General features: G+C 42.8%; 1 protein-coding gene and 1 pseudogene across 1 annotated transcript; one reads left to right on the plus strand and one right to left on the minus strand.

Moving 5' to 3' along the window:
* Positions 1–22,869: 22,869 nt before the first annotated feature.
* On the minus strand, positions 22,870–23,797 carry LOC128052464 (serine/threonine-protein phosphatase 2A catalytic subunit beta isoform-like; annotated as a pseudogene).
* Positions 23,798–36,070: 12,273 nt separating this feature from the next.
* Positions 36,071–112,416, plus strand: ENTREP1 (endosomal transmembrane epsin interactor 1). Its single transcript, XM_052644915.1, has 11 exons — positions 36,071–36,475; positions 48,806–48,862; positions 78,021–78,131; positions 91,901–92,029; positions 93,517–93,624; positions 93,758–93,891; positions 103,257–103,386; positions 103,559–103,637; positions 105,431–105,583; positions 107,814–108,106; positions 111,558–112,416. The coding sequence occupies exons 1-11, from the start codon at positions 36,071–36,073 to the stop codon at positions 111,759–111,761; spliced, it is 1,803 nt and encodes a 600-aa protein (XP_052500875.1). The 3' UTR covers positions 111,762–112,416.
* The last annotated feature ends 27,103 nt before the right edge of the window (positions 112,417–139,519 follow it).

Consider the following 139,519-nt stretch of genomic DNA (forward strand, 5'->3'; position numbering starts at 1 on the left):
TCCCCTCCCTTCATGGATGCTGGGTGTGCAGCATCCGCATAACTGCAAGGGACGCCAGCATTCTGAACATGCAGAAGCAAGTCTGCTCCTCCCTGGCATGGTGTTCACCTTCCTCTATAAGATGGGCCAGAGATTTCACTTGGCTCTAGAAAGCAGTCATGAGTATATCTCTTCAAGTCCTGCTCTCCATGGCTACTACAGCTGAAATGTGTTGGAGTGAAAACCAGAGATTGGGAAAGGGTGGCAAATATATTTTTGTTGCTTGGAAAATCGGCTCCCAGAACTCTGCTGAATAAGGACCAAATGGGATTTCTTCCACCTTTGTTAGCAGGATGATTGTAGAGGTCACATTTGTGGCCTTGGTCTGAGGAAATGCATTCTGAAATATTCTCTATCGAAATAAGAATGCAGTCTAGGACACTGCAGAGGATTAGATAATGGTTTTAGGCCCAGCTGCTGGAATTATCCCTCGGTCTGGATTCCTCTTCAGGACTAAATGAATTAACATTTCATAAATTAATCAATACTTATCCATCAATAGATATGCATGTGACAGAGGGGAGCAGGGCCAACTCTTTAGTTTTCTTGCAGTTATAGTAACTGGTTGGAAGGAGGGTAACATTCTGTGGGATTGCTGCAGAGATGACTGAGCTCAGAGAGGAAGAGGGTCCTGTGAGAGAGAACCTGAAAGGCTGGGGTAGAGCTGCTCATGTCCAATCATCCTGAATTCAGAGGAAACACTGGCATCTCAGCTGATCTGGCTACAGTGACTCACTGGTTCTGGGACCTGGGGTAAATTGCCTGAGCTGCAGTTTGCTCGTGTACAAAGTAAGGATCCTACAAAATGTGGTGGTGAGAATTAAGTAAAGAGACTACCTAAGTGACTGGCCCAGTGTAAGCACTACAAAAGTATTAGCCCAAACTTAACACCAGTGTATGTCATCTTCCTTTCTTTACTGACAAAGCTTAGGGAGTAGAATTCCTCTGAAGGCAGTGACTTCATAAAGCACAGTAATTGAGGATATCAGCCCCTGAGCAGACTACCTGTGTTTGGATCCCTCTCTGAAAACTACTCATTAGTGTATCCTGGGCTAATTGTATAATATCTTTGTTGCAGCCTCAGTTTCCTCATCTGTAAACTAAGCGTAAAATTTACATCTTCCTCAAGAGGTTGATTGTGAGGGTTATATGCTATAATACAGGTAATTTCTTAGCACAAAGCCTGGCACATGAAAAATAAGACAACAAAGATTTTTCATCTGTGGAGTATGAAGTAGAGTCTTAGAGTCTCATGTTTTCTTGTTGGAGCAGAACTGGTATACATTTTTTGCAGGATGACATAACAATATTCATCAAGACCCTTCAACATGTTTGCTTTGGATCAACAGTTCTACTTCAAAAACTTGTACTAAGAAAATAATTAATCTTTGAAGATAATTGTTTTTATGAGAAAAAACTTGGAAACACCCTAAATATTCAACAATAGGGGCTTGCTTTAAATAAACTATGGTGTATACATGAACCATTATTCAGACATTCATTCATTCATTCAATAAGCATTCATTGAGCACATAGGTTGAGAGAATATCTTTGTAAAATCTAGGGATACAGGTATCTTTTTTAATGGAGCTTACGTTTTAATGATTGGTTACCTGGAATAAATAGAAACTTTTTTTTTTTATGCTGGGTCATGTTAGTATTATGGATAAAAACGAAAAGGGTGTTGTGATAAAGAGTGACTAGGGGTGGGTCAGGGGAAGCCTGACTGAGATAACATTTAAGTAGAATTTTACATGGCAAGACGGACATTAGAAATCACTATTACACATGCCTGTATTTCTTGACCTGAAAAGATACTACAATCGCTATTTTTTTCATAAAACCATAAGCGTTGGGGTAAGGTCAAAGTCCAAAAGAACTGATATTGATTAGAATTTTTTCCCAGCTACTAGTAACTGAAAACTCAACTCAAAGCTGATAAAATAATGAAGTCAGTTGTTTCTTGTAACTGAAAAGGGTGGATTCCAGGGCCTCAGTGACATTCTGGAGGGCCTGGTTTCTCTTTCTCTCTCTTACGCATTCTGTAGAGTTGCTTCGTCTCTCATGATCCCCAGATAGCTGCCAACAGTCTCTGGGGCTCTGTTTCCTCATCTCACATAGAACGTAGAGAGCATCTTTGTCTTTGTCTCAGTGTCCCAGAAAAAGACATGAACTTCATTGGGGTTGCTCTGGTTTGGGTCACATGAGCACTCCTGAACCAAATTCCTTGGCCAGGGTGATGGGCTCCAGTGGTAAGCTGAAGCCATAAGGGATAATAGAACTGACAGTGAGGCAATCCCTAACCACCAGGCTGAGAACTAGAGGGAGAGACAGATGCCAAAAGAATTTGGGCGGACTTTTGCTGGAGAAAGAGGGGAAAGTTCTGGGTAGCAAATACCAGTTGTTGGCATACAACAGCTACAAAACTCCACACCATAAAGTGAATAGTGTTTGTATCTCTGAGCTTTGGATAATGGAATCAGTACCAATTTTTACTTTTTTTTTAAAAAAAATGTATTAAAGTATAGTTGATTTACGATGTTATGCTAATTTATTCTGTACGGCAAAGTGACCCAGGCATACATATATATATGTGTGTGTGTGTGTGTATATATATATATATATATATATATAAACATATATGCGTGTGTGCATCCTAAGTCTCTTCAGTCGTGTCTGACTCTTCACAACTCTATGGACTGTAGCCTGCCAGTCTATTCTGTCCGTGGGATTTCCCAGGCAACAATCCTGGAGTGGGGTGCCATGCCCTCCTCCAGCGGATCCTCCCAACCCAGGGACCAAACCTGCATCTCATGTCTCCTGTATTGACAAGCGGGTTCTTTACCACTAGTGCCACGTGGGAAGCCCATGTATGTATATATTCTTTCCCACTGTGGTTTGTCACAGGATATTGAAGAGTTCCCTGTACTATACATTAGGATCATGTTGTTTACTCACTTTTCTTTTCCTTTTTATACATTATTATGTGTCTGATTTTTTTTTACAGTGAGAATACATTCATTTTATAACTGCAAAAGAACAAAGCTATTTCCATTTTTTAAATCTGACAGACTGAAGAAAAGGCATTAAATGAATAAAGGCTGCTTTTTTTTAGCCTTTGTGTACTAGCTCTCTACTCTAAATTTACTTCTTCTCCCCTAAAGCACTGTTTTTATAGCAAAACCAGTGATTCTGGCCTTTTCCCTGAGTGAAGAGGAAGGCCCTGTGACCTGGCTTCCAGCATGCACAGACTCTCCCTCCTCCCCACCCAGTTTCTCTTAATGTAGCAGCGTGCCGGCCGGCTTGGCTCGCTACTTCAGATGTGCTATTCTGAGCCACTGTAATTATTCAGCCAGTTGAGAGTTCTCATCGGTGACAACTGAGATCCCTCAAACTAAGAATAGGACTCTGACTGATGAAGGAGGATGACAGTGAAGGGACCACAAGGAACTTCACTTGCTTCCTGCCAGGGAGTCCTTGAGACCTAAGTCCTTGGATCCTAGGTTTTTCATTGGTCTGTGGTTTTGCAGTCCATGTGTTTCTGTGACGTCTTGTCAGCTGCATCTTCACAAACATAACATGGGCTGGAGAGGCTTATCAAGGGTCTCAGAGGATAAGTTTGCCAGACAATTCCTACTCTACTTTTGAGGACTTTTTCTTCAGAGGCTTTTGATTTGAGGCCAAAAAGATAATTTTGCATTTTCTAAGAGCTTCTGAGACAGACTAACAAAACTCTCTGCCCTCTTTGCACAGGAGAAGTTGTTCTAAAGTGGCAAAGGATTTTGAAGTTAGAAGGTGGGGTTCCACCTCTGCCAAGCTCTGTGGCCTCAGACAGTTTAAGCTTTTAAGCCTCAGTTTTGTCATCTATAAAATGGGGATAATTAAAACCCCCCTCATGGTGTTGTTCTGATAATTAAACAGTGTTTGGAAATAAATAGCACAGTTGGTGCCCAGCAAATGCTAGCCAATATTATCCTGTTCAGATACTCAGTCATGTCTGACTCTTTGTGATCCCATGGACTGTAGCCCGCCAGGCTCCTCTGTCCATGGGATTTCCCAGGCAAGAATACTGGAGTTGATTGCCATTTCCTACTCCAGGTGGTCTTCTTGATCCAGGGATCAAACCCACATCTCTTGCACCTCCTGCATTGGCAGGTGGATTCTTTACCGCTGCACCACCTGGGAAGCCCTACAGTGGAGAAATTCCATGTGCCTCTCAGGAAGTCCAATGGAATCACACTCCACAATCTAAAGAAGCAACTTCAATAACGTACCCTTTTAATGTACCCAATGTTTTTCTGCCTTCCAGGTCTAGTCTCCCCGCTCATTCACTCTCACTCCCTGAGGTCACCTTCCACATAGACTAGCTGCACATAGGCCCTTGTCTTGGGTTCTACTTGGGTCACCTAGAGTAAGATAGCTACAAATGAATAAGAACAGCAAAATATTCTCAAGTGGTTTGGAGTTTTACTTTTCATAAGATTAAGCATCACTTGGTCATATCAAAGATTATGATGACAATAATATTGATAATGAGGGACTTCCCCAGTGGTCCAGTGGTTAGGACTGCACTGTCACTTCAAGGGCCTGGATTCAATCCCTAATAGATCTAATATCTCGCAAGCCACACAGAGTGGCAAAAAAATCAACAGAAAACACCATCAAAAAAATGTTGATAATGATTATGATGATTTGGGGATTACTGGGGGGTTGCTGATGGTGCCCCCACTTATTGGGTATTCAGCTCATTAAATTCTCAATTTCTTGGTCTTTAGCAAACCAAGCAATAAGGAGTAGATGTGTACAAATAGGAAAGACCTTCTAGGGAAGTAAAAAAAGCTGGAGGTAATAAGGCCCAGGGGAATGAAATGATTCAAACCCCCACTGCCCACATACCTTTTCTTTTTTCTTTAAAAAAAAAAAAAGTGGGGTAGGGGCAACTAGAAAAAGCCAATGCCAAAAACAGAGTTCTAGCAGACGCAACACCAGGGTTAGAAAAGTGCTGCTGCTGCTGCTAAGTCGCTTCAGTTGTGTCCGACTCTGTGCAGCCCCATAGACGGAAGCCCACCAGGCTCCCCCATCCCTGGGATTCTCCAGGCAAGAATGCTGGAGTGGGTTGCCATTTCCTTCTCCAATGCATGAAAATGAAAAGTGAAAGCGAAGTCGCTCAGTCATGTCCAACTCTTCGCGACCCCATGGACTGCAGCCTACCAGGCTCCTCCGTCCATGGGATTTTCCAGGCAAGAGTACTGGAGTGGGGTGCCGTTGCCTTCTCCAGAGGAAAGGTCAGGGTTGGGTAAGTGACATTCTATACACTGTACAGTCAATTCCCAATTGTTCTTATGCTTCTGCACTTCTCTTCCCATTTTCTACATCTTCGCTTCCCTCATGGCTGCACTGGCCGTGGGAGCAGAACCATCCCAGTGGTGACCGCTCTGGTCTCTGTGCGTTGCTACTGTGACACAGGATGAGTAGGAGTCTGCAGGTGCTGAGATAGGGACCTTAGCAGGTTTTGTGTTTTATGCTTGGTTTCCTGTCCTAGTTACTCTGGCTGTCTAATAAATTACCCTAAAAGTGAGTGGTGGACAGAGCCATTGATCATGTTCAGGGAGTCTATGGGTTAAGAATTTCGACAGAGTGCAGCAGGGACAGCCTGCCTTTGCTCCACAGTATCGGGCCATAAAGGCTGGGGGAGGGAATCATCTGAGAGTTCATTCATACACGCATCCTGCAGCTGATGCCAGCTGTTGGCTGGAGTCTGTTTGTCTCCACTTCAACTGTCCCATGTGGCTCCTCTATGAGAGTTGGTTTGGACTTCCTCACAGCATGGTGGCCAAGTTCTGAGGGCAAGCCCTCCAAGAGAGGGAGCCAGGAGGAAGTTTTATCTTCTTCTCTGACCGAGCTTCACAAGTCATGAATCATTATTTCTGCCACATCCTACTCTCTGAAGTAGTTACAAGTCTCATTCAGGTTCAAGGGAAGACTGAATAGAATCTGCCTCTTCTTAGAGGCAAGATTCTGAAACAATGCAGGGTTGGAAATTTTCTTGTGACCTTTTGGGGAAAAACAGCCTGCCATATTTACATCCAGGTCACTAAGGGGGTTTATACCAAGGTGCTTCCAAGACTGGATAATTACACTTTGAAACAGGGAAAGGTGAAGATGTTGGGAAGGAGTAATGGCTGGCTTTCATGCAACAAACAAGGATAAATGTTTGATCCACTTTTCCTTCAAGATCCCTGAGGAGAAGTAAAAGAAAAAGGAGGGTCAAAGGAAGGAGCTTAGGTAAATAGTGATTATCAGGTCTGTTGAAACACTGCCTCACATCAGAGACCTTAAGTTTTGTGGGTTTTTTTTCTTGTCTGTTGGTAATTTTTATTGGAGTATAGTTGATTTCCAGTGTTGTGCTGGCTTCTGGTGTACAGCAAAGTGAGTCAGTTATACATATACATACATCCACTCTTAGATTCTTTTCCCATGTAGGCCGTTACAGAGTATTGCATAGAGTTCCCTGTGCTATACAGCAGATTCTTTTTAGTTATCTGTTTATATATAGTAGTATATATATGATTATACAGTGGAAGTGAGAAATAGATTTAAGGGCCTAGATCTGATAGATAGAGTGCCTGATGAACTATGGAATGAGGTTTGTGACATTGTACAGGAGACAGGGATCAAGACCATCCCCATGGAAAAGAAATGCAAAAAAGCAAAATGGCTGTCTGGGGAGGCCTTACAAATAGCTGTGAAAAGAAGACAAGCGAAAAGCCAAGGAGAAAAGGAAGGATATAAGCATCTGAATGCAGAGTTTCAAAGAATAGCAAGAAGAGATAAGAAACCCTTCTTCAGTGATCAATGCAAAGAAATAGAGGAAAAGAACATAATGGGAAAGACTAGAGATCTCTTCAAAAAAATTAGAGATACCAAGGGAACATTTCATGCAAAAATGGGCTCGATAAAGGACAGAAATGGTCTGGACCTAACAGAAGCAGAAGATTTTAAGAAGAGGTGGCAAGAATACACAGAAGAACTGTACAAAGAGGATCTTCATGACCTGGATAATCACAATGGCGTGATCACTCATCTAGAGCCAGACATCCTGGAATGTGAAGTTAAGTGGGCCTTAGAAAGCATCACTACGAACAAAGCTAGTGGAGGTGACGGAATTCCAGTAGAGCTATTTCAAATCCTGAAAGATGATGCTGTGAAAGTGCTGCACTCAATATGCCAGCAAATTTGGAAAACTCAGCAGTGGCCACAGGACTGGAAAAGGTCAGTTTTCATTCCAACCCCAAAGAAAGGCAATGGAAAAGAATGCTCAAACTACCACACAATTGCACTCATCTCACATGCTAGTAAAGTAATGTTCAAAATTCTCCAAGCCAGACTTCAGCAATACGTGAACCGTGAACTTCCAGATGTTCAAGCTGGTTTTAGAAAAGGCAGAGGAACCAGAGATCAAATTGTCAACATCTGCTGGATCATCAAAAAAGCAAGAGAGTTCCAGAAAAACATCTATTTCTGCTTTATTGACTATGCCAAAGCCTTTGACTGTGTGGATCACAATAAACTGTGGAAAATCCTGAGAGAGATGGGAATACCAGACCACCTAACCTGCCTCTTGAGAAATCTGTATGCAGGCCAGGAAGCAACAGTTAGAACTGGACATGGAACAACAGACTGGTTCCAAATAGGAAAAGGAGTACGTCAAGGCTGTATATTGTCACCCTGCTTATTTAACTTCTCTGCAGAGTACATCATGAGAAACGCTGGACTGGAAGGAACACAAGCTGGAATCAAGATTGCCGGGAGAAATATCAATAACCTCAGATATGCAGATGACACCACCCTTATGGCAGAAAGTGAAGAGGAACTAAAAAGCCTCTTGATGAAAGTAAAAGAGGAGAGTGAAAAAGTTGGCTTAAAGCTCAACATTCAGAAAACGAAGATCATGGCATCCAGTCCCATCACTCCTTGGGAAATAGATGGGGAAACAGTGGAAACAGTGTCAGACTTTATTTTTTGGGGCTCCAAAATCACTGCAGATGGTGACTGCAGCCATGAAATTAAAAAACGCTTACTCCTTGGAAGAAAAGTTATGACCAACCTAGATAGCATATTGAAAAGCAGAGACATTACTTTGCCAACAAACGTCCATCTAGTCAAGGCTATGGTTTTTCCTGTGGTCATGTATGGATGTGAGAGTTGGACTGTGAAGAAGGCTGAGCACCAAAGAATTGATGCTTTTGAAGTGTGGTGTTGGAGAAGACTCTTGAGAGTCCCTTGGACTGCAAGGAGATCCACCCAGTCCATTCTGAAGGAGATCAACCTTGGGATTTCTTTGGAAGGAATGATGCTAAAGCTGAAACTCCAGTACTTTGGCCACCTCATGTGAAGAGTTGACTCATTGGAGAAGACTTTGATGCTGGGAGGAATTGGGGGCAGGAGGAGAAGGGGACAACAGAGGATGAGATGGCTGGATGGCATCACTGACTCGACGAACATGAGTTTGAGTGAACTCCGGGAGTTGGTGATGGACAGGGAGGCCTGCTGTGCTGTGATTCATGGGGTCACAGAGTCGGACACGACTGAGCGACTGAACTGAACTGAACTGAACTGAGTATATATATGTGGAGAAGGAAATGGCAACCCACTCCAGTGTTCTTGCCTGGAGAATCCTGGGGATGGGGGAGCCTGGTGGGCTGCCGTCTATGGGGTCACACAGAGTCGGACACAACTGAAGTGACTTAGTAGCAGTAGCAGTAGCAGTATATAAATATCAATCCCAAACTCCCAATTTATCCCTCCCCCCTTACCCCCTGGTAGCCGTGTTTGTTTTCTGTATCTGTAATTCTATTTCTGTTTTCTAGATATGTTCATTTGTACCCTTTTCTTAAACTCCACATATAAGCAATAACGTGATATTTGTCTTTCTCTGACTGACTTCACTCAGTATGACAGTCTCTGGGTCCATCCATGTTGCTGCAAATGGCATTATTTCATTCTTTTTATGGCTGAGTAATACTCCGTTGTACATATGTACCATATCTTCATTATTCATTTATCTGTTGATAGACAGCTACATGTAAACCAATGAAACCAGAACACTCCCTAACACTATACACAAAAATAAAGTCAAAATCAATTTAAAACCTCAATGTATGCCTACATACTATAGAACCCTTAAGGGAAAATATAGGCAGGACACTCTTTGACATAAATCACAGCAAGATCTTTTTTTGATCTACCTCCTGGAGTAATAATAAAAAAAAAACCAGAGACCTTAAGTTTAAACAGTTGAATCTTCTGTCAGACTTGCTGGACAAAGCTCTATGGAGGCAGAGACTAAGTCAGCCTCGTTCTAAGATGTGTTCAAACTTGTGTGGACAAAGGGGCCCTGGGGAGGGCTGGGTGTTGGCAAAGATCTGAGAGGGAAAATTGCATCCCTAGTTTGACCAGTAGGGTTACATTCTGAATGTCCTATGGGAGGGCTTGTGCTGTCAATGTATTGACATGCCAAGTGTCACACAAGAATCACAGACTTCTGAGGTGCTCTGTGAAGAGGATCCTCAAACCTAGTAGGCACTTGGGGCACAATTCTTCATGCACTCCCATTTCCTCAGGGAGGGGTCTGAGAGTTGCAGAGATTCCATGAAATATGCAATTCCTGCTGAGAGGGAGCAGATCTGTTGCTTATCTTCACATACTCTGAGTGGATTTACTGGGTGATTGTGAACCACCAGATGTTGGATTGGGCAAGATTGTGTTCTACTGACTCTGTAGCCCAAACAGCGCTCTAGAATCTGACAGGGCAATGCTAAACAAAAGAAGGAAGAATGAGAGGCAAGCAGGTTTGGGGAGAAGTGGCCTGAAGAAGAAGGGAGGAGAGGAGGCTGATACTGAAGCTTTTGGCCCCTTCCTTTTCCTAGCACATCCGGAGCAGCCCTTGGCAAAGAGTCCACATGAAGTACCTTCTGGGTTCCTGACAGTGTGACCCTTAGGACCTACCTGCTGATGCCAGCCAGGGCCTAAAAATACACGAGAGTGAATAGCTGGGGGCGGGGGGTGCTTCTCTCCTGGAGACCCAGAGTTTACAGACTTGTTCTTCCCTTCCTTTAACAAGCATATGCTCCTCTAGAAAGTCAGCTGGCACCTGCCCTTTGCTTCCTTTTCATTCTTTCCTTCATTCTTGGAATATGCACATGATGTCTGGATCTGAAGCAGCTATATTATGTCATGAATAAAGAGTCATGTGCAGAAAATAGCAGAATAGTAAGATCAAACATAACCTATATCCCTGGTAGCTTTGTGATGCTATATATCCATCCTGTACAGGCTGCCCCTGGAATTTTTTATATCTCAGAGAAACAAACTTATAGCTTATTGCTGTTGCTGCTAAGTCGCTTCAGTCGTGTCTGACTCTGTGCGACCCCAGAGATTGCAGCCCACCAGGCTCCCTCCTCCCTGGGATTCTCCAGGCAAGGACACTGGAGTGGGTTGCCATTTCCTTCTCCAATGCATGAAAATGAAAAGTGAAAGTGAAGTTGCTCAGTCGTGTCCAACTCTCAGCGAACCCATGGACTGCAGCCTACTAGGCTCCTCCGTCCATGGGATTTTCCAGGCAAGAGTACTGGAGTGGGGTGCCATTGCCTTCTCCAATAGCCTATTGAGTCAGTGGTATCTAGGTTTGTCTGTCAGCCATTAAGAGCACTGAAAATGTGGCACTTTAAAAAAAAATTAATTATTGGTTGCACTGGGTCTTTGTTGCTGCATGAGAGCTATCTACAGTTGCAACGAGCAAGAGGTTACTCTTTGTTGCTGTGCAGAGGCTTCTCACTGTGGTGCCTTCTCTTGTTGTGGAACACAGGCTCTAAGCGTGCGAGCTTCAGTAGCTGTAGCACATGGGCTCAGTAGTTGAAGCTCGAGGGCTCAAGAGCTCAGGCATAGTAGTTGTGATGCTCTGAGGCATGTGGAATCATCATGGACCAGGAATGGAAAATCTCCTGCATTAGCACGTGGATTCGGATCCCCTGTATGATCAGGGCAGTCTGCTGTAGCACTTCTTAAAGGAATGCTCAACTATTGATTACATGATTTTGGGAGGCCAAGTTTCTGACACCCATTTTGAAAAGTTTTTTAGTATATAATGGGCAATTCTTTTCAATGAGTTTTAGTCACAAAATAAAACACAATGTCATCTAATCTTTTCTTCAGTTCAGTTCAGTCACTCAGTCGTGTCCGACTGTTTGTGACCCCATGGACTGCAGCACGCCAGGCTTCCCTGTCCATCGCCAGCTCCCAGAGCTTACTCAAACCCATGTCCATCGAGTCGGTGATGCCATCCAACCATCTCATCCTCTGTCATCCCCTTCTCCTCCTGCCATCAGGGTCTTTTCCAAGGAGGCAGTTCTTTGCATCAAGTGGCCAAAGTATTGGAGTTTCAGCATCAGTCCTTCCAACGAATATTCAGGACTGATTTCCTTTAGGACTGACTGGTTTGATCTCCTTGCAGTCCAAGGGACTCTCAAGAGTCTTCTCCAACATGACAGTTCAAAAGCATCGATTCTTTGGTGCTTGGCTTTCTTCACAGTCCACCTCTCACATCCATACATGAATATTGGAAAAACCATAGCTTTGACTAGACAGACCTTTGTTGGCAAAGTAATGTCTCTATTTTTTAATATGCTGTCTAGGTTGGTCATAGCTTTTCTTCCAAGAAGCAAGCGTCTTTTAATTTCATGGCTTCAGTCACCATCTGCAATGATTTTGGAACCCAAGAAAATAAAGTCTCTGACTGTTTCCATTGTTTCCCCATCTATTTGCCATGAAGTGATTAAAACAGATGCCATAATCTTAGTTTTCTGAATGCTGAGTTTTAAGCCAACTTTTTCACTCTCCTCTTTCACTTTCATCACGCGGCTCTTTTGTTCTTCCTCACTTTCTCCCCTAAGGGTGGTGTCATCTGCATATCTGAGGTTATTGATATTTCTCCCAGCAATCTTGATTCCAGCTTGTGCTTCATCCAGCCCAGCATTTCATATGCTGTACTCAGCATATAAGTTAAATAAGCAGAGTGACAATATACAGCCTTGATATACTCCTTTCCCGATTTGAAACCAGTCTGTTGTTCCATGTGCAGTTCTAACTGTTGCTTCTTGACCTGCATACAGATTTCTTATGAGGCAGATAAGGTGGTCTGGTATTCCCGTCTCTTAAAGAATTTTCCACAGTTTGCTATGATCCACACAGTCAAAGGCTTTGGCATAGTCAATAAAGTAGAAGTAGATGTTTTTCTGGAATTCTCTTGCTTTCTTGAGGATCCAATGGATGCTGGCAATTTGATCTCTGGTTCCTCTACCTTTTCTAAATCCAGCTTGAACATCCGAAAGTTCACAGTTCATGTACTGTTGAAGCCTGGCTTGGAGTATTTTGAGCGTTACTTTACTAGCGTGTGAGATGAGTGAGATGAGTACGATAGTTTAAACATTCTTTGGTATTGCCTTTCTTTGGGATTGGAATGAAAACACCTTTTCCAGTCCTGTGGCCACTGCTGAGTTTTCCAAATTTGCTGGCATATTGAGTGCATCATCTTTCAGGATTTGAAATAGCTCAACTGGAAATCCATCACCTCCACTAGCTTTGTTTGTAGTGATGCTTCCTAAGGCCCCCTTGACTTCACATTCCAGGATGTCTGGCTCTAGGTGAGTGATCACACCATCGTGTGTGATCCTTTCTTAGGTCTCATAAAACACAGATTGGCAAGGACATATCTGTCTAATCAAGATCATTTCTCCAACAATGAAAATTTGTTTCAGTAATATCAATAATCTATGCAACTGACCTGCTTCAACACTTTTTTTGGTACATAATAGAACTAAGATCATGGCATCTGGTCCCATCACTTCATGGGAAATAGATGGGGAAACAGTGGAAACAGTGTCAGACTTTATTTTTTGGGACTCCAAAATCACTGCAGATGGTGACTGCAGCCATGAAATTAAAAGATGCTTACTCCTTGGAAGAAAAGTTATGACCAACCTAGATAGCATATTAAAAAGCAGAGACATTACTTTGCCGATGAAGGTCCATCTAGTCAAGGCTGTGGTTTTTCCAGTGGTAATGTATCAATGTGAGAGTTGGACTGTGAAGAAGGCTGAGCACCAAAGAATTGATGCTTTTGAACTGCGGTGTTGGAGAAGACTCTTGAGAGTCCCTTGGACTGCAAGAAGATCCAACCAGTCCATTCTGAAGGAGATCAGCCCTGGGATTTCTTTGGAAGGAATGATGCTAAAGCTGAAACTCCAGTACTTTGGCCACCTCATGCAAAGAGTTGACTCATTGGAAAAGACTCTGATGCTGGGAGGAATTGGGGGCAGGAGGAGAAGGGGACGACCGAGGATGAGATGGCTGGATGGCATCACGGACTCGATGGATGTGAATCTGAGTTAACTCCGGGAGTTGGTGATGGACAGGAAGGCCTGGCGTGCTGCGATTCATGGGGTCGCAGAGAGTCGGGCACGACTGAGTGACTGACCTGAACTGAACAGCTTATTTCCATAGATTTTTGGTCAAAAAGTACAGTCTTTTTGAAGATTAATTAAACATTCGCATGTGTGTGTGTGTTAGTCACTGAATCATGTCTGACTCTTCATGATCCCATGGACTGCAGCCTGCCAGGCTCTTCTGTCCATGGAATTCTCCAGGCAAGAGTACCACAGTGGGTTGCCGTTCCCTTTTCCAGGGGATCTTCCTGACCCAGGGATAGAACCTAAGTCTCCCACATTGCAGGCAGCTTCTTTATCGTCTGAGCCACATGCATATAACAATACATTCTACTCAACTGAGGTGGTGACTATGTAAACAGCCATGACCACATTCAGTCTTGTGAAGGTAACAACAAATATGCCCTGACTGCTACTTGATGAAGAGTGATTCCACAATGTCAGAGATTGTTAGATCTATGTAGCGTAATTTCAAAGATAATGTGTCTTAGAATCAATGACATATACTAAGTTTTGATATCTAACGAAGAAAATCCTTCCATCTTGATGATTATTGTTTTAAGTCACTAAATTTGAGGGTAATTTGTTAGGCAACAAAAGTTTAGTGATATGGTCTTTATAAGAATAATTAGGAAATGCATCTGTTTCTAAAATTATACAAATCCCTAATTTAAAAAAGTTAAACCTGTGTGCAGCTTCCATTTTTGACTGCACATTTTCTGTGCTTGTGATAAAAGGAGAAATAACTTGTTAGCCATTGCCTTTATGCAAATGTCAACTTGTTCTTTCTGTAAATAACCATTTAGGCTGGAAAAATCTGAAAGTCACCTAGATTTAAGCCAGGGAGGAAAGACAAGTGAGCTCAGATAAACCAGGAATCACACTGTAGCTGAGAATTTGAGCTGATATTTATGAGCATTTATAGCAAAGCTCCAGTCATTTTAAAATAAGGAATGAGTAATAAACCTTTCTAGAATTAAAAGAATTCTTCTTGCTATCAGTTCCACTCTAGTTCCTGTTCTTTTCTCCAGAGGAAGGAAGTTTCAGATTATCATTTGAGCAATCTTATGCCTACATTTTAAAAAGGAGTACCATTTTGCTATTGATCGTCATTGAAGCTAAGTGATGGTCACATGGGGGTGCCTTGTTCAAATTTTTCCAGTTTTTGGCGTATTTCAAAATTTTTTTAATAAAACATTTCTTTAGAAGGCTGCCACTTTAAAGCTCCAAACAGTGATAAATACTCAATGAGTACTTACCCAAATTGGTATTTAGTAGTTAAGCACTCACAATGTACATTTACTTCCTAAAAAAAAAACAAAACAAAAAAAAAAAAAAAACTCCCTAAAAAAAATCACTTCTGCTAGAAGTAGACTCTGAAGTATTTATAAATGTAACGGTAGGCATGTAGGTTTGTTTTAGAGTACTCCAGTGGTAAAGGATGGATGGAGCAAGATCAGCCATGAGCCAGTAGTGGTTGAAGCTGGGTGATGGGGACATGGGCTGCTTATAATATCCTCTCCACTTGGGTGAATGTTAGAAATTTTCCATCATAAAAATATTTTTAAAAGATAACATCTATGATCCAGTAACCCCACTTCTAGGTATACAGTCCCAAAGAATTGAAAGCAGAGACTTGAATAGATATTTGTATACATAAGTTCGTAGTAGCCGTATTCACAGTAGTCAAAAGGAGGAAGCAACCCAAAAGTCCACTGATGGATGAATGGATAGACAAAATGAATGGTATACATATAATGCAGCATTAGTCAGACTTACAAAGGAAAGAAATTCTGACATATTCTACAACATGGATAAACCTTGAAGACATTATGCTCAGTGAAATAAGCCAGGTACAAAAGGACAAACTGTATGATTCTACTTATATGAAATATCTAGAGTATTCAAATTTACAGGCAGAAAGTAGGATTGTGGTTGCCAGGGTCAGGGGGATGGAGAATGGGGGGGTTAATGATATTATTTAAGAAGGCAATAGCACTCCACTCCAGTACTCTTGCCTGGAAAATCCCATGGATGGAGGAGCCTGATAGGCTGCAGTCTATGAGGTCGCTAAGACTCGGACACGACTGAGCGACTTCACTTTCACGTTTCACTTTCATGCATTGGAGATGGAAATGGCGACCCACTCCAGTGTTCTTGCCTGGAGAATCCCAGGGACGGGGGAGCCTGGTGGGCTGCCCTCTATGGGGTCGCACAGAGTCGGACACAACTGAAGTGACTTAGCAGCAGCAGCCTGAGAAAGCGAGGCAGGAGACCAGGGTTCGATCCCTGGGTTGGGAAGTTCCTCTGGAGAAGGGAATGGCAATCCACTGCAGTATTCTTGCCTGGAGAATTCCAAGGACAGAGAAGCCTGGCGGACTACAGTTCATGGGATTGCAAAGAGTCGGACACGACTGAGTGACTAACACAGTCCACAGTCCTGAGAAAGCTCAGCCTCAGTATCTCTTGATTTGACAAAAAGGTTCGTGCCAAGGGCAAATCTACTTCTACTCAGCTCTGAATTGCGTTGTTATCTTCCTGGCAGTAGAAGTGATAAAAGAAAAGCATTCTGATTTGGGACTAGAGCAGGTATGTTTATGGGAGTGAAAAAATACAGATTTTCTTTCCTCCTACCACCTTCGTCAGTTTAAACTAAAATACTTACATGCAAAATCTAGGGCAGAAATAATAGTTTGTTTTCAATTGTGGTTTAATTGGTGTTTTATAGATCAGCAGTTGTTAACAAAAGCTCAACACAGGGCCAGGCTAGGGCATTTTGTTCAGCCCTGCACACTTGCTATTTTTATGGGCATGATCCTGTGTGTCCCATGGGGACTCTGAGTGATGTGGGCGGGAAATGACTAGACACATCCATCACTGGGAGGCACTCAAACAACAGGCTCTTTTGTGCCAGGCACAACACAGGAAGAACATATCTAAAGAACCCCAATCCTAGATCCTAAATAGCCCAGACCAGAGGCATCTCATCAGGAGGCATTGCCTTGTCTTTGGGACCTCCGAGAGTTGAAGGGAAATTCTCAAAGGGGATCTTTGCCTCCCCGACAACAGATACTGGGTCTAATCAAAGAACACACAACTGGCTTCTGGCAAGTGCAATGGGCTTATAGAGTCCCTCACAAGGAGTGTGGAAACCACACTGTTGGTCTCGCTCAGTCCCCTTCCCAAAGCTCTTGGATACAGGGAAAGTCAAAGTGTTAGTCACTCGGTCGTGTCCAACTCTTTGCAACCCCAGAGACTGTAGCCTTCCAGGCTCGTCTGTCCATGGAATTCTCCAGGCAAGAATACTGGAGTGGGTTGCCATTCCCTTCTCCAGGGGGATCTTCCCAACCTAAGGATTGAGCCCAAGTCTTCTGCACTGCAGGCAGACTCTGTACCATCTGAGCCACCAGGGAAGCCCTGAATATGGGGACCCACTCCTTATTCTTTACGAGGGAGGGTTGGCAGTGGGCGGGAGGGAGTTGAGCAGATGAGCTGTATAGCCCTGGAAACCAACATTCTACTCTCCGCCTCTCTGAGTTTGACTACTTTAGATTCCACATATAAATGTAATCATGCAGTATTTGTCTTTCTGTATCTGGCTTATTTCACTTAGCCTCCAGCTTCATTCATGGTTAATGTCCTCCAGGTTTGTGTTGTCTGAAATAGCAGAATTTCCTTCTTTAAGGCTGAATAATATTCCTCTGTGTGTGTGTGTGTGTGTGTGTGTGTGTGTAGTGCATACTGCGTATCAAAATGTCCCTTGTGAATGTATATATCCATACATATTTATATATACAATGTAAATATATTACGTCCAATCTGCTAAATCATGTTTTTTCTGGGGAATGAAGTCTGGGACCTCTGAGTCTGCCATTTTGCTGATGTCACCCCTTTGATACATGACTCTAATTTCCTAAAGTATCTTCACACTTTCTGTCCAGTCCTTCCTCTCCACTGCTGCAGAACAGCCCCTGATAATTTATATTGTGGTCATTTTGTCTGTCCTTCTTACATGTTTATTAGTCATGTATATATCTATCCTCTTCTGTGAAAATGTCATCTCATGTCTTCCTCTCATTTTCTAATTAGATTGCTTGTCTTTTCAATTGTTGAGTTTTGAGAATTCCTTATATATTATAGATACTTGTCCTCTGTCAGATGTACAATTGCAAATTTTCTTCTCAGTTTGTAGCTTATCTTCACATCTTCTCTCTTTTACAAATATTTTTAATTTTGATAAGGTCCACTGGACTGTGAAGAAAGCTGAGCACCAAAGAATTGATGCTTTTGAACTGTGGTGTTGGAGAAGACTCTTGAGAGTCCCTTGGACAGCAAGGAGATCCAACCAGTCCATCCTAAAGGAGATCAGTCCTGGGTGTTCATCGGAAGGAATGATGCTGAAGCTGAAGCTCCAGTACTTTGGCCACCTCATGCAAAGAGTTGACTCATTGGAAAAGACCCTGATGCTGAGAGGGATTGGGGGCAGGAGGAGAAGGGGACGACCGAGGATGAGATGGCTGGATGGCACCACGGACTCGATGGACATGAGTTTGAGTGAACTCCGGGAGTTGGTGATGGACAGGGAGGCCTGGTGTGCTGCGATTCATGGGGTCACAGAGTCGGACACGACTGAGCGACTGAACTGAACTGAACTGAAGGTCCAATTTTCAGATTTTCCTTTTGTACGTTGTATGATTGATGTCAGAACTAGTAATTCTTTACCTAGATCTAGATCCCCAAAATTTTCTATTTTTTTCTGAAAGATTTCTAGCTCCAGTATTACATTTAAACCTATGATCCATTCTGGATTAATTTTTGATCAAGGTGTGAGGTTTAGGTCACTGCTTTTTTTTTTCTTTATTGCTTTTTTCCACCCCCAGGGATTTCCAATTGCTCTATCACCATTTGTTTAAAGGATCCTTGCTTTTATTTATTTCTCATTCACAAATGGGAGAAAAGACCAACAAATACAGACTATAATGACATAAGTGGGTCTAAGCTGTGGCAGGTATAGGAACACAGGGATAAAAATGTTAATTAGATACGAGGCAATAATTGCCCAGGGAGCAATTAGCTTAGATATATGCTGTTAAAAACTAAGGCAAATAAAGAGACATTTGACCTATGTGTTTAAGGGGGAGAATGATAGGCGGGAAAGAGAATGGAATAAAACATGTTGGTCTTAGTCAGCAGAGGAAGGAGCAAAGTTGGAATGTCATGCAGTTCTATGGAGTGAGGAGGAGAGTGAGGAGGAAACAGGTAGGTGGGTGTTTGAGGGGACTGTGTGCAGCTGATTAGAACTTGGGAAAGTCACTGTTTCCCTCCATGTAGCCTCACAGACCAGAGCAGTGGCAAGACCTTTTGCAAGGCACCCTAACCTCTCCAGGGCATGACCAAACTTGGTGTCTCCCTGGAGAGGAATGCCAGGGCTGCCTCTGACACTCTCCTCACTGCATTTGCCCTCTTCAGCTTCCTTGTGATGTTGGAATGTAACTACTTAAGGACTCAAGAGCCTGCCACAAGAGACAGGAAGGTTTTACATTCCAATGCTTGCTTCCTTGCCGTGTGACCATCTCCAAGATTTTCTGTTATTTTTGGAATGGGAAAACCAAACATGGTATGGTTCTTCAGAAAAGCAAGGTGATCGCTCTTCAACTTGTTTTCAGAAAATAGACACTTTCTATTGATTCTTTGCCATAGAAATGTAAAATTCAAGAAGATGAGGCTGTAAGGAAAACAACTATTTTGACACAGTTAATTCTATGTGTGCACTTTGTTAGTGGTTGTAGTGCAATTTGGAGCAGAATGTAACCAAACATTTGGGCACTTAGTGTTTGGCACTTAAGAAATCATTGCCTAACTCAAGGTCAGAAAGATTTATTCCTATGTTTCCTTCTAGGGATTTTATTGTTTTAGCTCATACACTTAGGCTTATGAGGTAATTTTCATGTACTATGGAAGTTTACCGAGAAGGCAATGGCACCCCACTCCAGTACTCTTGCCTGGAAAATCCCATGGATGGAAGAGCCTGGTAGGCTGCAATCCATGGACACAACTGAGCAACTTGACTTTCATGTTTCACTTTCATGCATTGGAGAAGGAAATGGCAACCTACTCCAGTGTTCTTGCCTGGAGAATCTCAGGGACAGTGGAGCCAGGTGGGCTGACATCTATGGGGTCACACAGAGTTGGACACGACTGAAGTGACTTAGCAGTAGCAGTAGCATGAAAGTTTAATATTCCACACATGATAAGCAGCTTAAATACAAATTTTATTATTGCAGAATTCCCAAGGCTGTTCATTATTGACAGCTTGGTAATATTGACTATAATCCAACTCTTCTGCTGTGAGCTGGGTTTTCCTGCTGTATAGATCTTACCTGAATTTGTCAAGGTCCCTGGGAAAATGCTAAGTTGTTTCAGTCATGTCTGACTCTTTTGTGACCCCAAGGACTGTAGCTCACCAGACTCATCTGTCCATGAGATTCTTCAAGCACGAGTACTGGAGTGGGTTGCCATTTACTACTCCAGGGGATCTTCCCGACCCAGGGATCCAACCCTCATCTCTTATGTCTCCTGCATTAGCAGGTGGATTCTTTACCACCTGGAAAGATTGAATATGAATATTGAATACTGAATATGTTGTGTTGCCAGAGGCAGAAATCCGAATCAAAGTAGGCAGAAAAGGAGATTTTGTTGGAAAGATATCAGGTCCCTCAGGTAACTGAAGGAAGAGTTGAAGTCCCTGAATGCAGAAAGTTTGGGTAGAGCTGGCCGTGAAGAACGGCTAGAACTTGAACGTGAGCAGGTCTATTCTCTCTCTTAAAATTTTTTATTGGCGTATAGTTGTTTTGTAATGTGGTGTTAGTTTCTGTTGTAAAGTGAATGTTATATGTATACATGTATACATTCTTCTTTAGATTTCCTTCCCATGTAGATAACCACAGATCACTGAACAGAGTTCCCTGTGCTAAACAGTATGTTCTCGTTAGTTATCTGTTTGGTACATAGTGGTGTATATATGTCAATCCCAATCTCCCAGTTTATTCCACCATCACCCCCACCCTCTCTGGCTCTCTCCTTTCCTCTCTACCCTTCCCCTTCTTCTCACTCTCACGCTTTCTCTGGGTCGTACTTCCATTTCTCTCTGTCCGTCAGTTCCACTCCCATGTAGGCTGGGTTCTCCACGAAGCCCAAGACAAGACTATAGGCAGGATGCAAGACCCTGGACTCCAAGCTCACACCAGAGACTCTTCCCCCAAGCCCCGCCCTTTGAAAAATTCTAGGTAAGATCCCTGATGGGCTACTTGGAGTCATGTGCCCCTCTGGACTATCAATGCAAGCTTTCTGGTAACATTGAGGATGGGTTTTATTTGTAGAAAAGACTCTTCAGAAGTTTACTTTTGATTTAAACAAGTTGTTCTCAATGTATTATAGTTCTAGTTCTTACGGAACTTTTAGTTCTATCTATAATCTTGCAGTTGTTAACTATCACTTTTTAAGTGATTCAAATATTGTTTGGTCTGTTTGAAAACTCAGTTAATGAAACAGTTTCAACATTTCAAACATCATTTATCAATCTAATATATGTGAGTTTCTTTTAAACCATAATTGCTTGACCAAACAAACCAATCTTTCTGAAGATAACTCTTATAAATGCAGTAAATTAGCCTTATAAATAAGAGAAGTCTGAGATTCCAATTCTGCATATGAACTTGTTGGGATTTCAACATAATATTGTAAATCTAACTTAGTTATTCCCTTGAATATTTTAAACTGACTTTACAAGGCTATTACTCTAATACACCCAATTCTGTTCAGTATTAGCCTCTATCCCAATGGCTCAGATGGTAAATAGTCTGCCTGCAATGCAGGAGACCCAAGTTTGATTCCTAGGTTGGGAATATCTCCTAGAGAAGAATTACAGTATCTTCAGTATTACAAACATATAGGATATCAAATCTTTCTAGAGTCTTTCCAAACACCAAGTGTTAATACCATGGTTTTGGTTCCTTTAAAATTTTTAATGTTTAGTTTTAAATCTTCCCAGAATTAAAAACCCAGTACTCACTGAGGAATGGGCTTCCCAGGTGGCGCTAGTGGTAAAGAACCTGCCTGCCAATGCAGGAGACATAAGAGACACGGGTTCAATCCCTAGGTCAGGAAGTCCCCTCGAGGAGGGCATGGCAACTCACTCCAGTATTCTTGCCTAGAGAATCCCATGACAGAGGAGCCTGGTGGGCGACAGTCCATAGAGTTGCAGAGTCAGACACAACGGAAGTGACTGAGCATGTATGCACTCACTAAGGAATACTCATAGACTTCCAGAGAGCTCAGAATATTTAATTCTTAATCACCCAGGGTTAAAAGATGCTTAATCACCAAGGAAACTTCATCTTATTCCAAGATATGTGCTTTTTTTTTTTTTTTTCACATTTTAACACCACTGAAATTGGGATGTGTCTTACAATCAGCGGCACCTTAATTAGCAGCAGTTAGTCCTTCTCAATGAAACTTAAAATGATGGTGTCTTAAATTAGGTGAGATGTGCTGCCGTCTCAGCTAACTGTGATGACTGACGACTAGAAATGAAGGCCATGTGTGAGGCCTGGAGCTACAGATATCCAGAACATCTCTTTTCACTCACACCGCTGTCATGTTGAGGTTGCCTTTTTTGTTTGTTTTTAAAATTTATTTACTTTTTTTTTGTTTGTTTAAAACAGAAAGTTTATTTGCTCAGTACGCCAAGTAGAATGCAAGCACTATCATGACAAATATACAGAAATATGCAGATCAACATAAAACAGTAATTTATTTTTAAAGAAGGGAAATCTCTTTAAATGCTATGACAATGTACTCCCAAGAATCCTTTTTTCAGTTAATTATACATTTCAATAAAATAAATGGTAATGAATTAAGTGGAAGTTAGCTTGTGAATTTTTCTAAAAAATAAAAATCCAACCCTATTAATCCATGCCAGTTAAACACTCAACTAAAATTTCCCAGTAAGTGCAAGAGATGGGGTTAGTTACCTTTTCCGCTTGAACAGTGCCAAGGGAAATGGTTACTACAAATACAGCAGGCAAACTGTTAAGACCAACCAATCTAGAACATAGTGTTGAACTAATTTCAGTCTCAAATTGTGCTGAATGCTCATCATTAGTACGGCACATTTTGGTCCATGATGTGGTTTAATGCCAAGACAGATCCCAATTTGTTACAGAAACACATAGATTACTGTTGCTTTTTTTGTTGTTTTGTTTATATATATATATATATAAAGCCAGATATACTTCCACATACAAAGGCAAGTTTTCCCAAGAGGGATTTACAGGAAGCAGTCTGGGGTGCCCCGGGTCACATGATGCTCTCCACGAGAGGTGCTGGGTCAAACTGAAGGAAGGAATATTTCAAAGTGTCATCTAATTCCATGATAGCAGCCTGGTTCCCACAACGATAACAGTAATTGGGTGCACTGAAAATGGTGCCACGTTCCGATCGTGACACCAATTATATCCCTCCATTACAAGTTGGTGAGCGCGAGAAACCAGTGTGAGACCATTAGCATGGTTAAACGTTTCAGAAATATCTTGTCCCAATGTGTAGCCAGCACCACGTGGTGAAATACCCCACCCACCACGATCATCTGGACCTGACCATAAGAGATCACACACTGGGCCCTCCTGTGGAACTTCTTGTGAACGATCGGGGCTCCTATATGACCCAGTGTATCTATGGATGGACAGAGGCCACCATGGAGGCAGAATACCTGTCCATTTACTAAAGCTGTAAGTGGCAGATAATGCAAGAGATCTGTAAAGTATTTCCAAACATTGGCATTTCCGTACTTTCGCAAACATTCGTCATAAAAGCCATATACTTGGGCAATTTGTCGGCTTTCCTGGCTTCCTCTCAGTATTGTAATGCGTTCTGGATAACGCACCTTTAATGCCACAAGAAGAGTTACCGTCTCCACAGAATAATAACCTCTGTCTACACAGTCACCCATGAACAGATAGTTTGTATCTGGTGACTTCCCACCGATTCTGAAGAGCTCCATAAGATCATGGAATTGACCATGCACATCTCCGCAGACGGTAACAGGACAACGGGCCTCTTGTACATTTGATTCTGTTGTTAAAATTTCCTTAGCCTTTTCACACAGCGTCCAGACTTGGTTCTCGTTGAGCTGTTTACACTCATTCAGCTGCTCGACCCCACTGGTCCAGGTCCTTAGCGAACGCCTTCTCATCCATGTCGGCCCCGCCCCTCCACTGCCGCCTCGTCCAGCCCCCCACCCCCCAACCCCCGCGCGCCCCGCCCCGGGCCCCGCTCCCCTAGGCCACCCCCCACACCTGCTGCCCGCTGCCGCCCGCTCCCGGTTGGGGAGGAGCCCACTTTATTTACTTTTAATTGATGGAATTCCAGTTGAGCTAGTTCAAATCCTGAAAGATGATGCTGTGAAAGTGCTGCACTCAATATGCCAGCAACTTTGGAAAATTCAGCAGTGGCCACAGGACTGGAAAATGTCCGTTTTCATTCCAACCCCAAAGAAAAGCGATGCAAAAGAATGCTCAAACTACCACACAATTGCACTCATCTCACATGCTAGTAAACTAATGCTCAAAATTCTCCAAGCCAGGCTTCAGCAATACGTGAACCGTGAACTTCCAGATGTTCAAGCTGGTTTTAGAAAAGGTAGAGGAACCAGAGATCAAATTGCCAACATCCGTTGGATCATGGAAAAGGCAAGAGAGTTCCAGGAAAACATCTACTTCTGCTTTATTGACTATGCCAAAGCCTTTGACTATGTGGATCACAATAAACTGTGGAAAATTCTCAAAGAGATGGGAATACCAGACCACCTGACCTGCCTCTTGAGAAATCTATATGCAGGTCAGGAAGCAACAGTTAGAACTGGACATGGAACAACAGACTGGTTCCAAATAGGAAAAAGAGTATGTCAAGGCTGTATATTGTCACCCTGCTTATTTAACTTAAATGCAGAGTACATCATGAGAAATGCTGGGCTGGAAGAAGCACAAGCTGGAATCAAGATTGCTGGGAGCAATATCAATAACCTCAGATATGCAGATGACACCACCCTTATGGCAGAAAGTGAAGAGGAACTAAAAAGCCTCTTGATGAAAGTAAAAGAGAAGAGTGAAAAAGTTGGCTTGAAGCTCAACATTCAGAAAACGAAGATCATGGCATCTGGTCCCATCACTTCATGGGAAATAGATGGGGAAACAGTGGAAACAGTGTCAGACTTTATTTCTTTGAGCTCCAAAATCACTGCAGATGGTGACTGCAGCCATGAAATTAAAAGACGCTTACTCCTTGGAAAGAAAGTTATGACCAACCTAGATAGCATATTAAAAAGCAGAGACATTACTTTGCCAACAAAGGTCTGTCTAGTCAAGGCTATGGTTTTTCCTGTGGTCATGTATGGATATGAGAGTTGGACTGTGAAGAAAGCTGAGTGCCAAAGAATTGATGCTTTTGAAGTGTGGTGTTGGAGAAGACTCTTGAGAGTCCCTTGGACTGCAAGGAGATCCAACCAGTCCATCCAAAAGGAGATCAGTCCTGGATGTTCATTGGAAGGACTGATGCTGAAGCTGAAACTCCCATACTTTGGCCACCTCATACGAAGAGTTGACTTATTGGAAAAGACCCTGATGCTGGGAGGGATTGAGGGCAGGAGGAGAAGGGGACTACAGAGGATAAGATGGCTGGATGGCATCACGGACTCGATGGACATGAGTTTGAGTGAACTCTGGGAGTTGGTGATGGACCGGAAGGCCTGGCTTGCTGTGATTCATGGGGTTGCAGAGTTGGACACGACTGAGCGACTGAACTGAACTGAAGTATAGTTGCTTTACAATATTGTGTTGGTTTCTGCCATACATCGACATGAATCAGCCATAGGTATACATATGTCCCCTCCCTCTTGAACAGTTGGATGTTTTGTTTTGTTTTGTTTTGTTTTTTGCTATGACTTCAAAACTTAAAAAAGAAATGTGGCTCATATAGACCACTGCTTCCCTGTGGCTCAGATGATAAAGAATTTACCTGCAATGCAGGGGGCCCAGGTTTGATCCCTGGGTTGGAAAGATCCCCCAGAGAAGGGAATGGTAACCCACTCCAGTATTCTTGCCAGGAGAACTGCATGGACAGAGGAGCCTGAAGGAGGACTACAGTCCGTGATGTCGAAAAGAGTTAGACATGACTGAGCGACTTAACACTTTTCACTTTCCTTTAGACCACTAGCTAGATTCAGTTTATCCAAATACTTGAATCTCTGCCTGCTCACAAAGTCTAGGAGTCCCACCTAGATGATCACTTGATTGGAACTGCACTTACCTGATTTTTGTGTACAAAAATGTCTTTTTTTCCATCCAGTTCAACACTGATGGGAACCTAAGCTATTTAAATAATTTTAAAAATTTAACTTGAAAGATATTTGAATGTGATCAATTCTTTTCTTCTTTCATGTTCCAGATAGGATTATCCTACTTTGTCCAGGTATGGGTCATATATTTGAAATCATAATTATTCTTTTTTCCAAACATTTGTCATTGCTTAGCTAGGAAATAGAGGATATGGACATTCTTAACTTTTCTGTAAATTTAATGAAACTGTTTTGTATGTTCTTAATGATGATTGGAGATAGATATAATGTCAAGAAGTTATGCCATTTAAAAATCAGAAATGGATTTTAAAGAACTGGATTGAAATAATTGTTCACATACAGTATAATTCACCCATTTAAGATGTGCCATTCAGTGGTTTTTAGTATGTTCACAGATATGTGCAACCATCACCCTGTCAATTTTAGAACATTTCATCACTTCAAAGAGAAACCTCATACCATTTGGCTTTGTCTCCATTCCCTCCCAACCCTAAACAATCACTAGTCTACTTTCTTTATAAATTTCCCTTGTCTGGACATTTTATGCAAATGGGTCATATAGTATGTGGGACTTTTTTGTAACTGGCTTCTTTCACTAGAGAACTAGATGCTGAATTTGATCAAACATCTTTTTAGGAAACATTAGAGGAATATCCTACTTTTTAATTTGGACACTTCATATGGGTTTGTCTGTCTTGCAATCACAATGATGAAGTCTTTCTATTGAAATGGACCAACCAGTTGTGGTCCTAAGGGAAGGTGCGGGGAGGGCCCCTTCAGATCAGATATCTGCCCCAGACCCAATCTCCAGTTGAGGGCAGAATCAGTCAAGAACATGGCAGCCCTCACTGGGAATGCATGGTTAAGCAAAGAAAAGTCCTTGAAAATGAGGCGAGACAGAATCGAAAATGGCTTCTTTGAAGGTCCTCTCCCATGTTTTCTGAATCATGAGTAACATTGTACCCAAAATATTGCTGTGGTTTACTGAGAAAGAGACCAAAATAGAAGTCAGAAGGCCTAGGTTTTTGCTTTGATTTTGCAGTTTGTCTTGAAAGAAGTCAGTCTATAGCTCCGAACCTCAAGTTCTTCTTAGAGAGTGAAAATTTAGTACCCAGCATGGCTGTTGGTGTATTTGAAAGATTTACGCAAACATGAGACGTGTATGTATTCATTGTCTGTCTTCTCGCTCTGACTCTTGGTATCCTGCAAGACGCACCATAGCCCCCTGCTTCCTGGATCTGTTTCAGGTTTAACTCTGGGTAAGTGCAGCATCCATCCCTCTACTTCATGCTGCCCTTGGGGTCTCTGTTTATGACGCCCATGGTCAGTGGCCTCCAGGGTTCCCAGAGGTTTCCCCGGACTGCATCCATCCACCACCTCCAAGAACACTAAAAACCTTGGACCACTGCCCTTTACTCCCCACCCCCACCTCACTCCTGCTTTAGGTCTCCACTCACCCACTCAATCCCAGCAAAGATGGTTTGCTTGTTAGTTACATGAGTCTCCTCAGAGGTCTGTCATAGCCAAGCTCATCCTTAGTCACATTCTAAGCTGCAGAACCTGTGAGTTCATGAGGGGTACAGCTTCTGCTCGCTGGGGCTAAGCTCTGAGGCTGACATGTAACATAGCCACCAGGAGTGGGATACCTGATATGTGGGTGGCAAGTAGCCTGACACCAGGGCTGTGGGGCCCTGGCTTGTCTTTCAGCTTCATTTACACACACACAAACACACACAGATACAAACACACTTTCTTTGTACTTTCACATTGAGATGATTCATAATCAGAATATTCTTCTTTAAAGGAGACCCAGGCACTTGGAGAAGAGAGCATTCTACATGCTGGCATTTAGAATTATCTGTCAGAACTGAAAAGAACCATGCACACAATCCAGTCTAAACACCTCCCTACCCACCCACTCTCCCACTCCCCATTAATGGAAAAGACTGAAGCCCACTGAGGTGACGTAATTGTCTAAGATCACACAGCAAGTGAGAGAAAAAACAAAGATCATTTGTTTATTCAATAAAACTTTATTGATTCATATTTATCAGGCATGGCTCTAGGAGAGAATATAGGCTTATTCCACACAAAGTCCCTGGCCTCATGAAGCTTATATTTGTCGTATTGCCATGGAAACAATTACAATGTAATGTCAGATGGTGATAAGTACCATGAAGAAATCTAGAATATGAGGATAGAGAATGAAGGAGGTGGGAAAGTGCCACATTTGATAAGAAAGTCAGGAGTGATTTCTCTAAAAAGTGAATGAAATAGGGGACAAGACATGTGGGAGAAGAGCATTGCAGATAGAGCAAAAGTGCAAAGGCCCTGGTTTAGTAAAGAGGCCAGTAATTTGCCATCTAGAGCTCCTTCATCAAACCACACTGCCTCTGAATCATCAGGGGTGTCCTAAGAGTCTTCATACCACATAACGTGTCCAGGTTTGAGGATTGCTATATAAACCCAGAGTCACCATGCTGCCCAGGTTAAAACAGAACTTATGTCCCTCATGTATATGACAGTGACCCAATACCTCCATGTAGTATAATAGCAACAGCTCTGAGGTGGGAATCAGGAGACTGGTTCTTCTATTGAGCAAGTGATCTAGGGCAAGCCCTCTTGGGAGATCAGATTGTTGTTTTTAAAATTTTAATTAAGGTTTAATGTTTAGTTTTAAAATGAGTGAGTATGCAGTTTTCTCTTGTATCCTGACCTTGTTGTGGTGGTGGTGGCGGTTGTTATAATTCAGAGATACACACAAATCTTAAATGCACAGCTTGATGAATTTTTATGCATGTATATATCGGAGACTCTATCACTCATATCAAGATGTAGAGCATTGCAGTGTCTCTGAAGTGTTTTTTTATTATGTGCCTTCCCCCACACCTGTAAGGCTCGGAGGGCCGCACTCTGAAGGGGACACTCAGGGAGAGCCTCTAGCGGACTGACAAATTTTATTGTCCAGCTTTCGCAGATATATGGTCTCAGGGAGCAGAGCATAAAGCAGACTTGCACGTAGCCTTTCTCGATAAAACATCAAAACATTCAAGCATAAAATACAGTTCCCACTGCCCAAGCCATAACATAGCTTTGGCGAAACTCTAAAGGGAGTCTTATCATAAAACAACAGTCCTTGCTCCCAGAAACAGGTGGTCAGAAGGCAGCCTTCGAATGCCTCAAGGCCTGGCGTATAACCCTTCGTTATCCGTTCCCAGCCTCAGGCACTTGGTGAACGCGCAGAACCCTTTGTTATGCTCGTTCCAGCTTCCACCCTTCATGAGTGGAGCAAATACATTCTCAGTATTTGCTTAAAGCCTTCCAGCTCCTCCACACACACCCCTCCACCTCTAATGCACCACCCCCACCCTCCCACATGCAGAGTCTCGATAGGAATCTAGACAAGAAATCAGGCAGTCACAATATGGTGCGAATTAGAGAGCAAAACGAAGCACAAAGCGGGTTCACTCTACCTGGCCTCTGGGGGGGAGGTGGCCTTGTGGGGATGTCACAGACAACTTTTTGGAGCAAAGAAGCTCCAATCTGTAACCTAGGGATGAGTAGAGGTGTCCTGGGAGAATGTGTGTATGCAAGTTGCGCATCAAGGAGGTAGGCATAGAACAGTATTTTTGGCAGAGGGAACGGCATATTTAAAACCCCAGAAGTAAAAATGAGCCTGGGATAGAAGACTGACACATGTCAAAATGTTGTTGTTATTCAGTCGCTAAGTCATGTCTGACTTTTCGCAACCTCCCTGGACTGTTGCCCACCAGGCTCCTCTGTCCATGGGATTTCCCAGGTCAAGAATACTGGAGTGGGTTGCCATTTCCTTTTCCAGGGGATCTTCTCTACCCAGAGATCTAACTTGCATCTCCTGCATTGGCAGGTGGATTCTTTATTGATGAACCACCAGGGAACCCCTATATGTCAAGATACTTATTTGTATAATCAGAACAAGGTGTGAAAGCACACAGTTGAATGCACAGAACTCACATCTGTTATCAAGAGCAGCCCATCAGATCAGAAGAGGTGGGAGAGTGATTTAGTACCACACCATTTCATGGAGAGCAATTTATTTTTGTGCTCTGGACTGTAGAAAGACAGATAGTGACTATGAGCAAAAGAGGCTCAAAGGTGAATGGTTTTTCTTTTGCTTCTTTCTCTTCCTTTCCAGCCCAGTTCAGCCAAGGAGCTACCTCACAGAGATGAATTAGAAATAACGCACGCAAACCTGGTCATAGCAGAACATGAAGGGCGGTAGCCAGTGTTACGAGGAGGCTCAGAGAGAGAACAGGGTTGCTCTTCTTCCTGCATCTTGAGCTCCACGTTGCTCTCAGTTCCACCTCTCCTGGAGGGCTGGCAGCAGTCATGCCCTCTCCCTGCAGGGGAGACCCCACCTCTTTCTTCCTGGGTGACTAAGTGGTCTTCAGTAGGTCAGTGGCTAAGATTTTAAATCCATAGAATTTGTACATTTCCCAAATGTATACACAGGGACATCTATAGCTCAGTTCACATGGGCTGCGCTAAGCCCGGCCCAAATCCATCCTCTGACTGTCTTTGAGGGCCCAAGGTTTTATCTTCTGTAAATAGTTGCTAAAAAGTAGAACATGTGTACACGTACACAGGCACACACACACACATACAGGTATACTGGTCTCGAGACATAGCTTTTGAGGGCATCTTCAACTTCTGGGGAACTTTTACTAAATATAGTATGTATGGACCTTACCGAAACCTTATAAATCAGTATCTTCACAACTGGGGGCTTAGAAATTATATATATATAGATATACACATATATATCAAATTATTTTTTTCTTATTGAAGTTTTTTTTTTTTTTGAAGTCGCTCAGTCGTGTCCAACTCTTTGCGACCCCATGGACTGTAGCCTATCAGGCTCCTCCATCTATGGGATTTTCCAGGCAAGAGTGCTGGAGTGGATTGCCATTTCCTTCTCCAGGGGATCTTCCCAACCCAGGAATCGAACCCGGGTCTCCCACATTGCAGGCAGATGCTTTACCATCTGAGCCACCAGGTGTAATTAACTTATATTAGTTTCAAGTGTACAGCAGAGATTCAGTATTTCTATACATTATAAAATGATCCCCACGGTCAGTCTGGTTATCATCTGTCACCATACAAAGTTATCACAACATTATTGACTCTCTCCCCTGTGCTGTATACTATGTCCCTGTGACTTATTTATTTTCTAACTGGGAATGTGTACCTCTTAATCTCCTCACCTATTCAGAGGTGGTTGCCAGAAGGGATGAGGGGTGTGGGATGAGTGGAATAGATGAAGGAGAAGTTGTATATATTTTTAAGCTCCCTTGGTGATCTGACAAGCACTTCAGACCAAGAGCCCCTTAGTGGAGGGTGAGAACTCTGCTCACACCAGGCAAGGACAGCCTCTCTTGTTATCCTCCAGGTTTTTCCTAAACATCTTCTAGGCTTCATATTTCATATAAGTAAAAAATTTGTTCAAGAGATTTCTTCAAAAGTGCTCAAAGGTAAATTACAGCTTTAATGTCTACAGAAACTTGAACTAGGAAGCTCTGAGATTACAAGGTTTCACAACACACACACACGCAAATATTCACATACTCTCTCTCTCATAAACACATGCTTATAAAATAGTTTATTACATATATTTGTGTAGCTTATTTCTCCTAGAAAATTATAAGCCATAAATAAATTTTAGAGCAATTGACTTGAATTGTGTTTTGTGAGACTTGCATTATAAGAAGTTCTTCAGTATTTAATTTCAAAGAGAAAATTATGGCTGCAGGCCTTCTGTTTAATAGATAAGTCTGTCTTGGGGCCAGTGGCATTAGAAATCCTTAACAACGAACCTGCACCATTATTTCAGAAAAAAAAGAGTACCTGGTTTGCCCACCTATGTTCAAGTTGCTTTCTTTTCTTCCATTTTTTTGTTCTCCCTCTCTCTTAATTAGAAAAAAAATTCCACAGCTATTTCTTTGCAAAATGAATTTTATAATGCAAGTTGCCACTCAATTTCCTGGACACAATCCTTGTTCAAAATTGTACCTCAGGGAAAAACTTGTTTTTCACCAGGGAAAAACAAGAGGGCTTAAAGTTTAGAATGAAGCATTTTTCATTTTGTCATTTTATTCTAGGTCTGAAAGTTTAACTATTCCACACCTTAGTTCACCTGCTTTTCTTGCTCTCTGCTCTCATGCTGATCACCTGAGAAATCATGGTGATTTGGATGGCTGAATTTCAAAATCGCAGGCCTTGGTAGCAATAGAGGCTAGAGAAGTTTGGAGCTGCTCAAGATCACTGAGTGGAGGAGGGACTAGAACCTGGGATGTCTGGCTCCTAATTTGGTCCCCTTTCCAGTAGAACGCAGTGGTTTCAGTCCTTCCTATGCATAAAAATCACCTGGGCAGCAATGCCTGGCTGGGACCCAGCAAAACCTCTCCCTCCAACATATTTACATCTAAGTTTGTATTCAAGCTAAATCCCTTCCAACTATTAAGCTACTTCTAGTCCCCTCCCATATGAAAATGCCCATGTAAAGATTCTTGAGTCTGACTACTACCATGGTTATCAATTCATGTTTCTAAAAATTTGTTAATACGCAATTTGCCAGTTCTTTCCAGATTGTCAGGTTCTGTGAGTATAAAGGAAGCCCATGAACCTGCATTTCAACCAGCTTTCAAGTGGTTCTGTAGTCCATGAACCAAACTTAGCAAAGCTGCTCCAGAGACACCAAATTAAAGGAGGACTTCTGGATTCCACTCTGCCTGCTTCAGAGAAGCTTTTCTCCTTGTAAAATGTTAAGTACTGGAGGCAGGTTGCCAGGGAACATGTTTCTCCTAGCACTCTAATTAGCTGGCAGGTTGGGGCTTCTGAGGAATGGTGGGAAGCACTGAGGAGTTTGTATAAAGGTATCCAGTGTAACCTGAGTGAAAGAATTTGAATTTCTGGGCAGAAAAGGCTTTGAGTGTGGGAAGTGGAAAATGAGGTATGCGGAAGGGAGGAGTTGATGTAAATTTCTCCTTGCAATTTGGCTTTGATATTGAGGAAAGCTGGCAGCTGGGTTCCACCCAACAGTATACTACAACCACTGTTTCCTTGCATTTTCACCCACGTTAATGAAATGCCTGGTCACATTTTCCACATGTTTGTCTTTATTTTAATTATTTGTAATATGTCTTAGTAAGGACTTTATTAAGAGCTAATGATAGATTCACCTGTAATATTTATTGAGATACCGTTCCCCCACTCAGTGTTCGATTCAGTGGTTTTTAGGTTTTTAGTATATTCCCAAGGTTGTGCAATCATCACTAAAATAGACTTCAAGATTTTTTCACTTCAAAAAGTCACCTGACCTTTTAGCTATAAACCCCCATTCAATCTTCTAACTACTCCCCCCATTCCAATTCCTAAGCAATCATTAATCTACTTTCTGTCTCTATGGATTTGTCTGCTGTCGAGATTTCATATGAATGGATTCACATAATATATGATCTTGTGGGACTATCTTCTTTCACTTAGCATGATGTTTTCAAGGTTCGTTCATGTTGTAGCATGAACCAGTACTTCACCCCTTTATATTGTTGAAAATATCCCATTGTATGGCTCTCCTGCATTTTGTTTATCTATTCATCCATAATATCGCATTTCATTTATCCATTCACCCACACTTGCTTTTACCTTTTGGGCTATTGTGAATAATGCTATTTGTATATAGGCTTTTATGTGGACATATGTTTTACTTCTTTTGGGTATATACTGAGGAATGGAATTATTGGGTCAAATGATAATTCTTTAACTTTTGAGCAATTGCCTGTTTTCCAAAATCCTCACTTAAATTTTTTTAAGCCAACATGAAGTCAGTGACTCTGAATTATCCTATAAGAATTTAGTAACATACAACTCAGCCTGATCAGGTATAACTTAGGACTTACTGTAACCAATTGTTTGGGGGGATGCAAAGAATCAGTCTTGAGTTATACAACCCAAAGCTCAAATACCCAAAAGTGCTATTTGGCATAATCTTGAAAGTTGGGACAAAGTTTCATGGATTTGGGTTGATGGAAAAGAATCTCACAGCTATAAATATGGCCAATAACAACAACATAAAAGAAAATTTCTGTGCAACAACTCTTAATTAGCAGCTTAGGAAAAGGTTTAGTGGCCTGAAAAAATATGTGAAGCCTTGGATAAAACTGCCTATGGATTTTAGTTACCTTTGCTGTCATCTGTTTCTATATAGGGAAACAGACAAAAATTTAAGGGTAAAGTACACAGAAAGACTTGAAAATATTTAAATATAAAAAACAGAGCACTGCACAAAGTACAGCTTCATGAATTTTCTCAGAATGAGTCTCACCCATGGAACTGGCATCCACACCAAGAAACAGACCGTTACCAGCTCTCCCTTTCCAGCCATTAAACATCCAAAGGAAAGGAGGATATCTGATTTCTGGCACCAACCTACACAGACCCAAAGAATACATTTTTGACAGTACGTTTCGGGTGTCAGAGACTGACCAGCGGAATAAACTTATTAGCTGACAGAGTTTCTCAAGACTCAGACTTTTTTACATTACACAATGTAGTAGAATGTTAAAAACTGAATACCTTTAAGCTTGTGCATAAATTAAAATGTATAATCTGGCACACGAGAAACTCAATTTAACATTACTTGCAATTTAAGAATACCTACCATAAGATGTTTTAAAGTCCATGAAATCACATACTTCAAACGTTTATTTTAAAAGGCAACTCCTTTTTTCTTTCCGGGATTTGACGTTTATTTCCAAGAGGAGTTTGTAAAAGAAGTCCTTGAGACTATGAATCACAGGTGCTTTAATAATTCAAAAAGTGTACATGTAGACACACTTGCACATTGGCAGTACATTACATTGTGAGTTACAGTAAGTAATGAACGAAATAAATACAGCCTTTGTAAGCAGAGCATTTAGTGGGCAGGAGGATATAAAATGCCCTCCCCTTACTTATTGCTCACCTAATACTGAGACTGACTTTCTGCAGAGTGACAGTGCTCTGGTTCTTAACCTGAAAAAATTCTATTATAATCATTTTATGTATAAGAACACTTTCAACACATAAGAATTCCTACCATTAGGAAATAAAATTTTATAAAGGCAAATCATTTCTTTTTAAGTTCTAAATATATTTTATAAATTACCAAAAACAGATTAGAATTTTATGAGGCCATTTCTCTGAAAGTCTGGGATTCTTTGTTCTACCAGATGATGCCTAATACAGCTCAGGAGTCAAGGTGAGACGGCCACAGAGTGTATGTAACCCTTGCCAACGCTCCAGGCCGTTGGTTCTCTTTCTGGATGCCGGATACTTCCAAGGAAACTTTGGCCTCCTGCCCACTCCTACGCTGGTGCCAGGAAAGCACCCATACCCCTCATTCCCCACCTCCCAACTTCCCAGGCGGAGGGGCTGCAGAGCAGTCAGCGCCGGGAAGCCCCACGCGAACGGTGACTTTGCTCTGCGTCGTCCTTTCCCGAAACCCTGAGGCTTAGACTTTTCCCAGGTCACCCACAGCTCTCTTCCTGTCATCCTTCCTCTAGGCCGGGGAAAAGTGTAAAGCCGGGCTCCCTTCGTATGAAAGGTCGCCAGAGTCGCGCTCGCGGCTGGACCGGAAAGGGGCGAGGGGCCCCAGCGCGCCTGCGGCGCTCCTGTTGCGCCCCAGCTTGGCGGCTGTCGGTACCTCCGCGCCCAGTCCGCAGTTCCCTCCTAGCCTGAGGGAACCTGTTTTAAAATTGGGGCACCTCTTCTGGAGCCCCGGGAGAGAGCGCCGGTTTGGCGGGGCCCCCAAGGGTGCAGGCGCTGCGCGGCGGGACCTCAGGGCGTGCGTGGTGTTGGGGGCGGGGTGTGGGAGGGGGGCGCGCCCGGGAGGCCGGAGGCCGGAGGCAGACCCGCCGGCTGGCAGGTGGGTGCGGCCGGCGGGAGCCGGGGCGGCGGCTGCGGCAGCAAGTGGTTGGGCCGCGCGCGTTTTCTTCCCGCCCCCTCCGCGTCCGAGCCCGCCCGCGTGCTCAGAGCCTGGCGCCGGCGGCTCAGCTCCGCGCCCGCTCCCCGCTGCCACCGGCCGCTCCTTCCCCGTTTGTCCATGTCCCTGCCTGTGGTGCTCCCGGGCTCCTGCTGCCCGGTGGCCGGGCTCTCCGGCGGGCCGCAGGCCGGGGGCCCGGGCGCCGCGGCCGCCGCCGCCCAGGAGCCGCCGCTGCCCCCGCTACGGCCGCGCTGGCCCCGGGCTGCGCTGCAGCCCCCGGCGCGGCCTCGCTGCGGGGCTACCGCCGCCGGGGTGCTGGCCGCGCCGCCTGCACTCTCTTCCCGCCGGGCCGCCGCCGCGGCCGGGGCTCCGGGCTCCGCGCTGCTGCCCGCTCGCCTGCTGTTGTCGCTCGGTCTGCTGCAGCTGATCCTGGGCTGCTGCATGGTGGCACTCAGCTTTGGGGCACTGTCGCTGAGCAGCTCCCCGCAGGTGAAGAACTCGTGCCCGTTCTGGGCCGGCTCCTCGGTGAGTGCCGCGCGCGCCCCGCTCACCGCGGGAGCAGGGATCTCGGGCCGGTTCCCTCCTCTGCCTCGTGATTGAGCGTCCTAGGGCTGCACTTGGCGAGGAGAACCTCTCAGACCGGTCGAAGTGTTTGGGCCGTTGAGAGAGTGGAGGTCCGTGGTGAATTGGGTTGCACCTGGACGGTGTCTATTCCATGTAGGCTAAAGGGTTTTGTTATTCCTGTCAAACTAATAGGATAAACTTGATTTCCAGCCCCTGGCGAGACTAGAAGGATGGGGGTCGGTGGCAAAAAAAAAAAAAAAAAAAAAGGCGGGAAGAAAATGAGTAAACTTCTTCTTTCAGCCATTGAGTGTTTACTTCGCTAACAGCGTCCGCAAGGCTCTCGATCTATTTTGTTCACCAGTTTATCAGTAGTGCCAGGCACACGGCAGGGGTATTTGTGGGATGGATGAAGTGACAGGTTGGGGCATGTCACTTATTTTATTCTGCACTGAGGCAAACGTAAACATGAAGTGTCTGGTGTAAAGTAACTCCACTGTGTTTGGGGACGAGCTCAAGAGGTAATAACAGTGTGTTAACTCGCCGTGTACTTGGTCGTTAAAGGAGGGCCCTAGGCCCGCACTGGGTTCCTGGAGCCACACAAACTGCTAGGCAGAATTTAATTCTTGAGAACAGGAAGCCATCATGTGGATGAGCTTGGAGATGTCTACCCGGCTCTGCCACTGGCCCTACCGGACTGGCGCCTCCAACAGAGAAGGCTGATGCGGGGCAAAAGGTCTGCTGCCCTGGAGCATCCCTGCCTCCAAAAGAGTTCACAGCTTCCAAGGCAACCAGTGTCTTGAGGTTTGCTGGGGATTGAGAGACTTGGAAACAGGTCTTCGTGAAGTGATCGTGGAAGATGAATATGTAAAGCAAACAATCTTTCTCTAAATTAAATCTAAAAGCCTGGCAATGCCTATAGTTCTTACTGAGATCTGTAATGAATGTAGGATACCTAAAAACATTGGGTGGTCCTTGCAAGTCCACACAAACCCACTTTCAAGACCAGATTTAAGAATATGGCGGTGGTTGGTGCTCACTCCTGTCGGACTCTTTGCAACCCCATGGACTGTAGCCCACCAGGTTCCTCTGTCCTTGGGATTTCCTAGGCAAGAATACTGGAGTGGGTTGCCATTTCCTCCTCCAGGGAATATTCCCCACCCAAGGATCCAATCAGGGTCTCCTGCATTCTCCTGCATTAGCAGGTGGATTCTTTATCAAGGAGCCACATGGGAACCAAAGAATTTTAAGATTATAGGGAGAACGAATTGAACCCAAAGTAATTGTTTGAATAAGAACTGTAAGAAAATTAGGTATGTAGAGCCTGGCTTGGTTTTTATACTTAAACTGATGCCAGTTTGTTCTGCTTATTTTGATGCTGGTACGGCCTGTGCTGTGGTGGGTGGAATTCACAATCTGTGCAACATATAAAAGAAATCCCCAGTTCTAGCCCTGCCCTTGGGCTCTCCAACAGGCTTCTGGGAGTTCTTCAAAACTTCACGAGGAGGAATATTCTCAACAGGGTAGGTAGGGGTTGGCTCTGTCTTACTCCTTAGTCCACTTGTCAGACTAAATTCAGCCAAATGATGGGTGCATTTAATTTCTCTAAATACCCTGGGCCAGAAGTGACTCTTGCATACATTTTAGGGATTTGCTCTTTGTAAAATCATAATCTCTTGTCTTGTCAAAGATAACTAGTTTAGGATTACTGAAAACTATTTTTTCTCTCCTAAAATTAAACCCCTAAATCAGTGTACTCCTGTGAATTATATCAGAGGTAAATGCATTTCAGATGTCAGTTGAGCCATGGTTAGATTTGATGAACTAACCACTCCAGTATTCTTGCCCGGAGAATATCATGGACAAAGGAACCTGGTGGGCCACAGACCATAGGGTTACAAAGAGTCGGACACAACTGAAGCAACTTAGCACACACGTGTGTATCAGATGGTAAAGGCTACTAGTTTGGGCCTGCTGGCTGGGCATGTTCTTGTCCCCAGGACCCAGCAAACCAGAGCAGGGAAAGAATCAGTGATTTGGAACTAAGTCTTTTCTATAGGGTCCTTTTTCCACCTGTGCCCCCCAACTCTATATGAAATTTGCAACTGTTAATTTTTGTGGCCTGTTTCTGAGGTTGTCTTCAGAATTTGTGGTGACAACAGAACCAACAGATACTGCATGTCCAGAACAACGGAATAGGATTTGAGAATGGCCTTACGTCCCATAACTCTGTTGCAGGACAAGGGTTTCAGCAGTAGCATACCTTTTGAATTTATGTGTGTGAGAGGCGTTTTTTTTTTTTTTTTGAAACTCTTCTTTATGGAAAAATTTAAATTTATTAAAAAACTGTACAGTGAATTTTCATATGCCGCTACCCCAGTTGTTGCACACTGTTTTATCTGTACCTCTTCCTGGTTCTGTTGCTGGCTCTATGTGTCCTCCTCTTCCCTCTCCACTGGGTGGCTTGGGGGATCTTAGTTTCCCAACCAGAGATGGAACCCAGGTCCTTGGTAGGGAAAGTGTGGAGTCCTAGCCACTGGACCACCAGGGAGTTCCCTCTGTGTTCTGTTAACTCCAGAAGGATGGGCTTTCCAAGCAGGGTAGAAATCAGTTTCAGCATGCTCTCCAGTCTGTTTGTTAGATTCACTTCCCATGCTATTGTGAAACAAACCTCAGACATCACATCATTTTATCTGTATTTCAGTACATCTGTATTTTTAAAAAGAAAATCTAAATGGACTAGAGAGATAGCATAGAAGTGACCAGGAAGTCTTAAGAACCTCACTCCGCTTAACTATTTTATTGTGAAAATTTTAAATTTCAGCACACGTCGAAAGAATAGTATAATGATCACCCTCCATCAGTGACCCATTACCCAACTTTAGTAGTTAACACTTACACGGTCACTGTATGCTCAGACTCATTCTTCCTTTGTAACACCCACTGGATTATTTTAAGCCGAATCTCCATCATGGTAATTTCAACATTAACTATTTCACAATGTATTTCTAAAAGAAAGAGACTTAATAGTTAAAGGGGAGGGGCTTGATAGCACATTGTAACTAATTTAATTACAGCTAAAGTTTTTATGAAAACTTAAATTATGACTTGAAGGCTGCAGCATTTTTTTAAATGAACACTTTTGTTGAGATATAATTCACATTCCATTTAAATCTACTTAAATCACCCATTTAAAGCGTGCAATTCAATGACTTTTATTAAATTACAGTTTTGTAACCACCCCCACGATCAATTTTAGAAAATTTTCATCACTTTCCAAAAGAAACCCTGTACCCATTAGCAGTCACACCCCATTTCTCCCTTAACTCCCTTATCAGCAAGCAATTACTTACTTTCTGTCTCTATGGAGTTGTTATTCTGGACCTTTCATATAAATGGAGTCAGTTGTGACTGGCTTCTTTCACTTGGTAGAACATTTTCAAGGTTCATCCATGTTGTGGCATGTATCAATACTTCATTCCTGTTTATAACCAAATGAGAATCCGTTGTATGGCTGCAGTGTTTTATTTGTCACTCAGAATTTTGACTGGGATATGAAAGTAGGTAGCTGAGTGGCAGTGCCAACTTAAGTCTAAGGTTACTTCAAACCCACGTAAGAATGCAGTAGAAAGATACCCTCATATTTCGAGTTTTGAATAACCATTATATCCCTGAGCCTGCTATAGCAAGTAAATCAGCAAATCTTGTGGCTTCAATAAAAGTTTTGCTCATATATCTGATACAAAATTAAGAGACAAATATATTCATCTGGGGCTTCTCTGGTGGCTTTCCTGTTGGCTCGGATGGTGAAGAATCTGCCTGCAATGCAGGAGACCTGGGTTCAATCCCTGGGTCAGGAAGATCCCCTGGAGAAGGAAAAGGCAACCTACTCCGCTATTATTGTCTGGAAAATCCCATGGACAGAGGAACCCGGCAGTCTGTGTTCCATGGAATTGCAAAGAGTTGGACGTGATTAAGAGAGGCACTAAACAACAACAGCAACAGATTCATCTGAAAGGACCATCTTGGTAAACACACTGTAGTTCAAGAATATTTTTCCATGTATACTCCTGTAACTAGTCGCACCTTGAGCCTGAGATTTGGAGGCTTCCTTCACTTGTCTGAATCTTGAAGGCATATTTTACCTGTTGTAATATATATTTGAGAATTAGCAAGTCCTATAAAGACTCTTCGATTTCAGTCTGAATTTGGCAATAAGGAGTTCATGATCTGAGCCACAGTCAGCTCCTGGTCTTGTTTTTGTTGACTGTATAGAGCTTCTCCATCCTTGGCTGCAAAGGATATAATCAGTCTGATTTCAGTGTTGACCATCTGGTGATGTCCATGTGTAGAGTCTTCTCTTGTGTTGTTGGAAGAGGGTGTTTGCTATGACTAGTGCATTCTCTTGGCAAAACTCTATTAGTCTTTGCCCTGCTTCATTCCATTTTCCAAGGCCAAATTTGCCTGTTACTCCAGGTGTTTCTTGATTTCCTACTTTTGCATTCCAGTCCTCTATAATGAAAAGGACATCTTTTTTGGGTGTTAGTTCTAAAAGGTCTTGGTCTTCACAGAGCTGTTCAACTTCAGCTTCTTCAGTGTTACTGGTTGGGGCATAGACTTGGATTACTGTGATATTGAATGGTTTGCCTTGGAGACGAACAGAGATCATTCTGTCATTTTTGAGATTGCATCCAAGTACTGCATTTCAGACTCTTTTGTTGACCATGATGGCTACTCCATTTCTTCTGAGGGATTCCTGCCCGCAGTAGTAGATATAATGGTCATCTGAGTTAAATTCACCCATTCCAGTCCATTTTAGTTCGCTGATTCCTAGAATGTCGACGTTCACTCTTGCCATCTCCTGTTTGACCACTTCCAACTTGCCTTGATTCATGGACCTAACATTCCAGGTTCCAATGCAATATTGCTCTTTACAGCATCAGATCTTGCTTCTATCACCAGTCACATCCACAGCTGGATATTGTTTTTGCTTTGGCTCCATCCCTTCATTTTTTCTGGAGTTATTTCTCCACTGATCTCCAGTAGCCTATTGGGCACCTACTGACCTGGGGAGTTCCTCTTTCAGTATCCTATCATTTTGCCTTTTCCTACTGTTCATGGGGTTCTCAAGGCAAGAATACTGAAGTGGTTTGCCATTCCCTTCTCCAGTGGACCACATTCTGTCAGACCTCTCCACCATGACCCACCCGTCTTGGGTGGCCCCACAGGGCATGGCTTAGTTTCATTGAGTTAGACAGGCTGTGGTCCTAGTGTGATTAGATTGACTAGCTTTCTGTGGTTATGGTTTCAGCGTGTCTCCCCTCTGATGCCCTCTTGCAACACCTACCCTCTTACTTGAGTTTCTCTTACCCTGGACATGGGGTATCTTTTCACGGCTGTTCCAGCAAAGCGCAGCCGCTGCTCCTTACCTTGGAGGACGGATATCTCCTCACCGCCGCCCCTCCTAACCTTGAACATGGAATAGCTCCTTTAGGCCCTCCTACGCCCCGCGCAGCCACTGCTCCTTGGATGTGGGGTTGCTCCTCCCGGCTGCTGCCCCTGGCCTCGGGCAGGGGATAGCTCCTCCCAGCCACCGCCCCTGACCTCGGACCCACGCGGGGTAGCTCCTCTCGGCTGCTCCTGTGCTGTAGCAGTCAGCTGTGATCAGCTGTGACAAGCTGGAATCAAGATTGCCGGAAGAAATGTCAATAACCTCAGATATGCAGATGACACCACCTTATGGCAGAAAGTGAAGAGGAACTCCAAAGCCTCTTGATGAAAGTGAAAGAGGAGAGTGAAAAAGTTGGCTTAAAGCTCAACATTCAGAAAACGGAGATCATGGCATCCAGTCTTATCACTTCATGGGAAATAGATGGGGAAACAGTGGAAACAGTGTCAGACTTTATTTTTTGGGGCTCCAAAATCACTGCAGATGATGACTGCAGCCATGAAATTAAAAAACGCTTACTCCTTGGAAGAAAAGTTATGACCAACCTCAATAGCATATTGAAAAGCAGAGATATTACTTTGCCAACAAAGGTCTGTCTAGTCAAGGCTATGGTTTTTCCTGTGGTCATGTATGGATGTGAGAGTTGGACTGTGAAGAAAGCTGAGCACCAAAGAATTGATGCTTTTGAACTGTGGTGTTGGAGAAGACTCTTGAGAGTTCCCTGGACAGCGAGGACATCCAACCAGTCCATTCTGAAGGAGATCAGCCCTGGGATTTCTTTGGAAGGAATGATGCTAAAGCTGAAACTCCAGTACTTTGGCCACCTCTTCTGAAGAGTTGACTCATTGGAAAAGACTCTGATGCTGGGAGGGATTGGGGGCAGGAGGAGAAGGGGACGACAGAGGATGAGATGGCTGGATGGCATCACTGACTCGATGGACGTGAGTCTGAGTGAACTCCGCGAGTTGGTGATGGACAGGGAGGCCTGGCGTGCTGCGAATCATGGGGTCGCAAAGAGCCGGACACGACTGAGCGACTGAACTGAACTGAACTGATAAAGACTCTTTCCCCATACTTTACATTCTTAACTTTCAGCAACTTGAAGAGAGTGTTTTTAATGTGCTTATTGTTTTGGGGCACTCTATGATCATCTGTTTCCTTGCTGGTGTCCTTGACTAATGACTCTATTATTATTCCCGAACTTCATGAAGCTAAGAGATTAGACACGTTAAAAACATGCTGAAGTTTGACCCAGGTGGGTGGCACAGGGAGGATTTAAATGTCCGTGTTCAGTCCTTGCTGTCCTGGTTCCCGGTTTGGAGGCATAGTCAGTTAATGTTACTTAGATCCCACTGGGATTACAGAGACCAGCCTACCACACTTTCAGGTTAATGAAAGCGTAGAGAGAATTGCATTGTTTTCTGTCTCCCTCAAAACCCAAAATTCCTGACCCTAATGCCATGTATGATCCTTGGGAGATATTTCAGGCAAGTGGTAGAGAATTAGTTACTATTTTTTGTTCTTCTCTGGGGACCCTAATGCCATTTATCATCATTCATGTCTCTGTGTTGAAGTCACTGACCTGAACTCATGGTCACCCCTCCCTTGATTCTGTGATTCTTTGTCAAAATTCCAGTTCCTTATAAAGACACAGACATTGGTGAACCTTAAGGTTAATCTTTAAAAAGTTTTACAGTGACAAAATGTAAAAAATGAATGGTTCAAAGGGGAAACTAACACAAAAATTCTAAAATCTCTACCAGTCAAACAATAGTAAATACATTTTTTCTATCACGGTCATCAAGTACTACTTTAATATTGCAGCTGTTTTTAAAAGTATAACCTTTGAGATAAATTTCATTTTCTTTGGTCCTTTATTTTACACAACAGCAGAGTCATAAGTTCTTGAGCAAATGTTCAGCCTCTCAGCCTCAGTTACTCGCCTATAAAAATGAGTGAGATGATTCTTGCCTCAGAGTTGATTTTGTTAAAGTATAATTAGAGAACACTTAGGAAAATGCTTTGTTGCTGAGCACTAGCACCAGGCCTGGTACATACTAGAACTTCTGTCAGTGTTTTTTAAAACATAAGGATAATATTTAAGGTAAGGTGAACAGACTAGTTTTTGTGTTCTGTCCTGTGGGATATTGTGGTAACCAACAAGCATACACAAGAAATACCCAGTTGTCCACTTTGTCAGACCTTTTACTGAGTTGCCCTGGGCAGATAAAGAATGATACATGCACACATACATTAAAAAAAATTCCCAATGTAAAAGCTATCGGGCAAGATAGGTTATTAAGAGGTGTGAATATTGTGTGTTTTTTTACAAGGTAAGTATGGGATGTCTATAACGTGACTCTTTTTAACTCTGTATTTAATACAGCAACTTTGATGAATAATTCAGAATTCAGAACATTTTTGCACTACAGCATGTTATCGGATTCCTGGAGTAGGAAATCGCAACCCACTCCAGTACTCTTGCCAGGTAATTCCATGGACAGAAGAGCCTGGTGAGCTACAGTCCGTGGGGTTGTAAAGACGTGCCTGAAGTGACTGAGTACCCATGTGTTAATGGATTAACACAGAAGAATAGGGTAGTAGAATTATTAATATATGCTTTTGACTTTAATGATTTGATTTTTAAGCTGAAAAGTTCAGCCACATTCACAATATATGGTGGGTAACAATGATTCTTGCCTGGAGTATCTCAATATCCTTCTTTGCAATATTAGAAATAAAGAAAGGCCTCTGCTTTTCCCTATAAGCTACAAGGAATGGGTTTCAAGTGAGTGAAACCATAAGTGTAATAAATCTCATTATAATAATATAGAGATAATTTCATATTAGAAAATAGGTTCTTACCTATTTATTCAGAGCATGTTGTAGCTTGCACTGGGCAGAAAGAATGCTAATGGAGCTGCTTTTTACTGTTGCTGTGCTCTTTTAAGAAGCACAGGAGTGAAAGTGTGTTTAGGCTTACACAGTCATCTTTGAGCAAGTTGATCTCCTGTTTTTGATCTTCATTCATTCATTTATTCTTTATCCACTCATTGACTCCTGCCATAACTAACTGAGTGCCCCTAGGAGCCTTTAGTGATACTTGAGTGAATATTCAGAGATCCAAGTCCTCATGAGATTGCAAGTGAGTGTAAAACACAATTGAACAAATAATAGCATTATGGTGTAATGAAAAGGGCCCGTGTTAGGGCCCTTCTTAAGTCCCTTGGGATGCAGGCCCAGCTGCTGCTGCCCCTGAGGAGAGTGGAGGCATTGAATACACCGCATCTTCCTTTTTGCGTCCCCATCCCCTCTCCCCAGTCATGAATTCCACACCTTTCCCCAAAATGTGACCCTCCATTTCTTAAGGCTTGAACTCTTAAAGGATTCATCCCCAGCTACGACACTTTTGTTCAGTATTCCAGGGTTTCTACCTATGCAGTCCTACTTCATCTGCTTCCCCTTCTCCATCTCATCAGTCACAGAGTTCCTCTAGTGTGTTAGGGCTTACTTAAGCTTAAAAAAAGGGATAAACTGAGTAGAAGCTGGTGTGAGACTTTGTTGCAGGGTTCAGGACTGAACAACTCCCCACCCATGACTGGAATATAGTTTCTTGAAGCATCCATAAAAAATGTTGTTTGCAAAAATCCTCCTGAAATTTAAAGTGGATGTGTGCTAAGTCTGCAGAACAATTCAAATGGAAATGATATCTAAGTATTTTGTCCTCCAACTCATGAATGTGATATAGGCCTTGATTTATTTGGATCTTTATTTAATATTGTTCAGTAAGGTTTTATTTCTTCCTACTGAGGTCTTAAACATTTCTTTGTCATATATATTTTGAGATTATTGATATTTCTTATTTGTCAAATACATATTGTACTTTTTTAACAATTATGTTTTAAATTTAGTTTGCTTATATATGCCAAGTTCTCCCTAAAAGGAAAAAAGAAAGCTTAGTTCTTTTGTCCCAGAGACCCTTCATTTGAAATTGTATCTGTCACGATCTATCAAAATATTTTATTTATTCATGTATTTATTTATACACATATGCTCCTTAAAACTTTAGCAATACTACTCCTGGGACTTTAGTCAACCAGAAATGAAAAGCACTTGTTTGTAAAGATATATGTCCATGATGTTTATTGCAACATTGTTAGTGAGGGTAATAAATTGAAAAAAGAGTGAATACCCATGAATATGCAGATGATTGAATATATTAGGTGCTAGCTATATAAAGGAATATTTTGTAGCCATTAAATAGAAATGAATGAGAGCTAGTCTGGTAAGCATGAAGTGATTTCCAATGAAGTATTTGTTGAGAGATAAAAAGAAGAGGAAGAGGAGTGTCTTTGATGATTTTTTTGGTAAGAATCACACCCCTCTGCGTGTGTGTATACTTAAAATCCATGTAAGGAACCTGAACCGCAAGGCCTCATGGATTTCAAGTTCCAGGTTGTAAGTAGAAGCAGCCCAGGCCCTCTAGATCAGCAGTCCCCAACAATTTGGGCACCAGGAACTGGTTTTGTAAAAGATAGTTTTTCCCATGGATGGGGAGGGGATGATTTCAGAATGACTGATCCTCTCTACGTTTATTATGCCACCCCTGATCTAACAGGAGGCAGAGCTCTGGCGGTAATGCAAGCAGTGGGGAGTGGCTGTAAATACAGATGAAGCTTCATTCACTGGTCCGCCACTTACCTCCTGTTGTGTGTCCCGGGTCCTAACAGGCCACAGACCAGTACTCACCCAGGGGTTGGGGACCCCTGGTCTAGATGAGCCCCACCAAGTATGTTTCCTAGAAGAAATCATTTAAAGGAAGGAAATATCCTATTGAATTTAAGATGATGAAAGTATATAGTGCACAAAACAGGCTGCAATAGTATGTTTAAACATAGATATATACAAAGAAGTGGTCTCCTGTCTGCCCATATGTATTTCTCATCCTCGATATAAGTGGGTAGACTTGTCCTCTGCTGGTTTGTTGAGAAATGATTGCCCTCAGTCAATAAATGGAGAATTGAGAGTATTGCAGGCAGGCCTACGAGCTTCGGATTTCAAGTAGCACTGTAATCCTTAGAGTTAAGTAAGAAGTTCTTGTGAAATAGTACATTTGAGTGATTTTGGTAAAAAGTGAATTTGAAAATAAATCCTCATAACTGCCTTCAGGAGATTCACTTTACTGCATACACAAAGGTAAATGTGTTCTGATGGCATCAGAATGTCCCTGGGCTGAATAATTACTTTGCTCATCCTTTCTGACCTGCTTATGAACTGTGTTATTCAGAGGGCTGATGGTGGCTTCCACGTTACGTTTGGCAAAATGCTGGTTCTTCTTTACTGAGGATGTTTAGGTTGTTTACTGACATATCATTCTGCAACATGAGATATTTCTTACTGTATTCCCTCCCCCTTTGTGGAATAAGTGTTCAAGAACATTTTCAAATTGCCAATCATGTGACAAGCGCTGTGCTAGGAGCTGGGGATTCAGAGAGACAAGACAGGAGTTCACAGTCAGTGGGCAAGACAAAAATGATACGATATTTTGGGGGGAGAAAAATTATGTGTAGAGGGCTTCTAGGAGGGTGGGGTGTTGAGATTAATAAGGCTTAACAGAGAAGGTGACTGTGAGTTGGGGCCTTGCAAAATGCATAGGAGTTCTCAGGCAGGAGAGTGGAGGGGAGTTGAGAGATTTCAGTGGCAAAGAGAAGCACAAAGTCCTAGAATGTCTAGAGCCTGGCCAGTCTGAGGAAAGACAAGTATGCCTGGGAGGAGGGTATGTGGTGGGTGGACCAGGGATATGTGGAAACCAGGCTTGAGAAGTAGGCAGGGGAAGATCCTGAAAGGCCTTGTTTACCATTTTGAGGAACTGACTTGCCCCCTGAAGGATGGGGCTTCCCAGGTGGCACTTGTGGTAAAGAACCCATCTGCCAACGCAGGAGACTTAAGAGACTTCCCTGAGTTGGGAAGATCCTTGGAGAAGGAAATGGCAACCTGCTCCAGTATTCTTGCCTGGAGAATCCCATGGACAGAGGAGCCGGGAGGGCTGCGGTCCCTACGGTTGCAAGGAGTCAGAAACAACTGAAGTGACTTAGCATGCACGCATGTAGGATGGGTACCCACCTACTGAAGGGAGGGTTGTGGCCAGGCATTCCTCTTCTTCTTTTTTAAACAAAAACGACTTTTATTTTTTTACTTACGGCTGTGCTGGGTCTTGTTGCTGCACTTGGACTTTCTCTAGTTGTGGTGAACAGGGCCTATTCTCTGGTTGAGGCACGCAGACTTCTCATTGTAGCGGCTTTTCTTATGGAGCGTGGGTTCCAGGTGAGCGGGCTTCAGCAGTTGCGGCTCACTGGCTCTAGAGCACAGGCTCGGTAGTTGCGGTGCATGGGCTTGGTTTTCCATGGCATGTGGGATCTTCCCAGACCAGGAATTGAACCCGTGTCCCCGCACTGACGGGCAGATTCTTTACCCTTGAGCCACCAGGGAAGCCCCAGATGTTCTTCTTATGAGGCTGACTTTGGCTACAGATTAGGTGCTGCCGGGGGCCGGAAGCCTGGATGGGAAATATTGATTCCTTCATTTATTAGAAGGTAGGCTACTTTCTGTTTGTGTGTTCTTAACTGACCTTAAGAAAAAACATACAGTCAGTGAAAACATTTTAGGACCACGGACATGAAAGATAGTCCAAGCTGGTCTACCAGGTCCCATGTAATCAATAGGAATATTAAATGTTTGAGGTAGAAGCCTTTGAAATTTCATGTATTTTTAAAAATATATACTTTAGAGATCGGGGATTAGTGATTGGAACTTGTCTAGATTTCTGATACTGTTTATCCTTGTAGGTGATACTGTCTGGAATCATAGGATTAACAACATGGAAGCGACCTATGATACTCCTGGTACGTACTGATCTTATAAATTTTTACCCTTTGTAAAATGTGCTGTTTATGAAGTCTATAGAGACAAATTGTTGAAATGCTAAAGCTTTCTTGTTCCTTAAAAAAGTAAGTTAATAATGGACACTATTATCCAGATGTTCTCATAACAGTAAAGTGAGATGATAATTTTGCTATAATTTTGTGTGTTTCAAGTTCCAGGATTAGCTCTATTGTAAAGATATAACAAACACAAAGTAAAGCAAAACTAAATGGCTTACTCTGAACATTTTGAACATACACTGAAGTGGAGGGAATGATATAATGGACTCCCTGTACCGGTCATTCAGCTTCAACAATTTTCAACTCTTAGCCAGTCTTGAGGAGGTTCTCCACATTCTTTTTCTTTCTCATTCTTTTAAAGGAAATCTCAGCTTCAATCATGAATACATTGTTTTTTACTGTTATAATGTTTTGGTTGGATAATCTCAGAAATTCCTTGCTTAGATCCCCTTTATTCTCTCTTTATCACATCTATTATATTTTATCACATATATTTTCATGGCAGTAGACTTTGCCCTCTTTTAAGGTATTGAGGTAAAACTCACATAGTATAAAATGAACCATTTTAAAGTGTACAGTTCATCCTTTGTTTTTATTTGCTGTGTCCTTTTGATCAGTAAATGTTATAAAAAATAGACAAATGTGCAGAGAGGCTAACGTACAAGGATGAGGTAGAGGATGTAGGAATTTGATATGAAGTATAATTAAAAATTATTTTTTCTGTATAGCATCTCTTCTTATTTTTCTCCCATTCATTTCAAAATAGGGTTAAATGATTTTCTAAACTCATTCTGTAAATATACTTAATACAGCCAGACTGTCCTTCAGACTACTGTTTGCAAGGTGATGGGTAACAAATATAAACTAGTTAAATTCTTACATACAAGGAGGAGAAGCACATTTTAAAATACAATGAGAATAATGGTACTGTGTTGATGGTCTTGAAAAACTAACCTGGAGAGTTTTCAGACCCAGAAGACAATGCAGGCAACATTTTATAACATTTCACATCTCTTTGCTGATATTTCCAGAAGGAACAAATTACTGATGCAGTATTTTAACATATTAGACAGGAGGATAGGAGAAAAGGAGGCTTTGGATGAATCTTGCGGCATGTGCTATGTGTGCCTGGGGTTTGTTTTGCAACAACTCTCTAGGTTACAGTCTCTGCAGAAAAATATTTGATGGTGTTCAGTGTTTATGCTAGTATTTCACTATATGCGTCGTCTTTGCACTGTCCTTTTCCATTAGGTCATTATTGAAATGCTCGGTGACCCTCAGGTATTTAAATAAATTAAAATCAGAAAACTATCTAATCTAATGCTATTTGTACTTTTAAAATTTCAAATGGTGAATAGAGTGACTGCTTATTCTAGATAGATATTAAGAAAGTCCACCTTTTAAAACATTTCTTTCTTTAACACTGTTTTCTTGTGGAAAGATGCCTTGTGAATTTATTCTGTGAGCTCAAGCAATTTTAACTGAAAATAACCCCAATAAAAATATATTTCTCATCTTTGTTGATAAGTATATGAACTTTGTCACAAAGTTGTAACCAGTTTGTGCATATCATGTTGTGCCTGCTTTTTCTGTTTAATATTAAATTAAGTTTATATCAGTAGCTATTATGTTTTCCTGAGCAAGGATTTCATATGCCTATCACTTAGAATTGCTAAGTAGCTTTTTGTGATATTTCTGTATTACCTTCGGTTGTTGAGTCTGTTGGACATTTGAGCTTCTGTGTTTTGACTGTTAATATATATTTAGAAGGCCATTTAGTGATTATTTTGAAATGTTAATTAACATCAGTTTATAAAGAAGATAAGTTAATTGACAGGAATTGTGCAAAGGAAAACTTTCTGAGTGTATCAGTAGTTCATTTGAGCCTTATGTATGTGTTAATCAGTTGTGTCTAACTCTTTGCGAGTTAGACATGGACTGTAGCCCACCAGGCTCCTCTGTCCATGGAATTCTCCAGGCAAGAATACTGGAGTTGGTTGCCATTCCCTTCTCCAGGGGATCTTCCCAATGCAGAAATCAAACCTTGGTCTCCTTCGTTGCAGGCATATTCTTTACCGTCTGAGTCACGAGGGAAGCCCATTGAGCCTTAGTCAGTATAATAAAGGAAAAAAAACAGTCTGTGTGAATCTCAATTGTATATCATTATAACCTGTGCCAAATGATTTTGTTATGCTAAAAAGCAAAATGAAAAAAGCTGATGTGCCAGTCAGACACTCCTAGTTTGAGTCCTAGCTCTTCTGTGGAAGAGTTGTGACACCCTGTGCAAGCCACTTGACTTTCCAGCGTCCAGTTTTCTTTTCTGAACAGAGAGGATACTCTAGTGACACCATGCCACCCCCACCCTCAGTGGATACTTTTTTTTTTTTTTAAACCGCACAAGCATCACCCTTTGTGAGCTTAGGGAATCTGCGGTTGGATGATTTGAGTGGGAGGCTATGTTCATTAGAGAAACCAGAAGTGCTCATGTGTTTTCATCACAGACCCCGGCTGAGCTGGTCCGAGTTACAACCCTACCCACCTGCACATCCCACACTCTACCTACAGGGGTGCCTTCTGACCCTGGCACAGCCAGGCTGTCCTTCAGAGACTAGGACCATCTGCCCCGAACTGTTTGCTTAGCTACCTCCTCTTCTGGGGCTCAGCTCAGCAGTCATTTTGAGAGAGAGATACCTTCCTGAACCACCCTGACTGAGTGGCCCCTCCTCCATGCCCCTTACCCGGTCCCAACCTCTGAAAGCAGCCGGAGTGCTTTCCTGGGTGAACCTCTCCTGTGACCCCCAGTAGATGGTCAGTGAGTTCTGTGAGGACAGGGGTCTCTCCCCAGGACCAGTGGGCTCAAGACTTACTTATTTTTGAACAGTGGGGTTACTCTGGCAACCAGTAAGCTGTTTAGGTTCTGGGTTGGTTCTCAAAGTTTCTCTTTTTGTCTTAAATGTTTTTCACTTGTTTTTGTTCTCTGAACTTTGTGTTTACCCGCTTCTGACTTCAGGGGGTTAGGGAGTATTCTGGCAGCAGAGTTTGGGAGGGGGCTTTCCAGTGGCAAGCTGCTCTCAGTTTTGGGCTGCTGTGGGCACACTGATCTAGAACACTTGAGCTCTTCCTTTTGAGAGCTGTTTGCATTTGCACTCCTTTGTGTATGTGTTTCAGTGATTACATCAGGTTTATACTGGTTTGAACAAAGAAGGGTTGGTTTGACCTAGTTCCTTCAAAGTCTAGTTTTCATGGAAACTCAGAGTTGGAAACTTCCATTCACTGAGTCCTGTTCCTTTTATTGATAAAATACTCAGATGCCAGAACAAAATACAGTGTTGGGAGGTACTTTGTGAATGTTTGTATCTGTTCTGGCTATGAGTGGAATTAGGACTGGAGGTATGGGCATGTGCGTGCACTTGTGTGTGTATGTTGGGGGTGTTCTATCAAGAATACTTGTATAGTTTCCATCAAGATCAAACATTTTTAAAAGATGGTCTTATTTTTTTTTTCTAGTTATCATTCATTTTTTTCATTCTAATAAAATATTGTAGATTTGTTTAGAAATCATAGATTCAGTGCTGGGAATGACCTCGAAGCCTGTCTTATCTAGGCACCTCAGTTGGAAAATGGACTTGTTTTGGTAAGATAGTTGCAGAATGAGTTGACTGGACCTGATATCCCAGGTAGAGAGCCCCTGTCTCAGGCAGGGAAGTCATTTTCTTATTGGATTTGCACAGCCAGTAATGAAACCATGCTAAGACTGGAATAGTACAAGCTTTAATTGATGGACACAGGATAGAGAAGAAGGAACCCAGTTCACAAATCAACTTGTCAACCCAGTGTGGGTGAGAGACACCAAATATATTGGAGAGTTGAGGTAAAAGGGAGGGAATTGGAAAGAGTGGAAAGAATACCCATGTGTTATCTAAGAGTGGGGTAACAGGTTCCAGGGGACCCGGAACTAATGCAGGTCTCCTTTTCAGTCCTCGCGTGGGCTTTCCCAGTTGGCATGGGCATCAAGTATCATGGTGCTGGTGGTTATGTCGTAACGTGCTGATGCATTACAGTGAACATATAGTGAGGCTGAAGTTCTACTAGAGGTCAGCTAGTTTGTTTTTCTTTTTTTCTTGGCAGCTTCCTCCTGAAACTCAAAGATTAAGACTCATTGGTTTCTGTTTGAGGGAGTGCGAGGGTCTCACTCTGGGGCAGCAACCTCAGTGACTGGTGTTTTTCTTTGGTGGTATACTTGGTAAGAGTCGCCACTGTGAAAGCCCGGTCAGGCATGCTGCCTACAGTTTTGGTTGCTTATGAAGTGCTAATTTGAGCTATAGTTATTTTTATTTTTCTTGTCAGTTTGGAACAGAGGGGATGAATATGACCTTCAATGACTATCAAAGACAGCTTTATTCTCTAGCACCAAGAATGAAGAAGATTCTTCCCTAGTGATGTTCTGGGGTTATGTATGTGGTTTATTCTCAACTGTGGGTCCTGTTGATTTGAACTCTAGACTAAAAATAGGAGAAGTAAGTGAATTGGCTCTTTTTCGAAAACGATTCATCAGTTTCTCTTCTAACTTCAAGATTATAGTATTTAGGGTAAAACCTCATTCCCCAAAGAGCCTCAAAAAGTGGCATGCATAACGTATACAGAGATTTTATTCCCCCTCAGCTAATGGTCCCAGTAGGCTAGGCTGGTAAGATGGTCCTTCTCCATAAAACTGTTTGGGGATCCAGTTTCTTTCCATCTTATTGTGCCTCACAGGAAGAGTAATGGAACATCCAGACCCTTTTGTCAAAAGCGATTGACAAATTGGCATCACTAGATTGTCAGAAATATACATATAGGTGGGCTATGGCGCAGGATAGGTAGTGGTCCTTTCATTCCTGATGATATAAAGAACAGGAGGAGGGCAGAATACCTCGGCACAGTTTAGGAGTCTGTACATTTATAAAAGGAACTCTGAAGCTCTGGCTTGTGCAGTTTGGTTCTTTCAAGTACATTTCACGGTTGTTAATAATTTGGAATGAACTCCCTGGTTTGAAAGTTCAAGAAACCTGCATTTTAATGCTGACATGTTACCACTAATTATTGGATGGTCTTGGGGAAATCTCTTGATTTCCCCTTCTATAAAATGAGAACTCAGAACACTCTCTTTTTAACAGTCCTTCTGGCTCTCATATTATAGGTGTCCCAAATCCTCTTTAGTTACCTGGATGGTGTTTTAACTTTAAACGTTTATTTGCACCAGGTTATTATAAACTCCTGCGTATAAACTGAAATATTATGCTTGTTTCGCACTTAGTATTTTATTTTTGGCTGTGTTGGATCTTTGCCGCAGCGTGTGGGCTCTTCTATAGTTGTGGTGCCTGGGCTTCTCTCGTTGCTGAGCAGGCTTAGTTGCTCCAGGGCATGTGGGATCTTAGTTCTCCAACAAGGTATCAAACTGATGTCCCCTGCATTGGAACATGGATTCTTAACCACTAGACCACCGGGGAGGTCACCACACTTGGTGTTTCAAGGCATAAATATGGAGGGCTTTTCTCACTCTTTAGAATTGTTATACTACTCTCTTGCATGCATATAATGCATAACAGTTTACCAGGTTCTTTCATTTACCATTCTTGTATGATTTCTATGGCAGGTGTTATACTTGTTTTGTAGATAATGAACCAGTGGCTCAAGAGTTAACTGGCTTGTCCACTTCCCAAACAGATGAACTATTATTAGAAAGAACCTAGGAGCTTTGATTCCTAGTCCATTGCTTGTTTCATAGTGCTAGTACGTCACCTCCTCCATTGGCAAATTAGTAGATATTTCTCTGTGGCCAACAGTGCTGTGTATGTGTAACATAATTTAAATAAGTTATTTCCTTAGTGCTGACTGTCTACTTTTTCCCAAGTGGCAAAAGCTTAAGGAATTTTGCCCTTGACTCAAAAATATCAGACAGAAGGTGACAGAAGGTCAAGTTTTGGGACTTAGTCTTGTCACTTTCAGTCAGTGAGCGGATAAGGAATTTATCCGCTCAGTTTCCTCATCTGTACAGTGGGAGATCAACCGTCCCTCAGGATCTCAGTGAGGAACAAAAGACACGAATGGACAGGAAACTACAAAATGTAAGGGGAGGCAAGCACATTGTGCATTGTTTTTCATCATTCACTGAGAAAATCAGTCTCCGAGATCTGATCTCTCATTTTAGTGTGTTGTTAAGTAATCTGTGCAACAAAATATGCATTTAGGTATCATGAGGTTACCTAGACTGGGTTTGGGCTTATCTATTGGCAATAGAACTGTTATTTTTCTGCTCTGATCGTCTCTCCCAGGAGGAAATCAGAAATGAGAAAAAATTGTGGAACTCCTTTCTGGGAAGAATCAAGGCTTTGCTTTACAAAATGACCTAAGCCATTTGGTCATGCTCTCATTATTAGCAGGTTTAGTTTGGTAGCAACAGGTAGCTGTGAAGGCTTTGAATTAACCTTCCTGCCAAGTTGATTGTTACAGTGAAAATGAACCCCTGCCCTCAGACCAAATTTTGCTATATAAGCAATTAATAGCCAACAGACCCCTGCCTGCCCCCCCGCCCAAAAAAAGTTCATGCATTCTGTTCTACAAGCTTAAAGGATAAACTGCAATTTTTATCGAGCTTACAGAACAGTGTGAATGAATTTTTTTACCTGTAATATTTGTTGTATCCCTTTGTCTCTAGTGGGATTCCCAGGTGGCTCAGTAATAAAGAAGTTGCCTGCAATGCAGGAGACGTGAGTTCGACCCCTGGGTAAGGAAGATCCCCTGGGGAAGGAAATGGCAAACCACTCCAGTATTCTTGCCTGGAATATTCCATGGGCAGAGGGACCTGGTGGGCTACACTCCACACTGTCGCTAGAGTTGGTCACGAGTTAGTGACTAAATGACTTGTCGAATATCACGGTTTATTCCCTGAAATCCTGTTGATCAAGCAAAGCTAAGTTTATTGGACCTGCTGAAGTAAGGGAGAACACCTTATCAGTAGTTCTCAGAAAGATTGAGTCTAAGAGAGGATTTTATAGGGTTTTAGGATCCTGGCTGGGTGATTTTAAGGTGAGTCTCACAAGATAGGGAATTGATTGTATTTGAGCAAAACCTATGAGATAGTGACTTTGGATTGCTGGGCTGATGAAGGAGAGGGCCTGGAAGGAAGATTTGATGAGTAAGCTGTTAGTTTTGATAACTGTTTTAGTTGGCTCACAATCTTACCTTTGAGGAACAAGTATTTCTTAGAGCAAGTAGCTAAGTTACTGTTTTTGTTCACAGTATTGCTTACTATAGGGTCAGAAGAGCATGGCCAGTCCCAGAATTAATTAACACAAGGACTGAAAGGGATATTGGTTTTGATTCTTACCATAAATTTCATGGGAACTCATTTTTAACATTCTTTACACTTATTAAGCAAGCCAAGAATTTCATCAGTTGGATAACTCATTTCCATTGTCACTGCTCATTTAGCAAAGCTGCTTGGATGCTGTTGGGATGTAAAGATAAAAGCAGCAGCTTCTGGAGTGTGGCTTTTTTTATATGTGCCAGCTGAGTATCCTGGAATATGAATTCTTGGTCATCCTGAGGGTGTAGCTCGACCAGTCAGTATGTACATGGTATTACCCTGTCTGTGCTGAAGTGTTTCCAAGTGTATTTCAGACACTTGAAGTATGTGTCTGAGTTGTTGAGGGGCCTTCTGACTATCCTGCATCCAGGCTTCCTGGACCCGACAGACCATAGTCATCAATTTCTGAATATGATTCTCAGACAGCTATGTGAACTGTGACTCTCTTGGGCAAGGGAGGAAACCACTTTGAATCATGGAGCATCTTAAAATAGATGTTACATGAAAAGTCATGGTATAATGTAAATAGTATATGCAATAATGGAGTAGTGTATATGGTACCACTTGTGATTTTTCAAAACATCTGGGAAATCATATGTGTGTTTGCAGTTACATGAAAAGTTCCTGAAAAGATGTGTAAGGAACTGTTGAGAGTAGGCACATCCATTGAGTGCAGTGGATGGGCAGGAGGGAGACTGATTTTCCACTTTACATCTGCAGAGGACATGTGGATGAAGTGGAGGATGTTTTAGCTTCCCTATTTTGTTTGGGTTCTGGCTGCTGGTATCTGCATATTTAAACTCTATTTTGAGGGTTGGTTTATCTGCACTTGTGTGTCTTGATGAGAGACAGGACCCTTCCCCCAGCCAGAAGCCTCTGAGGCCAGACGCCTGCCCTCCTGTATGCTGGCAGCCTGGGTGGGAGCCCGTGACCTCTCTCCACTGAAGCCTCTGCCCAGGACTTGGAAGCTGGAGCTGCTGATGCAAAATAGCCAGGGCAGCTTAGATTTCATCACGCAGAAGAGGCCACTGGCGTCCAAGGCTGGCAGCCAGGGCCCTGGCTTTCCTGTGGCATGACCTTGGTAGAGGTCCCAGCACCCAGGTTCACTTGGCTCCTTCCTGGGTTTCTGAGCCTGTCCCTGTGGATTCTATGAACGACTGGATAGTTTTTATAGATATAGACATAAGAGAAATAAGGAACAGGGCTAGAGTCGTGTGGAATTGGGTCTCAATAAGGATACCAAAGGTTGCCTTGTAGAGCTCTTTAACGAACAGAGAAGAAGAATTTATAAATGGACATTGTGTATTAGCAGGTATTGGTGCATGTTGGTTAAGGGGAAAGAGGGTAGATTTGAGTCAGACCTGGATCTGATAGGGGCCCCATAATTAGATGTATGAAAGTGAAAGTGAAGTCGCTCAGTCGTGTCCGACTCTTTGTGACCCTGTGGACTGTAGCCTACTGGGCTCCTCTCTCCATGGGATTCTCCAGGCAAGAATACTGGAGTGGGTTACCATTTCCTTCTCCAGGGGATCTTCCCAACCCAGGGATCGAACCCGGGTCTCCCGTATTGCAGGCAGACGCTTTAACCTCTGAGCCACCAGGGAAGCCCAATTAGATGTATAATTGAGGGCATAATAAACAAATCACCTCTCTGAGACTATTCTCTATTTCTTTTATGTCTGTATCTATAAAATATATTTATATGTGATATATATGCATAACACAGTATATGTGTATGTACCAAACATATGTATATATGTAACATATATACACACACACAGATACTATATGTATATTTCAAGCATACCACTGTGACATTATGACTTTTATAATTTGCTAAGTGCCTTTTAAGAGAAAATAAACCTTTTTAAAAAAAGAGCAGCTCATTAGCTTTCTTATTCTTATTTAAAGTGATGGGACTTCTGTGCATGTGTGTGAATGCAGTCAGCACCCAAACGTGACTGCTGCTGCTGCTGCTGCTAAGTCGTTTCAGTCGTGTCCGACTCTGTGCGACCCCAGAGACGGCCTCCCACCAGGCTCCCCCGTCCCTGGGATTCTCCAGGCAAGAACGCTGGAGCGGGTTGCCATTTCATTCTCCAATGCATGAAAGTGAAAAGTGAAAGTGAAGTCGCTCAGTCCTGTCCAACTCCTAGCGACCCCATGGACTGCAGCCTACCAGGCTCCTCCGTCCATGGGATTTTCCAGGCAAGAGTACAGGAGTGGGGTGCCATTGCCTTCTCCACCAAACGTGACTACATTCCCCCAAACTGACCATTTTAGTTTCTCTCTGGTTGTACTGTGCCTGGAGGTTGTCTACGTCTCACTAAAAGTGAGTCATGATGACGCTGATTCTCTCCTGCCTATCTTCCTCTTCTGTTTTTGAAATTATGTTTATTTCTCCTATTGATGGCTTTATTATTTTAAATAATATCATAAAGTTCTGTTTCTTGCTTCATCAACTTTGAGTAGTATCTTTTGATTCTCTCTCTTTTTCTTGGCTGTGTAGGTCTTTGTTGCCAGTCTTGGGCTTTCTCCAGGTGCAGCGTGTGGGGCCTTATCTTGTTGGGGAGCATGGGCTCTAGGCACATGGGCTCTGTGGAAGTATGCTTCTTGGGCTTGATCTGTGAAAAGTACAATTATTTGTACTTGTTGCAGTTGGGAAATAATGGTACTCTCATAGACCAAGTTGCCACACGGCATGTGGGATCTGAGTTCCCTGACCAGGGGCTGAACCCACATCTCCCGCATTGGAAGGCAGATTCTTAACCACTGAACCGCCAGAGAAGTCCTGATTCTCTCTTTTATAAGATGAAGAAATTAGCAGTTAGCTCTGCTTCTTCCCCCTTCTGCCTCCTTTTGATAATAACACCATTCATTTCCTTTATATAGGCAGTGAGTTAGCATTAACATTTGCTCTTAGAACTAAATTATACCATTCAAACTTTGTCTGTAAATGGTTTCTAAAAGAGTGAAAACCGATAATAGTGTTTATAATATTTTCGTTACATGAATATGGTTGAAATAGGATGTTATGACTAGATTCTTGCTTTCCAGATTCACTTGAGGCCAAAATACAACCGATGTCAATAGCTCCCACATTCCAGTGTGTTAGACTATCTAAGGGGACTTGCAAAGTTTCTGGGTGAAAACCAGTTTTGCAGTCCTTAGCTGATCTCCATCCCCCAGACTGTAAAAAGATTAGGGGTTAAAGAGACCAATGTTTGGAGAAAGTTATTGAATCGCTCTGGCATTGAGTTCCACCTCTATGTCGGGAGGGGAGAGGTGCTTAACGGTAAGCAGTGGAGAGCGTGAGATGTGTCTCACAGTGGTTGAATTTGAAGGGCGGGCTGGAGTGCCTTGAGGCTGAGAGTTAAAGACTGCAGTTGGGAAATAATTGTACTTTCACAGACCAAACCCACGATGCATACTTCCAACTGACCAGGGGGTTGGGGCCCTGTAAGAAAGAGTAGGCCTGGGGTGAGCTTATATCCTGCCCCAGAGAGCCCCTTAGAGCAAACCACAGCAGAGTGAGGCTGGGCCTGCCCTGCAGGATGCCTATGTTAAGAGAACTAACTGCAGGTTCAAAAGTGGGTATCTCAGAGGAGCCAGTGGAAGCCCCATTCAGCAGTCTCTCTAAGTACCTGCCAAGGCCAGTTGTGAACAGTCATTGGAACTCTCCTTTCCCCTCACCTGTGTACCCGCTTGGCCTGGCCTGCTCTGGCTCCCTTCTCTCCAGGGTGGCAGAGCTGTAGCTGGCAGGCTTCAGGAGAAGTGGACACAAAAAGCAGGGGTATCGAAAAGATTGTCTCTTTCCACTGCCGTTCCCACTGCAGGCTTGTTTGCTCCCTACAAGAAGATGAGACGGAAAGAAACTGAAACTTAAATGTGGTTTCAGGTTTTTACTGGGACACAGGTCTGGATATTTTAATTACCAAAATGGGACTTTTTGTGACTCGAAGTGCCTGGAGGAGGACTTTTTGTCACTGATATTGTTCACAAGAATCATGTGCCCAGCCTCAAATTTCATCTAAGCAGTCAGGAAGAACTAGCTCTACAAAGTGGGAGCGACCAACATTAGGGAAAAAAACAAAGTGGTTTTCTGTTGATGCCCATGAGTCCTGCTTGTTCGAGGGATCAGCTCTACTACTTTCTGTAGCACCAGGAAGAAATGATGGGATCTAGAGAGAAGGAAATTTAATCCTGTGTTTAAAGGATTTTAAACTGTGTTTAAGAGCAGTTTCAAGCTGCCAAGTCACATCTGTTATTCTATTTTATTTTCTCTATTGTTTGCTTGGTATCATGTCATATTTTAGTTTGCTTCAGTTTTGGCCTGTGACTCTGATATGTAGATTTACGTTTTTACTAGAGTTTTTAAGTGATTTTTTTCTTTTTCCTTGTTGACGAAAAAAGGAAAAGTTACCTAATCTCAGAGATCATCTAGCTGCTTCTTGTATTTTTGAAAATTTGTTATTTATGTATTTATTTTTGGCTGTGCTGGGGCTTCATTGCTGCACAGGCTTTTCTGCAGTTGCAGAGAGCAGGGGCTACTCTCTACTTGCAGAGAGTAGGGGCTTCTCACTGTGGCGGCTTCTCTTGTTGTGGACTACCGGCTGTAGGGCTTGTAGGCTTCCGTAGCAGCGGCTCCCAGGCTCTAGAGCACAGGCTCAATGGTTGTGGCACATGGGTTTAGCCCCTGAAGGCATGTGCAATCCTCCTGGACCAAGGGTTAAACCCATGTCTCCTGCATGAGAAGGTGGATTCTTTACCCCTGAGCCACCAAGGAAGCCCTCTTAATATTTTTAAATACCTTGTGGAGATATAATTGACACACTATAACATTTACCCATTTTAAACTGTACAGTTCAATGGTTGTTAGCATGTTCACAGATATATACAACCACCACCACCATCAATTGTAGAACATTTTCAGATCACCCCCAAAAGGAACCATGTACCCATTAGGGGTCACTCCTCATTTCCCCTCAATATTCCCAGCCCTAGGCAACCACTATCTGTCTCTATAAAATTGCCTGTTTTTGGTATTTCAAATAGAATCATATAATATGTGATCCTTTGTAACTGGTTTCTTTAACTTAGCACATTTTTAAGCACAATATTTTTAAGGGTCATATGTTATAGTATGTATCAGTACTTTCCCCCCTTTCTATTGTTGAATGATATTCCATTAATGGATATACCACAGTTAATTTATCTATTCATCAGTTGATAGACATTTCCACTTTCTGTCTACTATGAATAATGCCGCTGTGAACAATAGTGTTCAAGTTTATTTGTGGGCATGTTTTCATTTCTCTTGGCTATAAACCTTGAGGTGGAATTGGTGAGGCATATGGTATACATTTAACATTTTGAACACCGGTTTTCTGAAATGACTTATTTTATATTTCTATCAGCAGTGCATGCAGGTCTCAATTTGGCTACATCTTTGTCAACACTTATTACTGTCTGTCTTGTTTATTATGGCCATCTTTACGGGTGTTAAGTGGTACTTCATTGTGGTTTTGACTTGATGTTGAACATTTTCACGTGTTTATTGGCCATTTGCATGTCTTTGGCTCACTAGTTCTCATCATAATAACATCATCACAACTAAGAGAATAATCCAGTTTCCTTTTGCAAGTCCCTTATCAGATATTCGATGTGCAAATATTTTCTCTCATTCTGTGAATTGTCTTTTGGCTTTTTTGATGGCATCCTTTAAAGCACAAAAGTTTTTGATTTTGATGAAGTTCTTTTGTTGCTATACTGTCATATCTATTAATAAGAAGCCTGGTCTAGCCCATGGTCATGAAGATTTATTCCTATATTTTCTTCTAGGAGTTATATTGTTTTAGCTTATGATTAGGTCCATAATCTGTTTTGAATTACCTTTTGCATATCCTGTATCAGTAGTCCAAGTTCATTCTCTTGCAGGTGGATATCCAGTTGTTCCAGCATCACTTGTTAAAGAGCCTATTCTTTCCTCATTGAATTATCTTGGAACTTTATTGAAAATCTGTTGACTCTAAGTTCAGTTTTATTCATCTAGCTTCTTAATCATTCTCTTTCTGCTAGTTGTTTTATTTCCCCCTTTGGACATTCTTAAGACTATTGACTTCCTATTCTAGTTTGGATTTAATTGTTTTCTAGGTATCCTATACAAATGTCATCTAAATATTTTCTTTGTATCATTGGATTAGGGACATTGTTTCTTAGACCTCATGCCTCACACATTCTCTTTTCTTGAATTCCTTTTTCATTTTGCCAGAAAATGTGCTGTGCTGTGCTTAGTCACTCATTCATGACTGACTCTTTGTGACCCCAAGACTGTAGCCCGCCAGGCTCCTCTGTCCATGGGGATTCTCCAGGAAAGAATACTGGAGTGTGTTGCCCTGCCCTTCTCCAGGGGATCTTCCTGAACCAGGGATCGAACCCAGGTCTCCTGCACTGCAGGTGGGTTCTTTACCGACTGAGCCACCAAAATTTCCATAAAGAATGTGAGAGAAAGGAGCTCTCTAAGAGTTTGAATGCTTGATGTATCTTTGTTTTGCCCTCCCATTTGAATGATGGTTTGGCTGCATGTAGAATTTTGGGTTCAAATGATTTTCCTTCCAAAATTTAAAGGCATTGCTTGATGACTATTGTCACTGATATAAATCTGATTCTTGTTGCTTAGTTATTGTTCTGTTAGTTGCTCAGTTGTGTCCAACTCTTTGTGACCCCATGGACTGTAGCCCACCAGCCTCCTCCATCCATAGTATTCTCCAAACAAGAATACTGGGGTGGGTTGCCATTTCCTTCTTCCTGTTCCTTAGTGGGCAACCTCTTTTTCTATCTGGAAGCTTTTAGGATCTTCTCTTTACCTTGGTATTGATAAAGTTTAATTTTCAAAAAGATAAAACCATGACTCTCAGGCCAGTACAAAATGAATATGTGTCAGTAACAAGGGAAAATTGGTTCAAAGCACAGTTGAGAAGCTCAGTGTTCATAGGATGTTCATAGGATGTTAGGAGACTGCTGGGATAAATAGAAAACTGGTAGATATCCAGCAATAAATCTCCAGGTTTTTCTATTACATTGGACAGATTTTGTTTCCATCCTTACTGAAAAAGAATCTACAACTTAAGCTCTGCCTCTCCATAGTTGTAAAATGGCCAAATAACTGAATAGGTAAATGGAACACCCAGTAATTTCTTTTGCCTATTTCCAAGTTTCTGATAATTTTTCTGGCAGTCTTCTGAAATAATGTAAAGGTATATTTAGATGTGGGTCTTTTTTCCTTCATACTTTTGGACTGTTTTTACCCTTGAGTTTTTTAAAATTTGAGACACGTTTCTTGGACGGAGGAGTGTGGTAGCTTACAGTCCATGGGGTCGCAAAGAGTCAGACATGACAGAGCAACTTCACTTTCTTTTTTTTTCCAACATAAAGCAGTTTCCTTTTATTATTTCTTTGATTATTTCCTTCCCTCCATTTCCTCTGCTCTTTCTAGAACACCCTATAATCAGATGTTGGAGCTCTTGAGTTGAGCTACTTTGTTTCTTAACTTTTCAAAGTCTTACACTTTTTATTTCTTTGTCTTTTTCTTTCCTGTTCTGTGAGTGAGCATGTTTTCTCCATGCGGGTCAGTAGTTCTGGTTGCTATCTTGGTCCTTCTTTTTTAGGGATTGTTATGTGTTTGAATGTCTGTTGACCCTTGATTATTCTTTCTAATTATGACTGAAGAACTAGGTTGGTACTATTTTACTGTTTGTAGTAATTTGTAATAATAATAAACACACAAGTGAGATGTATGTATTAATATTAACCCACTAATCCTATAAGATGTTATTCGTATCTTTATTCTGAGGAAACCAAGACACAGAGAGGTTATGAAATTTGCCCAAGGTCACGTAGCTAGTAGTGACAGAGTTGGGATACACATTTTTAGGTAGCATCTCTCTAGAGCCCATGCTCTTAATCACTACCCTTGCTTTTGTGGGTCTGTTTGCACAACAGGCTTGTCTCTTAAGGGGTGGGAGGGTTGCCTGGAAGCTCTGTGCTACTGAGTGGATAGGCTTTAGTTTAAAGTGTGCTTGAGAGAAGCAGATAATCCTCTTATGCCAAAAAGAAGATTTGACTTGGAGGGACTGTTCCATCAGGAGCCCTGTTTCCCCAGGTAGATGACTCAGTTCTTTTAGAAAGAAGTTCTTTAGTAATAGCTGTTGGGCATGTGCTTCTGCTTCTTGTTACTTTTGCACCTGCAAAAGCCTCTTCAATATATTTTTTTATGTTTTATTATGAAAATTCTCAAACTTACAGAAAAGTTGAGCAAATAACAATGAATTCTCATATACCTTCTACTTGGATTCAATAGCTTTTAACATTTTGCCTTACTTGCTATGTTTATATAAAATATTTTATATAGAACTATTTTGAAGTTTCATACATGTGGTACTTCACCCCCATGTGCTTTAGGAGTTATCCTAAAAATAAGACATTCTTCTACCTCACCATAGTAACATTATCATAACTAAGAAAATTATTGTAATTTCTTAATGCCATCTAATATTCAGCCCATATTTAAATTTTCTCAATTATTGCAAAATGTTATACAATTTTTATTAATCAGAAAACTTTTCAGCTGAAATATGATTTGTACACATTTTTATATGTGTGAGTGTAAAGCTTGATGAATCATCCAAAAGTGAATCCTCCTGTGTAAGCCTGTTCTTCTTTGACAAAAGTCAGGACTCAGTCAGGTTTCCGTCATGTCAGTGGACTATCCTGTCTCTTTAGTCCTCTGTATTCTAGAATACCCTTCCTGCCACTTTCTCTCTTTTTCCATGAGTTTGTGAAGAGATAAGTGCGGTTGGCTTCTTCACTCCTCATTCCCTCCCATCTCCTTTCCTCCTCCTCTCCTTCTCTTCCTTCCCCCTCTCCGTCTCCTCTTTCATTTTCTCCTGTTCCTCCTTTTTCTTCTTTCTTTGCTATGGAACATTTCAAATATACTCCTAATGAGAGACATACAACCGCCTCCACCCCGTGCTCATTGCCCAGCTGCGCGTGGGCAAGCTCATCTCCTCTGCCCCCTAACCATTTCTCCTCTCCCTCGCCACTGTGTTGGTTTCACTTAGATCGCAGCCTTCGCAGCGCCTCCTCCTTAAATATTTCAGTGCATGTTTATAAAAGACCCGGCCGGGAGCCCAGCAGGGGCTGCTGGCTAGAGCATGAACATGTGACCTCCTCATGTGACAGCCACCCAGCATGGTTCCTGAGAGGGCATGTCTGTGGGCAGTGTTCCAGGAGGCCCAGGTGGCTCAGGCATCTTCCCGTCTAGCCTGGATGTCCCAGGACATCACCTCTGCTGATTCTCTTGGTCAAACAAGTTCCCATGGATCAAGGGGAGGTGAATTGGGAACTGGACTCCACCTCTTTTCCTTTTTGAAACAATTTTGTGATTCTTAAAAACTGTGGTAAAATATACATATTTAAAATTTTACAATTTTAGCCACTTAAAAGTGTACAGTTCAATGGCATTAAGTACATTGAACAAGTACAGTACATGCTGTGTAACCAGCAGTACTCTGCATTTCCAGAGCTTTTTCATCATTCCCAACGGAGAGTCTGTGTCCATTCAACCAGAACTCCAATTCTTCCTGGGTAATTACTGTTCTGCTTTCTATCTCTATGAATCCGACGACTCTAGGTACCTCATGTAAGTGCAGTCATACATGTCCTTTTGTATCTGGTTTATTTCACTTAGCATAGTGTTTTCAAGGTTGATTCATGCTGTAATATATGTCAGTACTTCCTATTTAAGGTTGGATAATATTTCATTGTATATATTAGCCTTCACCTCTTGACATGAGGAACAGCCAGTGAAGTACAGAGGGAAGGACTTGATGGAAGCCATCTTTGAGGACTGTTGTCTCTAAGTAACGTCTCTAGAGCCACGATCTTCATTACTGGGGAGTCAGAAAGTCTGATTCTAACTTAGCTTCTTACGAAGCTGAGAGTAGAGATTTCCCTGATGGTCCAGTGGTTAGGACTCCAAACTTCCAATGCAGGGGGTGCAGGTTTGATTCCCTGGTTGGGGAACTAAGATCTCACCTGCCATGCAGCCAAAAAGTTTTAAAAATAAAATAAAATTAGATCTTAAAAACTTTTTTTTTTTAAAGAAGAAGCTAAGATCACACTTTCCCACTGTTCTTGTTTCAGTGGGAAAATGTAACCCGGAGAAAGGGCTGGGAGCAGGGGAAGAATGACACACAGATGAAAGAAAAGCACAACAGAGAAGGAAAGTGATGTCTCAAGAGTCATAGCTCTGCAATTTTGTTTAAAACTTGCTGCTGCCTTTCTTATCTTCAAATCCAAATTGACTTCTGCTACCTTACTCCTGTGAGATAGAGCAGAACATGATCCTGAGCCTTTCACCTATTCAAAGAGCAGATCTCAGGGTGTCCATCATCTTCTGATTATTTCATCTTGAGACTCTCAGCAGGGTGTTTTCATCTTAGCCCTCTGCTGCACTGCTGATGAAAACATGTGAATTCAGGGTGACAGAGCTTCCTCTGTCGTATCAGGGAACTGTGGCGCCAGACGCATGATGAGTTCACCCCCTTCTCTGCTGGTTGCTTAGGTCATGAGAAGAGTCGCTTTCCTGAGAAATGAGGGGCATTGTGCAGAAAGGGAGCCCTGGGACACAGGGGATCTGTAAGAGAACAGGGCAGCGGGGAGGATCCCAGGAAAGGCAGAATTTCCTCTCGCGAGCTGGGAGCCTTAAAAGTACCCTGAGATTTGTATTTGTGTGTTGTTATTCAGTTTGCGACTCCATGGACTGCAGCATGCCAGGCTCCCCTGCCCCTCACCGTTTCCTGGAGTCTGCCCAAGTTCATGTTCATTGCATTGGTAATGCCGTCCAGCCATCTCATCTTCTGATGCCCCCTACTCCTTCTGCCCTCAATCTTTTCCAGAATCAGGGACTTCTCCACTGCGTCGTCTGTTTGCATCAGATGACCGAAATACTGTATTTGCCTGTATATTTATTTATTTATCCTTTGGCCATGGCACACAACATGAGAGATCTATTTCCCAAGCAGGGATTGAACCCTGGCCCCCTGCTTGGGCAGTGCAGAGTCTTAACCACTGGACTACCAGGGAAGTCCTGAGATTTGTATATTTTTATCAGGAATTTGCAAGTCTCAGTTGTAATTATTTTTTGCTTGCCTCAAGACTGTTCCAAACTAATGAAAAGTTGTGTCTTTCACTGGTTGGGAGAAGAAGAAGGCTTTCACTCCTGTTGAAAAAGGAATTCAAAATAAATGTTATTATATTTTAGATATTTTATGAAAAGAGAGTCTGGGACAACCATAACATGAACAAATCTGACACTTAAACATCTCTGAGAGGAAAGAGAGACAGCTGTTTCTGTTCACAGCAACAGGCCTGTGTTTGGCTTGTTGGCAGGGAGCACCAGCCTGGACGTTGGCAATATATTTGCCAGGCTTCTGGAAGAAGTTTAAAAGATGTCAAGGGAGTGAAGCCCGGGAGCAGGTTCTCTTGGGATCTGAGTTGATTAAAGGCACATTGCAAACCAAGTCAGTGCGTGTGCGAGCTCCTGAAACAGGGTTAAAGCAGCCAGAGGCTGGGCTTTGTGAGTCACTGTGATTTATTATGTTTTGTTGGTTGCCATGGTGCTGAACAGTCTATCAGAAGAGTCATTTTACTAAGCTAGTTCAGAAAGATTTTAGTTTGGTGTCTTCCTTTTTCCCCACCCCTGGTGTCAGTGTGTTGTATTTAGATAACTTGGCCCTACAAGGGCCCCTTGATTCTACATCTGTGTATTAAAATGCTTCTCCAAACTGAATTAAAATTGTGAATATTAAGAGTCAAATAAGTGTTTTTGCTCATTGTCATAGGTCCTATGACATTTGTCTTATTAACCAGTGACTGATCAGTAGTTTGGAGCTGGGACTTCTTGTCTCTGAGAACATAAAAGTTAGCATGTCAGTCACATTCCCAGCCAGATCACATAATGTTCTTGTTTCAATGGGAAAATGTAACCTGAATTACCCTACTTGTTCCTATAACATGATGGGAAAGGAGTCCCAGCCCTTCCCGTCTTTGCTCCCCAGGAAGTGGTGAGTTCCCACCAGGAGCAATAGCAGTAGCCATTTTCATGCAAGCAGTGAGAGTCAATCTGGTGACTGCCTTTCAGGGCCTGTCTGTGTATGTTCCCCAGTATTGATAAGGGTGCATGATACCTCCAAACAGTGTTTATCATAAGAGTCAATTTTCTTTCATTAATTCATTGATTGATTTGTTCATTCATTCAGTAATATTTAAGATGACCTATGTTTTTGTACCCCACTGGAGAAAAGTGTATTCTGATTTTCATTTATTTTCAACAGCATCATCTGAGGAAAAATAAGGCATCATGACTAAATGGGTACCAGTGATGTTTCCTTGGGAAATTAAAAGATGAAAGAAAGTGTGAAAGAAAAGGATTGTGAGGCAGTAGTAGTATTTTTTGAACTAAACCTTTTTGAGAAGTTTCTAATGGAAGTAATTTGGCGAGCCTTTGATATTTAAATCAAAAAACACATACACAAATTCATTAATCTCATTCATGAGAAATAAATTCTATTGTTTTGGCTTTCCTCATCGCTGTTGTAAGGTTCCGTTTTCTCAGGACCACTGACTAAATTTATTCTTGCCCATCATGACCTAATTGCCTCCCAAAGACCCCCACCTCCTAATACCATCACTTTGGGGCTAGGATTTAAATTTATGAGTTTGGAGGAACACAGACATTCAAACCATAGCAGTGGGTTTTATTTTATTTAAGAGGGTACTACAAATTATTCCTCTACTATCCTATTCTTGGACATTTGGGTTGTTTTCCAGTTTTTGGTTATTATGAACCCATTGCTATGACCTTTCTTGTACATGTCTTTTTGTGGGCATATACATTAATGTATGTACCTAAAGGTGAATTGCTGAATCATAGGATGATAGATACTCAACTTCATTAGAAACTGCCAATGGTTTCCCATAGTGGTTGTACCATTTTCTAATTGCTTCTTAGACTTTCAGCCAGTTCTATCTTTAGCCTCACTTTTACCTCCAGAGGTATCTGCTGCCACCCATTTTTGAACATGTGGCGACTGAGGAATAAATTCTTCTATTTGGGCTTTCGTCATTGCTGTTGTAGGATTCAGTTTTCTTAGGAGCCCTGAGTCAATTCATGCTTGCACACTGGCTTTGTAACTTCTAAAATTTTTCCTCTTGGTCCTTATGAATTTCTGCATTAAAAATATTTCCTTTGTTGTCAATTTATTGGGTTTTCAGGACTTAGTAGAACTAAATACTTGTGTTCAATTCACTATTTTAAACCTATTCATTTTAAGCTATTCTACCTTCACACTATTAGTGAAACTATTTATTTAAAGATACATAGTTTATTTTCAGGTGAATCTTAAGTTTAGAGCAGTAGGGAACTAAGAAGCAAAATAAAACTCCTTAAGCAGCAGGGAAAGGTCAGTCTATTTAGAGATAGAAATATTGTATCAAAAAGGACTCAACAATACCAAGCTGTGATAGCCATAATTATTTAATGATGTTATGTGCTGCTAAGTTGCTTCAGTCGTGTCCGACTCTGTGCGACCCCAGAGACGGCAGCCCACCAGGCTCCACCATCCCTGGGATTCTCCAGGCAAGAACACTGGCGTGGGTTGCCGTTTCCTTCTCCAGTGCATGAAAGTGAAAAGTGAAAGTGAAGTCGCTCAGTCGTGTCCGACTTTTAGCGACCCCAGGGACTGCAGCCTACCAGGCTCCTCCGTCCATAGGATTTTCCAGGCAAGAGTACTGGAGTGGGTTGCCATGTGAGAAAAGTTATAACAAACCTAGACAGCATATTGAAAAGAAGAAGTATTATTTTGCTGACAAAGGTCTGTATAATCAGAGCTATAGTTTTTCCAGTAGTCATGTACAGATGTGAGAGTTGGACCATAAAGAAAGCTGAGTGATGAAGAATAGATGCTTTAGAATTGTGGTGTTGGAGAAGACTCTTGAGAGTCCCTTGGACAGCAAGGAGATCAAACCAGTCAATTCTAAAGATTTCTACCCTGAATATTCACTGGAAGGACTGATGCTGAAGCTGAAGCTCCATACTTTGGCCACCTGATGCAAAGAACTGACTTGGAAAAGACCCTGATCCTGGGAGCGATTGAGGGCAGGAGGAGAAGTGGACGACAGAGGATGAGATGGTTGAATGGCATCGCTGACTCAATGGACATGAGTTTGAACAAACTCTGGGAGATGGTGAAGGACAGGGAAGCCTGGCGTGCTGCAGTCCGTGGGCTCACAAAGAGTTGGACACGGCTGAGCGACTGAACAACAATGTGATGGAAATTATGAAGAACTTTCAGCAGGTTGGAATAAGGAAATTGCAGGTGATGTTTCTTATTAGATGGCTTCCCCAGACTGATTCTTTATTGGGTCACTTCATTGAGACCTGGAATGGACTGGGGACACATTTGCAAGAGATCGGTGTTAAGGTGAATTCCAAATACTCAATTGAAAAACATACTTCCAAGGACTTCCCTGGGAGGTCCAGTGGTTAAGACTCCACACTTACATTACAGGGGGATAGATTCCATCCCTGGAGGGGAAATTTAAGATCCCACATACTGTGTGGGGTAGCCAAAAATAGAAAAGAAAAGACAAACATACCTTTTGTGGCAAGCTACCTGGTGTATGTATGCTGCTGCTAAGTCACTTCAGTCGTGTTCAACTCTGTGCGACCCCATAGATGGCAGCCCACCAGGCTCCCCCGTCCCTGGGATTCTCCAGGCAAGAATGCTGGAGTGGGCTGCCATTTCCTTCTCCAATGCATGAAAGTGAAAAGTGAAAGGGAAGTCGTTCAGTTGTGTCCGACTCATAGCAACCCCATGGACTGCAGCCTACCATGCTCCTCCATCCATGGGATTTTCCAGGCAAGAGTGTATAAGTATCAGAAAATACATATGATTCAAGTTAGTAACAATGAAACTGAAACTGTTAAAGGCTTAACTCATGTTGCCAGTCCTTGTGAAAGGACTACCTCTTTGTATCTTGGATTTTGGATTTTGCTCTTGAAAGTCACAGGATGCAATGAGGCAAACTCTCTACTTCTTGGGTCTCTCAGTCTTTCACGGCTAAAATATAAATTCTAGAAAGACTTTTCTCCATGAACGCTGGGTTTTTCTGTTTCTTGTTGGTAAATCCCAACTTCCCAGGTGGTGTTAGTGGTAAAGAACCCATCTGCCAATGCAGGGTTTGAAAGAAATGCAAGTTTGACCCCTGAGTTGAGAAGAACCCCTGGAGGAAGGCATGGCAACCCACTCCAGTGTTCCTGCCTGGAGAATTCGCATGAGCAGAGGAGCCTGCGAGGAGCCTGATGGGCTACAGTCCATAGGGTCGCACAGAGTCGGACACGACTGAAGTGACTTGGCATGCATGCACACACACATGTTGGTAAATCACAGTGAGGAATTGGCTTCAGTAGAATTCAGGGACTGTAACCCATGGGATTCACTTCAGTGAGCAAGTAATATTCCAGTTTGAAGTGAGAGCAATAGGAGATAGGCTTAAAGAGCAGGGAAAAAATTAGGTTAAATATATGGAAAATTTTTATAGAGCAGGTCTTGCTAAAATGCCATAATGATACCCTGACAAGAAGTTCATTAAGGGCCAGTTCGCAAAGATCTGTGCAGGGTGTAGTCCTGACAGGGGAAGGTAGTCAGAGTCTAGAATTTGGGATCATGTACTGAGGAGCCCTTGAGAAGACCTGTGACTTTCCATGAGAGACACAGCCAGCCTGAAGCTGCAGAGAAGGAACCAGGAGAATAATTACTCCAACCTCATCCTCCTCTCTCCCTTGGGTCTTCTTCCAGGGCGCCCACTGACTGAACCAAACCAGACACCAGAGGGCAGAGGAGCCCTGTTGATACAGTCTGCAGATCAGTCTCCCCGAGAGGAGGCGGGAAGTATGGGGAGCAGAGAAAGGATCTGGAGGGGCCAGTAGGAGACACCTCACACGTGTCAATGGTCAGCATGGTGGAGTGAGTTCCTAAAGCAGGCTGCAGAGAGAATTTATGGAAGAGTTTTGGAAATAATGTACCTACAGATTATTACAGGTGGACTGTAGTAACTGACTATCCTTCCCAGCTGCCATAGATTTGTTGGTGGGGCAGTTATGCATCACAAGTATAAGAACAAGTTGCTGCTACTGGAAACTAGTGAAACACATTTTGAGAAATTCATTTTATAATAAAAAGTCTTCCCCACAAAGGCAAAACGCCTATTGTTACCAACAGTAAAACTGGTTGCCTAGTATTTTGCAGCATATAAAAGATTTTCATATACATCATCTTGTGTTATTCTCTCATTAATCTTGGGAAGTACCTGGGATGATAGATCTTTTTTTTAAAACTTATTATATTGACGTATGGTTGATTTACAGTGTTGTGTTAATTTCCAGTATAGAGCAAAGTGGTTTAATTATACATATAAGTACATTATTTTTCATATTCTTTTCCATTATGGTTTATCATAGGATATTGAATATAGCTCCCTGTGTTATACAGTAGAACCTTATTGTTTATTTATCCTATATATAATGGTTTGCATCTGCTAATCCCAAACTCCCAGTCCATCTCTCTTTCACCCTCTCCCCTGCTTGGCAACCACAAGTCTGTTCTTTATGTCTGTGAGTCTGTTTCTGTTTCGTAGGTAAATTCATTTTTGTCATATTTTAGATTCCACGTATAAGTACTATCATGATACTTGTCTCTCTCACACTTACTTCACTTAGCATGATAATCCCTAGGTCCATCTATGTTATTGCAGATGACGTCATTTCTTTCTTTTTTGTGACTGAGCAGTATTCCATTGTATATATCTACCGCGTTGTCTTTATCCATTCATCTGTAGATGGACATTTAAGTTGTTTCCATGTCTTGCATATTGTAAATAGTACTGCTATTAACACAGAGATGCATGTATTTTTTCAAATTATAATTCTGTCCAGAATATGCCCCAAGTGCGATTGCTGGATCATATGGTAACTCTATTTTTTGAAAAACCTCCCTGCAGTTTTCCATAGTGTCTGCACCAATTTACATTCCTACCAACACTGTTGGAGAAGGCAATGGCACCCCACTCCAGTACTCTTGCCTGGAAAATCCTATGGACGGAGGAGCCTGGTGGGCTGCAGTCCATGGGGTTGCTAAGAGTCGGACACAACTGAGCGACTTCACTTTCGCTTTTCACTTTCATGCACTGGAGAAGGAAATGGCAACCCACGCCAGTGTTCTTGCCTGGAGAATCCCAGGGATGGTGGAGCCTGGTGGGCTGCCGTCTATGGGGTCGCACAGAGTCGGACACGACTGAAGTGACTTAGCAGTAGCAGCACCAACACTGTGGGAGGATTCCCTTTTCTCCACAGCCTCTCCAGGATTTGTGGTTTGTGGACTTTTTGATAATGGTTATTCTGACCAGTGTGAGATGGTACCTCATCATAAGTTTGATGTGCGTTTCTCTAATAATCAGTGATGTTAAGCATCTTTTTATGTGCATGTTGGCCATCTGTATGTCTTATTTGGAAAAATGTCCATTTAGATCTTCTGCCCACTTTTTAATAGGGCTTTTTGTTGTTGCTGAGTTGTATGAGCTACTTGTTTATTTTGAAAATTAAGCACCTGTCGGTTGTATCATTTGCGTGCATTTTCTCCCAGTAGGACAGTAGACCTTTCTAACAGGTGAGAAAAGCAAGTCTTATAGAGATAGAGATTGTCTGCAATATCACGGCAAGCGAGGGGAAAGCCTGAACCTGCACTAAGTGTCCTGATGAAAAATTCAGGTGCCTTCCGCAAAGAGAAATCCAGATCACAGGCAATGGTTTTTTAAAGGCAAGAATTGTTGACAATAGAAGAAAATACCAGTCTAAGAAATTCTGCTTTCAGGGTATAGCTGAGTGGGCTTTTGACTATGATGTTCTTTACTAGTAGCTGATTTTTTACTGTCTTCTGTTTGAGAGGACTCCATCTGGTGATAGATGGGGTGGATATTTGAGTCTTGGAAGTTATACCATTATAACTAGGTAAAAGCCAGATGAGTCCATTCTGAAGGTCTGTTTAAATCCTGAGTCCCGTATAACTCCAATATTTCATAGAGTTGAGCCTGATTTAATCTCTGAAAGACATGTGCTTGGTATCCTAATAGCCACCATGTCTGATATATGCTACAGTGATCTACACTAGAGTGATTAGGTGACCATTTGGCCAATGTTTGGCCAGAGTTATAATAATAGTAATAAAAAATCCATATCAGGAATAAATTTGGGAAAGAGTGCATGGCAATTTTGTACATAGCCTGTGTGCCTGGGGCAGGTCTTTATTCTGGGGTTTGCAGGTGGCCATTCTGGTGATGTGACTTTGACTGCTCATTAGCAGCCCCTCCACTGTAGAAGAGAAGCCAACCCATTAGGCAGTGAATCCCTGGGCTTTCTCTCATATTTGTTGTTCTGACATTATATGATCTCACCCTGCTGTCTTGACAGCTGGACTCAGAATTTTCTTCCGTATTTAAAAAATACATATTAAGTATAATTTATATAAACCCCAGATCGTAAGTATTCAATTAGCTAAGCTTTGACAGTTGGATATACACATGTAGCCAATATCCAAAACAAGAGAGAAAACATTTTTATCACTCCAGAAAGTTCCCTTATGTCTTCTTAATCAGTCCCCTCACATCACGCCTCCTCTGGGAGGGCAACTGCTCTTCTGATTTCTCTCACCAGGATTGTCTGTCTGTTCTTGAACTTCATGTGAGTGGAATCATACAGTATCTGGCCTGTTTTACTCAATGTAATGTCTTTGAACTGCTTGTGTTTTTGTGTATCACCAGTTTTTTTTTTTTATTGCTGGAGGTGTTCCATCATTTAAAAGTACCACAATTTTTTTATATATTCTTCTGTTGTTGGTTGGTTGAGCTCTTTTCATCTTTTCATTTTTGGCCCAGTTTGAATAAGGCTAATGTAAATATCCTTTTGTAAATTCTTTTGTGGGCAATTGCATTTATTTCTTTGGTCTATTCCTAGCAGTGAAATTGTAGGTATATGTTCAGATTTTTTGCAGTTTTTAAAAAATTATTTATTCATTTTAATTGGAGGATAATTACTTTTCAATATTGTGATGATTTTTGCCATACATCAACATGAATCGGCCGTGGGTATACATGTGTCCCACCATCCTGAACCCTCCTCCCACCTCCCTTCCCACCCTGTCCCTCTGGGTTGTCCCAGAGCACTGACTCTGGGTGTCCTGCTTCATGCACTGAATTTACACTGATTATCGTTTTACATATGGTGATGTACATGTTTCAGTGCTATTCTCTTAAATCATCCCACCCTCACCTTCTCCCACTGAGTCCAAAAGTCTGTTCTTTACATCTGTGTCTCCTTTGTCGCCCTGCATGTAGGATTGTCGTTACCATCTTTCTTGTTGTTCAGTTGCTCAGTCATGTCCGACTCTTTGTGATGCCATGGACTGCAGCATGCCAGACTTTCCTGTCCTTCACCATGTCCTGGAGCTTGCTCAAACTCAAGTCCATTGAGTCGGTGATGCCATCCAACCATCTTGTCCACTGTCATCCCCTTCTCCTCCTGCCTTCAGTCTTTCCCAGCATCAGGGTCTTTTCTAATGAGTTGGTAAAGTATTCACATCAGATAGCCACAGTATTGGAGCTTCAGCTTCAGCATCGGTCCTTCCAATGAATATTCAGGATTGATTTCCTGAATCAGGTAGCCAAAGTATTGGAGCATCAGCTTCAGCATTGGTCCTTCCAATGAATATTCAGGATGGATTTCCTTTAGGATGGACTGGTTTGATATCCTTGCAGTACAAGGGACTCTCAAGAGTCTTCTCCAACACTACAGTTCAAAAGCATCAATTTTTTGGTGCTCATCCTTGTTTATGGTCCAACTGTCACATCCATACATGACTATTGGAAAAACCATAGCTTTCACTATATGGACCTTTGTTGGCAAAGTAGTGTCTCTGCTTTTTAATATGCTGTTTAGACTGGTCATAGCTTTTCTTCCAAGAACTAAACGTCTTTTAATTTCATGGCTGCAGTCAGCATTTGCAGTGATTTTGGAGCCCAAGAAAATAAAGTCTGTCACTGTTTCCATTGTTTCCGCATGTACTTGCCATGAAGTGATGGGACCGGATGCCATGATCTTAGTTTTTTGGATGTTGAATTTTAAGCCAGCTTTTTAAAGCTGGGTCATATGGCATTTCTATTCCCAGTTTTTTAAGGAATGTCAACACTGTTCTCCATAGCAGCTATACCAGTTTGCATTCCCACCAGCAGTGTAAGAGGTTTCCTTTTTCTTCACACCCTCTCCAGCATTTACTGCTTGTAGACTTTTGTTTATGACGATGGGCATTCTGACCAGTGCGAGATGATACCTTATTGTGGTTTTGATTTGCATTTCTCTAATGATGAGTGATGTTGAGCATCTTTTCACATATTTATTAACCATCTGTATGTTTTTTATTTTAGAATAGTTTTAGTTTTACAGAAGCATTTCCCAGGTGATGCTAATGGTAAAGAATCCACCTGCCAATGCAGGAGATGCAGGAGACGAGTGTTCAATCCTTGGGTTGGGAAGATCCCCTGGAGTAGGAATCGCAGCTCATTCCAGTATTCTTGCCTGGAGAATTCCATGGAAAGAGGATCCTGGTAGGCTACAGTTCATGGGGCCTCAGAGAGTCAGACACGACTGTGTAAGCACAGTTGCATAGAAATATTGTATGGCTGGTACAGCGTGGCCCTGTATACCCCATACCCAGTTTCCTCTATTATTGATACCTGACACTGGCATGTTACATTTGGCACCATTAAGGAACCAGTATTGATATACTGAAAGTGAAAAGTGCAAGTGCTAGTCGCTCAGTCGTGTCCAACTCTTTGCAACCCTGTGCACTGTAGCCCTCAAGGCTCCTCTGTCCGTGGGATTCTCCAGGCAAGAATATTAGAGTGGGTTGCCATTTCCTTCTCCAGGGGATCTTTCCAACCCTGGGATTGAACCCTGGGTTGAAAAATCAGGTTGAAAAATCCTTTGTAGTTTCTAATCTGTGCTAAGTAAATACTGGCTTCTTGATTGATTTCTGTCAGTTCTTAATCACTTAGCATAGTATTTGTAATATTTAACTTTGGAGATGAGTACTTGGAAGATCATTGCACACCTTTTCTTTAGTACCAATGGTGTTTGGAACTGAAAAAAAGACTCACCTATATTTTATTTTTACACATATACTATGATTTCTGGCTGGTAATGGCTCTGAACTCCTTGATTTTCCTGGGTTCCACTTACGTTCTAGAATTCTCCATTTATCCAATTACCATGATTCTGTAAAATTTGGAAGAAATAACAGTGGCTCAAGGAGAAAATAGCCATGGCTTAATGTCTTGTACAGCTAAAAGTCAGGACTCTATTATTTGCAAAGAGGAAGAAAAATAGGGACTTGAAATTGAGAAGACTTGAGGGTCAGTGGCATTCCTCAGCACAATTTAAAGCATTCTAAAAAGTAGGGGGGAAAAGTTTGCCCGTTAAGAACATGATTCTGACTTTTCTTTTTTTTCTCTAGGGAAAGAATGAGTCTTTTTACTTAGAAAAAAGTCTGTCTCTGAATTCAGCCGTCACCTTTTCCCTAACTGCCTCTTTTCTTGCTGTTTCAGGTGAACCTCTTTGTACTGCTGTCTGTGGTGTGTGTCCTCCTGAATTTAGCCGGATTTATTCTTGGCTGCCAGGGTGCTCAGTTTGTGTCCAGTGTGCCCAGGTGTGATCTGGTAAGCTGTCCTGAAGCATCACTTTGTGCCTATGCCAACCGTGGCCTGCCCAGCATTCTTGGGTGCCAGTGTGTGTCTGGACACAGGACCACACAGTGTCCTAAAGTGAGACCTGAAGTTGGTAAAAGGAGGTGGGAAAACCAAATACAGAACTAACTGCTAATTATTTTACTCAGATTGTCGATTAGTTTTTCTAAAGCAGGGACCAGCCAGTAGAGCCCCCAAACCACAGCAATATAATGCATCATTAGTCAGTGAATAGATGGACCAGTTGTCCACAATCAGGATCTATCTGCTCTCGTCTTAAGAGAAAAGATGGATATTATCAGAATTCAGGTTAGCAGTCCTTTATCTGAAACTTCTGGAGGCCTTTCAGCATTCAGAGTTTTTCCAGTTTTTAGAAGATAAGTGTGACACATAGACTGTTTATTCTTTAACAACTCAGTGGAGTTGGGAGACAGCAGACTGTAATCAAAATTTTTGGTGTCCAGAGCTTTGGGGGTTTCAGAATCAGAGATAAGAGGTTGTGAACCTGTGTTATCCCATTTTTTTTTTCTAATTTTTAATTGTGGTAAAATATACATAGCATAAAATATACCATCCTAACCATTCATTAGTGTTAAATACATTCACCTCATTGTGCAGCCAATCTTCAGAACTCTTTCCATCTTGCAAAGCTGACATCATACATTTTACTTTATTTAAAAATTATTTATTTATTTATGGCTGCGCTGGGTCTCATTGCTGCGTACTGGCTTTCTCCAGTTGCAGAGGGGTGGGGGCTGCTGTCTAGTTGCAGTGCGTGGGCCTCTCATCGTGGCGGCTTCTCCTGTTGTGGTGCATGGGCGCAGTTGCCCCACTGCATGTAGAGTCTTCCCAGGCTAGGGATCAAACCCATGTCCCTTGCATGGCGGGCGGGTTCTTGACCACCAGGGAAATCCAACACTATATATTCTAAACTGCTACTCTCCATTCCCTCTTCCCTCTGGCCTCTGCCAACCACTCTTCTACTTGATGATGCTACGGATTTGACGGCTCTGGTTGTCTGATGTAAGTGGGATCACCCAGTATTTGTCTTTCAGTAAGTGTTTATTTCACTTAGTATAACACCCTCAATACATCCGCATGTTGTAGTAGGTGTCAAAATTTCCTCTCTTTTTAAGGCTCTTTTTAATGAGAAATATTTCACTGTATGTAGAGGTCACATTGTGTTTACCCTTCATCCATTGGAGGACTAGGATTCTTTCTACCTTTTGGCTGTTGTAAACAATGCTGTCATGGAAATGGGTCAATTCTCTGGAGTATGTGCCCAGAAGTAAAATTTCTGGCGATCTCTGAACTTTTTAAGAGGACTTTTCCGTGACAAATATCTCCCTGTGGCAAAAAGCAAAAGAAGTGGACTCCTGGGGATTCCCTGACCATCCAGTGGTTAAGACTCCATGCTCCCAATGTGGGGGGCACAGGTCAGGAAACTAAGATTCAGCATGTCTCACGACATGTCCCCCACCCCCTAAGTGGACTCTTTACGAGTTATAGTAAACCTCATCTATTTGGGACTTGTTTCCATGGCATTCTCACCCAGTCAAAAACCAGCAGGATGCAAGTGAAGGCCACCGTGTCTCTTACAGCACTGTGATGGAATCTGTGCAGAAAGCTCATGATCTCCCCAGATGGGAAGATTCCTCGGGGACTCAGTAAAAACTTGTTGCTCTTAACAACCCTTCACAGTTTTAAAAAAGTTTTTGTCATTTTGTTGCTTAATAACCTTAAGTTTTGGAAGCACAGGCTCACCGTGTTTCCTGATGTTTAAGGCCCTCTATGACTTGCCCTTGTCCCTCTCTCCCACTGTCATCAAGCCCAGCCCACAAGCCACCTAGGTTCCTGCCCTACTTTGCTCTTCCTGACAATGCCTCTCCCCTGACCATCCCCTGTCCCTTACTTCTCTGTTCATCCAAATAGGATTGGCCTTTTAATGCCTCTTTCAATGATTATCTTTCAAAGGAAGTAGTCCCCGATCCCCAGAGAAGATAATCTTTCAGAATTCCTGTCTGTCCATCTCTGAAACATTTCTCCTTTTCTTTTTTGGGCTAAAGGTGTTCACACACTTGTCTTCTCTCTTTTCCTGTTCTGGAATCTCCCCGAGGACAGTGTCTGGCTCTCCATCTTCTGGGGAGTTTTCAACAGCACCTCCTCACACACTTCTTTATATACACAGAGTTCTCAGAAAAAAAATTTTAAACAAGGCTCGATCTCCCTGTCACTAATCACACAGAAAATTGGAAGGGACAAAGAGAACAGACACAGCAGAGAAGTGAAAAGTCTTAATACATTGAAAGATAATTCAACAAAAGAGTAGCATCTATTCTATGCAAGACACCATACTAGAGACTGCAGAGAGCAGAAAGAAAAGTCAGGCATCATTTCTGACCTAGAAGTTTATCACAGAACATGGGGAGTGCGGTCACTGCGGCAAGTGCTTGATCAGTGTGTGCGGAGGGAATGAATAAACATGGAAAGCCAGGGAGACTGCGTGCAGCCATCAGAGTGAGACATGGTGTTCTGGGGATGCAAAAGAGAAGGTCTTGGACCCTTGGGAAGGTGGGAAAAGGATGCCTGGGACATCGGTATTTGAGATGGGCCCTGAACGATAATAAGCAAAGGGAGTGAGTTGAAGCCAGGAGAGGAGATTCTGAGTGCAGTGGTCAGAAGTTAGCCCAAGTGGTAGATCACTGGGGACTCTGGAACAAACAGAAGCCAAATTGCAAGGTGTAAAGGTCCATACAATTGACTTTTCTGAGAAATTCTGTGGTTCTCTACCTTGACTGCTGTTAGAATCACCTGGGGAACTTTTTAAAAAGAATATCCAAGCTTGGGCCCTATACCCAGATATTCTCAGTTGCCCTGAAGTGGGGGCCTGGACATCAGTATTTTTTTTTTAAAGCTTTTAAGTATATTTTTATTTTTATTTATTTATTTTTTAATGGTTAATTTTTTTTTAAGTTTTATTTATACTTTATTTTACTTTACAATACTGTATTGGTTTTGCCATACCTTGACATGAAATTTCCCACTACCACAAAACCAACTCTGAGATTGTTTCTGATTATATGATTGTAAAAATTGGACAATCCTTAAAAGTGTGGGATGGAACTTAAAAATCATTTGAAACCTCAGTATTCTTGGATATCATAGTTAATCATTTGACACTTTTTTGTGTGTCTTTATGAATAAAAACATTCATCAACAGGACTGTATTGTAGTTAGTTTTCACTAGGGAGCCTGTTTGACAAGTGGAGTCATTCTGAGGAAGGGATGTTTTCCTTCCCTCTTTGCCTCACCATCCACATGTCATTCCAAATCCACAGTAATAAGCTGGGGGGTTTCCTTTCATGTTTTCACGCTTATGTAACCTTGCATAGATGTGTCTGGGGTGGGGCTTTGTTGTTCAGTTACTCAGTCACGTCCAACTCTTTGTGACCCCATGGACTGCAGCACGGCAGGCTTCCCTGTCCTTCACTATCTCCTGGAGCTTGCTCAAACTCATGTCCATTGACTCAGTGATGCCATCCAACAATCTCGTCCTCTGTCGTCCCCTTCTTCTCCTGCCTTCAGTAGTTCCCAGCATCAGGGTTTTTTCCAGTGAGTCAGCTCTTTGCTTCAGGTGGCTCAAGTATTGGAGCTTCACCTTCAGCATTGGTCCTTCCAATGAATATTCAAGATTGATTTCCTTTAGGATAGACTGGTTTGATCTTGCAGTTCAAGGGATTCTCAAGAGTCTTCTCCAACACCACAGTTCAAAAGCGTCAGTTCTTCAGCGCTCATCCTTCTTTATGGTCCAACTCTCACATCCATACATAACTACTGGAAAAATCATAGCTTTGACTATTTGGACCTTTGTTGGCAAAGTAATGTCTCTGCTTTTTAATATGCTGTCTAGGTTTGCCATGACTTATTTTTCAGACATGGAATCTGTTGTATCCACTTACCTGTATATTGTTTTTCTGACTTAAAATTACATGAGGTACAGCTCTGATATCTTTTTTTTCCCCTTTGAGCAGCTCAGTTGTCTGTTTTCTTGTTGTCTGTTGTGGTTTGGATTTTGGCCGATAAAAGCAATGCTGCTGTGAATACCACTCTGCATATCCCCACGGGAGCTGTTGACCTAAGTGGGCTAGTCTCCCAGGACAGGGATTATTCTTCTGTTTGTCTCATCTTTTTATAGCTCATTCAGCCATTTGATGATTGTATTCTTTTTTTTTTTTAATGAAGATAAAATTTGCCAACAGTTAAATGACCAGGTTTCAAGTGCACAGTTCATCAAGTTTTGACCAGTGTGTATATTCATCATAACAAATACACTCCTGTTCAGACAAGATAGGGAGCATTTTCATTACTTTAGAGAGTTCTTTGCTGCCTCCCAACCACTGTTCCAGTTTCATTCACCGTAGATTAGTTTTGCCTGTTCGTGAATTTCACACAAGTGGAGTTGTGTGGTATGTACCTTTTTGTGTCTGACCTATCTCAGCATGATGTTTTTGAGATTCATCCATGTTTCGGGGGTCATATCAGTTGTTTGCTCTTTTTCTTAAAAAAAAAATTATTTATTTTAATTGGAGGCTAATTGCTGTACAATATTGTAGTGGTTTTTGCCATACATTACATGAGTCAGCCATGGGTTCCCCATCCTGAACCCCGCTCCCACCTCCCTCCCCATCCCATCCCTCAGGGTCATCCCAGTACACCAGCCCCAAGCATCCTGTATCATGCATTGAACCTGACTTGAAATCTGTTTCACATATGATAATATACATGTTTCAATGCTGTTCTCTCAAATCATCCCACCCTCACCTTCTCCCACGGAGTCCAAAAGACTGTTCTTTACATCTTTGTCTCTTTTGCTGTCTCGCATATAGGGTCATCGTTACTATCTTTCTAAATTCCATATATATGCATTAGTATACTGTATTGGTGTTTTTCTTTCTGACTTACTTCACTCTATAATAGGCTCCAGTTTCATCCACCTCATTTGAATTGATTCAAATGCATTTTTTTAATGGTTGAGTAATACTCCATTGTGTATATGTACCACAGCTTTCTTATCCATTCATCTGCCAATGGACATCTAGGTTGCTTCCATGTCCTGGCTATTGTAAACAGTGCTGCGATGAACATTGGGGTACACGTGTCTCTTTCAATTCTGGTTTCCTCACTGTGTATGCCCAGCAGTGGGATTGCTAGGTCATATGGCAATTCTATTTCCAGTTTTTAAAGGAATCTCCACACTGTTCTCCATAGTGGCTGTACTAGTTTGCAATCCCACCAACAGTGTAAGAGAGTTCCCTTTTCTCCACACCCTCTCCAGCATTTATTGTTTGTAGACTCTTTGATAGCAGCCATTCTGATTGGCATGAGATGGTACCTCACTGTGGTTTTGATTTGCATTTCTCTGATTATGAGTGATGTTGAACATCTTTTCATGTGTTTGTTAGCCATCTGTATGTCTTCTTTGGAGAAATGTCTGTTTAGTTCTTTGGCCCATTTTTAGATTGGGTCGTTTATTTTCCTGGAATTGAGCTGCAGGAGCTACTTGTATATTTTTGAGGTTAATTCTTTGTCAGTTGCTTCACTTGCTATTATTTTTTCCCATTCTGAAGACTGTCATTTCACCTTGCTTATAGTTTCCTTCGTTATGCAAAAGCTTTTAAGTGTAATTAGGTCCCATTTGTTTATTTTTGCTTTTATTTCCATTACTCTTGGAGGTGCTCTTTATTTTTTTTAACCAGGGCAATATTTCATGATATAAAAATACTATAACTTGTTTTATCAGTTCTCCTGATAATTGGGTTGTTTCCAGTTTGGGGGTATTATGAACAAAGTTGTTGTGAACATTTTTGTGTATTTTTTCTTGGTCGACCTGTTTTCATTTCTCTTGAGTAAGCACACAGGTGTAGAATTGTTGGGCTGTGTGGTGAATGTATGTTTAACTTTGTAAGAACTGCTAAATGGTTTTCCGAAGTAGATGGGGAATAAGTATATTTAATTAAAGGGCTTTAACTTACTTTTCCACCTACAACATGTTACTCTAATTTTTACCAGTCTGATGGGATTGAGTCCAGATCTCATTGTTACTTTAAGTTGCAGTTTCCTGATTGATAGAGGTGGTACAGCATTTTGGGGAAAACTTTACAGAAAATTTTAATATGTGGCTAGGGTAGAGAACTGTAGTAATGGATGATAGGAGGAAGAAGAAGATCTTCTATTTTACGTTTAATGTTGCTCAGTCGTGTCCGACTCTTTGCGACCCCATGGACTAAGTCCATGAAATTCTCTAGGCCAGAATACTGGAATGGGTAGCCTATCCCTTCTCCAGGGGATCTTCCCAACCCAGGGATTGAACCCCGGTCTCCTGCTTTGTGGGTGGATTCTTTACCAGCTGAGCCATAAGAAGCCCAAGAATACTGGGGTGCGTAGCATATCCCTTCACCACAGGATCTTCCCAACCCAGGAATCAAACCGGGGTCTCCTGCATGGCGGGGGATCCTTTACCAACTGAGCTATCAGGGAAGCCAAAAGTCTGACCCTTGTGGTTTGTTTCCTCCTGCCGTTAAAGAGAGAGAGAAACGATGTCTGACACTTGCAGCCTGTTTCCTCCATTTGGAGACCCCTAGCCTTCCTACCTGTTCCCGTCTCATTCCCCCCCGTTTCTTTTAGGAGAATTCTGTTGCCTAGGGAAGGGTACATCGTCCCTAAATTGTTGAGGCAACATATTCTCATATTGAGGGTCTCTAATCCAGGGGCCCCAAGTAGTAGTTGGAAGAAGCTGCCGCAGTGGCAGGAGTTTGAGCAGCCGTTTGAAACTTAAAAGCCTTCATGCGGCTAGAAACAAATCCAGCCACACAGTTACAGATGCAGGCAGCAAACAGCAAAAACAGAACAATCACCAAAGTTAAAAGTCACGTTATGTCCACAGTTAAGGTACAAAGCGTTGCACCAGTCCATTTTAGGATTGTTAGATGTCATCAGATCAAGAAGAGTCATCACATATGATTGTTGCTGTCAAAGGTATTCGCAGACTTAGAGAAAGTCTGAAAGATGGATGGTTTTCATTTAAGAATGGGGAGATTCTTAAGAGATGGAAGAGAAGTTTGAATAGATTTTCAGAAATATTGGGCAGAGATGGGATTAAGAAGGCAGGAGAAAGATTAGAAGCAGGAAGAACAAGGAACACAAAATGCATAGTTGCCTAGAACCGTTTTGTACAGAGCCTAAGGGCTTTCCTGTATTCACTAGGCCAGGTGATAGATATTCACTGTTGTTTGCATAATGATTAACTTTCAGATATTATCTCTTATTTAAAGGAATTAATTCTCACTTATCTGGAAAAATTTTGCCATCCAAGCTGGCTCACCCCAAAAGTTTCAGATAGCTGAGGTTTCTATATATTTGGATGCCCAGGGTTGTGTGAATTACGCAAGTGTGTGTACAGCCCACACAGGACTGGTTTCCCTCTTATTATAAAGCCTTGCATCAAGAATGGACGCATGTAGGAGGGAGTACTTTGTAAGATGACACCTAATGTTACCTGAGGGAGGTAAAACTAGGTAAGATTTTGAGGCTTACATAGCTATAAATAATGGAAATTGCATTGTGACCCATTGAAAAGCCTGAGTTTGGTTTCTGCTTGGGAAGGGAGGGTCCTGTGTACATGAACAGAATGGAGATGTGAGAAGAATGAATAATCTCTATTAGCTGCTGCTTTGTTATACTGAATAATGCTGTGAGTATTAAAACAGGAAGTTCTCAGCCAGAGACTTTCAAGGAGGAAGCCCACTGGGAGTAATATTTACCTTCTGAATTTAGCCTGATATCATTAACTGTGGAAGAGGGCCAAGGGAAAGTCAGCCATCCCTGAAGGGAAAGAATAGTTCCCACCTGCCGAGGGAAAGCCTGTGTGAATGGCCACAGTAATTTTCCTTTAGAAGGAAGAAGAATCTCTTATAGATATTAACGGCAGGATGTACCTTCAAAAATGTGAGACAATGAAAGAAAAATTCAAATACAAACAGCTTTGTGCCTTTGTGTGTGGACTTGTGGATCTAGGTGTGGGGACATTGCTGAGGTAACAATCTCTGTGGATAAACTATGAAAAGACAGAAATCAAGTGTCTATGAACTGATACATTATGGAGTCCGTGGAGGTAACTCTAGTTGTAATTTTTTTTATCAGAGGCAAAAGTTATGTCAAAATCAGCATCAGTGTTTAATGCAGTAACGCGTCCCTTTAAATATGATTTAAGGACAAGGAATAAAAACTGTTCTAGGACCCATGGAGTTCTAGAAGAGGCAAAGCTAATCTCTTTCTCTCTCTTTGCTGCACCTTGCGGCATGTGGGCATTTGGTTCCCCGACCAGGGATTGAACCCACACCCCCTGTCGTGAAAGTGTGCAGTCTTAACCACTGGACCACCAGGGAAGTTCCTGAGACAAAACTAATCTATATATAAAAAGTATCCAAGCAGCGGTTGCCTTTGGGAGGGTGGGGGCATGGATCAATGGGGAAGGGGCATGAAGGATTTTCTCTGGTGATAGGATCTTCTGTATGTTATTAAGTGTTTGGGTTATAGAGGTATATGCATGGCTCAAAGTTCCTTGAATGGTATGCTTATGATTTGTGTATGTAAATTTTGGGTGTGTACTTAGATTTCAGCTCAAAAGAAAAACAGTTCAGGTTAGTTCAGTCGCTCAGTCGTGTCCGACTCTTTGTGACCCCATGAATTGCAGCACGCTAGGCCTCCCTGTCCATCACCAACTCCCGGAGTTCACTCAGACTCAAGTCCATCGAGTCCATGATGCCATCCAGCCGTCTCATCCTCTGTCGTCCCCTTCTCCTTCTGCCCCCAATCCCTCCCAGCATCAGAGTCTTTTCCAATGAGTCAACTCTTTGCATGAGGTGGCCAAAGTACTGGAGTTTCAGCTTTAGCATCATTCCTTCCAAAGAAATCCCAGGGCTGATCTCCTTTAGAATGGACTGGTTGGATCTCCTTGCAGTCCAAGGGACTCTCAAGAGTCTTCTCCAACACCACAGTTTAAAAGCATCAATTCTTCGGCGCTCAGCCTTCTTCACAGTCCAACTCTCACATCCATACATGACCACAGGAAAAACCATACCCTTCACTAGATGGACCTTTGTTGGCAAAGGAATGTCTCTGCTTTTGAATATACTATCTAGGTTGGTCATAACTTTTCTTCCAAGGAGTAAGCGTTTTTTAATTTCATGGTTGCAGTCATCATCTACAATGATTTTGGAGCCCAAAAAAATAAAGTCTGACACTGTTTCCACTGTTTCCCCATCTATTTTCCATGAAGTGATGGGACCGGATGCCATGATCTTCGTTTTCTGAATGTTGAGCTTTAAGCCAACTTTTTCACTCTCCTCTTTCACTTTTATCAAGAGGCTTTTTAGTTCCTCTTCACTTTCTGCCATAAGGGTGGTGTCATCTGCATATCTGAGGTTATTGATATTGCTCCCGGCAATCTTGATTGCAGCTTGTGCTTCTTCCAGTTGAGTGTTTCTCATGATGTACTCTGAATATAAGTTAAATAAGCAGGGTGACAATATACAGCCTTGACGTACTCCTTTTCCTATTTGGAACCAGTCTGCTGTTCCATGTCCAGTTGTAACTGTTGCTTCCTGACCTGCATATGGATTTCTCAAGAGGCAGGTCAGGTGGTCTGGTATTCCCATCTCTCTCAGAAGTTTCCACAGTTTATTGTGATCCACACAGTCAAAGGCTTTGGCATAGTCAATAAAGCAGAAATAGATGTTTTTCTGGAACTCTCTTGCTTTTTCCATGATCCAGCAGACGTTGGCAATTTGATCTCTGGTTCCTCTACCTTTTCTAAAACAAGCTTGAACATCAGGAAGTTCACGGTTCACGTATTGCTGAAGTCTGGCTTGGAGAATTTTGAGCATTACTTTACTAGCATGTGAGATGAGTGCAATTGTGTGGTAGTGTGAGCATTCTTTTCCATTGCCTTTCTTTGGGATTGAAATGAAAACTGACCTTTTCCAGTCCTGTGGCCACTGCTGAGTTTTCCAAATTTGCTGGCATATTGAGTGCAGCACTTTCACAGCATCATCTTTCAGGATTTGAAATAGCTCAACTGGAATTCCATCACCTCCACTAGCTTTGTTCGTAGTGATGCTTTCTAAGGCCCACTTGACTTCACATTCCAGGATGTCTGGCTCTAGATGAGTGATCACACCATCGTGATAATCCGGGTTGTGAAGATCTTTTATGTACAGTTCTTCTGTGTATTCTTGCCACCTCTTCTTAATATCTTCTGCTTCTGTTAGGTCCATACCTTTTCTGTCCTTTATTGAGCCCATCTTTGCATGAAATGTTCCCTTGGTATCTCTAATTTTCTTGAAGAGATCTCTAGTCTTTCCCATTCTGTTCTTTTCCTCTATTTCTTTGCATTGATCACTGAAGAAGGCTTTCTTATCTCTTCTTGCTATTCTTTGGAACTCTGCATTCAGATGCTTATATCTGTCCTTTTCTCCTTGGCTTTTTGCTTCTCTTCTTTTCACAGCTATTTGTAAGGCCTCCCCAGACAGCCATTTTGCTTTTTTGCATTTCTTTTCCGTGGGGATGGTCTTGATCCCTGTCTCCTGTACAATGTCATGAACCTCATTCCATAGTTCATCAGGCACTCTATCTATCAGATCTAGGCCCTTAAATCTATTTCTTACTTCCACTGTATAATAATAAGAGATTTGATTTAGGTCATACCTGAATGGTCTAGCTGTTTTCCCTACTTTCTTCAATTTAAGTCTGAATTTGGTAATAAGGAGTTCATGATCTGAGCCACAGTCAGCTCCTGGTCTTGTTTTTCTTGACTGTATAGAGCTTCTCCATCTTTTGCTGCAGAGAATATAATCAGTCTGATTTTGGTGTTGATCATCTGGTGATGTCCATGTGTAGAGTCTTCTCTTGTGTTGTTGGAAGAGGGTGTTTGCTATGACCAGTGCATTTTCTTGACAAAACTCTATTAGCCTTTGCCCTGCTTCATTCTGTACTCCAAGGCCAAATTTGCCTGTTACTCCAGGTGTTTCTTGATTTCCTACTTTTGCATTCCAGTCCCCTGTAATGGAAAGGACATCTTTTTTGGATGTTAGTTCTAAAAGGTCTTGTAGGTCTTCATAGAACCGTTCAACTTCAGCTTCTTCAGCGTTACTGGTTGGGGCATAGACTTGGATTACTGTGATATTGAATGGTTTGCAGGTCACTAGGTGCCCAATATGCTACTGGAGATCAGTGGAGAAATAACTCCAGAAAGAATGAAGGGATGGAGCCAAAGCAAAAACAATACCCAGCTGTGGATGTGACTGATGATAGAAGCAAGGTCTGATGCTGTAAAAAGCAATATTGCATAGGAACCTAGAATGTCAGGTCCATGAATCAAGGCAAATTGGAAGTGGTCAAACAAGAGATGGCAAGAGTGAACGTCGACATTCTAGGAATCAGCGAACTAAAATGGACTGGAATGGGTGAATTTAACTCAGATGACCATTATATCTGCTACTGCGGGCAGGAATCCCTCAGAAGAAATGGAGTAGCCATCATGGTCAACAAAAGAGTCTGAAATGCAGTACTTGGATGCAACAGAATGATCTGTGTTCGTTTCCAAGGCAAACCATTTAATATCACAGTAATCCAAAAAAAAAAAAAAACCCCAAACCAAAAAACGTATAATCCAGTGGTACAAATTTTTCCCCTTGGCTTCCTCGTCAACTTGCATTAGAAGGAAATGAGTTTCCTCCTTGGGCTTCCCAGGTGGTGCTGGTGGTAAAGAACCTGCCTGCCGGTGCAGGAGATGTAAGAGAAACTGGTTCTATCCCTGGGTGGGGAATATATCCTGGAGGAGGGCATGGCAACCCACTCCAGTATACTTGCCTGAAGAATTCCAAGGGCGGTGGAGCCTGACAGGCTATAGTCCATGGGCTTGCAAAGAGTCAGACACAACTGATGTGACTTAGCACACAGCACGAGTTTCCTCCTAATTTGGAAAATACCATGAAATTTGCCACTAGGATTAGACAGTAAGAATCTTAATCAGAAAAAAGACTTTTTTTTTCCTGTTGAGTAACTAAAACAGTTTTCTGTTAAGTAACTAAAAAGCAGAGACATTACTTTGCCAACAAAAGTCCATCTAGTCAAAGCTATGGTTTTTCCAGTAGTCATGTATGGATGTGAGAGTTGGACTATAAAGAAAGTTGAGCTCCGAAGAATTGATGCTTTTGAACTGTGGTGTTGGAGAAGACTCTTGAGAGTCCTTTGAACTGCAAGGAGATCCAACCAGTCCATCCTAAAGGAAATCAGTCCTGAATATTCATTTTAAGGACTGATACTGAAGCTGAAGCTCCAATACTTTGGCCACCTGATGCAAAGAATGGACTCATTGGAAAAGACCCTGATGCTGGGAGAGATTGAAGGCAGGAGGAGCAGGGGACGACAGAGAATGAGATGGTTGGATGGCATCACCGACTCGATGGACATGAGTTTGAGCAAGCTCTGGGAGTTGGTGACAGACAGGGATGCCTGGCGTGCTGCAGTCCATGAGGTTGCAAAACACCAGACATGACTGAGCAACTGAACTGAATTAAACATTGTAGACATTCAGTCATTCTTAAAGATGCCTGAAAAATTTTGCAGCTAGTGAAGTCAAAACTGCATCTGTATTTTAACAAGTATGAAAGAGGTGTGGCCTTTCTTTTTAGCCAAAATGATATAGCCAACTTTAACAGCTCAAGCTGCAAAGTAAGTAAAAATGAAACTCTGTTCCAAATTATGGGTCTTATTAGCCCGGTTCAGCTGATATGTATGTTCCCAACCTGTCAATAGAAACTTGGAAAAGTGACCAAACGTTTGCAAAGCATCTCACTAAAAACATAGGAGATTACTCATCAGTGATGTTATCACTTCAGATATCACGCAACTTATGCAAGAATCTGTGAGCATATTAAAGATGTGAACTAAGAGATCTCTGTAAGCCTACGTGGTTTAGGGCTACTGTTCACCACACAGACCCTGAGCTCATTCGAGGCACACAATAGACTGAATTTCCTTGCCCTCTTGGATAAGTAGGACCATATGATTTGTTTTGGAAATGAAACTGAGTTCATGTGATGAGTGTCATTTCCTAAGAAGAAGATTTAAGCTAGGGTGACCAGAAGTAGCAAATCTAAAGGCATCCAACTAAATTTGAATTTCAAATAAACAGCTAATAGTTTTTGTTTTTTTACTGTAAACTTAACTTGTGCAATATTTGGGACATACTGACTCTAAGGAATGATCTGTTTATCTGAATGCAAATCTCACTGAGCATCTTGCCTTTTACCCTGTAACCCTGCTTTAATAAGTGCCAGTGTACAATTCATCAGGTGCTGTCCATGTGTCTAGCATAGCAGTCCTCAGTCATCTGAGTGGATGCTCCATCACCCTTGGACCCCACGGCAGTATGAAGAGCAGAGCCCTCTGCTGACCTGCAGTGGACATATAGCATAGTCAAGAAATAACCTTGGTTGATGAAGCCACTGAAATTTGGGGGCTGGTTCTTAACCACAACATACCTAATCTATCCTGACTGCTGTAGATATTGCCTGACCCTGAACCCAGCCATAACTCATTCTGTGATATTACTGCTCCATGATGTGGCCCGTGTATTTTTACTTAATGATTAAATTACTCTTCTGCCTTTTCCCCTTAAGGTGGACTTAGGTGAAGGCAAGATTTGCTTCTGTTGTGAAGAATTTCAACCAGCCAAATGCACAGACAAAGAAAATGCCTTGAAACTCTTCCCGGTTCAGCCTTGTAGTGCTGTTCACCTGCTCCTCAAGGTATCTGGAATGGATTCCACTCCCAGCCAGTAAACACACCACAGAGACCCCAAGGAAGGCAAAGCTCCCTGAAATATCCCTCTTCTGTTACCTCCTTCAAATAATGCTGCTAAAAGCAGATATGAGTGACTCCTTATCAGTGACCCAGAGTCACAATGGAGAACAAAAGGGACCACAGGTTATTTATTGTTGCCTCTTAAGTTATGAATAGATGGCTTATTTGTGTTCAGAATTATAAGCTAGTAAAAAAGGTAAAGGAGCCTAAATACATATACATGTATATGTGTATGTGTATAAATTTACATATACACATATGCACACATACATCCCACAATGTGGCTGCACATGTATGACATTTTAGCAGAACCTCCGGAGTGCATGCCCATTTGTCACTGTTCTGATGCTCCTTTGTTGACCTAAATGAACCTTGTGGGCTACTGAGCGTTGCTGTTGTAAGATCCTTAGGCTAAGGAGGCCTAAGGCCAAAAAATGAAGGAGAAATTCAAGACGCTACCTCTTGTTTAATAGGCTGCAACTATACCAAGCCAAAGATAACGAAAAACAAATGAAACCAGCTGAAAAAAATACTAGAGAAATGGATAAAAATCATGTCCTGACTTAAGGTCTGTTAGTCCAGTGAGTAACACGATCAGTTGGTAAACCCTGAGATACTAGCTTTTGGATGGTCCCTCACTGATGGCTTCCTTTAGATCTTAGTTTTGGGTTTATTTTTCATGGAGAAGAGGAATCTCTAAACAAAGATAGAGAAGCTGCCAGCTCTCAGAGTTTATGGAGGCTGTAAAAATGGCCTTCTTTCTTTGGCTTCTGGATTTTCGGTAGCTGAGTCACCCCCAAACTTTCTGAGCCAGGACTTTGCTTGGGGAAAGCCCCGCTAAGAAGCCAGCACTGTAGCAACAGAAACTTTTGGAACTGGCTTTGCTGCTATTTTGAGGCATGTGTTTAAAGGAGACAAGCCCTGTTTACACTCAGGCTGGCCTGCTCCCTGTGTTGTCCTAGTTGGTTCCCCAGGGCAGCTCTGCCAGCGGTGCCTGAAATAGAATCTGTGGCCACCAATGAAGGAGCATGTTTCCTGGTGGGAGGCTGCGGGAGCATGGAGGTTGGGACTCACGATCACTGGGGACACCAACTTTAGAAGGAAAATTCAGTACCTTCCTGGAAGAGACGTTTCCAGACAGGATTCTGATGCAAAAAGAAATATGGTAATATCATGTCTTCCCGGGACAAGAAGCTTCTAAGATAAAGGTTTAAAATTAAGAAGTACACACTGTTGTGTGACAGTCTTATTAACAGCCAGCGTTTGTTGGGCACCTAGTGTGAGCCAAACGCCGTGTAAGTCCTTTACATGCATTTTCACATTAGTATCGGCCTCCTAGGATAGTGTTGTTATTAATTTTTGAAAGTTTTAATGTTGCATTCTGGTCATCAGTTTTGAGATACTCAGATGTGTCATTGTTTCCTCGTTCCAGAAAGTCCTTTTCACCCTGTGTGCCTTGAATGCCCTGACCACCACCGTCTGCTTGGTGGCAGCCGCCCTTCGCTACCTCCAGATCTTTGCAGCCAGAAGATCCTGCATCGTAAGTCCATACAAGGTGGCAGCCTGTCGGTGACGCCGCTGAGCCCACCCTCAGATCTTTCTGTGTCATCTGTGGCCTTTCTCCCTGAGCCTTTGTAGCGAAGGCTATTGACTAACAGATGCTGTTTAATTAGGATGAATCCCAGATTCCTGTGGAAGAAGTGGAGGAACACAGACGCGTCCCAGACCCTGATGACTTCGTGCCGCCAGTGCCTCCCCCTTCCTATTTTGCCACGTTTTACTCGTGCACACCCCGGATGAACCGCAGGTATCCTCCCTTAGTACCCGTACCCATCCTCTCAGTTTTGAGGCTCGAGGGGCAGAACTCATGGCATGAGCTCTGACTTCTCTCCAGAATCTAGACATCGTGTTATTTTCCAGGATCTCCTGTTTTGTTTTTTTTTTTCTTCTCTCCTTTTTGGTCTGACAAATTACATGAAACCAAAGAAAAGTCAAGCCTTGACCTAAGGATATAGTTTTTCAATTTCAATTAGCTTCCCAGGAAAACTGACACCTAGTGAGATAACTACTGTAATCTGACATGATTGAGAACTGCTGTTACCCTGGAAACACTCTCATTTGGGCCAAATCGATATTCATTGTAACACCATCAGCAGGTCTTGAAATCATGAAATTCTTCCCAGCCATTAAAAAAAGATTAATTATTAATCACATCTCCTTGGTCTAGGGGAAAAAAAAGACACTATGTTTATGTTCCTTTGCAAATTCTAGCTCAAAATTTTATCGTCTGTTTCTTAAATCTCTAAAATCATCATCTGTAGAACAAAGTGCCACATGCATTCCTTTGATTGTTAGCCACTTGTAGAATTGTACCTTTCTTAAAAATAAAAAGACTTCATTTATTCATTCAACAAGCATTTAATCCATCCTCTACTGCTTACGAGTCACTGTACTGGGTTATTGATATTCAAAATGAGTTACACTGACTTCCTCCCCCTAACAAGGAGCTCACAGTCTAGGTCATGAAAACTGAGTGTTGGAAGGATAGTAGTAGTACTCAGAAGGAGGTTTTGAGTGCAGGAGTGGGGGCTACCTAACCTGGAATGATGGGTGGGCTGTGGAGAGATTGAAGGAAGTCAGCTCATTAGGGCTGGCCTCCTGTATGAAGTGATGCTCTTAGTCTGAATGTAAAGGATAAAGCACACCTATATTTAAACTTGTGGAAGAAAAGCATAGAATTCTATAAGAAAGACTAGTGCCTTTCCATTGCTAGTGAGAGGGCCAGGAATTTCTACTTTTAACCCTGAGGTACATGTGGAGAATTGTCAAACAAATTTGGTGTCAGGCTTGGGGTTTTTGGAAATCCGTTTTCTAGTGCTCAGGACAGCCACGTGTGATTTTCAGAGGTCACTAGTGGCAGCTCACACTCAGATGCTGTTCACGTTCTCTTCCATGATTTACCTTCCTGACTTTCCCTCAGAATCAAGTCTAAACCCTGCTGCAGACCCTCCCCTGCTCACCCTCCTCAGTGGAAGCAGAGATGACCGCAAAGCTGGAGGGGGCATCAGCTAGCTGCCAGATGGCCCCAGGGGACAGCTCAGCCTCCCTGTTGTACAGGGCCTGGTGGACTGGGATTTCGAAACTTCAGGGGCCAGGATGACTTCTGTAGTCTTTTTGGAAATGAACCAAGAATTACGGAGGCCAGAGGGACATAGCAACAAAACACATATTCTTTATGTACTATATACTTTATGTACTATAGGACACATTTGCTAAAACCTTAGCCCAATGTCAGGCTGTCTACAGAGGGCACATTGAAGGACAGTGACGTGCCTGTTATTTCACGGGATGGGGAGAGAAATGCCTTCTTCATGGAGAATTCCTTGGCTCTCTGAGGTTGTGGGTGAGCGCTTGGTTGACCTAAGTGGAGGCGACAGACGGATTTAATTTCCTGCAGTGGCAGAAAGGGAAAGTGACTCATGTGGGTTAGGAAGTTGTGCTGACCCGCGGGATCTCCTGCTCCAGCCTTCCCTTCTCTCTTTCCTTTCTCTTCGCCTCCATGTCATGCTTTGAGTGTGGGTCTTTGAGGATCTGGATGCATCTCTGGACTTGCCCGTCTGAGTCCCGAGCCACTCCCTGGCCAAATCTGAGTTGGAAGAAGACGGACAAGCGTCTCACCAAGGGTTTTACCAACCAGGACTTCCTGAGAGGAATGTGGGGGAGGGGGTAAGGCAGAATACCCTTGTGATCTAAAGTATATACCTGGAGCTGTAGCTCATAACTCCAATAGGCAAACACCCTCATTTTCAGAAATTCCCCTAATATCTGAGTGCAGCCCACTTTTTTTTTAACCTTTTATGTATTTTTTTATAATTGAAGTTGGCTTACAATAGTGTATTAGTTTCAGGTGTTGTTGTTGTTTAATCACTAAATCATGTCCGACTCTTTACGACCCTGTAGATTAGCCTGCCAGGCTCCTTTGTCAGTGGGATTTCCCAGGCAAGAATACCAGAGGGGGTTGCCATTTCCTCCTCCAGGGGATCTTCCCAACCCAGGGATCAAACCTGAGTCCTTTGTCTCCTGCATTGGCAGGCACATTCTTTACCACTGAGCCACTAGGGAAGCCCATTTTCAGATGTACAACATAGTGATTCAGTATTTTTTCTTTTTATGTTAATTGGAGGCTAATTACTTTACAATATTATGGTGGTTTTGCAATACATTCACATGAATCAGCCATGGATGTAGATGTGTTCCCCATCCTGACCCTCCCTCCCACCTAACTCCCCGTCCCATCTCTCAGGGTCATCCCAGGATTCAGTATTTTTATAGCTTATGGAGAAGGCAATGGCTGGAGAATCCCATGGATGGAGGACTGCAGTCCATGGGGTCACTAAGAGTTGGATACGACTGAGCGACTTCACTTTCACTTTTCACTCTCATGCATTGGAGAAGGAAGTGGCAACCCACTCCAGTGTTCTTGCCTGGAGAATCCCAGGCGGGGGAGCCTGGTGGGCTGCCATCTGTGGGGTTGCACAGAGTTGGACATGACTGAAGCAACTTAGCAGCAGCATATTCCATTTAAAGTTATTATAAAATAATGGCTATTATTTCCCTGGACTACACAATATATCCTGTTGCTTATCAGTTTTATACATAGTACTTTGTATCTCCTAATCCCATGCCCCTTGTCCACTTTTCTTTTAAAATGGCTAAATGTATTCACTTTTAGATACATATTCTCTCCGAGATATTTTTAAACTTGACCGACTTTGCTAGATTCTCAGTGTAAATCAACTTCATAGGCACTAGCTGTATAAACCCAGTTGATAATTTTCTTTCTTATAAGCAAGGCTTCCCTGGTGGCTCAGACAGTAAAGCGTCTGCCTGCAATGCGGGAGACCCAGGTTCGATCCCTATATCTAGGAAGATCACCTGGAGAAGGAAATGGCAGCCCACTCCAGTACTCTTGCTTGGAAAATCCCATGGCTGGAGGAGCCTGGTGGGCTACAGTCCATGGGGTCCCAAAGAGTCAGACACAACTGAGCGACTTCACTTTCTTATAAGCAGACAGGCAAGAATGTTTGCATTAATGTTTCTACAAACAGTTATGCTAAGAGTTTTCATGCAATAGAGGCTCCCTATTTCCTGTAAGGTTTTATGACCTCTCAGAAGAGGTTTATTTATTTAACTTCTATAAATGTAACCATTTTATGCATTGGTATCTCCTTGAGAAAGGACTTCCTAAGTTACTGTCGTAAACAGAAGCCTGATTGCAGTTAAGGCTTCTATCCAAAGATGGTTATCTACTTTGTGAATCAGTTTGTCAGTACAGAAGGTGACTGTGTGTCCCCTTCTCCTCAGGGAGTCCCCCAGTCTCAGAAATTGGCTTGAGCCAGGAGTCAAAAAGGAGTCTCTAAAACAGTTAGAACTGGACGTGGAACAACAGACTGGTTCCAGATAGGAAAAGGAGTACGTCAAGGCTGTATATTGTCACCCTGCTTATTTAACTTATATGCAGAGTACATCATGAGAAACGCTGGGCTGGAAAAAGCACAAGCTGGAATCAAGATTGCCGGGAGAAATATCAATAACCTCAGATATGCAGATGACACCACCCTTATGGCAGAAAGTGAAGAGGAACTAAAAAGCCTCTTGATGAAAGTGAAAGAGGAGAGTGAAAAAGTTGGCTTAAAGCTCAACATTCAGAAAACGAAGTTCATGGCATCTGGTCCCATCACTTCATGGGAAATAGATGGGGAAACAGTGGAAACAGTGTCAAACTTTATTTTTTTGGGCTCCAAAATCACCACAGATGGTGACTGCAGCCAGGAAATTAAAAAACGCTTACTCCTTGGGAGAAAAGTTATGACCAACCTAGATAGTATATTCAAAAGCAGAGACATTACTTTGCCGACTAAGGTCCGTCTAGTCAAGGCTATGGTTTTTCCAGCAGTCATGTATGGATGTGAGAGTTGGACTGTGAAGAAGGCTGAGCGCCGAAGAATTGATGCTTTTGAACTGTGGTGTTGGAGAAGACTCTTCAGAGCCCCTTGGACTGCAAGGAGATCCAACCAGTCCATTCTGAAGGAGATCAGCCCTGGGATTTCTCTGGAAGGAATGATGCTAAAGCTGAAACTCCAATACTTTGGCCACCTCATGCAAAGGGTTGACTGATTGGAAAAGACTTTGATGCTGGGAGGGATTGGAGGCAGGAGGAGAAGGGGACGACAGAGGATGAGATGGCTGGATGGCATCACTGACTCGATGGACGTGAGTCTGAGTGAACTCTGGGAGTTGATGATGGAGAGGGAGGCCTGGAGTGCTGTGATTCATGGGGTCGCAAAGAGTCGGACACGACTGAGCGACTGAACTGAACTGAAAACCTATTTCATGAGTGTGGATCTAGCTGTACTGTGGGGATGTTTTCTGCTAGAGAAAACTGAAAAGGAGGGCATTGGAATCAGGTTGGCTTGGGCATTTCGGCCCACCCATTTCCTTTACAAATGAGCTCCAAAACCCAAGCTCAAGTGGAGCTGGACTGCACCAAGGCTGGACTCTGTGCTCAGCTGTTGTTGGGCTGAGTGCCCCTGCCTCACTCCCCACTCCCACACCCCTTCCAAAACATGCCCTGTGGAAGGGCCAAGCTTTCCCAGCACACAGAGGAGGATCATTCTTTGGTCTAGGTCTTGTTAGTTGCTTCATCAGCCTCAGATAAGTTCTCAGGTCCTATTTGTAGTATCAAAGCAGAACATATTTTACATGATCCTTTTGGGTTTCCTGTTCGTCTTCAGATCTCATGGGCATGAACGAGCAAAGGTTTCCTGGAGACTTTGGGGTGAATTTGCGTCAACCCGGATTTGGAGTCTCTTAAAAAGGTCACCCCTGGGAGGGTCTCTTAACCATTTCGGAGCTCAGTTTCTTCATTCACCTACCTTGTCACATGGCTTCTGAGCTTGTTATGAGATAATGGGCTAAAAAAAAAAATCTAAAAACAAAAGCTGAGACCATGTTCTACCATTGTTAGTTGCATGGTTTAAAATGTTCTTGGCATGTGTCTTACTCTAATACAATATTGTAAAGTAATTAACCTCCAATTAAAATAAATAAAAATATATTTAAAAAAAAGAAAGAAAAAAAAAAACACCAAACATTTAGCCCCTCATCTTTGTTGTTGTTATTTAGTCCCTTCAGTTGTGTCTGACTCTTTGCAACCCTGTGGACTGTAGCCCTCCAGTCTCCTCTGTCCATGGGAATTCTCCAGGCAAGAATACTGGAGTGGGTTGCCATTCCCTTCTCCAGGGGATCTTCCCAATTCAAGGCTCAAGCCTGTGTCTCTTTTGTCTCCTGCATTGGCATGTGGGGTCTTTACCACTAGCGCCACTTAATCTTACCCTGCCTAATCTGGTAGCAGTTGGATAAAGACACTCATTCTTAATAAAAGTTTGATCACCTTTCTCACATATAACAGGGTTTTGATTTCAGCTACTATAGATTTCAGCCACCATAATCCATTTCCTTTCGCAGCAGTCTCAATCCTGGCTGGGCCTTGGAACTCCTGGGAACACTGACAGCCTACAGATACCCAGCCCTGTCATAGGCAACTAGGGCGAATTTCTAGAGGTAAGGCCTGGGCCATACCCAGTATAGCAATGCTCCTAGGTGATTCTTCTCTATAGCTGGGGTGAGCATCATAGGGCCTCAGGAGCAAAAGGTGCAGGAGAGAGCAGACCCATTTCCTTCTGTGGATCTTTATTTACCCACAAGTGTACAAATGAAAAGTTGCTTAATAGGAAGGGAACTTACCTTCTGCATCAACTCTAGCAGCCTCTTCCATCTACATGAGGCTTTTCTGGTCATATAATAACCACCATAGAAGCCATTCGTTTTGTGGTCCCTCTTTCCCCACAGTTTTCCTTCTTGAAGAGATTCTGTAGTAGGTCAGATCTAAAGTGGAGCCTGTTCCTCCCACTTCTTGGCCCTAAGCAAGCCCTCTCTTCTGTAGGATCACAGAGGCAGCCACTGGACTGGAAATAGGAAATAAACAGCATCAGAGCTAACAGACCAACCTGGGGGATGAACTTTCCCCCAGGTTCCACTGTGGCGAGGACACCACAGTGAAGAAATGCGTGGACACTTGGCTGAGGGGGGACTGACCGGGGTTAGTAAGTGCTAGAAAGATGCATGGGTTATGCTAATTAAGGGTTGAAGACTGGACCTCTGGAGAGGACAGGAGTGCAAGAGGTCTCAGTGAGTAAGGCATGCCGCCTTGTTCATTGGTCAGGAAAGTCTCCAGTCAGGTCCAGGAAGAGTCTGGATTCCTGGAGTCACTTGGTGCTTACAGTTCTTAAATGGCTTCAGCTGGAACAGAGAGTTGGTGTGAAACCCATGGGCAAGTCCTGCTCTAAGGAAGAAGAATATCCCTTTCTTGACAAATTTACCAGGACCCCTCCCAGCCAGGCCAGGGAGCGGCCATTCCTGCAGGTTCTGCTCCTGGAATATGCCCTGTGTTAGGCCCTGAGCCCTGCCTGGGGTGTCAGCCTATGATCGTCTCCTTCCTTCTCAGGTAAAACAGGGCTGAGGGTCTTGCTTCTGACCCAAAGATGCAGGAAAAAAGGGGAGCACTTTCTCACGTTTTCATTCAGGCTAGAAGTGTCATCCTTCTAAATCCCAAACTTCTTGAAGTTTTATTGTTAGGAAGACAGAATATCAGATCTTTTTCAATTTTTTCTTCTTCCACCAATTGCATTTTTGTAAATAGACACAAATAAAACAATCATAAATGCAGAGAGCACCTTTATAAAAACAAAAGAATCCCCTGCAGCCAACTGGCTCTAGAATTTGTCTTTTCATCAATCTCCTTTAGTTTATGTCCATTATTGCATTTCAAGAGCGTATGTTAAGCTTTTGGTATTGTCTCTTTTTTCATTCTCCAACACTTCATGGCCTGAGTACAGGTTTTTTTGGTCTTCTCTTTTTTGTATTTTTTAAATTGTGATATAACATGATGTTAGTTTTAGGTGGACTTGTAAGTAGTGATTCAATACTTTATATATTGTGAAATGATCACCACAGTAGGTCTAGCTAACATTCATCACTGCATATAATTACAAGTTTTTGTTTCTTGTAATGAAAACTTTTAAGAGCTACTCTTATAGCAACTATCCAGTATACCATGCAGTATTATTGACTCTGATCACCATGCCTTGAATTACATCCCCAGGACTTATTTGCATGTTTTATAACTGGACGTTTTATCACAATGTATAAACTTTCATGTATTTTTAACTGTTATTTTCAAATTTAGGTTCTTTGGTTCTTTGTTATCTAGACAATTGTATGTGTGTGTGTGTTTGTATAATTTTCTATGAATGCTGGCAGAAAATCTTTTGCATTTTTGGTTTTTATTTTTTGATCTCCAAGGACAAAAGGCATAGTACCTAGCATGTAGCAAGCACTCCATCAGTGTTTGTTGAATGCCCACCTTTAGGAAGAGACAGTGATTCCTTCAGTGGCATGCTACTTTTTCTCTGAGCTATGACATTATTTGCTTTTTTGTGTGTGTGTTCATTGTTTCAAGTATTTATTTAATAAGTAGTGAGTTTCTACCATTAAATGGACATTAGGAAAACACAGGCAAGAAATTTTGTCATGTACTAATGTAAAAAACATGGAACGACAGACTGGTTGCAAATAGGAAAAGGAGTACATCAAGGCTGTATATTGTCACCCTGCTTATTTAACTTATATGCAGAGTACATCATGAGAAACACTGGGCTGGAAGAACCACAAGCTGGAATCAAGATTGCCGGGAGAAATATCAATAACCTCAGATATGCAGATGACACCACCCTTATGGCAGAAAGTGAAGAGGAACTAAAAAGCCTCTTGATGAAAGTGAAAGAGGAGAGTGAAAAAGTTGGCTTAAAGCTCACCATTTAGAAAACTAAGATCATGGCATCTGGTCCCATCACTTCATGAGAAATAGATGGGGAAACAGTGGAAACAGTGTCAGACTTTATTTCTGGGGGCTCCAAAATCACTGCAGATGGTGACTGCAGCCATGAAATTAAAAAACGCTTACTCCTTGGAAGAAAAGCTATGACCAACCTAGATAGCATATTGAAAAGCAGAGACATTACTTTGCCGACTAAGGTCCATCTAGTCAAGGCTATGGTTTTTCCTGTGGTCATGTATGGATGTGAGAGTTGGACTGTGAAGAAGACTGAGCGCAGAAGAATTGATGCTTTTGAACTGTGGTGTTGGAGAAGACTCTTGAGGGTCCCTTGGACTGCAAGGGTATCCAACCAGTCCATTCTGAAGGAGATCAACCCTGGGATTTCTTTGGAAGGAATGATGCTGAAGCTGAAACTCCAGTACTCTGGCCACCTCATGCGAAGAGTTGACTCATTGGAAAAGACTCTGATGCTGGGAGGGATTGGGGGCAGGAGGAGAAGGGGACGACAGAGGATGAGATGGCTGGATGGCATCACTGACTCGATGGACGTGAGTCTGAGTGAACTCCGCGAGTTGGTGATGGACAGGGAGGCCTGGCGTGCTGCAATTCATGGGGTCGCAAAGAGTCAGACACGACTGAGTGACTGAACTGAACTGAATGTAAAAAAGGGAAAAAAAACTAAATAATTGAGTTTCCCTGAATCCTTAGTTTTTTGTTTATTTTTTATTGAGATTAAATTCATATAACATGAAATTAACCATTTGGAAGAATACAATTCAATGGTGTTTAGTACATTCACAATATGGTGCAGCCATCAGCTCCACCTAGTTCTAAAGCATTTTCATCACCTACAAGGAGACCCTGTATCCATTAAACTGTCACCCCCATTCTCTCCTTTCCCCAGTCCCCTGGAGAACCACAAATTTGCTTTCTCTTTCTTATGGATTGCTGTTCGCTTTTTGACTAGTGGATTTAAAAGGAATGATGGTATTACATTTTCTATATTGTCCCTTGCCTAAGAATTCTGCGCACTCCATCAGAGAGCAGCTTAGTTGATTATTCTCCTGCTCCTGGACTAGGAGGTTGTAGCATGGAGGGGCGAGGGGTTTTTCCCATTGTCAGTGGGTAATGCTCCAGGGTCAACGGCCAGTGTCTAGAGACACTAGCATCAACTGGCCGAAACAAGCTTTCTGATGCCAAGATGCTCTTCCTAGGATGGTTGGCCCTGATGTTATTCCCCTGCCACATATCTATGGAGCACGAATCAAAGGAGTGGAAGTGTTCTGTCCTCTGGACCCCCCACCTCCCTATGAAGCTGTGGTGAGCCAGACAGACCAGCAGCAGGTACTGTCCATGGAGTTTCTCTTTGGTACATTGATGGCAAGCAGGAAAAACAGCTGCAGAGGACAGGGTGGGAGAGGGACCGTGTCTTGTAGATGTTTGTAAGAAGTTCACTTTACTCCAGATGATGGTTGAGTTGAATATCAACAAATAACCCTTTTCCCCTGTGATGCAGGGATCTTCATTCCAAATGCCAGAAGGATCAGAAGTTGCCACCAGCCCATTGGAACCAATCTGCATGCCAGGGATTCAAGGTAATAAATACATAATTGCTGCCCAGACTCATGGTTCAGTAGATTAAGAATGATATTAATAATGATCCATATGATATTTTGTTGGAGGTCAGATATTCTTGGAGCAGATGGTTCAAGCTACATTCTTTCTTCCAAATGTAAAAGTGTTATCAAGTCCGTAGGGCTTACAAGTAGAAGATAATATATGAACAGAAATATAGATATCATTAGAATCTTTTATGAATAACCAGGCTATTTTCAGAAATGGATTTCAGAGTTTAATTTGGCATTCCTTTTTAGAAAATTTTTATCTATTTTTTTTAAACACTCAAAACATTTTGTATTGGGGTACAGCCAATTAACAATATTGTGATAGGTGAACAGTGAAGGGACTCGGCCATACATATACATGTATCCTTTCTCCCCCAAATCCCTCTCCCACACAGGCTGGCACATAACACTGAGCAGAGTTCCATGTGCTATACAATAGGTCTTTGTTGGTTATCCATTTTAAATACAGCAGTATGTACATGACCTTCCCAAAGTCCCTAGCTATCCCTTCCCTGCTGACAACGTAAGTTTGTTTTCTAAGTCAGTGAGTCTATTTCTGTTTTGTGAGGAAGTTCATTTGTATCATTTCTTTTTTGATTCCACATAGAAAGGATGGCATATGCTATTTCTCCTTCTCTGTCTGACTTACTTCACTCAGTATGACACTCTCTAGGTCCATAATTTGGCATTCATTTATTTTCCGATCTAAGATTTTTTTTTCTCCCATTAAGATAAGATGAGCTCTTTTAAAGGGACAAAGAGAGTTTCGTCTATTGCAGAGTGATTTGCTCATCTGTAACCCAGGACCCAGGTCATGCTGCCTTCACATGTACTGAGTGCCAATTCCCAATCCTCCATTAAATACTAGAGTCAGTTTACATTTATCCTTGTAGCTTAAGGGCACATTGTTACCGCTTTCTCTCTTTGGAGAGGTTTTAAATGGCCCAGAGAATTGTTCACAGGATAAAATTGCAGATGGTGATAAATAATGGATTAACTCTTAGCTATTTTAGACAGAGGTGATTTTTCAGCAGCAACATTTGGAATAGGTTTCTGCTCTGTTCACCTTCCATCTTAAGTAGAATTATGAAGCAGGGTTCTGTTTCCAAAGTATGTTTTTAATCCTTCCATTTCTTAAAAAAAGTTTCCCAGAGTACTACTCAGGCTCACAAATGATGGGATTTTATTTTCCTGAGCAGCAGTCATCCAGTTTCGGAGTGGTTTGACTGATTCCTTTAATGGCCACTAGCTCTTTAACCTGGCTTCCCAGGAGTTTCACAGCCCCAGTCCGCAGACACTTCCTCTGCCCGTATTTGGCCTGCAGCCCCAGGGCAGCCATCTCACCTGTACACCTCACCTGTACCGATATTCCCTTCCACCTGATCAAGTTCAGCCTGAATAGTCAGAAAGGGGAAATGGCAGGGACCTTTCCAGTGCCACACCAGCATGCTTCACTGGAGAAGATTCTAAGCACCTTTTTAGGCCTTTGGGCATGGCTTGTTTTTCTGCTCTTGGTTTTATAGTTTTTTGTTTGTTTGTTTTAGGTGTGTTTTGGGCTTACAAGTAGTAGTTTGGGGAGGCGGCATTTCCCATAGTGCTGCCAAATAAAAATGTTCTGGGCCCACCGCCTAAGTAAATATAATTAACTGGACTACCCTTGTCCCAGCTGGTTGGGGCTCACAGGTGTTTCCTGCCCAACATTTTGAAGGCTCTAGCTGGTGAAATAATTTCTGTTTCTTCTCTTAAAAAAAAAAAAAAATCAGGTGGGGATATTCCTACCACACCTGGAGAAGAAAGCGCATCCATACCAACTCCCAACACAAACCAGCTGTGTCCGGCAAGGAGCTGGAGAGCCCTCCGACCTCTGAGGACAAGATCCAAGAGTGATCCTGTGCTACATCATTCTGCTGAGAGAGGTGATGCCATCCCCCAGGCTCTCCACAGGGCACTGTGCATACTTGCCCACAGGTGCTGAGTGGCTCTGGCCACCCAAGGCTCTATGGTTCAAGACAAAGCTTGGAGGGGGGCTAAGAGGTCTTGGCGAAATAACAAATTCTGCATGCATCTTAGGGATAGATATCTACCACATCTTTTCCAGCTGGTAGGAATTTTTCTTGTCAAGTCTGTATCAAGCATTTGGTTGCATGGGATACTGTGTTGGTGCCACACGAAGAAGGCAGTGAGACCTAGGTCTGATTCCTTAGATGCTCAAAGTTTCGTGGGAACCAATATTCTCACTCCAGGAAAAAGTCAAACGGGTGTTATTTCCCCCCCTTCTTCTATAATTTGACACTAATTATCTTTTTATTGTGTATGAGTAAATTGAATTATTTAAATCTGACCTTGTTCCAAGAACTTTGGATAGAGTGAAAGTCACACTCCATCTCTCTCCCTTTCTGTTTTCAGTTTGTGTATAGATGGTATTTGAATAATTTTAAATTTTAATAATCAGAAATTTTTAGAAACTTGAAATAATCTTGAATCTTCTTTTCTAAATATATGACTACCTGAACATCTCCAAATACTTCTTCATTGTAGAAAATTATTTAAAAAAATAAGGAAAGAAAGGAAGACAATGAATATCTTCTGTAATCCCAGTAACAGAGGCTTCTTTCGGTGACCTGTGCTCTCTTCAAGCTCTGTGCAAATACAGCTTTGCAAACCCTCTGGCCCTGCTCTGCCCTGGGCCCCATGTCACCCCTAGTTGGGTTCCGTCCCTCTGACAGCTTGTGTTGTTTGCCACAGCTCTGAAGTGACCATGTGGGAGCCGGAGAGAACACACCTCCTGTCTCTCCAGTGGCTTCTGAGCGGGGAGGAGGCCTGCCTGGGACTGAGCACCCTCTGCCCCCCAGCAGGCCCCGGCAGCTCCCCAGACCCGTCTTCACCTTGGGGTCCTCTGCCCACCTGGCAAGCTGAGGACTCGAGATGGCCACCTGCATCCGAGGAGCTCGGCTGTCTGCACAGCTTAGTCTGCACCTCTTTCTAGAACCTGCTCCCCCTCTGCAGCACTGAGGGGCGAGGATGACACGTGTTTACCTGTCGGAGCCTCTGCGGTGGAAGGGACCAGGTCGCCTTTGACTGACAGTGCAGTGCCTGGCTGTCTTCCTCACACATGAGTGTCTCTAGCGAGTGGTCCCGGAAGACTCCTGTCCTCTGTGTTGTACGCGTGGCAGCCAAGGAAGATGGCTGCCATCCCCTGTTTAGAACTCCTCACACCTTTCTCCAGAGGAAAAGGAATGCGCCCCTGCCTCTACCTGTTCTCCCAGCCCCTGCCCCCTTTCTTCCTTCAATATCTAAATTGCTGCATATCAGACCCTCATAGACTGAAAATCTCCAGTGTCGCGTACACTGAAGGCTGCTGGCTGGCTTACGAACACGTGGAGACCAGGCCTGACTTTGCTGCACCCACCTGCCAGTGCAATAATGTCCTGCCAGTCCTTATACCCTTGCTGAAGCAGGGAGTTGCGGAAATTAGAGCCTGTGGTGGATTTCCCAGGCCTGCTGTGGACTTCCAGAATGACGTGTGCTGGTCTAGATTTCTGCACTAGATTTGTCTTTCTGTAACAGTCAGCCATTGCGCCACCGCCAGCCATGCTGTGACGTCGATACTGTAAGTCAGGACAGTGCTCCCTGGGATGTTTAGGACAAAGGTACAGTCAGTGTGAGCAGAGCGTTCCATTCATCCCACAAGTCCCCTCTCTCCTCAGTCCCTCTCTTTCAGTGGCTTCTTCATCCTACCCGCTGGAACATTCTTGCTTTGGTCAACCATGTTTTTTTCTGCCTGTGCAAGCCATCCCCATGTATTGGTCATCACCCCATGAAACCATTGTTCCATTATGATATGCATTCTGGATGCTCTTCTCTATCAGCTATGTTTACCCTGATGGTTATTTTTTTATGTGGCACAGTCAAATATTTGGGGGACCTGTCCTATTGAAGTTGTACTTCAGGGAACAAGCTCATGTCACAGTCGTTGGGTTTTTCTTTCTTTCCTCTTCCTTCTGCAAGAGGAAAAGCAAGACATGCATGACTGTTGGCACCTGTCACATGCTTTCCACGTGGAGTTTCATGGTCTGTGCTGTTTCAGGTACAGATGTGTTCACAGGACTTGGCCAACAGGTACATGTTATTTGTCTCTGTCCACAGCCGTCCCTGTGCTCAGCTGTGAGGCTGCGACTCAGACTGAGGGAAGACTGGACTTGGCTGCAGTGACCTTGAGGAGAAGGTTGAGGTCCCGAGCTTCAAGATGCAGACCGAGGTCTTTGATAGATTACAAGTCTTACATGGACACCAAGCTGCTGGTGGCGAGGTTCCTGGAGCAGTCCTCCTGCACCATGACCCCGGACATCCATGAACTTGTAGAAAACATCAAATCTGTTCTGAAGTCTGATGAGGAGCACATGGAGGAGGCTATCACGAGTGCCAGTTTTCTAGAACAGGTAGTTTTATTATTGATATCAGGCATAAGTCAGACAGCCCGTTTCCATAGCAGCTGAAGCAGCTTCTCTGGTTTCCTGCCCAAGGCACAGGAAATCCATGTCACTGTTTCAAGGGGAATGGGCTGTATTAAGGGGTTAGGAGGTCTGGGGAGGGAGAGGAAGAAGCGGACCTGCTTTCTTTTCGGGAGTGGTGACTTTTCCACAGTCTTCTTGGCCCAAGAGAAGAGAAAATGATTTTCCTAGAAAATGGAAGCATGCCTGAAAAAAAAAGAAAGGGAGCAGCCTAGGATGAAAGCAAGGGCTCTGTGGAGTGCAGAGTATGATCAACATTCCATTTCCTAAGTTGAAAGTTTCCCTTGATCTGGCATGTTTTTTCAGCCCTTTGACAATAATGGAAATACGTGAATTTTAATACTGACAAGATTCTGGAGGCTGGTCACGTTCCCATGAAATGTTTGGTGAGATTACCTAAACTGATAGACTTAAAGGAATAAGCACCTTTTCCTTTGCAGGAATCAAAAACCACATAGCAATCTCCAAACAAGTTGCAGGTGAAAAGATAAAACTGGACCTGTAAATATCCCACTTGGGTGTCAGGCTTCTCATCTGGAAGGTGAAGGGTTGGAGTGGGTGGTCTGTACACCCGCATTTCTGAGTGAATGGGTTTTGCCCCTGATGAGAAGTGAGAATGGTCACAGCTTCCCTCACTCATCTCTTTCAAAAGCAGTGTTTACCTTTGGACATTTGCTCTGTTCCTCTGTGTCTGGGGTGGCCATTGGAGACCTCAATGAATGGTGGCTCATAGGTGTTACTTGGCTGTGCCTGAGGGTGTTGCATGCCCGTCAGATACTTCTTTTTTGTGTAATTTTATTTATTTCTTTTTGGCTGTGTGTGGGCTTTCTCTGGCTGCGTCAGGCGGGGCTGTTCTCTGGCTGTGCTAGGGCATCTCTCTGCGGTGGCTTCTCTTGTTGGGGAGTGTAAGCTCTAGGTCTCACGGGCTCTGGTTTCGGCACATGGGCTTCTGTGGTCGTGGCCCCTGGGCTCCAGAGCACAGGCTCAAAAAGAGTCGTGGTGCACTGGCCTAGTGGCTTCATGGCATGTGGGGTCCTCCTGGATCTGAGATTGAGCTCGTTTCTCCTGCATTGGCAGGCGGAGTCTTTACCACTGAGCCACCAGGAAAGCCCCCAGATACTTCTTGAGTTGAGCTGGCCTGATTCTCAGGGTCATTGCCAGCTACTGTTTCCCTGGGTGTGCTTTTGAGGCAGATTGAACAAAGCCCCATCTCGCTTTCTTTTCTGTTCCTTTTCCCACCTGCTGGCCTCTTCTTACAGAAGCCAAATTCTGTGCTGTCTGTTGGGGAACGTGGGTAATAGGAGAGCAGCTGTGTGAAGAGGTGCATGAACCATGGACCCTCTTGTTGTTTGCTTTCTAAAAAAGTGGTCAGCAGTGGTCCTAGGCCAGCTCCAGCTGGTTGCCTGTGTAGAAGAGAGGTTTCTATCTGCATGTCCCTGGTCTACTCCGGGGAGTAGATGTCACTACCTGCCCCCTTCCTTGTGTTCAGCCCCAGTTGCCTGATAAACAGAAGCAGGTGTTCGGAGCTGCCAAGTTCAGGTGAGGTGAGAGCTAGAGCTGCTGTGGAGCTGTTGGCCTGGACCTTCTGCAGAGTCTTGCTTGATGGAAGGTGGCTTTGAGGAGAAAGAACAGACACTGATAGCTTTTTTGATAGATTTTACTAATAGCTCAGCAGGTGCTATCACTATAAAAGTTTGCTAGCTCTTTCTGTGCAGACTGGGTCAAAGTTCGGGTACCAGGTTATTATAATAGACTTTATGCCACCTGCCGGGGCTTCCAGAACAGAACCCCAGTAGTCAGGTGTCATAAAGCCACACCACTCCTCGGAGAGAACGATGCAGGGACAAGGGGAAGGGAGCTTTTATTTCTGACTCTGCTCAGCTTTGCACATTTTCTTCTTCTCTAGTATTACTGAAACGTGTTATTTTTTAAAGATTTTTTTTTTGATGTGGACCATTTTTAAAGTCTTTACTGAATTTGTTACAGTACTGCTTCTGTCGTTTATGTCCTGCTTTTTTTGGCAAGGAGGTATGTGAGATCTTAGCTCCCTGACCGGAGGTGAACCTGCACCCCCTGCATTGGAAGGTGAAATCTTAACCACTGGACCACCAGAAAGTCCCTGGAATGTGTTTTTATATATCCATTTACATCTTTACCAATATCAAAACCACTTGTCCTAACTTACCATGTAATAATAGTAGACATCTATGAATGTTAGAATTTTCTTCTTAGTCAGGAAACAGCTATAGAGACAAATATAATAGAGTATTGGAAAATTTTAATGTCCCATATTTTGGGGGTAGTAAACTTTTAATGACCTTAGAATCTCTGAATGGTGCAAACTAAACGACCAGTCATCCTGATGATTGCTCTGTGATATTAGATGGTAATAAAGCACTTGAGTTTTCTCCAAGGTGCTTACAGCAATATGTCATACAGACATGACTGTGTAATTTTAAAAATTTGACGGTTCTCCCCTTGTTAGTCTCAACTGGATCAGAAATTACCCATTTTTGCCTTGATATGGTATATTTAGAAGTTATGTGTGTGCTACCTTGCAAAATCGATCTAGCAGTAGAAATACTCTTAAGAGTTATTAATAAATGGTTCTAGTTTTTACGAGATTTATCATGTTTTTTATTGAAGTGTTATCAGATCAATTAGAAACACATTGGTTTAAGTTGACATAAACTTAACCAGACCAGTGGTTATAAAATTTGCAGGTTTAGCAGTATTACCTTGTGATACACTTTTAATGAAACAGATGCCCACACCCGTTCCAGACTCCCCTGTCAGAACTGCTATGGGGGGAGCAGGGATTCTATGTTTCTGACAAGCTCCCCTCCTCTCTAGTGATGTGCAGACCCAGTGAGAATCACAGGGAAATTGGAACAAAAGGTGATAAGAAGAATGTTAAATATAAAGCAGAAAGTTGCAGTAAATAAGTCAATAAGTGTGGCAGGCCTACTGTTGAAATAATAGAAAATTGGGGGAATTTCTTAGGAACTTCAGAAAAGAAGCAGTATGTTAAAAGACTCTGGAATTTCAAGTGGGTTCCACTTTGGGAAAACACCCTTTTCTCTTCCCCAAGGCAACTAAAATCATGTCCAACTCTTTGGGACACCATGGATTGTAGCCCACTAGGCTTCTCTTTGTGTGGGACTTCCAGGCAAGAATACTGGAGTGGGTTGCCATTTTCTTCTCCAGGGGATCTTCCCAATCCAGAGATCAAACCTGCATCTCCTGCTTGGCAGGCAGATTCTTTACCACTGAGCCCCCTACCCCAAACTGAACGTTACTTGGGTGGATATTGGAGGCAGGTCTGAGGACCACATCAGGTAAAGTTTAACCTCTTGTCACCCTGTTTATTCTCCCAAAGATCATGGCTCCGATGCAGCCCAGCACTTCCAGGGCCCTGGTGCTGCCCTCGCGGAAACAGCCTGGCCTGCTGCACCTGCGGAGCTGCGGAGATCTGAGCACCTTCGTCCCTGCCGGGAGGCCCCCGGCCGAGAGGAGGCCCCGGCGAGCCGAGGCCGAGAGGCCACACAGCCTCATCGGCGTCATCCGAGAGACTGTCCTGTGAGGCTGCAGGGCTGGGGCTCCTGAGGAGCAGGAAGACAGTGGGCCCTGGAAGGCAGGGAGCCTCTTGAGGGGATGGGTTCCCTGTCTGTTTCCTGACTGGGAGTTAGGGTGCCCTTCCGGCTTCTCCTCAGAAAGAGGGGCCACTCCGGAGAACATTTATTCCTGCTCCTGGGCTCCCGGGTTCTCCTTTCTGCTGGCTGCAGGCCCTTGATGGGGGGATGACAGGTTCTTCCGGGCCATTTATCTTTTGGATACACTGAGTGGGAGACTGTGAATGAAGCCCAAAGCTCCTCTGCCCGGGTCCGCCCTGCTGTGGGCAGAAGTGGCTCAGGATTCGGTGCCTGCTGTGCCCCTCACGATTCTTTTCTGCACTGAGCTCTTGCCTTCTCTGGAAGGGCAGATGTGCTGGCTCTATGTATTTGCTGCCAAGTGAGAGTGGCACTGGCCCAGAAGCAGGGTGATGGACCCCGATATTCTGTGATCATCAAGCCTCGTGTTAGATCACTTTCAGATCACATTTTCTTACGGAAAACAGGAAACTTGTTTGGTGACAAATTTTGATGAAAGAAATTTGGGAGAGAATTCTTGTTGATTCCATTTATTCATGCTTGTAAAACTAGAGATAGCTAAGGCAGAACTGAGAATAAAAATGTTTACCTTGGACCTCCAGGCTCACTGTGTAATATTTGTTTATGTGTAGGTGGCCAGGCCTTATCTTTATGATGGGTTTGGGACTTGGAGCAGTGGTAGTCAGGTGGGTAGGTCTGGGCAGGCCACCAAACCAGCTTAATCTCAAAAGCACCCAAGCTCCTTGGATAACAATGCTTCCTTCATCCATTCAGCCAGTGCTGGGCTTCATGGAGCTGCCTTCTCCTGGGGCCATGAGCAAGAAATCAGTAAGGTGATTATAGGTCGAGGATTAGTGCCAAGAAGGAAGGGGGCCGTTAGAGAGGGCTTCTTTGAGAAATGACATCTGAGCTGGACTTGATTTTGAGGGTCAGGGAAGAGTGCTTGAGGTGCAGGGAACAGCCAGTGGAAGGACCCCCAGCCCTAGAGACCATGGTGACTGCAGCCCAGAGCGAGGGGAGAGGCAGGAAGAGCTTCAGGCTGGAGTTTTTGCTAACAGTGAGGTATGATGGAAGAGTCAGCAGCAGAAGAGTACAGATTCAGTTATATTTCAGATGATCACTGTGCCGTGTGGAGACTAGTTCAGGGCAGGATATGGAATAAAGTGGCAGTGAGGAGCTAAACACAGAGGCTGTGCACTGAGGCTGGCTGGCCTTTCTGGGCACCGCCTGGGCTCTAGGTACTGTGCTGGGGGCTTTACAGGCTCATGTCACCCTCACAGCAGCCTAAGAGATGGAAGCTGTGATTGTCCCCATTTTACAGATGAGGAAAATGAGGCTCAGTAATTCAGAAGTTAAGTGCTAGAGATGCCACCCAAGCCCATCATCTCTAGGAAACACTCCGTTCCTCGACCTCCCACATAGGAGCAGTCTGCCATTTCATGTTTCTATGAAAAAGTGGTTGCTGAGACTTCTAGCCTGGTTTGTGAAAGCACAGACTCCCCCTGTTGCAAGGCAACAAACCAGGCCAGAGTGGAAACTGGGGTGAGGTCATGGGACTGAGTTAAAAAGAGGGAAGAGACTGGAGGCATGGAGCTGGGGTGGAAAGCGGGCTGTAGCAGCAGACCTGGAGAAGAGGGAGAGATGGGGGGCTGTAGCCAGGGTGGGATCTGGCCTACTCTCCTGGGACAGGCTGTGTTTATAGTGGAGGCTTATACGGGCTTCCCAGAATGACGGTTTCTCCCTTCTCATCTGCTTGTGCCCAGGCATTGAATTCCCCATGCAAGTGAGCAGTCTTTCCTGGAAGCCCTCGCTGTCAGCATCGTAGCTGGGCTTGGTCCACTTCTCTGGGGCAAACCCCTGCCCTCTTCAAGGGTCTCCACTGTGGTACAAGCCCCCGCTCAAGCTCACCATCTCCATAAACTGCCTGTGTAGCCCCGTCTGGTTGTTCTCCTTTACTGCAGTTTATTTTCCCCAACCTTGTGGCTCCAGATGAGGTCCACAGGCTCTTAGTCACCAATTTGCTGCTCCCACTCCATGGCTGGGGAGAGAAGGACCACCTTGGCCCTCTCAGCTGTGGCTGGCCTTTCTCACCTTTCTAGGCTTATGGGAGAGCATCCCTTTCCATCTTCCTTCTGAAGTCCTTCCCACTCACTTCCACCTGCCACTGCAGACCTCACCATGTACCTTGAAGGCTCCACGAAGGTAGGTGGGGACTGCAGGTATGGACAGTGTCTGCCTATAGCATTCAGGGAACAGTCACAGAGGTGGTCCCAGCCATCCTGAAGAAAACGAAAGAGAAACAACCAGAAAAGGAAAGGGGAACCCAAAGACTGAGGACATCACCTGATGCACATCAGGAGGAAGTGAAGACCTGCCTCAGCTTTGGAGAGTTGACCCGCAGCCTGGGGACTGTCCCGTGTATTTCCAGGGTATTAGTGAACTCAGATAACTGACTTCTGCCTTGCTTCTCAGGCTTTAAGGAATGTGAAAGTAAAAAATGTATATTACAATATATATTTGCCCTGGGAGGGAACTTAGACGCCATGCAATTCATCTCCCTGTGAGGTTGCTAGGTGTGATATACTTTTAAAAATTATTTATTTTTAATTTTAAAAATTTTAATAGTTATGCAAAGAGCTGGACACAACTGAGCGACTAATACTTTCATAGTTGATTTACAATGTTGATTTCAGGTGTATGGCAAAGTGATTCAGCTATATATATATACACACACACACACACACACATATGGGCTTCTCAGGTGGTGCTAGTGATGAAGAACCCACCTGCCAATGCAGGAGATGTAAGAGATGCGGTATTGATCCCTGGGTACAGAAAGAACCCCTGGAGAAGGAAATGGCAACCCACTCCAGTATTCTTGCCTGGAGAATCCCATGGACAGAGGAGCCTGGCAGGCTACAGTTCATAGAGTTGCAGAGAGTTGGACACAACTGAAGTGACTTAGCACACATATATGTATATACATGTATATATATTCTTTTTCAGATCCTTTTCTCTTATAGGTTCTTATAAAGCAGTATAGTTCCCTGTAATATACTTTGAAGTACATCGGCATTCATGTGCGTGCATAATTAAATGTACCAGGGAAGGCAGCCCTTTTGTACTTAGAGTACCTTAAGAATCCAGTCCAGACGTGGTAACAAACAAAACATCTCAAAAGTAGTTATCAAAATTATACCAGAGATTGATTAAATGGCACGAGGGGTCTTTTCACTGGTGAAATAAATGATGTCCAGGATCTTGGCTGACTCAACGCACAGGACAGTCAGTTCTGCACCAGCGTGGTATGAGAGCCTAGTCTCCACTTCAGGAGACTGTCACATGGATCAAGTCACAGGATCAGGTCACAGATGGATCAGGTCACAGGCTGCTTCTTCAGCATGTTGTCTTTGCCTTAGCCTTTCATGCAAGTTGTGTGTCCGAGTGTCTGAGGACAGAGCAAGATTTTCCCAAGCTTATGAGCTGTTCCGTGCAGGCTTGCTAGTGGGTATTTGTGTCTGGCTGGCAGAATTTCCCCAAGACTTGCTTTCTCTTCAAAGTTCCAACTAGCAGTTAAATAGGGAAGGGGTCTATGGCCCCTAACTGCCTGAGGTTGCACACTCTTAGTGGAAGAAGCAGCACTTGCTGAACAGCCACATTTACTAGATCCAGTCACACTACTCCTTCAGTTGGCAGATGGAGAAACTGAGGCAGAGAGCTAAATGCAGAACAGAGACCAGGGTTTCTGGCTCCTGGACCAGGGCTGCTGGTGTGGGTCAGAGCTTCTCAAACGGGTGAAGAACCAGCTTTTTCCCTTCCAACCTGCCTCAGACCAAGAACGTTTGCAAATTATAACAGACTGACTGTAAACTGTCATGGCAGCTCAGGCTGCCAAAACAGCATGCCGTGGATTGGGTGGCTTACACAATGGAGATATTTATTTCTCACAGTTCTAGAGGCCAGGAAGGCCAAGGTCAAAGTGCCAGGTGATTGAGCATCTGGTGAGAAAGCCCCCTTCCTGGCTTACAGACAGCCGCCTCCTGCTGTGTCCTCTCGTGGTGCAGAGTGAGCTCTGGTCTCTTCATCTTGTGAGGGCACTGATCTCATCACGGCAGCTTCACCCTCATGACCTCATCTAAACTCAGTCCTCTGCCAAAGGTCCCACATCCAATTACCACAACACGGAATTAGGGCTTCAACATACGGATTTTGAGGGACATAAACGTTGAGTGTACATAGTGATTTACCACAGGCTTCCCAGGTGGCACAGTGGCAAAGAATCTGCCTGTCAGTGTAAGAGACTCAGGTTCGACCCCTGGGTCAGGAAGATCCCCTGGAATAGGAAATGGCAACCCACTCCAGTATTCTTGTCCGGAAAATTCCCTGGACAGAGGAGCCTGGCTGGCTACAGTTCATGGGGTCCCAAAGTGTCAGACACAGCTGACAGACTGAGGACACAGTGATTTACCAGGAAACTGAAATAATAGTGATTTATAAAAAGGTATATGAAATGTAACTGCCCCCTTTATTAGGTTTTATTTTTAAGAGCAATTGTGGGTTCACAGCAAAATGAGTATTCTCATAAACTGCCTGCCCCAACGCATGCACAGACACCCACAATTAACATCCCTCACCAGAGTTGTATATGCATCGTAATCAAACCGATATTGGTGTGATTCTCACCCAAAGTCCATAGTTTATACAGGGGTTCACTGTTGGTGTTGTGTAGTCTATGAGTTTTAACAAATGAATGACATCTATCTACCATTATAATGTGCTCAGTCATTCAGCTGTGTCCCCATGGACTGTAGCCCATCAGGCTCCTCTGTCCACGGGATTATCTCAGCAAGAATTCTAGAGCGGGTTGTCATTTCCTACTCCAGGGGCTCCCCCCTACCCAGGGATCAAACCCACATCTCCTGGTTTGGCAGCCAGATTCTTTAGCACTGGGCCACCAGGGAAAACCCAACTACCATTATAATATCATACAGAACACTTTGTCTGCCCTAAATATCCTTGGCGCTCTTCTCTGCAACCCCTGGCAACCAATGGTCCCTTTACTGCCTCCACAGTTTTGCTTTTTCCAGAATGTCATGTAGTTGGAGCGCAGAATAGAAAGCTGCTTCAGATTAGCTGCTTTCACTTAGTATTGTGCATGCAACTTTCCTCCATGTCTTTCCATGGCTTAATGGCTCCTTCGACCCCTTATTGAATTATTAGATTCAACAGTCATAATAGAACTCTATCCAGTTAACATTTCAAAACACCTTCATTTTCCGAACTTGCTCTTTCTTGTCAGGGATCAGGAACAAAGAGTTCTTGGCTGATCTGCAGCCCATGCTTTGCACGGTGCTGGTCAGGGTTCTCCCTCTAGCCGGAGTTTGCCAGTTCGGTGTGGTTCTGTGTGGACATTGAGGGAGTAGGAGGAATTGATGGACTGGGAGAAGAAGGGCAGGCAGACAGCCTCAGGGTTCACGAGTCTCCAAGGGTGCCTGACAGCTGAGGCTCCCCTCATAGAGAAGCCCACAGTGCCATGGTCCTACACGCTGGCAAGTCCTTTAGGACCAGGAAGAACTGGCAGAGGAAAAAGGCAGCTGTGGCCTCCACCCAGCAGCAGAGGAGCTGGGGAAGCAGAACAAAGGAGCGCATCTCCACCTCCCCAGGCGAAGTGGGTGAGATTAGGGGCCTGGACAAGGGCATCTTTGTTTATGTCAGTTTCCTCCCATCACTCTCCAAGTCTGGGGCCAGAAGGCATCGCATGTCCTGCATTTCTTTCTGCAGAGCCTTCATCTTCCCACTCTTTCAGCAGGTATTAATTGAGCTCCTGAGTAGCAGGGAGTGAGCCAGGTACTGAGGAGAGAATGCTGAGCAGGGGGAGAAGGACAGACCTTCCCTGGTGACTCAGACGGTAAAGAATCTGCCTGCAGTGCAGGACACCTGGGTTCCATCCCTGCATTGGGAAGATCCCCTGGAGAAGGGCATGGCAACCCACTCCAGTATTCTTGCCTGGGAAATCCCATGGATAGAGGAGACTGGCAGGCTACAGTCCATGAGGTCACAAAGAGTTGGACATGACTGAGCAACTAACACCACAAATAATAATAATTGCAAAGTTAACATTTCTCTTGACTGCTGCTGATAGTTCTGAGGGACTGTTCCAAAGAGGTAAGGGAGATGCCAGGATGTATAGGAGTATTTGTTGGAAAAAAAAAAAGCTAGTATGATATCAAAAGATTACTACTGACTGATTACAAAAAACAGGTATCTCAAGGTAATGGTTTTGGTGTTTTTCAGTGTGTAAGAGGATGTAAGAATTTGGGCTCCTTGACATTGTTCTTTAGACATGCATCTTAACTATCTAGGCCTGATATCCTGTTTTTCTCCACTCTGAGTTCACCTCTGTGCACAAAATTAGGGACAGCTGCAGTGCAGTGGCTGATGGCAGGTAATATCCCTTGTTTACTGGAATAGCAGGCAGTATTCTTTGTTTTCTGAATTGCAGGTAACATTCTTTTGTCTGCAGAGCTATGGAAAGGTAAAGGAAATATACTACTGGAACTCATAGGAATTGAAACATTAACACCAATACATGACTTCAAAGTAGTAATCATAACTAACATTTATTGTGAGCCCTTCCCTTACTAACTATGGTAGTTTTCATGATAACCTTCATAATTCAGTGCATGGTCAGCCACCCAAGATGGCTGTTTTTTTTGCTCTCTGTACACCCCCTGCATGACCAGAGGCTGCTTTACCTACACCCTGCTCACATGACTGACCTTTTCACCTATTCCCTCTAGGCCCCAGCTGGTGATTGTTCTTATCAAGGGGGCAGTGAGGGGTGGACCCCTCTGCTGGTTTCCCTGGTAACCAATGAGCCAACCTGATTTCAATTCTCTTATAAACTGAAGGGCTTCTCCCACTTGGGAGTGAAGCCTGCCACCTTGTCCTGACCACCATTGGCCACACACGTTGGGGTGTTGCTCCAGGATATTGCTTCAGAAAAGTAAGCTCCCCGCCATTGATGTCTCTGTCACTGACTCTGGACTCTTTCTACCGTCGTGAGGCTGGGCTGGTACAGGTTGTAGGCTTGCTGGGCGCATCCCAACAATTGGAGAAGCAGCCAGCTGATGACGGAGAGGACTCCCACCGGCGCCGAGATGTCGGGCAGTACAGGACAGGGAATGAAATGTTGTGGGGCAGGGGCGGGAATGTCCACTAGCATGTGGGGCCCGGAAGGGTTAACACAAGTTTGAAAAGTCAGAGTTTGAAGCAGAGAAAGGTTTACTGCAAGGCCCGTTCAAGGAGGGAGGTGACTCATGTCTTAAAAAGCCCTGAGCCTCCTGAAGGTTTTCCGCAAAGCGATTTTAAAAGCCAGCTCACGGAGGGGTGTTGCAGGGTCTGTGATCAGCTTGTGCACAATTCTCTGATTGACTGGTGGTGTCCCAGGGGTTAACATTACCAGTCCTTAGGCTCTAGGGGGCCTGGGACTCTGTGCTCCTGTCCTCAAGTATTTAACATCTTCCATTTGTTGGAGAGGGAGAGGTTTTTAACATCAGCAAAACGACTCAGGAAATGTGTACCAAATATCATCTAGGTACTTCAGAGAGGAGCTGAAGCAGAGGATATGGGGGAAGGCCTGTCCTGGGAAGGCCCCACAGGGTCCTGCTTGGTTACGAAAGCTGCAGGTGTAATCCTGGGGTAGCCAGGATTAGAACCACGTGTCCAGTAACACGTGGGTTCTAGAAGTTCCAAGGGTGACCCTGAAAGTTGGGGAAATCCCCGGGTGGCCATCCACTAGTATGGGGGGCCCTGTGGTGGCCGTCCCTGATGAATGGAGACCGCCAAGAGACGAGAGATCTGGGGAACAATGGTCTGTATGGGCTCTGATATTGTATCAAAGGGTTGTTATTGCAGTCGCTCAGTCGTGTCTGACTCTGCGACCCTATAAACGGCAGCATGCCAGGCTTTGTAATTGGTTAAGCTAGCTCTCTAGAAGAAACTGGTATTTATCCTCTTGTGCCTTTGTGATGTAAATGATATACCTGGACTCTCAGGAAGTTTACCCATGAATGATCTCTAAGAGTGAGGGCATGGGGGAGCGGGAGAATTTTAAGGTGAACTCTGTAAGAATAATTATGTTTTGGGAATGTCTGTCTAATTTCTCCAGATCTCAGAAACTTGAAAGTAAACTAAGTTAGTTTTTTGTCTTTGTTTTTTAATTGACATATACATTGATAAATTGATTTGAAGTGTTTTGTTAGTTTCAGGTATGAAGCAAAGTGAGTCAATTATACATATTTTTAATCTGTTTTTTAATTGATATATAAATTGATAAATTAACTGATTTGCAATGTTGTGTTAGTTTCAGATGTATAGCAAAGTGATTCAGTTATGCGTTTACATATATTCATTGTTTTAGATTCTTTTATAGGTCATTGCAGAATATTGAGGAGAGCTCGCTGTGCTGTTCCATAGGTCCTTGCTGGTTATCTACCTTATACATAGTAGTTGTGTGTGTAGTTGTGAGTGTTCATTGCAAGTTACTGATTCATCCCTCCCCTCCATGTTTCCCCTTTGGTAACCATTAGTTTGTTTTCGATATCTGTAAGTCTGTTTCTGTTTTATAAATAATTCATTTATATCATTTTTTTAAACATTTCACATGAGGTATGTCATATGATATTTGCCTTTCTCCACCTGACTTAGTGTGATGATCTCTAGGTCCATCCATGTTGCTGCAGATGACACGATTTTGTTCTTTTAATGGCTGAGCAATACTCCATTGTATATATGTACCACATATTCTCCATCCATTCCTCTGTTGATGAATATTTAGGTTGCTTCCATATATTGGCTATTGTGACAAAGGCGGGCTTCCCAGGTAGTTCTAGTGGTAAAGAATCTGCCTGCTAATGCAGGAGAAGCAAGAGACATGGGTTCAGTCCCTGGGTCAGGACGATCCTCTGGAGGAGGAAATGGCACCCCCCTCCAGCATTCTCGCCTGGAGAATTCCGTGGACAGAGGGGCCTGAAGGGCTACAGTCCATGGGGTCACAAAGAGTTGGACACGACTGGAGCAACTGAGCACAGCACAGATTGTGCTGCAAGGAACATGGGGGTGCATGTGCCCTTTCAGATTATGGTTTTCTCCAGATATATGCCCAGGAGTGGGATTGCTGGGTCATATGGTAGCTCTGTTTTTAGTTCTTGAAGGAATCTCCATAATGTTGTCCATAATGGGTGCACCAGTTTACATTCCTGCCAGCAGTGCAAGAGAATTCTCTTTTCTCCAGGCCCTTTCTGTTACTGAAAGGTGAGGGGTCCGGCTGCTCGCTGCTTAAAAGCCAATAAACAGGCCAGGTTGGTGGACAGGAAAGTGTGCTTTATTTCAGATGCCAGCAACTAAGGGGGAGAGCAGACATCTGTCCAAAGGCTGACTCCCCCCGACTGGCAACCAGGGGGCAAGAGCTTTAATAGACAGAAAGAGGGGGCTACATGCCGAAACAGCACAATCATCTTCAAATTTGACAATGATCTTCAAATTTGTCTTCGGTGGTCTGACCGGTGCCATCTTGGTTGTTTTAGATACAGTTAATCTTCAGTCCCAGGTCTGGTTTGTTTCCATTTTTTTGAGGCCAGTTCTTGGAATTGTGGCAGCTCACATCATGGGTACAGTCTGGTCATTATGTAGTTAACTTCTCCACCTGGGGTTTCAGAATCTATAAAAGACAGCTCACAGGATATGGCTCAGAATATTATCTAAAGCCCTTGAGAAGGAACGAAAGGTCCTTGACTATGCTTAGTTCAGTTCAGTTCAGTCCCTCAGTCGTGTCTGACTCTTTGTGACCCCATGGACTGCAGTACGCCAGGCCTCCCTGTCCATCAGCAACTCCCGGAGTTTACTCAAACTCATGTCCATTGAGTCATGACTACATTACTATTATTTGGTCTCCTCTGACTGTTTTCCTTTGTTTTTGTGTGTTCTTATCTCTCAGATTAAACTTATTATTTGACTAAAGTTGTTCACAGGCAAAAGGCAGGCAGAGGACATGGGGGGTGAGGGGCAAGAAACATAGGCTCCTGCCCCATTTGATCTCCAGCATTTATTATTTGTAGACTTTTTGATGATGACCATTCTAACTGGGTGGTACCTCATTGTAGTTTTGGTTTGTATTTCTTTGATAATTAGTGATGTTGAATATCTTTTCATGTGCTTTTTGGCCATCTGTATGTCTTCTTTGGAGAAATGTCTGTTTAGATATGCCCATTTTTTGAAATTTTTTTTGTCATAGAGCTGAGTGAGCTGTTTATAAATTTTTCAGATTAATCCCTTATTGGTTGCATCATTTGCAAATATTTTCTACCATTCTGTGGGTTGTATTTCTGTTTTGTTTATGGTTTCCTTTGCTGTGTAGAAGCTTTTAAGTTTAATTAGGTCCCATTTGTTTATTTTTGTTTTTATTTTCATTACTCTCAGAGGTGGAAAAGATATTGCTGCAATTTATGTCAGAGAGTGTTCTGCCTGTGTTTTCCTCTAAGAATTTTATAGTGTCTGGCCTTACATTTAGGTTAGAGAATGTTATGATTTCACTTTTTTACATGTAGCTGTCCAGTTTTCCCAGCACCACTTATTGAAAAGACTGTCATTTCTCTGTGATACATTCTTGCCTCCTTTGTCATAGATTAATCAACCATGGGAGCATGGGTTTATTTCTGGGCTTTCTACCCTGTTCCATTGATCTATATTTCTGTTTCTGCACCAGTACTATACTGTTTTGGTGACTGTAGCTTTGCAGTATGGTTTAAAGTCAGGGAGCCTGATTGCTCCAGCTCTCTTTTTCTTTCTCAAGATTACTTTGGCTATTTGAAGTCTTTTGTGTCTCCATACAAATTTAAAAAGACTAAATTCTAGTTCTTTGAAAAATGCCCTTGGTAATTTGACATGGATTGCCTTGAATCTGTAGATTGCCTTGGGTATTATAGTCATTTTGACAATATTGTTTATTCCAGTCTAAGAACATGGTATATCTTTCCATCTGAATCATCTTTGATTTCTTTCCTCAGAGTCTTGTAGTTTTTGGAGTACAGTCTTCTGTGTTAGGTAGGTTTATTCCTAAAGGTATTTTATTCTTTTTGATGCAATGGTAAATGAGGTTGTTTCCTTCATTTCTTTTTCTGATCTTTCATTGTCAGTGTATAGGAATGCAAGAGATTTCTGTGTATTAATTTTGCATCCTGCAACTTTACTGAATTCATTGATGAGCTCTGTTAGATTTCTGGTAGCATCTTTAGGATTTCCTAGGTATAGTATCGGACTTCCCTGGTGGCTCAGATGGTAAATTGTCTGTCTACAATGCCAGAGACCTGGGTTCGATCCCTGGGTTGGGAAGATTCCCTGGAGAAGGAAATAGCAACCCACTCCAGTACTCCTGCCTTGAAAATCCCGTGGATGGAGGAGCTTGGTGCAGGCTACTGTCCATGGGGTTGCAAAGAGTCGGGCACGTTTGCTAACAGTGACAGTTTTACTTCTTTTCCAGTTTGGATTCCTTTTATTATTATTATTATTTTTCTTCTCTGATTGCTATAACTAGGACTTCCAAAACTATGTTGAATAAAAGTGGCCAAAGTGGACATCTGAACACTTTCGGCTTTTCACTGTTGAGAATGGTGTTGACTGTGGGTTTGTTGTATGTGGCCTTCATTACGTTGAGCTAAGTATGGCAGCCCACTCCAGTACTCTTGCCTGGGAAATCCCATGGGTGGAGGAGCCTGGCAGGCTGCAGTCCATGGGGTCGCGAAGAGTCGGACATGACTGAGTGACTTCACTTTCACTTTTCAGTTTCATGCATTGGAGAAGGAAATGGCAACCCACTCCAGTGTTCTTGCCTGGAGAATCCCAGGGACTGGGGAGCCTGGTGGGCTGCTGTCTCTGGGGTCGCACAGAGTCAGACATGACTGAAGTGACTTACCAGCAAGTATGCTCTATTTCCACTTTCTGGAGAACTTTTTATCATAAATGGGTGTTGAATTTTGTCAAAAACTTTTATTGCATCTATTGACATGATCATACTTGTTTTTATTCTTCAGTTTGTTGATGTGATGAATCACACTGATTGATGTGCAGATATTGAAGAATCCTTGCATTCCTGGGATAAATCCCAGGTTATCACAATGTATGATCCTTTTAACACATTTTTGACTGGAGATGTATTAATACATCTTTTGTTACCTGAACATTATTGACTGGAGAAGTATCAATATGTTTTTAGAGAGTTATACAATTAACATGACTATGCAAAGTTGTTAGGAGAAGGCAATGGCACCCCACTCCAGTACTCTTGCCTGGAAAATCCTATGGATGGAGGAGCCTGGTAGGCTGCAGTCCATGGGGTCGCTAAGAGTTGGACACGACTGAGCGACTTCACTTTCACCTTTCACTTTCATGCACTGGAGAAGGAAATGGCAACCCACTCCAGTGTTCTTGCCTGGAGAATCCCAGGGACGGGGGAGCCTGGTGGGCTGCCGTCTATGGCGTCACACAGAGTCGGACATGACTGAAGTGACTTAGCAATAGCAGCAGCAAAGTTGTTAAGAGTTTAAAATTGATCAAGGATTTATTATACAACTTATGATTGTCATTATCACTCACATTTTGCTCCATTAGGTTGTTGATCCAATCTTGTATATATAATAAATGTAAAATTTTCAAAATATGCATCATGAAATTATGAGTGAAGAATTTTTTGGTGAATTTTATGCAAATACTGTCTCTGATTATCTGAGCAACATATATACTAGTGTTTCAGAGCATGATAGTTCTTCAGAATATAGTCCTGATTCAAACAATGTGAATATTAGACCAACAAAAAGACAAAAAACCTTAGTGATTGATTCCGATATAGAAAGTGAAAATGAAACTGATGATACTGGAGAATGTTCTTTTGTTTCTGCAGATGCCTGAATTGAGATATTTCATGAAAATTAAAAAACTTTACAGGTGTGTCAGGTGTAACCATTGAATGTAATAACCCACACAGTGTTAGTGAAATAGCAATTAATTTTTGGCTGGTCAAAATAAAAGTTGCCAGCCACAGGCATTAGTTTCTGCAAAAAATCCCACCAGTCAATGAGTTAATGTATTGTTGGATTCGATTCGCTAATATTTTGTTGAAGATTTTTGCATCTATGTTCATCAGTGATATTGGCCTGTAATTTTCTCTTTTTGTGTTATCTGTGACTGCTTTTGGTATCAGGGTAGCCTCATAGAATGAGTTTGGGAGTGTTCCTTCCTCGCAATTCTTTGGAATAGCTTCAGAAGGATAGGTGTTAACTCTGGGTGCTTGATAGAATTTGCCTATGAAGCTATCTGCTCCTGGACTTCTGTTTGTTGCAAGTTTTTTAAAATTTGATTTTCTTTATTTGTTTTTGGTTGCACTGGGTCTTCGTTTGCTGTGCAGGGGCTTTTTCTAGTTGCAGTGAGTGGGGTCTTCTCTTCATTGCCATGCGCAGGCGTCAGTGCTTTCTCTTGCTGCAGAGTGCAGGCCCCAGACACCTGGGCTGGAGTTGAGGTGCAGTAGTTGTGCCACATGGGCTTAGCTGTCCCCTGGCATGTGGAATCTTCCCGGGCCAGGAATATAACCCGTGTCCCCCGCATTGGCAGATGGATTCTTACCCACTGGACCACCAGCGAAATCCCTGATGGAAGGTTTTAAATCACAATTTCAATATCAGTACTTCTGTTTGGTCTGTTCATATCTTCTATATCTTTCTGGTTCAGTCTTGGGAGAGAGTACCTTTCTAAGAAATTGTCCATTTTTCTAGGTTGTCCATTTTGTTGACATGTAGTTGCTTGAAGTAATCTCTTAGGAGGCTTTGCATTTCTGTGGAGTCCATTGTAGCTTTTTTCAGTTCTAATTTTATTGATTTGTGCTCTGTCCCTTTTTTTCTTGATGAGTCTGGCTAAACTTGAATCAGTTTTATCTTTTCAAAGAATCAACTTTTATTTCATTGATCTGTTGTACTATTTTCTTCAACTGTATATCATTTATTTCTGGTTTGATCTTGGATTTCTTTCCTTCTACTAACTGGGTTCTGTTTGTTGTTCTTTCTCGAGTTGCTTTAGGTGTAACCTTAAGTTGTCTACATGAAACTTTTCTTGTTTCCTGAGCTAATAATTGATGTCTAACCTTCTTGCTTAGGACTACTTTTGCCAGCCTGGCCAGTAGGGAGATGAGACTCCCCTTACCCCATGGGTCAACAGCTAGGATTAGACCAAGGAGTGGTAGCCTGGGAGCCAGGGAATGAGATTCTAGCTGACTACTCACTGTATGGCTTTCGCTGAGTCCTATTCCTGTTTAGGACATTTGTTTCCTTATTTGGAGAAGGAAATGGCAACCCACTCCAGTATTCTTACTTAGAAAATCCCATGGATGGAGGAGCCTGGTAGGCTACAGTCCATGGGATCGCAAAGAGTCGGACACGACTGAGCGACTTCACTCGGAAAACGAGGGGCCTGCGAAGTGTGTCTGAGATTCCTCATTTGCTCAAACACTATCTGAGATTTTAACCTGTCTGGATTTGGCATGTCCAAAGTGGTGTCACCAGAGGGCGCCAAATCCTAGCTCTTGCTAGTGATGAGCGCTCAGAGGAGCGGGTGTGAGCTGAGCGTGATGGAAGTGTGTGTTTGAGTGGAAACAAAACCACTCAAGGTGTGTGTGTGCATGTGTGTATCACCAGAGTTCTCACCATCACCGACATTTACCACCATCACAGCCCACCCCCTGCCTTCATCTCCAGCCGCTTGCTGCCTCCCTCTCTGCTCCAGCAGCACTGGCCTCCGACTCTCCCTCAGGCCTCTGTGTGCTGCCCCTGCAGCTCGGAACCCTCATCCCTAGACATCCACAGGGCCTCCCTTACTTTTCCTCAGTGAAGCCTTCTCTAACTAAAGAATTTTATCTAACTAATTTTGTCTATTATCAGATTTGGAAAACTCAGCAGTGGCCACAGGACTGGAAAAGGTCAGTTTTCATTCCAATTCCAAAGAAAGGTAATGCCAAAGAATTCTCAAACTACCACACAATTGCACTCATCTCACATGCTAGTAAAGTAATGCTCAAAATTCTCCAAGCCAGGCTTCAGCAATACGTGAACTGTGATGTTCAAGCTGGTTTTAGAAAAGGCAGAGGAACCAGAGATCAAATTGCCAACATCTGCTGGATCATGGAAAAAGCAAGGGAGTTCCAGGAAAACATCTATTTCTGCTTTATTGACTATGCCAAAGCCTTTGACTGTGTGGATCACAATAAACTGTGGAAAATTCTGAGAGAAATGGGAATACCAGACCACCTGACCTGCCTTTTGAGAAATCTGTATGCAGGTCAGGAAGCAACAGTTAGAACTGGACATGGAACAACAGACTGGTTCCAAATAGGAAAAGGAGTACATCAAGGCTGTATACTGTCACCCTGCTTATTTAACTTATATGCAGAGTACATCATGAGAAATGCTGGACTGGAAGAAACACAAGCTGGAATCAAGATTGCTGGGAGAAATATCAATAACCTCAGATATGCAGATGACACCACCCTTATGGCAGAAAGTGAAGAGGAACTAAAAAGCCTCTTGATGAAAGTGAAAGAGGAGAGTGAAAAAGTTGGCTTAAAGCTCAACATTCAGAAAACGAAGATCATGGCATCTGGTCCCATCACTTCATGGGAAATAGATGGGGAAACAGTGGAAACAGTGTCAGACTTTATTTTTTTGGGCTCCAAAATCACTGCAGATGGTGACTGCAGCCATGAAATTAAAAGACGCTTACTCCTTGGAAGAAAAGTTATGACCAACCTAGATAGCATATTCAAAAGCAGAGACATTACTTTGCCGACTAAGGTCCGTCTAGTCAAGGCTATGGTTTTTCCAGTGGTCATGTATGGACGTGAGAGTTGGACTGTGAAGAAGACTGAGCACCAAAGAATTGATGCTTTTGAACTGTGGTGTTCAAAAGGGACACTTGAGAGTCCCTTGGACTGCAAGGAGATCCAACCAGTCCATTCTGAAGGAGATCAGCCCTGGGATTTCTTTGGAAGGAATGATGCTAAAGCTCAAGTTCCAGTACTTTGGCCACCTCATGCGAAGAATTGACTCATTGGAAAAGACTCCGATGCTGGGAGGGATTGGGGGCAGGAGGAGAAGGGGCCGACCGAGGATGAGATGGCTGGATGGCATCACTGACTCGATGGACGTGAGTCTGAGTGAACTCCGGGAGATGGTGATGGACAGGGAGGCCTGGCGTGCTGCAATTCATGGGGTCGCAAAGAGTCGGACGCAACTGAACTGAACTGAATTTTGTCTAACTAAAGTTATCTAACTAATTTTATCTCATATAAAATGACACCTCCAAACTCAGTCCATGTTTGTGTATTTTTATTTAGAAAAATTTGGTAAAATATACATAATATGAAATTTACCTATAACTTTTAAGTGTTAAGTTTTCTAGCATTAAGTACGTTCCCATTAATGTGCAACTATAACTACCACCCATGTCTAGAGCATTCTTCATCTTCTAAACTGAAATTCCATATCCATTAACCAATAACTCCCCAGTCTGCCTTCCCTCATCCCTTAGCAACTACCACTCTTCCTGTGTCTATGAATTTATCTAGTCTAGGTAGCTCACTAAAGTGGATTCATATAGTATTTGTCACTTGCTTGTCTTTAAGCTTTGTCCATGTTGTCCATGTTTCAGAATCTGCTTCCTTATTAAGGCTGTCTAATATTCCATTTTATATGTATACCACATTTTGTTTATTCATTCATCCCTTGATAGATACTTGAGTTGCTTCCACTCTGCCTACTGCGTATAAACCTGCTATGAACCTGGGTGCACAAATATCTGCTGGAATCCCTGCTTTTTGCTTTTTTCTGTGCTTTATTTTTCTGCCTGGCTTTTATTATCATCCAACAGTCCTCCTTCTCACCCCAACTCGAGATGCAAATGATTTCTGCTTAGAAAAGAAAATTCCAAAGGTGATAATTATAGGGCTATAAAGGACATTAGCCAAGTATATCTAACCTAGCAGTTTCATTCGAATTCCTTTTTAAAGGGTCTGTGCAGAGAGGGAGGGAGAAGGGGACACTAAGCCTTGCCCCCAGCACCTGGAGCAGAGTCTAGCCTGCAGGTGGGGCAGCTTTTTTTTTTTTTTTTTAAATTGAAGTGTATTCTCTTTGCAATGTTGTATTAATTACTACTGTATGACAAAGTGAATCAGGTGTACATACATGTACATTATTTTTTTTAGTTGTTTCCATTATGGTTTATCACAGGATGCTGAATATAGTCCTCTGTGCTATACAGTAGGGCCTTGTTGTTTATCCATTCTGTATATAGAAACTATGTCTGCTGGCCCCAACCTCCCACTCCATTCCTCCCCCAGCCCCATCCCCCTTGGCAACCTGCAGTTCTCTATGTCAGTGATTCTGTGTCTGTTGCATAGGTCCATTTGTGTCTTATTTTGGATCCCATGCATAAATGATACTATATGGTATTTCTTTCTGACTTACTTCAGTCAGTATGATAAGCTCTGGCTGCATCCATGTTGCTGCAGATGGCATTACTTGATCTTTTTATGGCTGTGTAGCGTTCCATAGTGTGTATATACCATATCGTCTTTACTCATCCATCTGTTCATGGGTATTTAGATAGTTTTGATTTCTTGGCTATTGTGAATATTGCTGCTATGAACATAGGGGTGCATGTATCTTTTTGAATTATAGTTTTGTCTGTATATATGCCCAGGAATAGGATATCTGGATCATATGGTAATTCTATTTTTAGGTTTCTGAGTAACTTCCATACTGTTCTCCACAGTGGCTGCATCAACTTATATTCCCACCAACAGTGTAGGAGGGTCCCCTTTTCTATACACCTTCTCCAGACTTTGTTATTTGTAGATTTTTAAATGATGGCCATTCTGACTGGTATGAGGTTGTACCTCACTGTAGTTTTGATTTGTAGTTCTCTAATAATTAGTGATATTGAGCATCTTTTTATATGCCTATTGGCCATCTATATTTTTTCTTGTGAGGTTTAGGTCTTCTGCCCATTTTTGAATACAGTTTTAGGGGTTTTATTTTTTGTTGTTTTTCTTGTTGACTTGTATGAGCTGTTTGTATATTTTGGAAATTAAGCCCTTGTTTGTTGCATTATTTGCAAATATTTCCCCCCATTCGGTAGGTTGTGTTTTCGTTTTAAGCTTGTAAGTGTATTAGGTCCCATTTATTTTTGCTTTTATTTCTGTTGCCTTGGGAAACTGACCTAAGAACATACTAGTACCATTGAGTTCAGAGAATGTTCTGCTTATGTTCTCTGGATTTTATGGTGTCAGGTCTTATGTTTAAGTCTTTAAGAGGTGGGGAAGCTTTGACTGAATAGCCATTGAGGTTTACAAAAGATAGGAACCTGGAAAGAAAACTGTAAGAACCAAGAGTGAACAAAGTATAATGCTGAGTTCATCCGCTGTGACAGAACCGGGGGTCTTAACACAGTTGGAGCAGCTGGAAAACTAAGCACAAGCCCTCAAATTCTCGGTGCCTGTTTCCTCATCTGGAAGATGAGCACCGAGTGGAATCTACCTCCTGAGGGCGCTGTGGGGATTAACTGAATTACTCTGTAAACAGAATTAATCTGAAACAGTGCCTGGCACATAGAAGGTGCTGAAAGACGGGCTATTTCTCATTATCCAAGTTGTGACTTCTTCACACACCAGTGAGATGTGCTTTCTTTCCACTTTCCTGTACAGTGGACATCTCTGTGTGATGAGATCTGCCTTTGTGAGAGGGGACAAAGGTTGGGAGGAGGCCCCTGGGGCCAGGTTGCAGGAGGCTACCCCAGGACCTCTGGTACAAGGCACAGTTCCATCCCCAAAGGCTTGCAGCAGCCCCAACTAACAGACCATCAAGGGCTGGGACTGGGCTCTGCAGGAAGTGGTGTCCACAGAGAAAAAGTGTCACGGGCATTTTTTACTTTAGAAACAGGGCTATGATACTCTGTGTTAGTGCACTGGGTGCCCCCAACCCACCACGGGCAGAAGGCGTGTCATGCCCAGCAAACTTCAAAAAGCAGAATTGCAAGAGCTCAGGAGAACCCCAAGCCAGTGGATGTGGGGGAGATGGGACAGGGAACTTTTCCTTCTGCACTCCACTTAAGCAGGGCTACCTCCCCTCCTTGGGGATTTCTTGGGGAAGGTAATTCACTTCTACTTCCCTTCCCTCAGGGAGAAGCCCAGAGGGTTCCTGTGTTCCATTCAGTGTGTTCCCAGGAGGCTGACGAGACAGTGGACTTTCTGCTTTACCAGCTGACGCAGCCGCTTGTGTTTTCTAGCTGAGTTGCTTCACAGAACCTGCCCGTTTAGGCAATGGGCTCTGGGCACTGTGCAGGCCCCATGGGATGGGTAGGAGGTAGCCTTTTGGGATGATGACATCTTTCCCCTACTTTGTCTTGTCCCTCCCCTGAAACACGAAGACACTGAGCCAGAGCCAAGAGGTGACATTCGTGTTTATTGTTGCGGCAACTCTTACAAACATTAGCGTTCAGTTAAATAAAGGAAGAGGCCACATTAAGTACTTCACAACCCCCAAACAGTGGAGACCTTTGTCTCTCGTTCCTCATCACAGAGGGAATGTTTTCAATTTTTCAGTGTTGAGAATGTTGGTTGTGGGTTTGTCATACATGACCTATATTATGTTCAGGTCCATTTCCTCTGTTTCCACTTTCTGGAGAGCTTTTATCATAAATGGGTGCTGAATTTTGTCAAAAGCTTTTACAGCATCCGTTGAAATGATCATAGTTTTTATTCTTCAGTTTACTAATGTGGTGAATCACACTGATTGATTTGTGGATATTGAAGAATCCTTGCATCCTTGGGATAAATCCCCCTTTATCTTGATGTATGTTCCTTTTAACACATTATTGACTGCAGATGTATTAATACATCTTTTGTTACCTGAACATTATTGACTGGAGACGTATCAATATGTTTTTAAAGAACGATACAATTAACATCACAATGCAAAGTTGTTAAGAGTTTAAAATTGATCAAGGGTTTGTTATACAACTTGTGATTGTCATTATCATTCACATTTTGTTAGGTTTTTGTTCCAACTTTGTGTATATTATAAATGTAAAATTTTCAAAAATGATGCATCATGAAATAATGAGTAAAGAAAAAATTTTCAGTGAATTTTATGCAGATATTTTCTGATTGTCCAAGCATCATATACACTAGTGTCTCAAAAGATGATAGTTGTTCCCTATATTAAACTTACTTAAAAAATAAAAGCTGAAGATGATAGATGTTCAGAATATAGTTCTGATTCAGACAATGTGAATATTAGACCAACAAAAAGACAAAAAGCCTTAGTGATTGATTCTGATATGGGAAGTGAAAATGAAACTCATGGTGCTGGAGAATGTTTCTTTGCTTCTGCAAAACAGTGAATTGAGGGCAATGTTTCATGAAAATTAAGACTTTACAGGTGTGTCAAGTGTAACCATTGAAGGTGATAACCTGCACAGTGTTAGTGAAATAACAATTAATTTTTGGCTGGCCAAAATAAAAATTTCCAGCCTGAGGCATACATTTCTGCAAAAATCCCCTGGTCGAAAATCAGTTAAGGTATGGTTGGATGCAATTTGCCATTGTTTTGTTGAAGATTTTTGCATCTGTGTTCATCAGAGATATTGACCTATAATTTTCTTATTTGTGTGTTATTTTTGGTATCAGTGTAACCTCATAGAATGAGTCAGGAGTGTCCTGCCTTTGCAATTCTTTGGAATGGTTTCAGAAGGATAGGTGTTAACTCTTCTCTAGGTGTTTGCTAGAACTTGCCTGTGAAGCCATCTGTTTCTGGCCTTTCGTTTGTTGGAAGTTTCTTCTTTTTCCAGTTGCACTAGGTCTTGGTTGCTGGATGTAGGTCTTCTCTAGCTGCGGCTCACAGGCTTCTCGTCGTGGTGGCTTCTCTTGCTCCAGAGCACAGGCTTCAGGCGCCTGGGCTTCAGTAGTTGCAGCACACGAGCTCAGTAGTGGTGATGCACAGGCTTAGTTGCTCCGTGGCGTGTGGGATCTTCCTGGACCAGGGATCAAGCTCGTGTCCCCTGCATTGGCTGGCTTATTCCCAAACAGACATTTATTTTTTTTTTTTTTCCAAATTAACATTTATTGGTTATGCTGGGCTCACTGCTGCAGGCAGACATTCTATACTGGTGGTGAGTGGGGGCTGCTCTTCATTGTGGTCCTTCGGTGGCTTCTCTTGTCGGGGGACGCCGGCTCGAGGCTAGTGGGCTTCAGTTCCTTTGGCTTTCAGGCTCTAGAATGCAGGTTCAGTAGTTGTGGCAGGGGCTTAGCTGTTCCCTGGGACATGGAATCTTCCTGGACCAGGGATCAAACCCATCCCCTGCATTGGCAAGTGGATTCTCATCTACTGTACCACCATCGAAGTCCCTATTGGAGATTTTTAAACCACAGTTTTGATTTCAGTGCTTGTGACTAGTCTGTTCCTATTTCCTATTTCTTCCTAGTTCAGTCTTGGAAGGTTATACTTTTGTTAGAATTTGTCTATTTCTTCTCGGCTGTCCATTTTATTGACATATAGTTGCTTGTAGTAGTCTAATGATCCTTTGTATGTCTGTGGTATCTGTTAGAACTTCTTTTTCTTTTCTAATTTTATTGATTTGTGCCCTCTCCCCTTCTTTCTTGAAGAGTCTGGCTAAAGGTTTATCAACTTTGTTTCTTTTCAAAGAACCAGCTTTTAGTTTCATTCATCTTTTCTATTGTTTTCTTCATCTGTATTTCATTTATTTCTTCTCTGATCTTTACGATCTCTTTTCTTCTTCTTACTGGGTTGTTTGTTCTTTTTCTAGTTGCCCTAGGCGTAAAGTTAGGTTGTCTGTATGAGAGTTTTCTTGTTTCATGAGGTAATACTGTCTTGCTCTAACCTTCCGCTTAGGACTACATTCGCAGCATCCCACAGGCTTTGGGTCGGTGTGCTTTTGTCTCTAGGTTTTGTTTTTTTTTTAATTTCTTCAGTGATCCATTGATTGTTATTAGTTATTATAATAGATTGGCTACATTCCCTCTGTTGTACAGTGTATCTTTGTAGTTTACTTTACACATAATAATCTGTACCTCTTAATCCTCTACCCCTATTTTGCCCCTCCCCCTTCTCTCCCCTCCGGCAGCTACTAATTTGTTCTCTGTGTATGAATGAGCTTCTTTTTCTGTTACATTCACTAGTTTCTTGTATTTTTTAGATTCCACATGTAAGTGATATCATATATTTTATCTGTCTGAATTATTTCACTTAGTATAATACCTTCCAAGTCCATCTATACTGTTGCTAATGCAAAATTTTGTTCTTTCTTTATGGCTGAGTAGTCCATTGTATGCATATGTGTGTGTATGTATACATTCCATATCTTCCTTAATTTTCCTTATTCATTCATCTGTTAATGGAAACTTAGGTTGCCTTCAAATCTTAGCGATTGTAAAGAAACCGCTATGAACATTGGGTGCACGTCTTTTTAAATTAGTGGTTTTCTTTTTCAGATATTTATGCTGGAGTGGACTTGTTGGGTCTCATGATAGTTCTATTTTTAAGTTTTTGAGAAGCCTCCATACTGCTTTCCACCGTGGTTTACCAACAGTGTAGGAGGGATCGAATGCCCTGGGTTTTAGTCCACCTGTGATGAGACCCAGTTGGAAGGATTTGAATAGGGAGTTAACAAGATTTTGCCATGTTAATAGCTTTATTCTGCCTACTGATTGGAGGGGGAAGTGGAGAGGAATGAAAACGGAACCAGTTAGCAGGTTGCTATGTTAATCGAGGTAAGGATGGTGGTGGCTTGTTCTAAGGAGGACACAGTGGAGGTTATGTCTAACGTGGTTGAACTCAGATGTGGCTCCTGCCACAGCTATTTCTGTCCAGGAAGTGGTGCCACTGACCTAAGACAATCAAGTTTCAGCCACTTGAGTAACTTTCTAGCCAATCGGTGGCCATTCTTTGAACAAACGCCTGTGTTCTGTACAATGTGCTAGGCAATCTATTAGGTGTGACAGGTGAGGAAGTGAGCAAGAGGACACAGTCCCCACCCATGAGGCATTCAGGAGCGAAGAAGAGTGATGGAGCAGAGTTACAATACAGGACATTGAGATAAGGGTGGTAAAAGGTACTCAAGGCATCACACCGCAGCAAGCAAGTCATTCTGGAGGCGCAGATGGTTGGAGAGGGTTTCCTTGGGCAGGAAGGGTGTTACAGGCAGAGAATAAAGTGGCGATGGGAAAAGCTGTATGTGGAGAAAAGCCAGGAGGCGGGAGCACTGAGGAGCTGCAGAGCGTGAGGCAGGATGCAGAACCAGGCTTGCAAAGGCCCTGGAACTCCCCGCTCTGGCCACTGGACTTTCTCCTGGGGGCACACAGGAGCCCCGAACAGAGCCCACAGGCAGCGGGGAGTGTAGATGAGTGTGGAAAAATTGGAAATACGAATTCCTTTTGAAATGTTATTGCCAAAAAAAAATGTTACTGCTAATTCTTCAGGATAGGTTTAGAATTTCAGAGGAAAGATAATAATTGGAGCACAATTTGAAATACCAAGAAAAAATTAAAATAGGCCTTCTGTTCAGCAAGAAGACTAGTTAAAATATTTTGCATTAAAATGAAAAAAACTATATGTGTGATAAAATAGTATATTGCCATTAAATATATTTTCAGTGAATTCTTACCAGCCTGGGAAAGAGTTTATGATGTGTTAAATGAAAGAAGTAGGATCTAGGAATACAGTGCAGGGCACAACAGTCAGAAAGGAAAATTTCCCAATGATTTTCTCTGGGTACTGAGACTACATGTGATTGCCATTTTTTCCCCTTTTCTACATTTTTGAAAAATTTCACATGATTATGCATCAGTTTTATAATCAGAAGAACTGGTAATAAATAAAAATTAAAAATTAAATAATGACAATGTCATGTTGATATATGGCAAAACCAATACAATATTGTAAAGTAATTAACCTCCAATTAAAATAAATAAATTTATATTAAAAAAAAATGAAAAGCCTGGCCTTAAGAACCTGATTTGCAGGACTACATACTCTAGAAGCAGAACTGGGAAAACTTGCTGGCTGATATAATGGGGGGGAAAGACTATAAGATGACTGAAGCATCATGTTTTCTTTCTTTTTTCTCTTTAACTTTTTATTTTATATTAGAGTATAGCGGATTAACAGTGTTGTGATAGTTTCAGGTAAACAGCAAAGGGACTCAGCCATATATGTATCCATTCTCCCCCAAACTCCCCTCCCATCCAGTCTGCCACATAACATTGAGCAGAGTTCCCTATGCTATACAGTAAGTTCTGCTGGTTATCTCTTCTAAATATAGCAGTGTGTACATGTCCACCCGAAACTCCTTAACTATTCCTTCTACCCATCCTTTCCCCTGGTAACCATAAGCACATTCTCTAAGTCTGTGAGTCTCTCTTTTGTAGGTAAATTCATTTGTATCATTTCTTTTTAGGTTCCACACATAAAAGATGTCACACAATATTTCTCCTTCTCTGTCTGACTTACTTCACTCAGTATGACAATCTCTGCTGCTGCTGCTAAGTCACTTCAGTCGTGTCCGACTCTGTGCGACCCCATAGACGGCAGCCCACCAGGCTCCCCCGTCCCTGGGATTCTCCAGGCAAGAACACTGGAGTGGGCTGCCATTTCCTCCCCCAATGCAGGAAAGTGAAAAGTGAAAGTGAAGTAGCTCAATCGTGTCTGACTCTTCACGACCCCATGGACTGCAGCCTACCAGGCTCCTCCAACCATGGGAATTTCCAGGCAAGAGTACTGGAGTGGGGTGCCACTGCCTTCTCCGATGACAATCTCTAGGTCCATCTATTTTGCTGCAACGGTGTTATCTCATTCTTTTTAATGGCTGAATAATAGTCCGTTGTATATGTGCACCACATCTTCTTTATCCATTCCTCTGTTGATGAACGTTTAGATTTCTTCCATGACTTGGCTATTGTAAACAGTAAAGGCATTGCATTTTCAGTCCTGCTCCATGCAGCAGCCAGAGTAATCCTGTGAAAACATTCCTCTGGGCATAACCCTCTACTGGTTCCCACCTGGCTCAGAATAAATGCCAGAATTCGAGAGTCACTGATAGGGCTCCACCAAGCCACAGATAACACCCACCTGGGGTTTCTGTGGCTTGGTCCTCTCCTACCCTCTCCCCCAGTCCCTTCCTCCCTCTACTCAGGCTGCTTTGACTCCCTCCATTATTTCTAAACATATCCATGTGTTCCTACCCCTGAGGTTTGGTACCTGCCCTCTCCCTGCTGGGAACGGTTTCCTATCACTTGCGCCCTCACCTCCATCATGTTTTAAACATCTCCTTATCAGTGAAGCCTTTCTGCCTCCCCCACCCCCCACCCACCTCCACTGCCAAACTGTAACTCTCTGGCATTCCGATGTTTTCTCTGCTTAATTTTTCTCCCTATCATACATCATGATTTTAAATTAACTATATGTTTTATTTACATTTTTGTCTCTTTCACTGGAATGTAAATTGCAGGAGAGCAGGAATTTTATCTGTATTGTTGGCTATGGTCTCCCCAGTTTCTGGGGCACAGAATTAACCATAAATAAGTGCTATTTGACTGAATGAATGCCCATAATCTAAATAACCCAAAACATTCCATTTACCACCAAAAAACCATCAGATTTACCATTGTTTAGTAAAGGCTATTAGATGGTTAGATTTCTTGGTGCATTTAGAGTCCATTAAAAATTTATTCCCACATGATTTTGTTTGCTGGTTTCTTTTTTTTGGGGGGGGGTGGGGAATAACCTAACTCTATTTGTGGCTTAGAAATTAGGGTTGGAGGTAGGTGGCTGAGTTGGGGAGCCCAGGATTGCCAAGAGCATATGAAAGTGCCATCTTTGGTGTGCTTGATCCAGCATGGTGCTCTGGATGCTCTGGTAGCACTTTTTAAAAAAACAATTTACATGTTTTTTTTAACACCAAAACATCTTGTACTGGGGTATGGCCAATTAACAATGTCGTGATAGTTTCAGGTGAATGGCCGAGGGACTCAGCCATATATATACATGTTTCCATTCCCCCCCAAACCCTGGTCTTTGGTAGCAACTTTGGGATTGGTTCTGGGTTGAAGAAGTGCTAGTCCAAGGGTGGCATCAGTGGTTTTCCCTTGGGGGGTTCCTGGCATCAATACCCAGCCTCCACTGAGAAAGTGACTCCAGGCCGATATTAAAACATACCCGGGTTTCACTGTGCTTGTGGCATTTGAGGTGGTGTCCCTTGCTTTTAGTGTCAAAGGCTGCAGAGTTCCAACCCAGGAAAAACACCCCTGCCCCAGCTGGACTGGCCTGGACCCCTGGAACCTTGGCCAGTGAGAGCCACTGTGCTGGGTGGAGGGTTCTGGAACTCAGGGTGGGGTTCTTGGAGACCTCACTCCTGCCTCCTACTTCGAGCCAGATATTTCCTCTCTACCTATTTTTTTAAATTAATTTTTACTGGAGTATAGTTGTTCTTGGGCTTCCTTGGTGGCTCAGTGGTAAAGAATCCACCTGTCAATTCAGGAGACATGGGTTCGATCCCTGGGTTGGGAAGCTCCCCTGCAGAAGGAAATGGCAATCCATTCCAGTATTTTTGCCTGGGAAGTCTCATGGACAGAGGAGCCTGATGGGCTATAGTTCATGGGATTGCAAAAGGGTTGGACGTGACTTAGCAACTAAACAGCCACCTTAGTTGCTTTACAGTGTTGTGTTAATTTCTGTTGTACAGCAAGGTGAATCAGCTGTCTGTGTGCATGTATACATGTATCCCCTCTTTTTTGAATTTCCGTCCCATTTTGGGCTTCCCTGGTGGCTCAGAGGTTAAAGCATCTGCCTGCAATGTGGGAGACCTGGGTTCTATCCCTAGGTTGGGAAGATTCCCCTGGAGAAGGAAATGGCAACCCACTCCAGTGTTCTTGCCTGGAGAATCCCATGGACGGAGGAGCCTGGTGGGCTATAGTCCACGGGGTCACAAAGAGTCGGACACGACTGAGCGACTTCACTTTGCTGGGTCACCACAAAACACTGAGTAGGGTTTCCTGTGTGATACAGTAGCTTCCCATTGTTTATCTATGTTATGCATAGTCTCAATAGCACATACATGTCAATCCCTCCTCCCAGTTCAGTCCTCTCTTCCCCACTTGATGTCCATACTCTTGTTCTCTACATCTGTGTCTCTATTTCTGCTTTGCAAATAAGATCATCTATACCATTTTTCTAGATTCCACATATATATGTTAATATACAATATTAGTTTTTCTCTTTCTGACTTCATTCTGTATGCACCTAGTCTATTTTTGTATGGAAGTAAATCACTGCAGATGGTGACTGCAGCCATGAAATTAAAAGACGCTTACTCCTTGGAAGAAAAGTTATGACCAACCTAGATAGTATATTCAAAAGCAGAGACATTACTTTGCCGACTAAGGTCCGTCTAGTCAAGGCTATGGTTTTTCCAGTGGTCATGTATGGATGTGAGAGTTGGACTGTGAAGAAGGCTGAGCACCGAAGAATTGATGCTTTTAAACTGTGGTGTTGGAGAAGACTCTTGAGAGTCCCTTGGACTGCAA

This window comes from Budorcas taxicolor, chromosome 8, assembly GCF_023091745.1.
Source record: "Budorcas taxicolor isolate Tak-1 chromosome 8, Takin1.1, whole genome shotgun sequence".
NCBI lineage: Eukaryota > Metazoa > Chordata > Mammalia > Artiodactyla > Bovidae > Budorcas > Budorcas taxicolor.

What these genes read in the sequence shown, in the direction of transcription:
- ENTREP1 (XM_052644915.1), top strand. Translation starts at nt 36,071, where the DNA reads ATGTCCCTGCCTGTGGTGCTCCCGGGCTCCTGCTGCCCGGTGGCCGGG. An exon ending in ACACCCCGGATGAACCGCAG is followed by an intron (nt 93,892 to 103,256) that starts GTATCCTCCCTT and finishes TGCTCTTCCTAG; the next exon opens with GATGGTTGGCCCTGATGTTA. An exon ending in CTGCATGCCAGGGATTCAAG is followed by an intron (nt 103,638 to 105,430) that starts GTAATAAATACA and finishes AAAAAAAATCAG; the next exon opens with GTGGGGATATTCCTACCACA.